The sequence below is a fragment of the Salvia hispanica genome, chromosome 6, assembly GCF_029641045.1.
Source record: "Salvia hispanica isolate PSC_SH4W2 chromosome 6, Shi_PSC_v1, whole genome shotgun sequence".
Lineage (NCBI taxonomy): Eukaryota > Viridiplantae > Streptophyta > Magnoliopsida > Lamiales > Lamiaceae > Salvia > Salvia hispanica.
The window spans coordinates 22455921-22598603 of NC_142697.1; the positions used below are offsets into that span (position 1 = coordinate 22455921).

Consider the following 142683-nt stretch of genomic DNA (forward strand, 5'->3'; position numbering starts at 1 on the left):
CACTGCCCATCACCTTCTTGGCGCGGCTACTAAGTAGATGTGGTCCCCGCCTCCCTGCACTCTCGTGCCTTTCGAATCCCGAGCTGGCGTTGACTGGCACGTCGAGACAAAGCGGATCACATGCAGGCAGGCACAACTCTGTCATCCTTTTCGTCTAGCGCCAGCTTTGACTGACGAGCCTGTCGAAGGCTGCCGCATGGGATCACGAGGGCTGGCTCGGTCTTTTTTTTTTTTTTTTTTTTTGGTGTTTCAATAGGTAAAATTAAAATGCGAGGAAATGGGGGTACAAGAAGTCACATGAGGGCAGGGGCCTCACGGTTGGGTCCGCACACACCTAATCCTATACATAGAATCTAGGTGCGGGAAAAGCCATGGACAAGCCCATGGTCGACTAGCCTAACATCTAGTCTAGCTATTACAAAACACTCCATATCGGAGTTGGATCATGCCCTAATTCTAAACTTGAGCAAAACCAAGCAAGTTGGCTGCGGGTGGTATTCTTGACGGGGAATCCCACGAGTGGGCCTTAAACATCGCTGCGGTGTGTGTAGGGAAGCATTTTGTCGACCTCGGGCAAGGGGTGTCGTCTAACACATGGCCCCGTCCATATGATCGTGTATACACTGAGGGAGTAGGTGGAATCCTCAAGGCGTCCAAGGACCCTTGATGTGTTGGGGCAATGGCTAAGCCATTTTCGCATCATAATCGGGCCATGCATGCCAGCTAGGAAAGGAAAAGCCACGCGGTCTGCCACTCGCGTGGCTAGGGTTTGGCGCGTGGTCCCCACTGGGGTGCACCGCCCTGCACTCTCGTGCCTTCCGAATCCCGAGCCGATCATGACTGGCGAATTTGGTGGCTAGCGACTAGGAGCCACCGGCCGACTCCGACCAGGTCTCGGCTGTGGCGGAAGATGGATACACATCTTTAATCGACGGCAAGGAATCACCCTCGCCTGGTGAAATTTGTGCGTGCGAGAGCCGACAGCCCGGAGCAAGGTCGGAGAAATCTGACCATCTCCCAAACAAGGTGTTCGTCTAAGTTGGAATCCAAAGGTGGCTGGGTGGCTTAGGGCCAAAGTTGGAAGTCCGGTACGCGTTGTAGTGTAAGGACTCTCGTCTAACGTTGGATTCCGGTTATGGCTATCCTACGCCGATAAGCTTTGAACCTCAGGAACCGAACCAAGCGAACGTCCATGGGATTGATTTGACTCTCCCTTTCTTGGTGGTGACTCAAAAGAGCCGGCCATACCCCTAGGAAGCTAGGGCGGCGTCGGGACCGTTGGAAGAAGCGGGGGATGCGAATGCTTTCGGGCTCGAGAGCTTTGGCCGAAAGCTCAAGAACCGTAGGCTTCGCACATGGTGCTCGTTCTTAGGGGGGCCTTCGCCTTGTCGCCTCCTTTGGGGATGGGGGCGGACTCCGTCCATCTCAGTGAGAAGCATGGTTGGCTTCGGGTCCGGTTGGAGAAACAGGGGTGTGGTCACCGGTGAGTTCAAGTAAAGCCGGCGTCGAGTTCAAGACCCGCCCCTCCCGGCGCAAGAACCTCGTGCGGCCGGCGTCGCGTTCAAGACCCGCCCCTCTGGCGCAAGAACCTCCGACTGTCCATTCTCGAACTGGACGGCTACACACATGTCGCTCCAAGGTCGGGGGGCCTCCGCCTGGTCACCACCACTGAAACGCGACGGTCTTAAGAGAGGAACGTTAAAGATCCGGGAGAGGAAAGAGCTCCTCCTCCAAAACACCGGTAGACTCTTCTTCTAGCGTCGGCAAGGACGTCGGAGGACACACCACCTTGGTCGGAGATCTGACAACGGTTGCTAGCATGGAGCCAATGAGCAGTCCCGGGGAAGAAGAAAGAAAGGGACGGAGATGCATCTCCAACTCGACGGCCAAAGATTGAGCTTTGCGAAGTAGATCTACTTGGCCGGTGGGAGTCCTCGGGCGGCCTTGCGTCGTCGGAGGAGTAAACCGTCAGTTTGAGCACTGGGAGGGAGTAGTGTGCACTCTCCGTGGTCGGAGATTGTCTGCCTCCGGTGACCGGCCGGCTAGGGGGCAGCCGTGTGATTTTCTGCCACCGCCCCCCCCCCTCCAAGGTTTTGAGTGAGTCCCGTCTTCTCCTCAAGAGAAAGAAGTTTATGAGAGAGAAGTTTTAGAGAGAGAAGTGTTAGAGAGAATGAGGAGAAATTCTTAGAGAAAGAGTACTACTACTGAGAGCTCTTTCTTTTGATGTGCAAAATGACTCTACTACTATGGAACGGAGGGAGTAGTATAATTCTAAAACAACCCTAACTAATGATCATCAAGAATGGGATATATATGATATGTTATAGGTTAGCATGAGGTTTGCATCACATTCTTCGAGAATATAGTTGTTCTCAAAACTATGAGATATTTGATACTCGTGATGGACATATGGTATACTTTGGAGAGTATTGGTATACCCTACTATTAAATTGTTTTGTTAAGTGTCTACGGTTTATTAGTGCATGAAGTATGTAGTAATCCTAGGATCTGAGGTCATTATACATTTTGTTTGTTGAGTGGTGTGCTTTGATCTTGTCCAACGCTTTGCCTCCCAAAGGAGGATTGAGACACGGACCTGTGTTGGGTATATCATAAGATAAATGAAAATGGTAGTTGAGCCAAGAATGAGATTCATTCCTCGATTAGGATTTCGAGAGAACACTCAAATTCTCTATATTACTTGACCATTAAGTCATTGGCCAATGCAAAAAGATATATTCAAGTAATTGAATATGATCAAATGAGTCATTTGATAAAGATGAGATAATGTGATTGAGCTATTTGGATGACACATGACAAATTTTGGCTCGATCAGGTAGTTCGTGAATGATAGAATATTACTATAAACTTTATGTAAAGGCTTGTTTACTGAATTCACGTAAACGCCCTTCATATATCGAGCTACGCTGCCAACGAAGTCTAGGAGTTTTGTGCAGGCTTCGGTTTGATCGTCGTCGATAATGGGGGCCTAAAGGGTCACACTTTCAGTGCATTATTGATTCGCTCAAGTGTATAAAGTTAGAGCTGTGTATTATATCTAATGCTAGTCCAAGTGGCAGATTGAAAGAAAATGTGCTAGATTAGATTAATAGGAAATAATTCTATTAGGCTTGGCCCAATGTTACAATTATTCTATTATATATATGCTCTATTGTAGAGAAAATAATATACTGAAAACCTAATTCTCTGAGAGAGAGTGGCGCAAGAATATGTACGTTCAGCAAGAGATTTCCTAGCTTTCTCTATAGAACGATTGTAGCGAGGAATTGTTCCTGCATCGGATCATAATACACGTGGACCTCGATAGTGGTGGATTCATCTTGCAGGATTCGTACAATCAATGGAAGAAAACGACACAACAAGTAAGATTTAATTCCGTTGTGTTTTACATGCTCAACTTGCAATATGATTATGAATCTATTCTTGTATACAATTTTTGTTGCGCTCATTAGATGAATATAAGAATTCCTAACAGAATTATGTGGTTTGAGATTCACAACTTGACTTCAGCAACATATACTATCAATTTTGGCGTTACTTCCAAAGTTGTTGTGGTAAAATTATTATGCTCTATGAATTTTTTGAATAAATAGAGACAAAATAAACAAATTTATCAACATTGGAAACTAAATTTAATTGTAAAATCAATTTTATTGATACACATGTTCTAATCAAATTCTAGTATTTTTCAAAGCTAAACATTAATACTAGTACCACATAATTAAATTTATCTAAAGACATACAATACTTATATCCAATTTAATTAGGAGTAACACAATTTTCAATTTATTGAATGGCACACAATTCCACAATTTTCAATTAATTGTATTTGTCTTCGGTAAGGTCCCATCAAACCCTCCTCCTATATCCCGCTATATCTCTTGAACCTCCTATATCCATGCAAATTCTTTTCAAATGAAGCAATCACCACAAAGATATTTAGTAAACATAACACAAAATCGGTAGTAAACATAACACATCATTTCCAGAGAGAAATCCTATTTCATACCAACAGTCATTTTCAGATGGGAGAAATGATAATTATACAGTACCATCAACAACAACAAAACAAGTGCACGCATAAGTTCTACATAAACTCTACAAAATAAAGCATGCACTAGAAATACTATTATATACCAACTAAATCGACGAAATCAAGCTTTGGTTCTTTCTTCTCCCAACGGCGAAACAACATTGTACCAAACACCCCAATGGCCAGCCCAGTTGCCAGTGTCGCCGCCAATCCCATCACTAACTTAATCCTCCCAGGATTTTATGGTTCTAGCAGATATTCGCCGGGAAGAAATGATACACCCATGGCAGCAACCGGTGAAATAGGCTGGTAAAGGTTTAGGGGTTTCAAGCTTAGCCTTCAGTCATTTGTTAGGGTTTATAAGGGGATTGGTATTGGGCTTTTAGGGTATTTACAAGTGGATAGGCTTTAAGTTTGTTTTTTCCTTTTAAAAATATTTTTGTGTACAATAATTTGTTATTGATCAACGATTATTGATTGAAAACCGAAATTGAAAATAAAAAATATAATGGTTCAAATAATTGGATGAAAAAAATTATTGGAAGCTATTTTAACTATCTAATTAAAATTTAAATATAAAGACGAAACTTTGATCGGAAATGTAAATACATGATGATTTAGTTTTTTTTTCCACATAATAATTTCATCTATTTTTGTTAATAGGAACTAAATTTGTTTTAACCTAATACATCCCTCTTAAAAACAAACACCTATCAAAGATTTACCCATACATCATCTACTCAAAAACAACCACCTAGACATCCTTCACTACTATCAAAGGTTCACCCTAAACAACTATTTCTCCTTCTTTGACCAGCCCTTCTTCATCTATTTCTCCTTATTTGACCCGCCCTTCTTCATCTTCTTATCTTTCTCTTCATCATTAATCTCGCGTAGTTCTTCCTTAACCATTTTCTTTGTCCAACCCATCACTCTTGGAAAGCCTTTCACGTGAGGGCTAAGGAAAATGTACCTTTTGTCGTCCTCCTCATCAATCAAGTTGCCGCACTGTCCGCAGAACACATGTTTCTTCTCTTTGGCTTTCTCGGTATGTCTCACTCCTACGTGCATTTTTAGTTCATGCTCGCTATTAAAAAAAAAATTGCACTCGTGGCAAGTGAACTTCTTTCTCTCCGTCTTCCTATCCATAGACTTTGACGTCTTCTTAACAGAAACAACTTAAAATATGGTAGGAATCTTGAAGTTGGTGGTAGAAATCTTGGGCACCCCAAACATTGCACTCGTATCTAGTAGTTTAGACATTTTGGATTAGAGCGTAAGGGAGTAAGTGAGTAGATTCCAAACTGCAGATTCAGAGAGTGGAGGGAGCGATCCCAAATTGCAGATTCAGAGAGTGATACATGATGATTTAGTTGAAACTAGTATTAATGCACGACATGACCAAAGCCGATGTATAGGGGTTTGAATGTCTAATAGTAGCTAGACTGTTGTTAGTACTGATGTGGGTTAATCTTAAGTCAATTAATTAATTACTTTCTTTATCTCATTTACAGATGAGTTGTGCATACAACATAGAACTCCATATCCCTAGCCATATTACTGACTAGGGGTAGGGAATTATACCGAAATACCGGAATACCAGACTTACCGTATCGGAAAAATACCGATAATATCGATTTTTCGGTATACCGTAGTTTTTTGTACGGTATCATATTGTAACGAAAGATTTGGTACGATAACGGTATTAGATTTCCTATACCGCGGTATACCGGTATATTATGGCATACCGACGCTTCGGTAAACCATGGTATACCGGTATACCGATTGATTATTATGTATATAAAGTATAAGCATACATATATATGTTATATTTATACTAAAATTTAAAAAGAATGATTGTATGAACAAGATTTGATTGTGATGAAGTTTAATTATTTTTTACTTTTTCAATTAGTTGAACACTAGAATTATTTTTTTGAATATTTTGGATATAATTGATTTTTTTTCCAGTATAACAGGTATAACGGTAAGCCGTACCGCAGTTCAGTATAACGCAAAAGTACGGCCGGAATGTGGTATGGTATACCGAAAATACGGTATGGTAACGGTATCAAAAACTACTTTACCAAATTTCCAGTATACCGAAAAATTCGTTACGGTATCGGTTTAAGTAAGCAAATTAAAATTATCGATCCACGAAGACTAAAAGTCGGTTTAAGTACTACGATGCAATGTCAAACACTATCTAGACTACTAAGAGGGGGTTTTTGGTTTTTCTTAACTAAGAACAAAGAACAAGTAAGCAAATTAAGACAATTAACTAAGAAAAAAAAGTAAAAGGATGGTTTTCACACAAATTGGGAAAGGTAGGGATATGGATCCGTTGGTATCGATCACGGGTGTCACTAGGGATCATGCTCATCTATTGGTGTCACTAGGGATCATACTCATCTATTGGGTCTCATGTGTAGCTAGGAAAGTCGGGATAATTGGTTAGACCCCATCTTGGGTGCATCTAACACGTAGATCAATTCTAATGTAGGAGTCTCCTCCATACTATTTGAGATTGACTCCTAAGACCTACGGACCCAAGTCCTCTCTCTAGCTTATGCATCTCTCTATCACATAAAACACACGTAGTTGTTGATTACCTAACCATTCTAATCATGCATCTCTCAATGTCAACAATTAGAACAAGATATATCTAAACAATTAGATAAATAAAGCCCAATAACCAACACAAATGAGATAGATAAAGCACAAATGAAGGTTTAACCCATGGATTCCATACAAACTTCACCACATCCCTAATAGAAACTTAGTTACTCATAGTGGAAGCTAAAACAAAAGAAAATACAAAAGCAAAAAAGGGAAACATGAGGAAAATGGAAAATAGAACTCCCTAAGGTGGAATTGATGTTGGGGGAGTCTTCTTCTTCAATCTCTTGAAGATGGAAGCCTCCTTGCCTTCAATCCTCTTGAATCTCTCGATTTCTCTCTTGATTTTGCAGTGGGGAAAGTTAGGGTTCGAAAGTGTGTGAGTGCCCTTTTATACTCGGAGTGAAAAATGGGCAAAAATGGGTATCTGCTGCAAACACCCACGCGATTTGCAATATGAAAAACGCCCGATCGGGCATTCTAGAAGTATCGCGATGTCAGTCAAAACGTCCGATCGGACTTTTGTCGGATGCTAAAAGCCCGGGCGGGTGAACTCTCTAGAATTCTCTTCAAAACGCCCGATCGGGCGAAGCCTCTAGAATCAGCCCGTTTTGCTCCGTTTTGCCCGTTTCAACCTGTTTTCACTTCAAAATTTTGACAAACTCGTTAACTCTAAAAATAGTAAATAAGTGGATGAAACCTAGACTTTATAGCTCAAAATATTCAACAACATGTGCTAATCACCCACCTAAACATCCTAAACTATGAGTTTGTCACTCATCTATTTTATTTAACACACTAAACACACCTTTCTTAAATACCATACGAAAAGGAAATGCCTCAAGTAACGTGGGACGGAGAGAGTACTTAATTACTCCATATTACAAAATTTCTAATTATATAAGGTGGCTCTGGTCTAGACATCAATGAGCACAAAATTAGCTCAATTGGAGTTCACTTCAACCTAGAAGTCCTCACTAAGCATGTTTTTATTCCATTGATGTGCAGGGCCTAGATTGGCCCGGATCTGTCCATTTGTAAAGAATAAATTTGGGTTGCACTGATATCTCTAAGTGAGACACTTAGAGAGATATTTTTTATATAAAATTAAAAAGTGATAAATGGTGTAGCATAATTTGGTTAGTATACATACAATATATCATTTTACTCGCTCCGTTTCTAAATAATATAAAATTAAAAAGTGATAAATGATGTAGCATAATTTGGTTAGTATACATACAACATATATCATTTTACTCGCTCCGTTTCTAAATTGCATACTAAATAATATGCAATTTGTATTCGACACGAGTTTTAATGCAAAATTGGTAAAGTGAGAAAAAGGTAGAGAAAAAAAATAATTAAGTGTTGCTAGTAGAGATGTCAATCAGGTCAGCCCAGCGGGTGTCGGACCAACCCTGTAGGGTTCCAGGTCAATCGGGTATGGGTTAATCGGGTTGTGATTTTTTCCGGGTTATAAAAGTTCAACCCTAACCCTAAAAGCTCGGTTTCGGGATAGCCCAATGGGTTAATCGGGTTGCTACCAATAAAATTAACATGCGATCAATCCAATAAATAATGATGAAAATTAGTTAAATCTATAAAATGTATGACATTTAATTATGATAAATTTGATAATTTGAGATATATGCTTACATTCAAACGTAAACATGATCAAATATTAATATTTGAGATTTGTGCAAAATGAAATATAAACTTATTTCGAGAAAATTTAAAGCATGCTTTAGAAATTTATATATTTTTTAGTGAATTTGAATATTTAATATAAGTAGAAGGTTATTTTTGTAGTTATCTATGTTATAAAAATAATCAATGAAATGACAAATTAGGAGTCAAATAAATAGAACAATAGAAATTTTATCGGATTTTCGGAGTCTGGCCCTAACGGATTGCGGGTTAATCTGGTGAGGGCTAATCGGATTGTAATTTTATCGGACTAAGAAGTAGTAGTACCTTTTTTTTTATAATTACCAAGGGTATCCACCGGCGGACCCAGTGACTATTTCCCGCACTAATTTGTAGGCATCAATACCCAACTCTAGAAGCTCAATTTAAGAGGCCTACTTTCTATAGAAAAATATATCTATAAAAAGGGAAAAACTGAAGACACCGGAAAAAAAAGAAGAAAAAGATGAAAAACTAAAAACACATAAAAATAGAAAAGTAGAAAGGAAAAAAAAAATATATATATATATATAGATATATATATATATATATATATCTAATTTGTGCCCATCATAGTCTACCATATGCCTCTGTGCAGTGTGCAGTAATCAAGTTTATTCGATCACATCACCTAATTACTCATAAAGGTTTTTCTTATCAGGAAATAATTTAATAAACATTAACTCTCTTTTTCACTTCAAATTAAAAGTTCTTAAAAAGAAAACAAAACAAAACCGAATTGGAAATCCTAGAGCTCTAGAGTTAAACATAGAGTATAATATTCGTCGTATTCATGCCAGTGGCATACCACACATCATTATAACAAATAAAATACCACTCATAATAAATTAACTTTAAACAAGATTTATGAGCACTAGAACAAAAACTCCTTTAATCTTTCACATAGAAATTAAACAGAAACTTTGTTTCTGAACATGTGGCTTCTTATCCCTGATCTGAAATGTATGATTCCTTTCTAGGAAAAAATTCAAACATTTTATTTTTCCATTCTAATTTTGTCTTGTTATATTGATATGATAAGGATCTTGGAGTATAAAATTTTCATATCTTTAAATTTAAAAGTTTGAAATAAAGAAATGATGTTCACCTTATTGTTTCCGAAGATGTCAAAAGATGTCTGCATTAATCATATTATCCCTTATCAATTGAATGATAAGACAATTAGGATTAATCCAACTTCGCATTCAGTTCAATTGGGTGATGTTGATATTCATATTTGTTTGGCGGCTTCCAATTATGAATATTGTTATTGTATTTCACTTCATATGCATGCATCCATCACTCTTTAATAATTTTTTGTTTTGTTTTTAATTTGATCAAAATCAACTTATTTAGTGGATAATAATATGCACAAATTACTTAACAAACTACTCAATTAAAAGTATCCACAAATAAGTGTGGAATAAAACTAATTTTGTACAGTTTCTCATATGCAACTGTGGGCTATCATCGTGTTAAACCATTTATGAAACACACATCCATAAATTACAACCATTTATGCTTTCAACAAATACAGAAAAGTATCAATTAAAACCATCATGAAACTCATTAATCTTCATCCTTCAATTTATCATTAATTAGTATAACAACAAAAAAGCATATCTTGAGAAGAACCTAATAAAACTGACAATAACAATTAACATAGATTCATGAGGGACAATTTTATATTTTTCTCCTTCCTATTGGATTCACATGGGTGGGACAGGATAACCATAAGTCATTTTAACACAATTTTTCCTTATCCTCAATTTGCACTTTCTTTTCACTGATTTCGTTTTCATTGTTCAATGGGGAGTAGAGTGGGAAGAAAAAAAAAATTAAAGCTTTTTAAAATTTATTTTACGACCAATAAGTATGGCATATGTTTAAAGACTCCAAAATGTGATCTTGATGCATTGATATTTAATGATCGTATATATCTCATCCAAGTCATGGTCAAATCTTAAAAAAAAAAAAAAACAATTACGGTTATTCACTACTTATCATTTATAGTGTCCACAGTTAGGGCTGGTGATGCACTATTTATTAGCACTAAAAATACCCGCAAGCATACAGGGTAGATCTAGTATAGCTAAAGGGTAGATCTAGTATAGCTAAAGGTCAGTACCGGGATATCGAACACAGGGAATAAGATTGCAACTTACTATCATATACTAAGCATCACATACTATCTAGACACACGGAGTTTTTGGTTTTGAATCTTCAATCTTCCGTCTTCTCTTGCCTGATCTGCAGAGCTCCGCTCCAATGGAAGATGAATGAATTATGCGTGGAAGATGGAATGGAAGAATGTGTAGAGGGGGAAGGAAGGATTGGAGGCTCTGAGATGGAGATTATGAATTAGATTAGAGGTATTTAGAGGTTGGAAAAAGGTTTATTTTTTTGATAATTTCGTGGCCTTCAAGAAATAGGAGAGATTGGGCTTCACAAAATAATAATTTCTTTTCTTCCGTGAATTTCCGCCTAAATTCCCGTCAGTTTTGACTGCACTGCGCAATGTTCGTAGAATAGCCATAACTTTCTCCACAGAACTCCGATTGAGACGTGCGAGATATCCACGCAAAGCTGTTTCAAAGACGAAGAGAATGGTATGCATTAAGCACTGATTGGACTTCAAAATCGCTGGCAGAATAAGCTCGAACAGAGGCTGCTGCACTTGGCCTTTTTGCACCTTTTTCTATCTTTTTCTATCATTTATCAACAAATATATCAAAAATACCAAATGTATAACATATGCAATTTAAGAACATAATTTGCATGATTGACATTTAACACGAGTCAAATCTAGCCCTTAAAAACATGCAAAATCCGTGTTTGTCAGCTAAATATATCGAAAAAACGGTATATCGATCGTATCGTATTGAAAAATATCAAAAAATATTGAATTTTCGGTATACCGAAATTTTCGGTACGATACAATACCGTAACGAAAGTTTTCGGTATGATAACGATATGAATTTTCTTATGCCGCGATATATCGTTTTGTTTCAAATATATGATATATATCGATATTATCTGTATACCGAAATATATCGAAAATCAATATGTATCGAATTATCGATACATATCATTTATACCGATGATGATGATAATAATAATAATAATAATCGTAATAATAATAATAATAATAATAATAATAATAATATAATAATTTATTTTTTTAAGATTAAAAGTTTAAATCATAAATATATCCATATAACTTAATTATATATTTTTTAATTATGAAGATGTGGACAATATTTATTTTGTTATGTTAAAATTATATTAATTTTGGTTTTATTTTTCAGTTTTGAAATTATATTTTTCAGTATACAAGTATTCGAAATGGTATAAAATTTCGGTATATCGTACGAAATATCGATATACCGTTCAGAGCGAAAATTTGAAACGGTAACAGTATAATTTTTTTTCATACCGAAACTTTCGAAATAATAACGATATGAAATTCTTTCATATCGATATTTTTGATATGATAACGGAACAAAATTTTTGATACGGTATATCGTATCGACCCAGCTCTATCCACAGTGGTGGCCCTTTTGAGCATGCCCAAGCCACCATTTCTTGGGCATGCCCAACAAACTTGGCCCTTGCCCTCAAAACTTGGCCACCACAATGGTGGCCCTCTGGGCCACCAATTTTTGTTATATTTCTACAATTAAAATTATTTTCATACATTTTTTGTTATATTTTAATATTACTAGAATTAAAATTATATGTCAAATCCCAAGTCTTCATAGCCGGGAGAATCATCTCCACCTTGCATTTTGAGTGAGTTTAAAAATGGTAGAGATTGAAATTAGGATTTAGAATTGAGAATGGTAAATAAATGGGAGGAATTATATTTATAAAACAATTTTCGAAAAAATAAATAAATCGGAAAGGGGAGGGCCGCGGCTCTCGGCCCCTGCAGTGGCGAGCCGCGGCATGCGCCCAAGAGCCTCGGCCTGGCCGAGAGCTCGGCTCTCTCTCGTCCACCCCCTGGGCCGACACTCCTCCTCGCCTCAGTAGTGAGGGGCCATGCCTAGGCCGACTCCGGGTCAAGGGCCACGACCACCCCACTGTGGACACTCTTATTCTTCTTCTTTCATCTTGTTATTAGTATTATTTTGTCATTTAGATTATTTATGTAGATTCTCTTATCTTACATGGAAAGGAAAATTATTATAGTCGTATATGTAGAATATTCCTTGTTAGTACTGTATAGTAAAGTACTGTAATTAATCGGTGCGAATCAGCCGTCATGGTTGATGACACACATATCATCAAGCACTGAATTTCCTTCTCAATTTCAATGACTTGAATTTATTGGTGCCTTAATGTGGCCACGTCCATTAGTTCCAATTTCATTTCAATTGCAGCATGGACTCTCTCAAATAATCCAATCAAACTGTGGTTTCATATCTCTCAAATTTCAGCTGCACCTACTAATTTCTTAATATTACAAACAACCAATCATAGCTAGCCATGATTCCCAATTTCAATATCATCAATTAAAAATTTTGTCGTTGCATTACATTTGATGACAATGATTGAGAGAGGCACCCGTATTCCAAGGGCTCAAATATCATGGAGTGAACTACCATATTAGTCCCTAACGCGTGGGGTTGCGGCATGATACGGAAGAAACCATAAGCCCCAGCTCACCTCAACAATTGGAGCCGCAGGCGACTCCAAGCACACAAGTACAGCCGGAGGAACCCGACCAACTGGACTTTTACATGACCAGCCAGAAAGGGAAGACACCGAACGCACCTGCGAAGAGTCCACGGCCGAAGAAGGTGTCGAAGAGGCCAGACAAATATGGAGACTACGTCTCGCGATAGCTGAAAGTTTGTCTGGATTGTTAGGTTTATTGTTTTTACTTTCTTTTATTTTGGGCCGAATGTTAACTTAAAACTTTTGGATAGAGCAACCTATAAACTCCTTTTTGGGAGAAATCAATCCCAGGATCCTTAGCTTTAAAAGGGAGAAATCATTATTTTATTAATCATCAATGAAATAACCTATTTTCTCTATTCATCTCTAAAAAAAATAGCATTCATAATTATTTATTGTTAGTAATCTATTGTGCCACAACCCCAAACATTAGGGACTAATAAGGCAGTCCCCTCAATACAATGTTATAAGAAAGAAAAAAAAAATCCGTTGAATTAGGAAATTCTTTTTTTATGGGTATGATAGAAAAGAAATCATCAAATAATATTATTGAAGTAGGGTAGGTTAATTGTTTATTTCGATACAAAACCGTATAGCTGCAAAAATACATTATTAGTGTGGAATATGAGAATCTAAAGTGTGTGTGAATAGGTAGATTTGTGATGTTGCGACATAGTATTTGGGTTTCTAACGAATGGGAATAAAATTTGCATGAATTGGCAAGAAGATTGGGGATGAGTAAAAATAGGATCCCCTTGAGCTTGACTGGGTCATATACTGTGTATGCATCATACATCATCATTTACAATTTTACCATAGCTTTGTAATTCCGGCTATTGCCAGTGGTTGCCGTTGTGAATGAGGCGAGCAACGCGGCAACCATTCCCCTGCCCAATCTCATACTGATATACGAATTGGTGAGGAATTTTTCCGCTAACTTTCTGTCCCACAATAATAGGATACGCCGGCGGCTTTGATGAGATCCGTTTGAACTGCCGACCGCCGGAGATCGGGCAGCCGCCGGTGTACATACCCGAGGTAGGCGGAGAGTGAGACACCTTTTTGGTGGATTTGGGGGCGGAGAGGAAGGCTCTGATCTTCAAGGACGACGACCGATCGTATTCCTCGATGAGATTGGTTAGATCCTCATCGGAGGTTATCGATATCAAAGCGTCCAGATCCTCCGCGGGCAATTGGCACCTCAAACTCACCGATGATCCACACATCTCTCCCATCTTCACCAACAGCTCTGTAATTTCATTCTTATTAGAATTTTCCCTAAATCTGAAACACTCATGCTAGATGTGCTATGTGTAACAAATTTCCGAAAATTCACCAATTATAAGCATTTAAATAAATTGCTCACCGGAAAAAGAAATAGAGCTATCAACGGAGAGGACGCGAGTTTCGCCGCCGTGATAACGGAGTTTTCCGTCCGAGTGACGGGGGAGAATCCGTCCGCCGTAGCTACATAGAAACTTGATGGATCTGGGAGTGAGATTGTGAGAAGGAAGTGAAGATCCAACCATAGTTGTGGGGGATTTGTATGGGTATTGTCTGCTTTTTGGTGGTGGAGGTGGTGAATGTGAACAAGAAGAATGAAGGATGAGTGGCAAGCCTATGGAAGCTACCAAATATCCAACACTTATTTATACACTTTTCTGGCTCCTATTTTCAATATTTTAATATTCTATTATCTATAATATATTTGAATGTTTTTATTTTTTTGAATGACAAATATTGATTATTATTTTGAGATTATTGGAAAATGGAGAACTTTTACGATAGATAATCCTACTACTATTAAGATTTGATGATTATTTTGATTTTTGAAGGACTTTTTTGCTCTTATTTTTTTTGGAATAATTCTGAATACATATTGTAACGCTCTATATCAAACATTACTTTATCCAAGAATTTCGGATATGAAAAATGATTCCGCATGGACCACAACACAATTAATATTATAATGACTTAAAAACATACTTCCCCACACCTTGTACGTGTGCTAATTTTGTTATATTACTATATTTATTTTTAATAATATGCATTTTCTACTTTTGAAAATTGTACCCCACCAGTTTTTTCAAACCAATTTATTTACATAAAATCAGGCATAGCATAGCTAATTACAACTATCTAAATTTGAAATTTAGCTACAACAAAATGTGGAGTATGAGAGTATCTAACATTGTAATTTGATACCAATATCAAAGAAAATTCACCTAAGAAAAGGAAGAAGAGTAAACATAATTTATACTAATAATATACTCCCTCCGTCCCATAAAAGTTGAGTCGTATTCCTTTTTAGTCCGTCCCAACAAAGTTGAGTCATTTCCTTTTTGAAGAAAAGACAAAACATCTAATCACTCTTTTTTTATTCCATCATTTATTTTACTCTTTCTTATCTTTCCTACTTTTTTTTCATTTCTCTTATTTATTTAATATAAATTCTTAACCTCCGTGCCCAAAAGTTTTGTCTCAACTTTTATGGGACGGAGGGAGTAGAGTTATGACACACACCATTTCTGGTAAATTTTAAAAGAAGGTCCTAGATGACGAAGACCGAATTGTTTGTAAGGAAAATTTGATGGCCCCCATAAACAACTGTCGTGATAAATTAGATGATTGCATTTCTTCGCACTTTTCTTTTTATTTTTCCTTTAGAAAAATATGAACAAAATTCGAATTCGAAATAACAAATTGTCAAATTGCATGCCATCTTTTTCATTAATTTATATTCGATTTTTTAATACTAATATTTGATAACCAATGAGAAATGCCCGACTGGCTTTTGGAAAATGACGTGCGGATTTAGCACTTTTGTTGGTTGGGATGGTGGGGTGAAATTACACAAAAACGACTATTTTTAATTAGAATGATTTTAGAAAGAAAATAAATATTTGAATATGGACGAGATTTTGTTTACAACGCTGGACATTTGTCACATTGCATGTGGATCCCAAAAATTATTTCAGTCTTTTAATTAAATTTACTTCTTCGAAATCAGAATATCAGTCAGTAGTTAAATTTTCTTTGATTAATATTGAAAAGTCTTATTTTTATGAATTAATTAACTACAGGTATACATATTATACTTTCAAATTGTGAATTTTAAGCAACTCTGGTTTTTTATAAAAATACATGATTTGTTTATTAAAAAAATACTTGATTTTTAATATGGGATATTGACCCCTAATAAATATGATGGAACTTTGAAAATGTTGAGTTTTTCCCACAAACTTTCAACTTGACAAATAATATCACGAATTTTATTCGAGTCTGTTATTTCACACCGGCGAAAAAATTCTAGCAAATAATATCGTGATACGGATTTTTTTTTCGTAATTTCTCGATAATAACTTCAAGAGCTTCAAGTTCTTCAATCTGTGAGGATAGTTTTTTTTTAAGCACCCCTTCCAAAATTGTTCTCCATTCCATTATTATAGTCAGAATTTTTTCGCTGGTAGGAAATAACAAATGCACTTAAAATTCGTTATATATTATTTACCAAGTTGAAAGTTCACGGGGAAAACCTAACTTTTTAAAAGTTCTATGATATTATGGGCTAATATGCTGTAATTTAGAATTAATACAAAATTTATAGGCTTATGACTTAGTAGTTATCAACATTCAGATGTGAAATTCAAAATTTTTAGAAAGTTCTCTACAATATATGGACCGTGTATACATCAAAATTCCAATTTTAAATAGGAAAATATTGAAAAGCTACTATTTTTTTTTAATTACTAAGGGTATCCATCGACGGACCTAGTGATTATTCCCTGCGCTGATTTGTAGGCACCTCAAATGATGAGACAGCTGACCCAAAAATTTAAAGCTGCTCATGTCCACTAGTACATTTTGATTTTACATTAAACTCAGGAGAATCGAATGGTAAGCCAATGAACTTTGGACTATGCCAAATTTAAAAAATCACACTGTATAATATTTTACTTAAATGAATTAAAATTTAAAATGTCTGAATTTTGTAAAAATGTAACAGAAGTTTTTAAATGTCGATTGAACTTATATAACCTTAGACTTTCAAATTATTATGCTTATTAATTTCTTACTTACCCACTCCACGAATACTCTGTATCGGCTTATAAGAAATGGATAATTTTGTTTCTATCATTCATAATTATTGCATAGTAAATTGAATTATAAATATACCACTAAAAGATAGTACTCCATTGCTTCATATTAAAGGTAAAATGGATAGTTTCGCAATTTTTAATATGGATTCATAAAATGAGACACTTGCCAGAATAAAGTTAAATACTGAAATGAGACAAGGATCACACTAAACTCTAAGGTAGTATATTTTTTTAATGAGACAAGGATCACAATAAGTTGGATTTAAAAAATCTATTTTTAATGTAAAAATTAAAAATATTAATGTAATTACAATGTTTTGATATTTGATTACATACTAGTACTTGTTAAGGCCAACTCTTAGTAAAACCGTCTCATTTTAGTTTTGCATTCATGGACTAAATCAAGGTGGATCTTGAGACATTGAATTAGCAATACTATGATGATATGTCATATGTATCAATGATCTTAGAAAATAATGTGAACTATAATAATGGCACACAAATTCTGATTACGGCCATGGGGACGCATATAAAATTTGATTATTCCGTTCCTACCTAAGAAAGTAATTTTTATCTAAATGTTCACATAAAATATTTCAAACAAAAAAAATTGTTAATTACCTAAAAAGTACTCCTATATATGCGAATTCCTTTGTAATATAATATTCACAGTGATTGTAGTTAACAATTATCCAATTGTAATTTGCTTGAGCCGCGCTCAATTATAATAATTAATGATTGATTTTGAAGATTTGAGTATTTAACAATCAATTGATTTTCTTTCTTTTTTATTAAATCAAATATTCGGGCATAAGAAAATGGGGACTAGGCGGCAGGTAAATTCAATTGATACAAGTAACTCCACAACAAATTAACAACAAAAATTGATGTTTTTTCTTAGGTCCATGTCCATCCATTACAAAAATTATTGACATACCATTAGAAATATCTATAATGCGACAAAATATACGCGTATCACACTTGAAAAATCCATATAACTTGATGAATTTGCATTTGTACTTAAATTTTGTCCCCATTTTGTTACATCTGTACACGTTAGTGAACATAGAAAGAAGATTTGCTCCCTTGAAAAGTTGTTAAAGCGGTTAGTCAAAGAAACCTATTTAAATCGTTTTCATGCTAACATTCGTGTTAATGGGACATTGGAGAGTATATCGCTATATGAAAACCATATGCATATATAGTAGTCCATTTATTCAACATAAAATTGTGATGGTTGTTTTGTCTGTGGTAGAGATAAGTAAATGGTTATTGGATGCTTTGAATAAGTTTACAAATAATGCAACTTCCACATAATAATACATATTATAAATATGTGTATTCGCTTAGTTCATTTCTAAAGTTGTTTAATTTTATGTTTTGGAGGTGTACATTTAAATTATTTTATATATTTGTGATTTTTAATTCTTAGATAAAATTGTACCTGATTTTAAGTGACTAATTCAAAATATAAATTTATTGTGATGAAATTAAATCAATCTATGCATCATCATCGGGTGTGACACTAGTCATATATAAAATCCCAACTCAACTATACTAAACTAGGCCTCAATGAATAAAGTTGCGACGAAATTTTCCTGCATGGGTATAGGTTAAGCAATACTTTGAAATAAGATTTGTAAATTGTAAACCAGTTCACGTTTTTTTAAGAATGATAGAAATTAGACACTATTATTATTAAAATCTACCCAACAAAATTAGAACTAAGAAGAGGTACGTACTATAAAACAAACCGATGCTAAATCCTTTTTCCTATAAATTATTATTCAAAGTAGTCAGTTCTAAATTTCTAATAGGTTTTTTGAATTAATAAAATCAATATAAATTGTGTCTAATTTGCAAACATTCATAATTAATTACAGTTGTTTTGGGTTGAAAAATATTTTTCTAATTAAAAAAATGGGTTATTTTGCTTGCTGACAATTAACTCCGTGCTAGTTTCCATTCATCGAAGAAATTTCGGTAATGTTAAAAACACTTAAACTGAAAGTTTGTGTTAGGCTTAAAATTTATGTCTATTAGCAAATGATCTCAATCCTAGATTTTTAAAAAAAAAAAAAAAACATACTCCCCCGTCCCGCTTTAGCAGTCCCATTGATTTTTCTACCATCTTTTTGTAAAAATGATAAAAAATAGTTAAAGAGGAGAAATGGTAAATTAAGAGAGAGAATAATATAGAGAAAAGTCTTATCTATATTATTGTCTCTCTTACTTTACCATTTCACCACTTTAACTATTTTTTATTATTTTTACAAAAAGAGGGCAGAAAAGTCAATCAGACTGCTAAAGCGGGACGGATGGAGTATTAGACATATAAAATAGGCTCACAAAGGTGTTTTTCAATCTGTCCATTATGTATTAGTTACAAAATGTTATAAGGCTGGTGCTTTTTAGGACAATTCTACTATACATTCTCTCTCATAATTTTTGTTTTTCAGCCTAACCATCCAAAAACAAATGTTTATACTTTATAAGTTATCTCGTGTCAATTGGGTCCCATATGAACATGCGAAAACTGGCATGCGGGTCCCATCTGTGGGCCCAACATATTCGATTTCGTTTTCCATCATTTGAGTGAACTACACAAATGGTCCCTGGACTATGGGTTTATCTCGCCCATAGTCCCTGGACTTTAAAAATATCGCCAGTAGTCCCTGGACTAAGGGTTTATCTCGAAATTGGTCCTTTTGGCTTTTTTTGGTACGAATATACCCTTTGATATTATTTTGGGGGGTTTGGGCAATTTGGTCTTTTTACACTTTTAACATTTTAAATCTGATATTATTTTAGTTATGTACTAACTTTGATATTATTTCAAAATTATCATTCTTCTTCCATTTTGTTATCCTTCACTGAATTTGTTTTTTTAATTTCAATATTAGATTTAATTTTACAAAATTTTAAATTTTATTTTTTAAATATCAATAAATTTTTTTAATTATAAAAATTATTAAATAGCAAAAATTAAAATGAATAGTTATAATCAATATTTGATAGTGTATAGTACTATGTAATCAATAAGGCATGACAACGCCTTAGTTTTAATCAATATTTAAATAGCTTTAATCATAAATAGATTATATAACACAATTTATTCTGAAATAAATATGCATCTAATGTAAGACTAATATAATTTTTGTTTATTAATTTGAAAACAATCAAAATTTACTAGAAAATTTCAACAAAAATACTCCTATATAAAATTTTAAGTAGGATCAAATTTTTAGGCAAGAAGATGCCTGTTCTTGGTTTCCTAATCATTTATCTTTTTATAAATATCGACAAAAAATGTTATCCGAAGTTTCATGAATAGTTTTGGCAAATTTTCTTTTCTTGCATTAAATCAAATATACCAAGAAAAAAAAATCTCTTGAGTAGTGGGGACATTGATTTCCCATTTTGAAATATCGTTTCTGCTGATTATGCATATTGATGAAGTTTATTTCCCTTCTAATGTTGGTTGTTTCTACCATTGTTTTTATAAATAAGTGTATGGGGGAGCAAAGCTATTTCTGTTGAATGAGCACACAGGTTTAAAATCAAATCGTGATCTATATAAATTTGAATTAAAGCTTATATCGAGTGATATCCCCATCCCTAAAAATTTATCATTTATTTTTATTTTTATTTTCATCCGTCCCTAAATATTTGTCATCTTTCACTCTTACCATTTTTGGTAGTGGATCTCACATTCCACTAACTCATTCACGCTCACCTTTTATTATAAAACTAATATATAAAAGTCCATAAGCCAGTAACTTTTTTGACACACTATATTTCTTAAAATTTGTGTCAAATCAAATGGTGACAAATTATGAGGGATGGTGGGAGTATATGATCATTATTCATTTTTGTGTGTTGTTTCAGTTTACTTGAGTGACTGTTTGCTTTAGTTAGTGTATATATATAGGAGTTTTCACTATGATTTTGCAGTTACTATTTTTATATGAAAAAATAGGGTTTTTTCTTTATCTTTTCTGGGTATTCATTAATATTGAATCAATGTATTCATCATTGGGTTAGACGTTTTCATGAGTTAGTTAGTATCTTTAATCAATAAAATTTGACTTTTATTTGTATTAGCCAATATTTTATGCATCATATATATACTCATCAACCGAGACATATATAAGTTTGCAGAATCTAAATCTGGTAAAAGTTGTGGAAGTGAAATGAACCAAAAAAACAGGTACCAAAATGGCTGAATCAGCACCATATGTGATGACTCATCTTTCATCAACAATCATATATTCGGTTGCATGTGACTTTGTACCAACTTATTAGCATGCATTTTTGTGCCACTAATTTTTCAAAGCAAATGCACGAATTCTTAAATTTCTTTTAATTTCACCTAAAACATTTATGCTCTTTTACTTTCACCCGAGACAAATAATGACATATAGATATGTACATGAACCACAGTCCACACTATATAGATATGCATATGAATCACACGAGTATGTAGATTTATGATTTTCTGTATTTTAGGCATAATATATATTTCCTACTCTAATTATGATTTGTTTCCTTAAAATATTAGTATTTCCTTAGGGTATGTTTCCTATGTTGACTAGGATTAGGGTTCTCACATTGTAATCAGTATCCAAAAGTTATACTATTGAAATCTCTAGCTTGACGAGTATGGCTCGAGGGAGAGAAATCAAGATGAGTATCAACGTGGAGACCGTTGTCAAGAAGTTTGATGGATCTGACTTTATCTTTTGGAAGATGCAAATTGAGGATTACCTGTATGACAAAGATTTGTATCAACCCTTAAAATCTAAACCCAAAAAGATGGAACAAGAAGAGTGGGAGTTGTTGGACAGAAAAGCTATGAGCGCAATTCGTTTGTTGTTGTCCAAGGATGTGGCATATCACACGATTACAGCAAGGTCGACGAAGGAGGTCATGAAGATCTTGGAAGAGATGTATCAGAGACCATCCACATCAAATAAGGTACATCTGATAAGGCGATTGTTTGATTTGAGAATGTTAGAGAGAACGCCCGTTCAACAATATTTGAACGAGTTCAACATGATTAATGTGCAACTGAACATGGTTGATGTCAAATTCGATGACGAGATTCTTGGCCTTATTTTACTATCGTCTCTGCCAGACAGTTGTGTCCGCGCAATAACAGACAGTTGGGTCCGCGCAATGACAGGAGTAAGTGTCGAAGAGTCAAAACTAACTTTTGATAAGGTAAGGGATCTGATGATTGGCGAAGAAATTTGCCGAAGAGAATCGAGATCTTCTGCTTCAAGGCAAACACTAAATACAGAACAAATTGGTAGATCGAAGAGAACAATTGGTAGATCGAAGAGACTGTAGGATATGGAAAAGGAAAGAAAATCAAATTACAAAGCAATTTGCAAGTCATCTAAACTACATCTGCACTTAACACTAACATAGCTCTTAGGATTTAGGTTTTCATTAGGTTACATACTGTTTTTAGAGAAATGTAAATTTAGTATTTCAATTGTTGTACACACATCCATTCCATGATTCAAGAAACTTTTTCGACATGCTCCAATGTTTACACATTGTAACGTTGAGAAGTTTTGACAATAAACTAAAAATGACTTGCTGAAATTCTGTTAAAAGGATTAGTTCATCATGTGACGCAATAAGTATTAGCCAGGGCTTTAAATAAGTGAACACAAGAAATATATTGCTGGACTAGACAAGTTTTTATGTCAATATTTGTAGATAAAACCGATGTAAGAATGTGCCGAAAAGGTATTGTGCAGTCGAGATTCTACATATTCTACATACAAAGTGAAGAACGCATAAGAAGTTTGATTACATTGAAGGAATAAGGCAGCAGCTAATACTACAGCTTAAAAAAAGGTTGAACCTGCATCAAAACCATGAGCATTGACTCGGAAGCTGTGTATCACAGCTGATTTGATGGACATCAACCAACAAAATCAAGACCAGCGGGTAATCCAATTATATAATAGAAACTGATACTAGACAACAGGTAATAGTACCATAACACCATTTGAAACATGCGTCTATGTCCAGAAAATGCTGAATGGTGGCTTTACAGCATCATGTCGCCGTCTCCACATAGCAACCCCTGCAGACGTATCTTGACTTCTTCCAAGATAGTAATCAATTCCCACCCAATCAAAGGTTGTGAGCTGATATCTTTGCTTCTCCACACTGTTCCTGTGTGTGACTTCATATCATCATTCATGGTGGCAGGATATGGCTTGGCATGGAGATAAGTCGGGCTTCACCCAGTTTCAAACCTACTATCGTCGGCGGTGCACAGGCGATCTGGATCTTGATCTTGATGGCGACAGTGATGGTGATCTTTTCCCCCTGAAATTGCAAATCATTATGTTCATACCAATGCAACAGTAAATGTCAATGCTGTAAACAACACTTTTCACCTGAGTTGCAGACTGCTGAGTTGATGGATGGACAAGTCTCATAAATAATTACAGAATACAACTAAAACGGATTAGAGTGGTACCTGGTACTCTCAAGAGAAGAGTAGGGAGAATTCCTGCGCTTAGAATGCTTGCTATGGGGTGACCGCGAAACTTGTCTAGAAGGAAACATTACATACTAAGCCAGTGAGAATAGAACATAAGATTTACTTGTCTAATTTCTAGCTCAAGACAGACTCCAGCCATAGATCTAAACAAAGCTCATGCCTTCACATTACCAAAATCTCTTTTTAGGCTAGAGATTGTAACAGCAGCAAGAGATGTTAACAATTTGTCAGAAATAAAATCAAGTCAATATGCTGAGAAGAGGTCATAATGAGGGACAGAGACAGACCAATAAAAATTCAAGGAAAATAAAAGTATGTACCCTGAAAGGATTAAAATATTTCCCAACACAAAAATCAGGAAATATAGATGGTATAATGTACATGAAGACTGGTTAGAGTAAACTTTTGGGGTAGAGGTACCTTTTTCTTGTCCTGGTGGGCAATGGAGATTTATGTCTTCTCGAGTGATGTAATTTCCTGGACACCAAATTACATTATATATGCATCACAACAAAGTATGTGGAGATTATTAACAAGATGATAATAATTTCTCTCAGAAAAAACACCTTCTAGAATCATCTGATGACTCATCACTCGACTCATTTGCACGACTATCCAAGGAGTTATCCTTGGTCCCTCTATCCCTGGCACCAACTGAAGATGACCGGCGCCGTTTATGCCTACTGGGTTCAGTACCACTTTTATGTCTAGATCGTTCTTTTCTGTCATCCCCTGTTCTCTCTTTCCTTTTCCCATCATTGTCTTTTTTACTACTACTTCTTTTATCTTTGTGTGCCTCAACTGTCCCTTCCTTGTCATCGGAAGAAGAGGGCCGCCTCCTTGGTTCATTGTTAATTGCTTTTTCATCAGTCTTACCTTTCTCCTTCACTTTATCTTTGAAATTATCATGATGGTCATTCCTACCAGCTCTTGCTCGCCTTTCTTCATGTCTTCTATGTTCTTCATCTCCCTTCTTATCCAATCTACCCTTAGAACTTTCTGATTTTTTTTGCTCTTTCTTCATTGAGCTTCTTTTGTTTTCAAGCTCATCATTTTTATCAGATCCGCTCCGGGTATTTTGGGTACGGGAATCATTGTTCATCCACCTTTGAGCTTCAAAATTCCCATCTGGTATTTCATCTCTCTCAACAGCCTTTTCAGTCAAATAGTTGCTCGATATAGAAGTATCATAACCATGCTGGTACTCATTCTCTACAGTGCCAGACAATCTCTTAGAGGAATGCAGACTATTATCTGATGCAAATTCTTTAGCAGCCATATTATCATTTGGCAGATTTTCAGCAGCACTAGCTGGAACATTTCTTTGTTCCGGGGAACCACTGTTCTCAATGACAGGATTAGAGTCCAAAAGCTTGCTCTGTTGCATGGAGCCATCCTTTAAATTTGGCTTGCCTGGATTCTGTATCTCATCTTCCTCATCCGAGGCATAATTACCCAGCCCCAGTATATCTCCAGCGGAACCAGAAGTAGATCTTTCACTAGCATCCTCATTGTCACTTCCCTTGGCCTTGGTTGGGATCAGAATCTTGGCAGAGGCCTTGGGTGTTGAAACTGGTGGAGCAGAAGGCAATAAGTGGTGTTTTGACAAGTCACCATCTCGATTAACTACACAAATGAAAAGGACATAAGGAACTTTATCATGCAAATAGAAAATATGAAAAAGCATCGAGTTATTCTTCTAAAACTATCCTATCAAAAATAATGTAAAAACATGGCATATGGAATCAATTTAATATGGAAAGACTGTCCACTTGTAGTCAGCCACCTTCAACTGAGGGACCATCTTCTTTCAGAACTTTGGTAGCTATTTCATCAAACAGATCATCAGTAACCTGCCATATACCATATTGTCAAAACATGCTTCGAAGGAAAAATGAACTTTAATAGAAATGGACCATCTGGAACCTTCAGAAGAACATCAGTCAGAACACGCTTTATCTCCTGGTTAATAGCTGCAGTTCTAGCAACTTCAACCTCATCCTACAAAGAGGAAGAAGTATTAGCATCAATCTGGAACTCATTTTTGCTTTTTGATATCCCTTTGCCCCACTCAAAGTGACACATTTCTAAAAATGGAATCACCACTCTCTCTGCTACTTTATTTTCGTTGGACCTAACACACTTAAACAACACTACATAAAATCCCTTGCTGAAAAAGAAATGCTTCGCTTTGAATGGCACGGAGTAATATATTGATACTCAAGCTATTAAAAACTTATAAATCACATAGTGGGATTGGTAGTGACTGGGACATAGCAAAGACTTCAAACAAATTTTCATTGATAAATAGACACGAGTGTATAGTGCAATTTAAAACTCAGAGAGGAGGTAGAACATAGATACAATGGAATATATGGCCATCCATCAACCAGAGAACTCTGAGTCAACATGTAGAGAGGGGATACCTCATCTTCATCTTCTGTTGATGAATCGTTGCTTTTGTGGTCTGATTGATCTCCCTTCCTAGAAGGCTTATCGTTATCATCATCATCATTCATGAATTGTGATTCCTCCTTGGGAAAATTCAGGGCAGAACTTGTACTCGTGATAACAGCCTTGTTCTTAATGATTTCTTCCCTAAGCCAGTTAGGTACGGATGCCTATGATACAAAACAAATATCTCTAAGTGACTGGACTAGTTGTTAAACTCAAGCTGACATGTTAATCAGGAAAGAGAAAAATTATATTGTTATTAACAATTTGTTATGATTATCTAATCTACTATCATAGAAGGTTATAGTTCCTAACAACATATGGTGATACTCACCTTTTTAGGACGGTCAGCTGAACCAAAAGCATCTCCTGAAAATGTTGTGGGATGAGGTGTTACTCCTGCACCAACCCCAAAAACACCACTACCTACCATTGGAACAGTAGGCTGGAAACCAGGACCAGGAGGAAATATTGGAGCAGTATGTCCAGATACTGGAGAAGGCATAGCTATTGGATGATCAACCTTAAAGAAGCCAAATGACATTAGTAAGTGTAGTGAGGATATAAATTACAACCATATGCAGGCTCAATGTAAAACCTGTGACCCTAATGGCATTGCCGGAGGTGGCGGAGGATAAGCAGCCCCAGGTGCAGCATGAGGAGGCCACGCATAGTTTGAAGACATAGCCACAGTAGGATCTCCACCTCTAACAGAAACGCTGGAAGAGTGCGCATAGTTGGGTTGGACATGCGTCTCAGGATCACGATTGTAATGTGGTGCAAAATTCAGTGGTTGATCGCTCATGTCAGTTACAGACTCAGTTGGCTGGCTATGAAGTACATGATGAGGTTCCTCCATCCATCTGCCAGTTGTGGGCGGCATATGATGAAAATGATGTGGCGGAAAAGAAGCAACTGGAGTAGATGAAGAGCTATTGAGCTTTTCGTATCTATCCACAGCCTCCACATTACCTGCAATAAAAAAACAAGTAAGGAACGTTTTTCATAATAATAGAAAATTTTGATAACAGTAAATGCCTGATTTCAATTTGAGATTTATAAAGCCAATACCCTGATAGTTCTGTTGCCGTCCTATTTTTTTATCCACTTGATAGTGGATAGTACTACTAACAATTTCATGTCTTTACCTAAACATTCAAGTATGCCTACAACGTCTTCCCAGACTATACTGAGGATCCTAATGAATGGCTATAATCACTGTCTAGGAGTAGCACACCCTTCCCAACTTAAGCTGTTTAGTTGTTGCTTTTCTCTACCTCATGCATGTCTAAGATTTGAAAGTGCAATGGTATACTTCACATGCTTGTTCGAAGCGTATAAAGCAAGGAGAATCAATAGCTTAGCACAGATTCACAGCATAACAGATATACTAATTAAGTTTTTACCTGCAACAGAAGAATAACTAGAAGGTACCTCCTGCTGATGGACTAGTGGACTTATAGGTGATTTTTCTTGTGGAGGGAAAGGTGGAATTGAATCTCCAGATGTGCCTCCATCTCTAGCCGGAAATGGAGCGTGTACATCTACACCTGTCCTGTTTGACGACCCCATTGAAACTGGGAATTGATGATAGTTTGATGCTGGAGCTACTGGCACATGCCCATCAAGAAATTGTTGAGGATATTTCTCGTGGAAATGATTTTGCTCTTCTGGTCTTCCACCTGGTCCAAAATGTGATGGAGTGTGTTGATTGTCCGAGGCAGATTTAGCAGCAGCCCATGCCTTAGCTCTAGCTGCCCAGTCTTCTTCATTGTTATTAGCTGCATCTTTAGATACGATTTAAATTAGCAGACTCACAAAGAAAGATGCTAATCAAACATTTCAGCTGATCAGAACTCCAAGCGGGATTAGAGGTGAATGGGAAAAAAATTGTGTAAAAAATCGATATTTTCCCCAACATAAGAATTGGATTGCGTCTAAGATATAAAAGCTTGAGAATGAGTTTCCAGAAGAGTAGATCCAAAAGTGAGTGGTAGACATTAGCTGATTCCGATCGTACAAAACTAACATCAGTTCCTAGAATTATGCTCCACTTTAGCCATATTTTGAAATCAGAAAATTAACTAGGTATTAATGTGTTTTATTGGTCGTGATCAAGTTTGAACTTTATAGTTTGGTCATATAATAATTCAGAAAGAACCCTGCAACTGCAATGATACAAATTTTCTTTGAAGAAAGTTCCGTGCAAGACCAAAAAGAAACACTTATAGTTCTTAGCCTAAAGCATAAAGGAACAAAAAATTCCAAGCAAAAGATAGCATATCCTGGACTAACTTGGGTATTGCCAATTTTGATGATGACTCCAACCGCCACTTCCCCAGTCCTACAATAATAACCAGGCAATGTTAAAAATCACATATGTGGTCCGAGAATGTTCATCGAGATCAATCATAATAAATAAGCTAGAAAATGAAATAGATGAGCAGAAAATTACCTGCTGTAAACAAAAGTGACAATGGGCACTTTATCACTCGATAAATATTTAAAGAAATTGAAAATGCCCGAATTAAAGGTTATAGCAGTTATTTTCAGTGCATTAATACAAATGTTAGACAACAGAGATAGTAGTCTTTTCTGTTCGCAGAAGGTTAACGCAAATTAATTGTACTAAATAACCACTCAACAAAATCCTGTCAGATAATCAAAATTTTACATTACAATGACCTCCAAATGGATTATTAGAATATTTGATATCACCATTATCTCATCATTTCATTACCATTAAAAAGCAACCAGTTCATGGATGTTCTCATTTATTTTCTTTACAACTCAGAAAATAGTTGGTTTATTAGCAGACGTAGCATCAGCTATAGGATTGAAATTACATGACCTCAATCAATAATCAATTTTCTAAGATGAGTCGGAGTCATCATACATCCTTATAATTTCAGAACTGAGGTTATGAGGCTCTTTTCATATTCTTCCAAAATAATTTGCATTCAGCCACTATACGATGAAAATGAAAGTAGAAACAATTTTAGTAGATAAAGGTAAACAAATAATACAATTACAATGACATATTACTCTCATCCCGTTCAATTGTAACAAAAAATCATATGGAAAGCGCATAAATGCTTGCACATATATTCAATATCCTCAAAGCCAATTCATGGACTTCAAACGCACTATAAAACCTAGTTCAATCATTAAACAAAGCCGGAGACAACACGCTAGACATGTCTATTAGAAAAAATAGTCAAATCATTTTTCTCAAAATCAAATCGAATACGAAAGATACCTGAGGGTAGGACTGAGAAGCGTGAGGCGGTCTAGGCGGAAGCTGGGGCGGAGGCGGATAGTGAGGGTGGGCAGGGTAATGCGGAGGCTGATGCGTCTGATAGGGATGCTGAGCGTATTGAGGATGGTCAGATGACTGAGGCGGCGGCGGCCACTGCGGAGGAGGAGGGGAAGGGGAGTGTTGTGTTTGGGGCTGGTATTGAAATTGGGTAGGGGGATAGGGCCACGGATGATTGGATTGGGGGGGAGGGAGTGGTGGTCTTTGGAACGGATCCGCCGCGGGCGGTGGCGGAGGCGGAGGCGGAGGCGGTGGCGGGGGATGCCTCATGTAGCCGTGGGGCTGCTGGTAGTCCATGTCCAATTTTTGACGCGAGTTTGATTTGGGTTTTAAGGGTTTTATCTTTGTAACTGGATTTCTATTATGGCACTTCCATTCATAGAATATAGAATAGTCGACCCCGATTTGGCAGACAAGGAGGGAAATAGTATTACTACAATTTTCTTACAAATTTCTAATTTCATTAAAAAATTTATTTACTTTTGAGGGAATGGTCAATTTTTTAAAGCAATATATTTTCATTTTATTAGTAGTATTTAAGTTGGTTCGAAAATTACTCCATCAAGTTTAAACGTGTTTACATCATCTCCAATTTCTAACTATATATTCACCTCAAATAAAAAAATTACCGATGAAACACGACAAATTCAATATTGCTTAAAATCTTGAAATGCTCAACCAGTCAACCTCCTCTGATGGAAACAGAGGTCAAATGAATAGATGAAAAACATCATAACTTCCTTTGATTTCAACGGAAGGAAGTCGAGCAAAAGAATACACTTTCTTTGTATCTCAAACCCCATTTATAAAGATTTGAGGTGCTCAAGGTTTCCTCTTCAGTGGCGCTACTAGATATGGTCAATATTTCCTCTTCAGCCAGCCAGCGACAGTAATATGGTCGTCTGTACACGAGTTTGGTCGTCCTACTCTGTTTTCGTATAAGATCTATAGGGAGTATAGATCTACAAGATCAGGCAACTGCATCCGCCTGTCTTCTTATCAATCGTGCGTACAAACCATCTTTCATTAGGAGATCCGTGTGGTCGCCCATCTGAATATTCGAAGAATTGCAATACTCAGACTAACTGCAAGCAATTGCCTGTCTCAAATAGCGTTAAAACATCGTACCTCAACGATTTTACCACTATCCATTACAATTATCCTGTCTGCGCTTTGGATTGTCGATAGTCTGCAAAAAAGGTTCATCAGAATAGGGGAAACTGTAGGAAATCCACTTGCAAAGGCGTGCAAACTCACCTGTGTGCGATCACAAAAACTGTCCTCTTATTTTGCATCTCGGTTTTTGCAGTGCGAAGAACACCCTGTTGACAATGCCAAAATCAGCAAAGCAAGATTGTGTATTATGGATATGTATATGTCTAACTTTGTCTACCTTAACATTGTGTTCGCTTTCTGCATCTAGAGCACTCGTAGCTTCATCCATGATCAGAATGCTCGGGTCTCTAAGGATGGCCCTAGCAATAGCAATACGCTGCTTCTGTCCTCCGCTGAGCAAATCATCATCAACTAGGGTTTGGTAGCCATTCGGCAGGGCTAGTATAAAATCATGAGCAAAAGCCTGCTTGGCAGCCAATTCCACATCCTGCTGAGTAACAGCTCGAGGGCATCCATACTTTATATTTGAACTTACATCCATGCGGAAGAGTCGGGGCTCCTACATATTTACAATATATATATATACAATTAAATAATTCTGCTTGCATTTAACTTTTAGTAGAAAACAAGGTGTAGTACCTGTCCCACATATCCGACCCTTTCTCTTAACCACTTAACATTCAGTGATTTCATTGGGTGGCCATCAACAAGTATCTGAAGTTGGAAATAAGAACGACACTAAAACGTGCATATCATAAAAAATAGAATATGGATGAGACAGACTAAAATGTTTTTACCTCCCCATTTGTTGGTTCATATAGACGGAGCAAAAGGTTCACTACGGTGCTCTTCCCACTACCACTCAGGCCAACCTGAAAACTTTGAAGCATTACACAGCATTCGAGCCCAAAATTCATTATTTTGATGTAAAAGACAAATACTGATTGGGAAAATAACAGTTTGGTAATGCCATTGTGATGTCACTTGATACAAACTGAAACAGAACTGTACTGAACATGCTAAAGATGAGAAGAAAAACATCCAAAAAATTCCTGTATATCGCACACCATAACACAAATGAAACAATAAGAAACGAACTTACAATGGCAATTACTTCCCCAGGATGAACTGTCAAGTTGAAGTTTTGCAGTATAGACAACTGTGGAAAGGATAACAAGATATTAGCAGCATGTAGAGAGTTCGAGGCAAATGAGGCGTGCTACTGCAAAGCATTCTATGTCATAGTTTGGATTTTAGAATTTTATAACAATATATAAGGTCAATGATGCGAAGCTTACCGAAGGCCTAGAAGGATAGTGGAAGGACACATCCACAAACTCAATCCGTCCTATCAACTTTTGTAGCCTTAAGCCTGTATATATTAGAGCAAAAATCCAAGTAAATGCTATTGACCTATATATCTGACATGAAAACAATGGAGAATGTGTAGTTTGTGAGACGTCTAAAGGAGTTCTTACGGATGATATCTTTCTCTATCTTAAAGGCTAAAGTTAGGAGCAGGTGACACTAATGTTCATGTTTTCGAGTAGGGGTGTAAACTGAGAATCTCACCAGTAACTTCAGAAAGTAACACAAATCCTCCAAGAACGTTGATTTTTCTGTTTTTGAGACATCCCAGGTATTATGCATTACATTAGCACAAAGCCAACCAAAGTCCAAATATTGACTTTATAAGGTTAATATAAGTTTGTGCAGCGTGATAAAAATATATCGATGGACTTAATCCTCAAGTCACCGTCTATTAAGAAACTATGCACTCTATGCATCTGCTCCACTATTCACTGATTAGGAAATGCCTAGATCCTCATTCAAACTACTAAATGTTGAGCTCTGCATTATAATTACACTTCTGCACAGTCAGTGTGTAGTGCCAATTCAAACGAAACAGTGCATAAAAGGTAAAACAAAATAAAATTCTAAAACTAAATGGAAAGTTGAATACTCATGCTTTAAGAGAAAGTACATGCCTTTTGCAGTAAACTGATCGCTGGGTGAAAGATCTATCAGGTGAAAAACTTTTTCACTTGCTCCAATAGACTGCATCAAATTTGATAAATTATCCCCGACCCACCATGTGGAATAGATTAGCCATTCACTGTATAAAATGAACTTTGTCAGTTGCTCCGCTGTAATTTGACCGCTCAGAATGGACATTCCTCCTATCACCACAGCAATGACCTGCAACATGACACAGGAAAACTTACGTCAAATGTACTAGCCCAAATGATATCTACTATGATGATCCAAATATAATATTCATATCAAATACAATTGACTAACTCAAATGCTACATCAGAACCTTATTACTTTATAATCATAAAGATATACCGTATATCTTATAGGAGAGAAACCAACAATCTACAACAATAAAATGGAAACCCACAAGCTACAACAATAAAATGGAAACTTCAAAGGAGTTAAGAAAAGATAAACCAATAAAACTTCATTCATCAAAGACATTTTCAAGAGTCGGCCCAAAGTCAGAAAGGGACTTAAGATATACGACACATGAACTAAGAAGTGGTGGAAAAAGATGTATGGAAGTTCAAGATGAATATAGAAAAGGAAACGTTTGGACTTTAATTGAGATTGAACACTGAGCCAAAATGCTGAAAATTACATTTATATTATCTGTGAAATTGTCTAAACCTGAGTTGCATGGTATAGAGTGTTGAAGCCGAAGTTCCAGAACCCGTAAGCTGCACTCTGTCGCAAGTTTATGCCAGCTAATTTCTCCAGCCAACTTTCGTACCTAGTCACCAAGATAATGAAAGATTGGGGAACTTATTAATTTCAAAGCAGATATTATTGCATTGCATTACATTACATATGTGTTGATAACCAAAAGAAAAAAATGAATCCAGAATAACTAATTTACCAACTGTTATTAGTCCTTCATTTTCACAATCACATAAACACCCTTTTTAATTTACCCCCCCCCCCCTCTAAATTTACCCCATTTACTACAATTGTGACTTTTGACATTGGACAGAAAATGATGACACTGATTAAGACTCCCAACAAAATTTGACTTAGTTAAGAATAGGATTACAAAGATGCATTCGAGAATGAAGAAAATCTATAATAAAGATATTTACCTTCCAAGTTCTTGTTGCTCTGTCCCATATACCCGAACAGTTCTCATCAAAGAGAATGTCTCTTGGGCAACCTATATCATTCCAAAGAAATTCATATACCATGAGAACTTTAGTGCATGGCTGTGGACCCAGAAAAAAAAATATTTGTGTTTTACATTATTGGCTGAAGCAGTAATCTCTTGAGTTAACTTGGCCGATTTCTTTTGGTACCTATACAAGAGAGAGAACAATTTAAATCATATGGAAGTAAAAGAGATCAAAACGTGGGCTCCTAAATAAAAGAGTAACTTTTGTCAAGAGTTAAAAATCCTATGATCTGAAGAAACCAGCTACAAATCCAATAACAAGGCCATATCTCAGACCCATCCCAATATCAAGAAAATTCCATAACCTACTACTGCATCTAGGAGAATATAGCTGAAGGCTAGAACTTGTTACCAGAGCAAATTTATTATAAATTGACGAGAAATATAACTATATCCCAAGAGAATTTAGATAAAGTATCTGATGTATATAATAAAAGGATGCAGAAGATACTTACTGGCCATATATCAGCATAATAGTTGAGAGGGAGATGCAGATGCCCAATACACATAGTCCAAGTGGCAACGACAAAACCAATAAGTAGATCAAAGCACCTGAACCCTACAGAGGGTAGTAATGAGATCCTCAGATTAAAGACTAACTGTACTAAGCGTTTCTATGTAAAACAGACAAACCTGAAGAACATTGCGCAGTATCAGATTCAGGTCATTTCCTATCACACGTGATACTTGTTGGCAATCCGAACCAAGCCTACTTGTCAAATCACCAACTGTTTCAGAGTCAAAAAAAGATATGTCCTACAAAGGATATATTCAAAAAATCAAATGATGATGTCAACATGCAAATTAGGTTTAATGCTGTGTAAATGAATTTATTTAAAGCTAAATATGGACCTGCAGAAGTAGAGTTGAGTATAGTCTTTCCCTCAATCGTTTGACCTGGACAACATAAATTATACTATGTAATCAATATAACTAGATTAGAACGAGGACATTGACAAAATGAGGAACTAAAAATCTTAGTGGAGTAATAGAAGGGGTGCATGTCCATTCTTTACATTTGGTTTCCATCAACAATTTGGAAAGTTTCCTCTTGCTTAGTAGGAGTAATACATTTATATAACATTCATAAAAAAAAAAGCAACAAAGTTTCCTGTAGAATAGAAGCTGTAGAAAGATAAAATACAGTTGAGGGAACTCACAAGCATCAAATTAGCAATGCCGAACAAGCAACCACGCACACCACTACAAGTATAAGCCAGAAAAGGAGGTATTAGTTTAGATATCAGTCCAGAAAAGGGTGCAGCACTTTTGCTACAGAAGATATATAATTATGTTGTGTTGTGGAGTTTATACAATTGCCCTATATGCTATGAAGAAAAAAGGACATTTAACAAGGTGAGAGCAAGTATCTAATGAAGAAGGGAGCTTATGACCGTAAACGATCTTAACCTGCATATTGCTGCAGTGATGCACAGCATAACTAAGAGACGCAGATTTCGATGGAACAGGGCAATGGTGCTACTTTGCGCAGAAAATATCGACGCAGTCAGATAATGTGGGATCGATATCTCTGAAAGCTGAGCCAAAACAACAAAATTCAGCAACGATAAAACTTCTGCAAATTAGACACAATGTCGAAGGTAATGGAACAACACAACAGTTGTAACTTGGCACGTATACAATACGTATAGAAAACAAGTAAATTTCAAAACCTTAATGATTATAGCATTCTTATATCAACTACACAAATAAGCAAAGGGGAAACTTGCCACTCTTAACTGTTTAATTCCATCTAAGCAACAGAGAACACTGCATAAGCAACTCATTCGAGTACCAAAACAACGAACAAGTTCAACTCGATTTCAAGGCCTAAGGCACTAACTCACCCACCTAACATCCACAGCTTAAGCACATATCTTTGTAATGACACTTAGCAAAACAGTCGTTCATTGAAAACATAATATACTAGATTGCACATACTGCTGTGATGACGAGTGTAACAAAAGCGGTAAATATAACCCATCGATCCTCCGCTATCAAGTCCCACATTTTCTTCAGTGCCCGAAAAACAGTCACGGGTTTCGCCACCATTACATCTCCAATATCCTCCGTCGGAAGCCTCCACCAATCCCCACCGGGAAAGATTTCCCGCGCAAACTTGACCCATTTCTTCAGCTTCTCAGTCAATTCAATTTTCTCACCGCCGGCGGAAGGAACCCCATCTTCTTTGGTGATTGGGTACCCGTTTACAGAAGCTGATTTCACAGAAGAAATGTGGCGGAATCTTCTACTAGAGGCGAAGCGCTTAAATTGGGGTTTTTCTTGATTAAGATTTTGATTTAAGGAATGAGTCTTGGTTAAAAACTTCCTCCGTTGGACGGGGAACGGATGGAGGAGTTGGGAGTTGCAGAGAGACAGAGCCATGACTGAATTTCGATCAGAAATTACAAGTGGGAAAATAGTCCTCCAATAAATGGAACGATTTCTGGTATTAAATTTAATCAAAGATGAATTTGTGTGGATACGTTGCCTTGCGGTGACAACGCACCACACAATGGCAACAGGTAGAGACAAAAGTCAAGGAAAAGAATGAAATGAAGCAATGCCTCGAGTGCACGCTGAGAATTAAGTAATGTACATATCAGTATTTGATGTAGGAATTTAAATTAAATCGTGTTGGAGAAATTTAGCGTGATCCTGAAATTGTATAGGGCGGCGAATGTGAGTAGACTTGAAATTACCAGAAAGTTTTTAACTTTTAACCATAGAGACGGTGAATCTCCGTGTCTGAGCAGCCACCACACGGCATCTCACAGCGCCACGCCTCTCTTTTTGTTCTGGACGTTATTGCCCCTGTGATCCCAAGCAAACTCGCGCTGCCAGCGAGCCCTTTTCCGTCCTTGGCCCTGAAATATCTCCTCCATATTTTTCCAGCAGAAATCTTCTCCCATCAGAAAGCAACACAGATAAATCTCAAAACTTCCTTCCTCTCGACGCCGCTGGCATGGCCGTAGTGCTCGGAAACGTCTCTCCATTCCTGGACCTCTCCACGACCGCGCTCCCCGATCGCCGGCCCAGGCCACTCCCCTCCGACGCAGTATTGAACCTCTTCAGGAAGGATCTCCACCAGAACCCCAATTTCCACGCGGCCTTTGAATCGGTGTTCGATCACAGAGAAAAGCACGTGAACAAGCGGAAATCGAACCAATCCAAGGTGAATGAGGTGGAATACGAGAATTCGAGCGACGACGAGAACGGCAACGGCAACGGCTTAGGGGACGAGCTCGAAGACGACGGCGGTTTCGACTGGGAGAAAGAGATGAGGAGGAGGGTTAAGGAGATCGAAGAAATGAGAGAGTTGGAGAAAAAGGCCGAGGAGCTGCAGTACCAAGTTGATCAAGAGTATGGCGAGGGCGATAGTAATGGCGAACCGGATGAGGAGACTGAAGAGCAGAAGCGGATGAGAGTGAAGAAGGAACTTGAAAAGGTTCGATTTTGCGTTATCCTTTGTTTCAATTTTTCTTAAAACCTTGCCAATTCTTTCTTTACAAATACTTCATGTAGTTTCTTCTTCAGATTTCAATGCTGGAACTTTCATCTTACTGGTTTCATTAGATTAGGGCATAGAAAGGATGATTATAGATGATATTAACTTGAAAGAAGAATTTAGAGGCCTTTTGTTTTACTTGAAAGTCACTTGTGAATAAACTATGTTATTAAAATGGAAGTCTTGTGTTATTCTATTTGCTGTACAATCTAATTTTTTATTGTCTAAAGGGAGCAATGGATAGATGGAAGAATCTTGGATGAATAGAGTATTATTCTATTTGTTATACAATCGAATTGTTTATTATCTAAAAGGAGCAATGGATGAGAATGAAGTAGAATAATCAGCTCATAGTTATCATCTTTCTGTATAATATTATTACTTCAGTCAATTTCTGTTTTCTCTTCTCTAAATACAGCAGCTAAATACTAGTGCACATTACCTTAGTAAAATGTACTTTAGTTGCCTTTATGTTACAATAGCTTTGAATTGGATGTATATTATTAAAGGTAGCAAGGGAGCAAGCAGAAAGAAGGAAAACAGCTCAGTTAATGTTTGATTTGGGTCAGAAGGCATACGGAAGGGGTATGTATGGGCGCGCCATCGAGTTTCTTGAAGGCGCCCTCACAATCATCCCTCGACCTACTCTGTTTGGCGGTGAGGTTGGTAATGCTCTCTATATAGCATCCAACTTCAGATTTTCCACCACATTTCATAAACTAACTTTCCTTGGTTCTCATCATCAGATACAAATATGGTTAGCTATGGCTTACGAGGCTAATAACCGCCACGCAGACTGCATTGACCTGTACCAGCAATTGGAAAAGAGACATCCCAGTGTCAGCATCCGACGCCAGGCTGCAGAGCTGCGCTACATACTGCAAGCGCCTAAGCTCAAGATATCGCAGGAGGAGATGGTAACAATCCCACTCATAGGTTCTACTTATGATAGGTAAGCCTTTTTATTCATGAAAATTTCACTTGAAATATTCTCGGATTATCTGATATACATGAGCCTGTGATTGCTTTTGACTGCATTACTATCAGTTATGCGGCAACTTGGAGTGATAAAAACAAAGACAGGGATGAAAGGATGAGTGGTTCAACGAGTAATCAGCTTCCATCAGACAAGGACTATTTGGCGGATTTCATGGTGTGGAAACCGCCCGTTGGCCTGGAGAAGAACAGTGCTTTCTGGGTTTCTTTAACTTTGTGGATAGGTCTTGTTGGCGCCGCTCTTCTTCTGCAAAGATGAAGCCTTATATATTTTGTACAGATACCATTCTTGTATTACTGTTTCACTGTATCTGTATGTATACGTGATTTGTTACTCTAAGTTTGTAATATAGTGGAATTTATGCTTTTATGTTACGTTTGTTCATATACTTGTACACCCTTCAGCTTTCAATTTTTTTTTTTACTTCATTACTAATAGTACTATTTGTAATGGACCAAAACATAATGTCAGGGCTAGAACCTTACATACTTAATTCTAAGGCGAAAATATTCAATGGTCTAGACACACCATGTGGCATGATAACGTGGTGTGTCCCACTAATTAGAATTTGACAAATGTAAGTAGTAGAAATATAGAAATTTCCCTAAGGTATCTAATTCTTATAAATAGAATAACATTTGAAATTTAAAAACTTTACAAATTACATTGTATACTATTAATACACATATATATAATACTTGTATTTCATCTTTTTTTCATTATCTATTGACATTATTTTAGGTAATTTATTTAAAATTTGATTATAGACTATTGTCTCTCTTTTTTTCATTTTATAGTATATACATGTGAACGCATTATATATAGTATGGGCATGTTTGATAAGTTAGTAATACCAAGATAGAGAATTATATATGAACATTTCTAATTGTTTGATATCATAGTTAAGCTTAATTCAAAGCCCAATATAAGACCAGGGCCCTATCTAATCTTACCAAAATTATAACATTAACCTTGTTTATGTATCCCACCAATTTGTCAAGTTAAGCCATGTTATTAATATACAATACAAATTTAGATAATTTCTTTTCTATCAAACAAAACGGAAAAAAAATATATCTTGACATGAAGCCCGTATTTCTTATCTTGTTTTACATATCTTCTCATATCCCATCCTTTGTATCAAACGAGTCCCATAGGATAATATGTATCTCAAAAATCACAATACGTTAACGTAAATTAACTATTTTCCATTTTGTATTTATACATGAAATTTTTTTTAAAATATAATGATAAACTAAATCATAATTAATCATGTTAGTACTATAAGCATGAAATTAAAAATATTTATATAATTTTATTTTACCATTACACGAAAAAAAAATTACTCAGTATTGTATGTATCTCAAATAATCACGATACATTAACCGAAATTTAGTAGGAGTACTATTTTTTATTTTATATGTATATTTGAAAAAATACAAATAAAAATATAACAATAAACTAAGTAAATCATAATTAATCGTACCAGAACAATAGGCATGAAATTGAAAATATTTATATAATTTTGTTTTACCATTACAAAAAATAAAAAATACGTAGTGTATAGGGGTGTAAATCCGGGTACCCGCGGGTATCCAAACCCGAAAATTCGGGTAACCCGAACCCGAAATCTAAAAAATATCATACCCAATACTCGATCCGTATGTGAATTCGGGTACCCTAATACCCGATGCGGGTACCCAAACCCAACTAATTGGGTACCCATAAACCCAGAATTATTATATTTAAAATTTATTCTTTTATAAATTAAATTATGATGAGAATAGAAATTATTAAAAATAACACAATACTTACTATTTATTGACAATAATTCTATATTATATAAAATAGACATAGACATTAGACAAATAGACACTACTTAATTTTAAAATAATTTTTTTTTTTGGTATAATTTGAAACATAAAAGAGATTAAAATAATTTTTTAAAGACATTAAATGAACATCTAAATAAAATGAAGAAAGAATAACTAATTAAATATATACTATTTTCAAAAAATAACAAGTAAGAACATAAATAATGCAACATGAACCGAACAGGAATGTAAAGAAGTATTAAATCTACATGTGATTAAATAAAATTACCACAGATTTACCCTATGGGCCATGGGTCCTATACTAAATAAAAATATTTATCACAAATACATAATTAATCGTGTATTGGTCGGGTACCCTAATACGAGTTTCGGGTACCCTAAACCCGAAAAATTCTAACATTAACTACCCAAACCCAAACCCAAACCCAAACCCAAACCCAAACCCATACCCGAACCCATAATTTCGGATTTCGGGTACCCAAAACCCGTCGGATATTGGAACTGGGTCGGGAATACCTGAAACCCGCGGATTAAATTTTCCGGCCTAGTAGTGTATATAAATTAGTTTTACAGTAATGTGAATATATAATGAAAAAATGAAATATATTACTATTATTATTGCTATTGTATGTATTAATAGTTTATATTGTTGTAATTTAGAAAGTTTTTATATTTGAGGATTTCATTCTTTTATAAGAACTAGATACTTTATATCGTGAAATTTCTATATTTCTACTACTTACATTTGTCAAGTTCTAATTAGTGGGACACACCACGTCATCATGCCACATGATGTGTCTAGATCACTGAATATTTTCGCGGAAATTACACCTCAACACATGCTAATTGTCAAAAATTTTAATATGGAAATTATGAATATCCCAATATAACTTCCATAACCATATCACCCATGCAAAATATATTTACGCAATCTTTTTATGATTTACATCTTCCGTCTTCTTCAAAACAATTAAAAAAATTCTTCATTTGCAATCAATAAATTTCAAAGGAATACCATTTTTTATGCACACATAGATGTATATATATGTTCGTTTACATGTATTCTTATTAATACCGGCTACATATTTATTTTAATTATTTATCTAAATGTTCTTTTATTTTATTACATAATTATGTATAATAGAATGAACTAAACTTTAGTCTTCTCAAGTAAAATTATATTTTGATCATCTTATTATTATTAACTGCCTTTATATTTTAACATGGCATATAAATCAAATACTTAGCTATAAAATAGTGACAAATATATACAAGTAAAATATTTAAAAAAAAACTAAGTTATATGACAATATTTATTCTGTTCAATGCTATCAATTAAAGAAAAAATATTCCCGTGAAACGTGATTAGACTCTATTATGTGTGTTCATATATATATACATTAAAATTATATATTACATATATAATGAAATAATTTCATAGTTTACAATTGCAGTAATTATTTTGTCAGTTGATGGAAAGATAATGGGAGATTTAATGCGTATATATATTATATATGGGTGTATATATGGTTCTGCATAGTATTATATATGGAATACTCATAATTTCCATATTAAAAATTTTGACAATTAGCATGGGGTATATCTTTTTTACTTCTAGTGTAAAACTTAGGTTCCATATTTGTATTGCACTTTTTTTAAAATTCGACTTTGGGAGAGACGCATTAAGGTCATGCGTCTCCGTTTAATGAAACGCACGAGCGTCATGCGTTTTAGGGTAAGACGCAAAGAGATCATGCGTCTTTGAATTTTTTTGAATTTTTTTTTTTAATTAGAAGACGCATAAGCGTCATGCGTCTTAGGGTAAGACGCATAAGCATCATGCGTCTCTTCGTCGAATTAAAACAGACGCGAGCAGAGGCAGAAGCTTCATTTTGCGCAAGAGAGGGAAAGGGCAGGCGATTTTCCGGCAATTTTGCGGCGATTCTCGCCGATTTTCGGCCATTTCCTCTTATCTTTCGGTAAGTTTTGTTCAATCTTTCGTTGTTTATTACATAACATTAGGGTTTCTAATGCCAAACTTGTCAAATTTACTAAATTAGGGTTTATAGAAAAAAATTGTCTCTAATTGTTATTATGTTGTATATTTTTTAATGCAGAAATGATGCCAGTATTTGTGAGTTTGTATTGGGGTGGTAGAATAGTTCAACTTCCTCAAGTGGGTATTGGTTATGATCCACCTTGTGCGAGAGGCTCTATCGTATTGAATTCATGTGTCTCATTCTCTGAATTAGTTGCAATGATATGTGCTAAGATAAGAATAGATATGAATCAACATTCCATTGAAATATCATGGAGGCATTGTCTCTATGGTACCGGTATGAGTTACATATGTACTGGGGTTGATAGTGATGACAGTGTGATGTTTATGTTCAATGAGGCTCAAAATTCTACTCGTCATATTGAATTATTTATTGAGTATTCGCCTTTAAGAAATGTAGAAATCCCACCAATTGTTGATTACGGTGTTGGATCATCTACGAGGGTTGAATATATGTGCTTTGATTGTGGTATGAATGAGCAAGCAGATGTTGTTGATGCTACTGATGTTGGAATGAATAATCAGGCTCAGATTGGCTTGGGAAAATGAGGGGACGACTCCACTGTGATTGATACTCCTGGCTTGGATAGAAAGACCACTGAGGTGGGTCATACTCGGGATTCATAGGCGCTGGTTGCACATACTCAGGATGCGGCTGCGACAACCTAATCTGTTGCGTGTTACCGTGTCCACCAACTCGAACACCCCTCACCCCAGGATGTGGATGTGGTACAGTCCTTCGTCTGTCAGGGATGACCACATCTTGGCATTGGGAAGCCGGGTACTCCATGACATCGGCGTGGTTCGTAGACTGAAGGGTGCGCCTAACAATTTCTTGAATCTATCGCACTCTTGGGTCTATCTCTTGATCAGTAGTCAAATGCCAAACTTGCTGAAAACCCTCAACCTATATAAAAAAAAAATCATACAAATATCAATACGAAACAAACTATAACACATGAAAGCATATAGTTTAATATAACAAACTTACAAATATTCTTAAGTCAGAAGCTGTCTCGTTCATCCCAACAGTGGACTGTACCCCAGCTTGAGTTAGGTACGTCACCGTAATCCTGTTATACCACGCCATGTATCCCGGACTCAGTGGAATGTTATTGTACATCGTTGCGCCCCCTAAGGTTGCCTCGAACCTTTCATATCTCATGTCCCATTCCCCAATATAGAACTGACGGACTTCTTTTCAATTAGTTCCTTTCTTACCACGCCGATTATTTTTTTCCAAATGATCAGCTTCTTTGAGAATCCTATCCACGGATTGAGGTATCTCCTGGTACTGATTGAATTGTCTGCGCACTTGTCCTGTGATATTCCCAACTCAAAGCATGCATCATTTTGCATGACCGCATATTTGTGCTACTATTTTGGGACAGGGTCATTTATTACCAAGCTTTGTAGTACAAATGATATAAATATGTTAGATGAAATATAGTAATATGTATATATATTACATGTTAGTTTTGAAAAAATGAATTATGCAGTATGCAATCATCTAATTTCATTATAAAGTGTATGAATATAGGTATATGCAGATAAATATAAAACTAGTCATATACCTTGATAAATGTGAAAGAAAATAAAAAGGGAATTTCCTAGTAATGACATGTGGTTAGAAACGTGTCTCATAGTTGCTTCGCTTAGTGATTAGTGTATCTTATAAGAAAGTTTAGGATATTAAATATTTTACTATTAAGGTTAGATGGTGAATTTATTTAAAATAGTAGAGTTTCTTTAGAAAAAAAAGAGAAGGAAGAAAAGAAAACGAGGTATAAAATTCTTCTCAAGGTTAGCAATCTAAATTTTTGAAGGTGATTAACACTCCTAGTCTTAAATAATTATTGTGGAAGTATATAAGTTAGTCTTAGGGAATTTGTAGGATCATATTTATAAATATATACACTATATATATGAACATGTGTAGTTGGTAGAATAAATTGTTTAAATGCAATTGGAATAAGATATATGTACACGTATAGTGATTCAAGTAGATATAAAATATAAATAGATTTAATAAGTATTAAATATAAAAATAGTCATGATATAATTTAGTGGTATTAGAAAGAAATTAAATAAAAGAATGAGAATAGTCGATATTTTCATAAGCTATTATTTATACAAATATGTATATTAAGTTACTTTCTTTCTCACAAAGACACATGTAGGCCACGTGTATAATTTTTGGAGTGCTACTTGCGTAAGTCGGTTTATCTAATGCTAGTGTGTGTAAGTGTTACAATTGTTAATGAAAAAAAAAAGAGAGGAAGGGGGAGGAATATAGAAAGAAAAGAAACGAGAGGAAAGAAAATGGAATTTCTGGTATAAAATAGTCTTAGTCTCCTCCTTATACATGCGCACATAAGCTGAATGGAAAAGAGAAACAAGTACTTGAATAAGTTACAGGATCAATCTTAAACAAGATCAAGTGTTATAAATCGAGAAACAGGAACAAGTGCTCCATCAGATTATCTATTTTAATCAGGTGTGTATAAATCACACTGTTAATTTTATATATTTTATGTGCTTTTTAGCTAGGAGTTATATAAAGTAAATAATTTGAGACTTTGATATAATTATGTGTTATTTGATATAGATGGTGGAATATGGTATGGATATGTGAAATGAATTATATGATAGAAATATGTGATTAGTGCAATTGATATGTTCGCATATGGTTTTGGAATTATTTGAATCATTGGATTAAAGAGGATCTGTGAATGGACCTACGGGTCATATATACAATGGCAATGGACCTTCGGGTCATATATATATATATATATATATATATATATATATATATATACAATGAGACCTACGGGCCATATAGACAATGGCAATGGACCTTCGGGTCATATATATATGTACAATGGCAATGAGACCTTCGGGTCATGATACAATGGAATCCCGGGCAGATGTCAGGCTTGACTTGTCACAGAATAATAAACTGAACAAAGTGGCATATGCATATGTACATGAAATTGATTCTAACATTTGTTGGTTATTGTTACATATATTGGTTAAAGAATATATTGATATCTGGGACGTGGAATTAAGGGTAAGGTTTATATACACTGAGTTGTAGCTCATATAAACCACTAAAATCTTTTAGGAATAAGATATCAGTGAAATTATTCGTTGACATGGGTCGTAAGAACTCCATGTTATCAAGGTCGGCGGCTGACGCATTTTGGCAACCTTCTCCTCCTCGTCATTTTTTGCATGTAGATAAATGTATAATATATAGAGTGGTGAAAGGGTCCCACCACGATTTAGAATGTTTTGAAATATGTACTTGATAAATGTTGGTTTTTGAGCTTATATAATATGTGTGTGTTATTTACTTGACATGTGGATTGTTTATTTTAAATTTTGAATTTATTTTTGGTAAGTGCATAAGTCACAATAGTTGGGGTGTTACAGTTTAGGTGGTATCAGAGCGGGGATAGCATCCCGCTGGGACATAGCATTCAAGCATATCGTATGATACATTTTGGTTATAAGTTTCGTTTGCATTTGCATTATCATGAACATGTGTCACTGAGGAGAGAATGGTCGGCCGCCCTGCATCATCAATTAATTATAGAAACATCTCATATACATGTTTCATGGGATTTCCAGTAAATACCTAGACTTTTAGAACAAAGAGTACATGGACCAATGATGAGGTAAAAAGGTAGAAAATTTAAAGAGCTCGGAAAAGTAGAAGTTGTTGATTTTATGGGACTAATCTAACTGAGGCTGGGATATAGTTAAAAGTGATAGAACCGGTGTTCAATTAGATGAGTTGTATGTTAGAAGAAGGTTTTGATTATAGGGTATCTCTTCTTTGAAGCTATACTTACTCTTGGTGGGAATCAGTCCCACAACCTATGATACAACCTCTGGTATTCTGGTATTCAGTTCAGACAATTTTTCTAGAGAACTCAATGCTAAATATATGCAAAAAAGTGTATTGTGATAAGAAGCAGAGAAGGTTTTATGTTTGTTGATTATGAGCTGACATTATTTCAATATACACGGTTTTGTAGAGAACGTATTGCGAGTTAATTCGATTGGGCTGCCAGTGGATATTGATTCTCTTGTTCATACACAAGTTTTGATATTATTATGGGTATAGATTGGTTTTCACTTTATCGAACCAAGGTAGTTTGTCAAGTAAAAGAAATGGTAATATAATCATCGAGACGGAATCGAGTGATATTCTACAGTAATCAATATATTGTTCCAGGTTTTCTTATATTATCTAGATTGGCTTTTTGATTTATTGGAAGTGCAGATTTATCTGGATTTGCACCTTATCAGGAGACATATTTTTCTATCGAACATTGCATTTATTTTTATTTCTACTTATCAACCGTATTCGTTAAAGTTTCAAGAATTTAAGAATCAGTTATAAGAGTTGTATGGTAGGAGATTTATATGACCAGGTGTTTCATCTTGGAGTGCACCAGTTATCATATTTGAAGAAGAAAGACTGCACATTGCGACTTTATATACACTTTTGGAAGTCGAATCAAGTGACAATGAAGAATAAATATCTATTACTGAGAATAGAAGACTTATTTTGATCAATTTCAAGGTATGCAAGTATTTTCGAATGCTGATTTTCGATCAAGATACCATCAGTTGAAGATAGCTAAAGAGGTTATTGCAAAGACATCATTTCGAACTCAATACAATCATTACATTGATGAACAGATTCTCTCAACCATTACTCGAGGTTAGTAGTTCGTTTTATTGGAGACTTGCTTGTATATTCATGAATTATAGATGAGCATCTTAATCACTTACAGTCAGTATTTCATGTACGACGAGATGAACTCTATTGCTAAGTTGAGTAAAAGTGAGTTTTTGCTAGTACATGTGGTATTGTTGGGACACGTGGTGTCAGGTTTTGGAATAAAAGTGGATCTACAGAAGATTGAACTGGTTGTCAATTGGAAATTTTTCTTGATTATTATTCAATTGATAATGAAGTTAGTACGACATAATTCTTCTATTATATGGAGTGAAGCATATCAAAAGAGTTTTAATGAGTGGAAGCATCGATTGAATATGTCACCTATTTTGCTTATATCCGCAGGTACAAGATATTATGTTATTTATAGTGATGCATTGAAACATGGATTTGGTTATCTTTTGACTTAATGGAAAGTTTATTGCTTATGCGGCGTAACAATCGCAAGTACATGAAGTTTCTTATTCTGTTCAAAATCTGTTATTAGCGACATTATTTTTCTTTGAAGATTTGTCATCATTATATGCAGTAATGCTTATATGGTATTCTAGTATCTTATATATGGTATTCTAGTACTTTATATAATGACAGAGATCCGCGATTTACTATCTCAGTCTTGATACAGTCTTTTTGTGAGTTTCACTCTAAAAGGAGTCGTGCAATTCGAGCAAAAAGGTAAGTTGAGAAAACCAAATTAATTTCATAATAAATTTATAAATTAAGAAAAAAAAAGACAGTCACCTGCCCAGGTTTAATCAAAGATATTTGATCACGGTAATGCTCAACCGAAAATCTAGGAGCATTTCCTATGTGCGTAGTTCCTTTCCACCTATAAATAAAATTGATGTAAAAAGCCGTTATCCCAAGATACATAAACAAATAAATGTGTAAATACATACCTGGCGCCACATGGCGTATATGGCTCGTGCACGAGTGCTCCTATGAACGACGGCCTCAATGTGGGCATTCTTTCCCACGCCCATAGCTGCAGAAGTATCATAGGCCCACCCAACTCTTTCCTCTGATCTATGGAAGCCCCACACAGATAATGATACAGGTACGACAAAGCCGCACTACCCCAACTAATATTCTGCACTTCGTCCGGATCCACCAATGCATTCAGCCACATATAAGGAACCTTACACCCCATGGTGTCTGGTAGAATGAGTCCTCCTAACAAGATTAGGGCATGGATACGTGCCCTTTGGATATATACATATGTAGGTAGGTCATCATCCAAAGGTATCCTCGTTTGATTGATCAGAGCGGTCATCAAATGGCTTGCACATCTTCTAAAGTCACTGTCGCCTCTCCAATCGGTAGATGGAAAGTGTGCGTTTCCGGCCTCCAACGCTCAATCAAAGTCGTGATAAGCTCATTGTCGACCTTCATCGACTTCCCACATTCCATCACGCCTTTGAAACCAAATATCTCAAGCCAATACATCACATTGTCATGAATATCCACATCCCAAGTCTTACTTTCCGTTCGTCGAACTTTGAAAACATGTGTTGTTCCATCATTCAGTATTTTATTTGAAATGTGTTTTCTCTGAAGAAATAACACTGACGGATCTTCAGGTCCATATAATAACGGTCCGCTAGAACTTGAAGTTGCCATCTAATCTAATGACATATTCACAAAACAAAAGTTACAAACTCACATTTAAAAAGAGGGAGACATGAATATTGAACAATAAGAATCTCAGTACACTTAAATCATCTCCCAAAAATCATGTGTAGATCAAGCTTTTTGCGCAAATATTCTATTTCATCATAATTAAACTACAAGCTACGGCGAACTCAAATTAATTAATTAATAATGTATCTCATGATTCTTATCTATAAATAAGGAATTGCCTATTATCCTACTTGATCCAAACAAGCAAAACAAAGTCACATAATCATATCTCAAAGAAGGGAAAAATGGTTTACACAATATCATAACCAAAATCACAACACCAAGCATCTCAAACATATAAAAAACTATACTATAGAATGAATTTCACTAGGGGTAAGCAAAAAAACCGAAAACCGAATGTCCGAACCGAACCAAACCAAAATTTTGAAATTCGGTTCGGTTTTTTCGGTTTTTCGGTTCGGTTCGGTTTTAAAAATGAAAAAAATTCGGTTTTTCGGTTCGGTTCGGTTTGGACGAAAAAAAAAACCGAAAAACCGAAAAACCGAATTATATTTAATATAATATATTAAAATATTTTATATATATATAATACTTAAACTCTAACCCTAATAGAAATCCGCCGCCTCCTTTCTCAATCTGCTTCTCCATTCTGGGTTCTCAATTCTCAATTCTCCGCCTCCAATCTCAATTCCGGTCTCCACTCTAAATCTCACAAACTCTAAGCATTCATCCCGCTGCCTATCTCTGTTCAAGCCAATCGCCGCCTCCGCCCTCAAGCAGTGCAGCCATCGACACCGTCAGACGTGTTCCAACCATCAACGCCGCCTTCAGTCGTGCTCCAACAATCCACGTCGTCTTAAGAAGAAGGTAAAACTTAAATGCATCTATTTTCTGCATAGCTCTCAAATTAGTGTTCAAAATTAAAATACTTCGAAAGTTCTTGCATTTTGGCATTAATGTGCATTTTTCTTAGATGATGAGTGTTTGGATTTTTTCTTTTAGGAACCAGAAACAATTGAAGAATCCACAAACACCTTCTAACGGAAGATAAGACACATAAACTTTGATCTTGCAAGTATTGAAGATGAATTCATATGCTTAAATTAAGTATCATGATATTTAAAAATTGGATTCCCCTAATCAATCCAGATCTGCCGCCTCAGATTCAAAATTTTTTGTTATTCTAATTTTCTCAACCTCTCTATTATACATTTGCATTTTCTTTTACATTCATAAATTCTCTGCTTTGCTTTATTATTAATATCTTACGGGATTATTTTGTATTTCAGATTATGCAAAGTTGATTCAAAGCTTTATGAGAAAATTATGGACAAAAGATGTGGCCAAAGCTCATCACTTGAAAGTATTGAAGACCTGGAATGGATTTACTTGGAAGTATTGAAGCCTTGGAATGGATTTGCATTGTTATAATTTTTTTGTAGATTAATTAGATATCATAAAAATTTTTAATGTTTTTGGCCTAAATATGTATTCTAGTTGGTTGATGATGTTAACTATGTTATGGTTTTTGATTGTTTTTGTTATTTTTCTGTTTTAAGTTTTTAGGTTTTTCAAAATTGTATATAATTTCGGTTTTTCGGTTTTTCGGTTTAGTTCGGGTTTTTTAGTTTGGTTTTTCGGTTTTTCGGATTTCGGTTTTTCAGTTTTCGGTTTCGGTTCGGTTTTGATTTTAGCCTAAATTCGGTTTTTCGGGTTCGGTTCGGTTTGGGCAAAAAACCGAACCGAAACCCGAATGCTCACCCCTAAATTTCACCAATAAAATCCATTATAACTAACAAAACAACAAAACATCAGTCAAAATTGAACAATTTGTAATAAACCCTAATTTAACAAAATTGGGAGAAATCTGCACAAAATATGCAGTAAACATCGAATTAAGGGATAAATATTGAAAGATTGAAGAAAACTTACCGTAATATGTTGGAAATCGGCGAGAAACGCCGGAAAATCGCCGGAAAATAGCCTGCCCTTTCCCTCTCTTGCGCAGAATGAAGCTTCTGCCTCTGCTCGCGTCTGTTTTAATTCGACGAAGAGACGCATGACGCTTATGCGTCTTACCCTAAGACGCATGACGCTTATGCATCTTCTAATAAAAAAAAATTCAAAAAAATTTAAAGACGCATGATCTCTATGCGTCTTACACTAAAACGCATGACGCTAGTGCGTTTCATTAAACGGAGACGCATGACCTTAATGCGTCTCTCTCAAAGTCGGATTTTAGTAAAAGTTCAGTACAAATATGGAACTTAAGTTTTCCTCTAGAATCAAAAAAGAAATATCCCCAATTAGCATGGGTTGAGGTGTAATTTCCAGCTAGAAGTGAAGTAATGTATATTTCCATTTGTCAATATATATTATAGATGGGACACACCACATCACCATTCCACCTTGGTATGTCTAGACTAGAGAATTTTTTCTCATAATTTCCAGCTAGAAGTGGAGTAATGTATATTTCCATTTATAAATATATTATAGATGGGACACACCACATCACCATTCCACCTTGGTATGTCTAGACTAGGGAATTTTTTCTCTTTGAAAGAGGAGTAATGAGAGAATTAATTAGTAACTTAAAAATCAAAATTAAAATTATAATTTGATCAAAATTGGGTTAAATAATTAAAAATTGCTTAAGTTGGTCAAAATTGTGATTAAAATGGTTGACCGTTAAATATTAATGGAAATGTTGACGGAGGACCAAAATGATCAAATTTCCATATGTTTAGGAACAAAAAATCCAAAAGATAAAGTTTAGAACCAAAATGATAAAATGGACATATGTTCAGAACCAATTTTGACCTTTACTCTTTTATAATTTATGATGTTTTAATTCCATGATTTCTCATATTCTAATTTTGTGCCTATAAAAAGCATAAAGTTGTAGATGAATTACACATTTCACCATTCTCTCTCAAGCTCTCAACATTTTATTGTATATTTTAGAGTATTGCTCAATTTTTGGAACTCCATCAAGTTCATCGGTGCCAACGGGTTTGAGAAGTTATACACGTTAGGGGAAGACGTTTCATCTTTGGGGATAATACGTCAATTCGAAAGTACTAACCGTGATGTACTTTGTCTTGCGGAAAGAGAGTTTTTCTCAAATAGACTTGTAGTTCAGTTTATTTTATAATTTTCGTTGTAATTTCCATTTCATTTTTTTATTGCAATAGTTAGAGTACTGTGTGTATATGGTTCGAGAATTCTATGCTAATATTTTTTACTATAATTCTTAGACATGGAAGAATTGAAACATCCTTAACTCAAACAAGCATAATGTTTATCTTTATCTTTACACAATTTATTATTTTATATATTTATATTCCAACTTGTGTTGTAATTATATTATATGGTGTCTCAAAAAATAATATTTTATAACTTATGATGAATTAATAAGTGGTGCATAATATGTATATTTGCAATGAGATAATTAAACCTTTTAAAATAGAGTTGGTCAAACAATTAGTTGTTCAAACAAAATAAAATAGTTTACAACCAAATTTTGGTTTACTAATAATACTATTGTTGAAATTAGGATTTGGCACTTAATTGTTTCGGAATACAACTGATTTTATATAGAGAATCTAATTATCTTATATATAGGTGATCAATTAAGTAAAATATATAATTATATTAAATATATTTTACAAAAAGAAAATTTACAGCATTGAAAATTGTGAAATAGCATAAAAAGTAATATAGATTTTTCATATTCCAACAAGCTATGTTTAAAAATACAATAAATAATGATAAACGTTCCAACATTTAAAAGGACTATTATTATTCATTAATTCAACCAATTAATGTAATATTTTTCGTATAGCAATTTAGGGCCCAAGGTTAAAAAGCCCATATATTTAGAAGCCCTAACTTGGGCAGTAGCCCAAAATTCCAACCCTAAACCACTTAAATCTCTATTTCTGCTGCCGCATCCTCATTCATAGAATACAAAGTCCCTCTTCTGCTTCTCCTCGCACAGAATCAGCAATCGATGACGACCGGCTTGAGGAAAAACAGGAAGAAGCGCGGCCACGTGAGCGCGGGGCACGGCCGCATCGGGAAGCATCGCAAGCACCCTGGCGGTCGCGGAAACGCCGGCGGGATGCACCACCACCGCATCCTATTCGACAAGTACCATCCGGGGTATTTCGGGAAAGTGGGGATGCGCTATTTCCACAAACTGCGCAACCAGTTCCACTGCCCCACCGTCAACGTCGACAAGCTCGTGTCTCTGATCCCTCAGGAAATCAGAGACAAGGCCTCCAAGGACAACGTGCCGTTGATCGACGTCACGCAATTCGGCTATTTCAAGGTTCTCGGCAAGGGGATGTTGCCGGATAATCTCCCTGTAGTCGTCAAGGCCAAGCTCATCTCCAAAACGGCGGAGAAGAAGATCAAGGAAGCCGGCGGCGCGGTGCTTCTCACTGCTTAAGGTTATTGATTCTATTTCTGTTTTATTGTTTCACTCTTTGAAATGTTGGAATTCAGTGGTTTATGATCGAGTTTTGGAATTTTAGGGTTTTTGCAATGGATGTTTGAATTGGTTTTCGTAATGTTCTTCTTTAGTTTATTGCTCTGGATCTGATCTGATTTACTTTCGTATCTAACAGTAGTACTATTTGATTGATAGATTTGAAATTGTAGAATCGCATAACAGATCTAGGAGTATTAATTAGAATGAATCAATCCAAACGAAACCATACTGAATGGTAAATGAACAATTCATGGGATCTTTATCTCTCAACGTCGATAGTTTTAGCTCCTCCCCACGTATTGATTCTTTCAGCTGCTGCAGAAGCCTAAATGCAGAAAAAATCCAAGCAATGAAATTTCCAAACATTTTGTGTGTATGATGTAATTATAGTACAGTTACAGATACATACCTCTTTCTCCCAATTAGTTCGGTAACAAATGAAAAAGAGAGCCAGCGTTTGCACAATTGTTCCGGTCACCATTCCCATCCATATTCCCTGAAAATGCACTCTTCTTTACTCGATTTACCAAATACCAACTTGAAAATTGGTTTCTTATTGAAATTCTGACTAACCTCAACGCCCTTGTTAAGTGCGAACCCTAGTATTAGACCCAATGGTATCCCGAATATGTAGTAGCATCCAATATTAACGTATGCAACCAACGATTGCCATCCAGCTCCAATAGCCACACCTGCACATTCAAAACCATCATGTTTACATTATTCTTCAAAATCTTGAATCATTAATTCATAATAAAAACCACCTGAAATAGCGGGTTGAACGTTGTTGGCCAAAATGCAGAATGAAAGCAATGGTGTTAACTGGTACACAATTTGTTTGACTTCTTCACTGTTTGAGAATAGTGAAGGATATTGATATTGGAACACAAGAAGGATCATGGCAAACAGGAGGCCAACGAAGAAGGCTGAAACCACCACCACTACAACAGAAAACTTGGCCATTCTTGGATGCGCAGCCCCCAGTTCATTAGACACTCTTACACTGCTCGTACACCATCATAATATACAATTATAATTATATTTACAATGTTACAATGTAAAAAGGAACTTGTGCTGTTTTGTATGTGTATTATTGTAGATGAACGAATACCTTATTGCTACATTGAATCCGAAAGCTACCATGACTGCCCACCCCAATATGTTCATGCTGCAAAAGATGAGCTTTGACAATAAAATTCATGTGTAAATAATTAAGTGGTATTTAATTATCACTCCTTCGCTCTCAAATTTGAATATTGACTCAAAAACTCAATTCATTTCTGTCCTAAATATTAAGATTTGGATCCCCTACTTCAAGTACAAAGACACTAAAACACACCTTCAATGTATTTTGGTGGGTTTGGAGAGTATTTCCTTTTTCCCAAGCTTATAGTGATAATCTAAATATATATTAGAACTATTTTCCATGTAAAACAACAGAGACGCCTCGATCAAAAATCAAGTTCAACTACCAGGAACAGCTAATTTGGCAGCACATTTCTTTTCTAGTGAAAACGTCAAAAAATCACTTCGTAAAAAGACAAAAAGGACTTTAATGCCGATGAAAAGAATTTCAAGGTCTATATCATGTGGTCCAAATGGTTGCTCTGTTTATTCAAATGCCTTCTAGTTTTTATAGATCACTACATATCTTGTTAGTTATCTATTCTGATATTGTCCTTACATATATTAAAAGAGAACGAATGGTTATTAATAAATTGATTAGCACAAAGAAAGTGACACTACGAAGATCTCATGAATCATTTTTACTCATTTAATAGTCATTATGCAGTCCATTTTATCTTACATTATGTCATTTCTGTATTTGAACACCATTATCGAATACTCTTTTCGTCCAAAGAATAGTTCTGGTGATACAATTAATAAAATATGGAGTAGTAGTAATAGTGAAAGAGAAAAAAAAATGGTTAAAATAGTGAGCCAAGTAAGTATGAGTTGTAGATAAATAGTAGATATGTAGTAGATATGTAAGGGTAATAAATTGCGAAAGTTTAAAATCGACATGGATTCATTTTGGTGGATATAGGAAAAAAAAAGGACCATTTTTTGTGGACAGAGAAAATATATACTACTACTCCCTATGTCTCACTGTCTATCTTTTCTTTTTAATTTATCTCACTTAAAATGTCCACTTTCTATATTTGGAAATAAATAACTCTCATATTTCTTCATTAAAATATTCAATCACTTATTCTACTTTATTTTATCACACACAACAACTACTCACCTAAGATCCTGTGTCATTCAAGAATGTGAACATCTTGAATGTTACGGAGTAGTAATAAAAAGTCTAAAATGTATTGTATTCAACATAACGTGGGAGTAGAGTAATAGTACTCCGTATTATTTTGCATGGACAAAAAAATCATGCCTTTTTTTTATAAAAATAAATTAGGGGCATTATTACCATATGGAGAGGGCATCCACGGAAATTTCTGCATTCTTCAAGTATCCGGCAAACAGCACCAACGCCATGAAATACCATGTTTCCAAGCTGCCAGTAAGTAAAATTAGAATATACTGTAACATTAAATCAAATTTTTAGTTAATGCACTAAAAATAAATTATAAAGCTTACGTTTAAACTTTTAATTGTAACTAGGTTAATTTCAAGAGTATGTAACAAAATATCACACTAAAGAGCTAAGTTAATCAAAAAGAGGAGGGCCTTATATTATCACATAATGTTATCTTTGGGGACATTATTAAACTAAACAACAAAATGAAGAACTAAATCACAAAGAAGAAATGAAAATTAATTAAGGGACATCTTTATGCCTTATAGTTCAACTTTCAACATCTAATATTTGACCGATGTTTTAACATGTTGTAGAATCACTGTCAACTATAAGTCTATAATGCGGTCGGAAAACTGCCACGTAATTAGAGTTTAGATAAACTTGAATTATGAATTAGTGAACTGTAATTTAAATTTTAAACCATTTTATACTCTTCTTGATATATGCATTAAATACACTGCCAATGAGTTGGATGAACGACAAAATGAAGAAGTGGGCCTATGTATATTAATGTACAGTTAGGGTAGTTGGATTGTACCAATAAAGATTAGATTTGTGATTATATACGTACGTTAATGAATAATTTATGAGACTGGGAAGCACTCAAGTGATTATGTGCAGATTTGCGAGTAATTACTCAGAAAACCGATTATAAGAAAATACGAAATGAACGATTGTGGAATAAGTCAGGGCAGTGGGCCTGCAATTGATGTATCACATCCTCTCCGTTCATCACGTGATCATGGGTATGATATATTTTAATAAAGAAAATATTAGAACGTTATAGATGAAAACGATAGATCATGTTCTAATTTTTTTTTTAAAAAGGTAAATAAATTGATATACCAACTATTGAGAAGAATATGATGGGAGATAAGTACTACTCCCTCCGTCCCACAAAAGATATCACATTTTTCTTTTTAGTTTATCCCACAAAAGATGTCATATTTCTCTTTTTGAAAAAAGTTCTCTCTCGCATGAATATAAAAATTATATTTTCTCTCTCCATTTAACATACAAAACAAAACTTTCTAAAATCACATGTCGTCACAAGTATGACATCTTTTATGAGACGGAGGGAGTACTTACTAAGTACTCCTAGTTACTAGGAAGTTTAATTTAAAGAACCTATATTCTCGTTATTATTTTATTTTTTCTTCTAATTTTATATTAGTAGTACAAGAAATTATAACCGACAAGAAAAAGCGCCAATCCTCAAAAGTTTTTTTGTATGACCAAAGTCAGAAAGGAAAAAAAAAAAAAAAAAAAGAGTTACAGTAGTTACCAGAGCATGATGGCTGAAGCGACAGACAATTTGACGAAGCTCCACAGGTTATGAAAAGCCCCTAATGAGAAACCCGTCCACGCCCTTCCGCACGTGCCGCTCATTATGTAGACCATCTGCCCCACCACAATGAACCACCAAGACGCGTTCAGCAGCAGCGCACCGCCCGCCATCCCCCACCCGAGCCTCAGCATCACCAGCCAGCTGAACGCCACGTGCAGCACAAGCGCCGCCGCCGCGATCCACGCCATCGCCATGATCTTGCTCTGCGCCTGCAAAAACTTGGCCATCGGGAACACCATCGCGTAGGCGTACAGCTGTGGGATCATCCACACCGCAAGTCTCCCCGCCGCCACCGATATCTCCTCCTTCTGCCCGATCGCCAGCAGGAACGGCGTCGCGAAGATGTAGAGAAACATGAGGAGGAACGCCGTCGACAGCAGAATCACCAGCGATCTCTGCATATAAACCCCCAGCATCTCGATCTTCCCCGCGCCATAGGCCTGCCCGCACAGCGTCTCCAGCGCGCTCCCCATCCCCATCTATCATCTCAAAACCCTTCAATTTCATCGAAATCCAAATTCAAATGAATCACGCACTTACCATGACGCCGAAGGATAATCCGGCGATGACGGAGTTCTCCACGGAGAAGGCGGCGAGGTCGAGCGTGCCGACGTGGCCGGCGAAGGTTTGGGTGATGGCGCCCAGCGAGTACTGGCAGACGGAGGTGAAGATGGCCGGGCCAGCTAAATACCACAGCCTTTTCGACTCCGCTATGAACTCCTTGCAGAATTGAGCGGGGCTTGTGATAGGAGAAATGTCCGCGCCTTCAACGACGGAAGAGTGATCGAGGACGGGAGGCCCGGGTTGTTGGTGTTCCAGAAGGGGCTGTTTGGCTGTGTGTTCCATTTTTTTGCCTCAGTTATATGAGTGAACTACGTTCTGTATTTAAGTGAAACACAGCGCCTTCTTTTATTATGAGTTGCATTATCAATTTTTTATGGGGCCTTTGCTTTTACCAACAAAAGAAAAAACTATTATGGGGCCTTGCTTTTACCAACAAAAGAAAAAACTATGGGACCTCTTTATTATTAGATTTTCTAATCTCATATCATGAGGTGTGTTTCAAAGTGCACAGAATAAATTACTGTATTATCAGTATTGATCAGCTCGTATTTTAGATGATCTAGTAATGGGCAAAATATCTTTAAGTGACAGATTAGTAACAGCAACATCAAACTGAAGGCATCATTACACCGTATAACATTAATGTCATTTTTCACTTGAATATTAATGTGTTTATAAAAAAAAAATTGACACCATTCTATAAATATTAGTACTACTAGACTACTAGTACTTAAAACAAAATACACATATCAAACTTGATTATATTCTATACTAGTGGAGTAGTATATTTTCTACTATAATAATTTCATCACATAATTCATCTTTCCGATTGAAAAGCTGCACATATAAATCAGCCACATGCAATACCATAATGGGTTGCAATAATTTGCACCACGAATGCATTAGCAATGTTATGTGCGTACTAATTAATTAGACTTTTACAAAAGCCTCAAAATCTAAAATAGCAAAATTATTCATCCATGTAAATGATGGGTATATATATCTGATTTATATATACAAGTTATTGCAATGATATAATTGCAACTTCACATAGTCACAGACCAAGAAAATTAGTAGAACAGCCAACCCAGGTAAATTAAAGTAAGTTATACGCGAGTGCAATTTACTTGTTAATTAGTTGTATTATGTTTTTTTTTATTTGAACACTTGCTAATATGTTTTCATTTTAGATTATTTGGTTACTTGTAGTATAAGTTAATACTACTATATGACAAGAGGTTTCACGTAATCTACTTTGTACTATTCTGTAACTTGGAATTTCTGCAGCTAAATAAAACAAGAGTCAGTAAGCAACCAATTACTGTCTTGGGAATTTCACTATACATTTAATGCGCGATTGGGTAGCAGCTGACATGATCAATAAATGAAAACAAATAAAACAGATGAGATATCTTATTCAATTAGATCTTGCAATAATAAAAAGAACAAATTGTCTATAGAGTCCTCGACTTTTAAAAAAGAGTAAAGGCCTATCATTATACTAAATTTTATTTTTTGGATTTTTTGATCCTATACATTTCAAATCAGATTACAATTGATCATCCGTTAATAATTCCATTAAGTCAATGGGTTTAATCCAATTTTAACCAAATTAAACTTTAATTCTGATTTTTAAGTCACTAGCTAATTCTCTAATTATTTTAGTAAATATTCATTTAAAATCAGAAATATTTAATAGAATTAGGGTTCTTATTTCATCTTCCCCACACCGCCCTTTTTGCCAACGTAGGCGAAGAACATCGACAGGATCGTCAATGCGAAGACGATTAGATTCGTGTACGCGAAGAACCTAAAATCAATTCTGAAAATTGAGAAAGTTATAGATGAAAGGATTTCTCTGCTGCTGCTGGCGGAGAGGTGGAGGGATTTTCTCTGCTGCTATCTCCATTATAGATGAAGTTCTTTCTCTCTCTCTCTGTGCAGCAAGTTATTGAATGCAAAGCAAGGAGTGATGATGGTGGTGGGTATTTTATAGAGAGAGGGAGGAGTTAAGATTGAATCGCAAACGTGGTAAGAAGACTGTAAGAGTACTTGAATACCTTTAAAAAAAGGTAGATTTGAAATTTAATATACTATTCATTAATTAGGGAATTAATTAATGACTTAAAAATCAGAACTAAAAGTCTAATTTGGTCAAAATTGGGTTAAACTCGTTGATTGTTATAAAATTAACGGAACTATTGAAGGATGACCAATTGTGATCCGATTTGAAATGTGCAGGACCAAAAAATCACAATTTGAAATGTGCAGGACCAAAAAATCCAAAAGATAAAGTTTAGGACCAAAATCATAAAATGATCATATGTTCAGGACCGGTTTTGGCCTTCACTCTTTAAAAAGGTTTGATTTTTCTCTTGAACTTTAAATGTTATATGAAAAGTCATAAACTTTATCGGACTGTGTAAATTTTCTATTCGACCCGACCCGATAGATTTCCGGCACAAACTTATCCTACGCGGCACGCCGGAAGTGTGACTTGGCAAATCGTCGGCAAAACATAAAACGAGCATCATTTTGAATTAAATTAAAATTAGGCTTTCATTCTCATGTGCTGAAGATAGGATGTTCGAAGTTCACGTTTTGATCTTAGGGCTGAAGTTCGCGTTTTGTCATGTTATCACACACTCAACATCCACATCATCTTCCATGTCAACTTAAATACACACCACACGTCATTACACTACTTAGACGGAAAATCAGACTTGGGAAATAAGAGCAGAGGGTAAAATTTATGGGAAAAACCAAACTTTTTATTAACAATAAATTAACAAGATTACAAGAGTTCCATGAACAAGAAAACTATAAAAAGATGTTTGCATGAATGACCACGCAGAGCCATCGAGCACAACTCAAGCCTCTGGCCTTGACGGAAGGTGATCAACTAGTAGATACTACACTTACTAAAAAACAGATATATAGTCAGTATGAGATCGAGCATTCATGGACGGAGCTTGCATATAACTAGACTGGCCAAATGCCCCTCCTCCAATAGTCCAATTTCCTCACACATATATAAAAATTATTTGCTATAAAACTAATTTATTTTAATTTTTCACTAATTCCCCCTCATGAAACTCTTAAATTGTGTCCACCTACAATTTCAGGCTTCTCACAGCTTCTCAGTATAAATTTCTGGCTCCGTCCATGAGAGCATTGAAGTCTGAGTATTGGAGTTGTGGCGCATGTTGCTCTAGAGTTTAGAGTTTACTTGCATGCATTCCCTCCTCGTTGAGTTAAAAGACCAAGAATGAAAAGTGCACTGTTATGTGGGTTGATAATCTTAGTGCAATAGATCTTGCACAGTTTATATGATTTCTTGGGTTTGTTCTTTCATTCACAAATAACTAATCGGAAATGGGCCTGAACGATCACGACGTTTAAAAACCTAAGGCCTAGCCTAGCCCAGCCCATATAACCTCAAAACATTTTAATAAATCCAGCATTTTCTGCCTGATTGATACCAAGAGTTTATCCTAAACTCCTTTTCTTTGCACCATCTAACCCTAGGCATAATCTTTGATTTAATGCATAGATAGTTAGATTAATAAAATTCAATCCAAATCTTGCTTATTACATCAGACAAGCAATATTTTATATGTCATTCACCTCGTGTGAACAGGAGTATATGTTAACCTTAGCATATTCTTTTAGTTTTGTACTACTATATATTGTAATCAACTTCGTTAAATTATAGAATAAAAATATAAAAAAAAATTATTTTATTTTTCATGTCATTTGTAAAATAATACTAATAATTATTATTAAGATATTAAAATTAAAATAATATATAAGCAAAAGGATGATGTTATCGTAAATAATAGTAATACTAGTACTTTTTTTCATAAAATGTCTTCCTGTGGAGGGTTAGGCGAACCTTCAATCACTTAACCCGGTCATTGAATATATAAAATGGTACATATTGTGCCCGAGAGTGGCAACAACAGTTATAGTAAATGATTACAGTCAATAATTATCGGAAGATACTAATAGAAAGTGGGTAGCATAAGCACTTCTCGGATAGTTAGAAGTATTGAAGCGTAACATATTAATTTGAGAACAAGATAATCAAGAGATGAAGTTATAGCAAGAATAATGGAGGAGATCAATTAACGATTATGGAAAAACAAATCAAGAAGATACTTGTAGAATTAGAATATATTTTTTATATATATAGCTCTATAAAAGGATGTGAAATCATTTGAGAGAATTCATTCCAAGTCTAAAAGGATTTTATTGTATTTTCTCCATTTTACTCCATTTATTTAGTTGGAGAAGTTTAAGTTCTTTATTTATTTTATTTTCTCCATTTTACTTTTGTATGTAATTATAAATTTCTGAAATTCTAATCAAACAAATATATATACTGTGTATGATATCCTAAGCTAAACCCTTTTAATACTCCTACTAAATAATACGGAGTATGATTAAAGATTTCTTAACCAATATAATACGCGTACGGATTCGACAGATATAATCCGACCAGGATTACGGATTTACGCAGATTCTCTATGAAGAAAATGAATTTCACCTACAGAAATGAGTATACAATAACAATAAAATAATATATTCCCAGATGTAAAAAAAGGAAACCAAATTCAGGAGGTACAACTGTCTATGGCACAAACATGCGATGCACAAAAAAGAAAAAAAAAACTTTTTAATTCCATTTCCCCAAACCTTCTCATTCCGAACTCTGAGACCAATCAAAAGAAAGAGAGAGAGTGTTGAGTTTGGACACAGTCAATGAGTTGGCGAAACCGCACAAAACTTCCCTAAAATCCCCTTCAACCTCGATTGACTGATAATGGCGGCGAAACCCACATCGGCGGCGACCACGCTGTCAGCCATCTCCCAGAAGCTCCAGCCCCAAAAGCAGACCGCAATCGAGCAGCAAGAGAAGCGAATCGAGGAGGTTTTATCCTACCCGATCCTCTTATCCGATCAAATCAGCGGCGCCGTCAAGGAAGCCGAAATCTTCAAATTCGAGTGCTCCGAGGTCGGCAAGCAGGTCGACCGCCTCTGCCAGATGCTCCGCACCGCCGTCCGCCTCGCCACCTCCACCGCCCCCGGCGCCACCTTCTACGTCCGCCCCGTCCGCCGCATCGCCACCGAGGTCACCAAAAATCTCGAGAAATCCCTCACCCTCGTCAAAAAATGCCGCCGCCGAAACCCTCTCCGCCGCGTCGTCACCATCGTCTCCTCCGCCGAATTCAGGAAGCTCCACAACCTCCTCGACTCCTCCGTTGCTGACATGAAATGGGTCCTCAGCGTCTACGAGGCCGGCGGCGGAGGTATCGTCCTCACTTTACCCCCAATTGCTAGCAACGATCCTATGATTTCTTGGGTTTGGTCTTTTGTTTCTTCCTTGTATATGGGTCAATTGCCGGATAAAATCGAAGCTGCCAATGAATTAGCTTCGTTAGCCAAAGATAATGACAGGAACAAGCAGATTATAGTTGAAGAAGGCGGTATTCCGCCTTTGTTGAAGCTGTTAAAGGATAGTACTTCGGCGGAGGGGCAAGCTGCTGCTGCTTCTGCTCTCTATAATTTAGCTACTGATGTATCAAGGGTTCGAGCAATCATCGATGAATCTGGTGTTCCAACTATTGTGCAAGTTTTAAGTGATTCGCCCATGAAGGTTCAGATTAAGGTTGCTAATGTGGTTGCTAGAATGGCGGAGCACTGCCCCTTGGCTCAAGAGGATTTCGCAAGGGAGAATGCGATTAGGCCTCTTGTCACATTGATGTCACATGATTTGCTGATGGAGGATTCGAAGCTCAAATCCGGGTTGCAAAGCATCCATTCCATTGTTCAGATCAACAAGGAGATGGAGAGCAAGAGTTTATACAAGCCGGGATTAGGCACTTCTAAGTCTATGCATTACTCAGAGGGAAGTGGCAAGGGAGGTAACAGGAAGGACAGAGAGAACGAGAAGCCAGAGGTGAAGCACAAGCTCAAAGTCAGTTGTGCTGAAGCATTGTGGATGTTGGCTAAAGGGAATGTGCCGAATAGCAAGAGAATCACAGAGACCAAGGGGTTGCTTTGTTTAGCTAAGCTCGTTGAAACCGAGGAAGGGGAGTTGCAGTTGAACTGCTTGATGACCATAATGGAGATAACAAACGCAGCTGAATCCAATGCCGACCTCAGAAGGGCAACTTTCAAGACAAATTCCCCGGCTTCTAAGGCCGTGGTGGATCAGCTCCTTAGAGTGATCAAAGATTCAGATGACTCCCAGCTGCGGATAGCAGCTATAACGGCCATAGGGTGCTTGGCAAGAGCATTCCCTGCACGAGAGACCAGGATCGTTGGCCCCTTAGTGGAGCAGCTTGGTCACAGAAATCAGGATGTGGCAATAGAAGCTGCTATTGCACTTGGGAAATTTACCTGTCCTGATAATTTTCTGTGTGTGGAGCATTCGAAGACTGTTATTGAGTTTAGGGGTGTTCCTCCTCTGATGAGATTGTTAAAGGGAAATGAGAGGGCTCAGCTTCACGGACTGATCCTGGTGTGCTACCTTGCTATCCACGCAGGGAAGAGCGATGATTTGGAACGAGCAGGAGTGGTGAACGCATTTGAGGGGGTGGACCGTGCTTTTGTTGCTCAGCACCCAGAACTGAAAGAACTCATAACTCAGGCACTCTACCATCTTAGTGTCTTCCATCAATCTCACTCTGGTATGCTTGCTCAGAGGCCATTCCTAGCGCCATAGGTTGCCATACGGATAGCTTGCTTGTTTGTTACAACGCCACTCGTCTTCACAGGAGGTGAAGTATAAAACTACAGAGGCATGTCCTGTTAGCTTCTACTATATCTTTGTTGGTTATTGTCAATTTTAGCTGCTGTTGACATTATAGAGTCAATTGTTTTGGGATGATGTGTGAAAATTTATCAGATTTTTTGTACAGGGAATCATTCCTTTTATGAAAATGAATTGGCTATGGTTTTTGTGCGATTAAAGCTTAACTAGAAAACTCAGATTCTTCAATTGATCATTGATTATAAAGTACAATGTTAAGTTACAACATCCTTTAACGCTTTCATACTATAATTACATCGAGCTATATATCAGTTTACTTTAAGAGACAAGATGAAGCTAAAATGCAAAACTAAGCTAAAGAGTGCCATTTGTCAGCAAGAAGCATGGCTCTTATTGAGCTTTGCTATGGCCGTCGTCAACCATTTTCTAGCCAACAAATCAGATATCTCCAATCCTTCACCAAGTGAGTAGAATAGGACTGTATTATACATAGCATGCACATATCCCCCTCTGCAGCTCTTGTATCAGCAAGCCTATCAAAAGTAGGAATTTACCATTAGTGAGCAATAGAAGAATTCATCAATCAACAAGAGCAACTATGAGCTCTATTATCTTAACCACTTCATTTTTTAGGCCAAGTTTAGTAACAAAAACAATATAGTTTATCTAAAATTATCAAGATACAGTAGATAAGTCTCTAACTCATTAACAGATAATTATGCCACAGGGTGCTCAGCTTCTCTACAAAAAGAGTGTATAAATTGGTTTTTTTACTTCAAACGGGGATGAGCAATATATAGAACACTGATAAACTGAAAAACTAAACAGGACCATAATACAAATCATGGTCTGTTATAGTATACTCCATCTCTGTACAGTTGCAGTTGTAGAACTGAGAAGGTATAAGTGGTCCAGGTCTGCTTCTCGTCAACAAATACAAAAGCATCCAGATTTGGCCTTCTATTGCAGGATTTTGTTTCCAATTATCTTTGATTTTAACTTTTAGTGATCAATAGCATGGCACTGCACGCTTTGGCCAGAGCCAACCCCTAATTTTAAAGTCAAAACAGTTCATGCAGACACAGAAGCTGAAGAAAAGGTGAAGGAAAACATCATACCGCCTCTTGTACACTTTGTTCTACCCCTTGACCTTGATGAAAACAAACCACTAGATGGTATTGAGCCAAGTGAAAGCCTTGTTTAGCCACTCAACTGCCTCTTTAGTCAGATTCTTTAAGGAAACGCTTATATTGTGGAACAAGGCCACTAGGTCAAAGGAAGAAGTTTTGGTAACAGTAGTTAAGAAGCGTCATAATCAATTTAAATGAGATATGAATACAACATTTTCTATGTTACCAAGCAGTCGCCTTGCAAACACAGACTGCTCCACTATCTCAGCAGCAGATATAGGAGTGTTTCTTATGAATCCCCATTCTACCAAAGAAATCAACAGGAACAATCATTACTTGGATCACAAAATATATATTCAGAATAGCATTCTTCTGTTAAAATTTGCAACAAGTGTTTTAGTCTGAGCACATCCTTTTGAAACTCAAAAGATTTCAGTCCCAAGTTCGTCTTCATATACTCAAGTAATTAAACATATACAGTAGTTGAAGAGAAATCTAAATATAGAATAAAAATCTTACTTCATGGTGTAGCAAAACTGACAATTCATAGCACACCTCACTTGACTAGAACACATATTAAGACAAGGAGTCACAATGGTTTTTATCACTAGTCCGTCCTCTAAAGTGAACAGTATCTGTATATCTCAAAAGTGCGCATGAAAGTAGTACATATGCAGCACATAGCAATACAATGATGATTGACTTAACAGTCGGGATATGTTTTTCACTTCGTGGTTCCGAGTGCCTTGAGTTCAGCATGTAGGCTCATTTTTTTTTAAATCGTTATCAATTTATGCTGCAAAAAAATGATTAGAAAGAACACCGAGCAAGCAAATCATAGGCCGCTAATAGAATGCAGGTTGTAAACTATAACATGGCAATCATTCTTCAGGTATCATATGAACTTAGGATTTATCAAAATTATGAGAAAAAAGTTAGCAGTTAAAAAGGGAGAAACACTTAAAAAATATAATTTTCAAAAAAAGCTGCCATAAGTCAACAAGCGTTTGTAGTCCAACGGTTAGGATAATTGCCTTCCAAGCAATAGACCCGGGTTCGACTCCCGGCAAACGCATTGTTGTTTTAGTTTTAGTTTAATTTTTATTTTGAGTTTTATAACCATTTTTAATAAGAAAACAGAAATTATTTCCCAGCTGTTTGACTTGACTTCAGTAAAGTAATGTTTGGCAATATTCTGTGTCGTTCACTTGTGACAAGTGAGACCGAGAGAATAATTCGTTAAGCATTTACAACTGCATTAAAATTAAGATTACTTGGAAGTTTAGAAGCGCATATCCTGAAATCTACGCATTGTTGTTTTAGTTTTAGTTTAATTTTTATTTTGAGTTTTATAACCATTTTTAATAAGAAAACAGAAATTATTTCCCAGCTGTTTGACTTGACTTCAGTAAAGTAATGTTTGGCAATATTCTGTGTCATTCACTTGTGACAAGTGAGACCGAGAGAATAATTCGTTAAGCATTTACAACTGCATTAAAATTAAGATTACTTGGAAGTTTAGAAGCGCATATCCTGAAATCTGGTAGATGTAAATAATTTTATTTGAGTTGAATATTCAATGCGAGAGCTATTGTTTAATTACTTCAAAATATAGCTTCGGTTGGTTTATCGCAAATAGAATTTGACCTCATGAAATAGTGGCGGTCGTATGCATGACGAAAACAAGATAATACATCTCACTGTTCTGGACAGCTTGGAAGAGGCACAAATAAAATTACATGAGTGTGTGACTCTTGTACAACACATTGCTTGTGGCTTCTTCTTAACCTCAGATGGAACTTGTCTTTGTAGCCCTCCCCCTCCCATCATCTGCTTCCGGGGATATCAAATGACCAAACCAATCTCTCACCTGCAATTTAATCCCTGAAAATAATAACCACCAAGTAAGAATTAGTCGGCCATTTGAAGAAAGCATGTTGGCTTACTATTCTAAGTTATTAGGAAAAAAAAGGTGGATTGATAAACGAGTTTACACGTCCCAGCAACTGTGCCAGGGGAAGATGTGTTTATCAAATGAATCACACTACTGTGTTCCCAATGAAGAGACCTAATCTAGTATACCAGCAATTCCAGAAATGGAATTTATAGTTGTTTACAGGTTAAAACTATAGCTGGCAAATCATCAACTCGATTTTTACACATAATAGAAGAAGAATGTAACTTGGAAGGTGTGCATCAAAGTAACCATTTACAAATATATTCATATCAGGCAAGGGAGAAAGCTGGACCTGTAACGGGGACGGTCTGTGATGATATTAGAAAACCACAAAGCACATTGCACGATTGCAGTGACAAGAAAATATATGACGGAAGAATAATCTATAAAGCTCCAACAGAGGTAGACAAGTAAGCCATCACATATGCAAATAGCTCATAGAAACAAGTAAAGGGTCATATCCAAGATGCCAAGGTTGGAGAAACTAAATTTAAGAGAATTTAAATCTAAAAACAGACTTCTGGTGTAATAGCATGTACCCCTGTTGCATTCAGTGCATAAGGCAGATTGAGTGAAGGCCTATACTCAGAGCCAATACAACCACTAATAATTGTAATCACAATCTGGCACTATTCGGCATAATCCGTTGCTAACCTCCTTGTTAATTTGTAGATCCACCACTGATAAAATGTGCTAAAAAAATAGGTATATGTGTTCGTAATCACTCTCAAGCTTCCAGATAACAAATGACTAGGTTTCTCAGCCAACAAACTCTCACATATCAACAATTGGGGGCCATCAATGACAATTTTGCTTAAGATCACAATGTAGTCTGGTTCATTGCATGAAATTAGCTTGCAGAGTCCGGATGTGTATTTCCAACGATGCCATGCATATCTTAACATTTGCTTCTTAAATGAAGCACTATCATCCTTCACCAATTATAACATACAGAGTATAACAAACTTTGAATAATGCACTCAGTAAACTAGAGGTATTTGGTAAGACTAAGCCGGTGTTAGGCTAAGCTTAAAAGCTCCTTAAAACAAATTATAAACAGTAAAATTAAGTTCAACAATTCCATCATATTTTTTCATAATCTTGTAAGCAACATTCAATTTACAAAATAACCCAACTATAATTTCTCACCAACATATACCCTTCCAATTTCCTATATCTTTGATTTTCTCTCTCTAATTATGAGTTCCTCTCTCCAGTTTATAAGCTCAACTATCCAAAGTATTCGGTACTTACAAGCTCTCAAGACCTTAAAACTTATACGCCAAACACCCTCTAAGGTAAGTGGATAGATCGAACCACAACAATAAGACAAGAAGATTTCTCCAATATAGATCCTCAATCAGATTGAGATCAAATTTCAAATCACGTTCAGAAACTAGAGAAATGATGTCAATTTAGTAGTAGAATAGTAAGTTTATTGTTCCCACATTGGTTATAGCGGTGGCTTAACAGTTAACATAACTAATAATTGATTGTGCATTAAAGAAGTATAGTATTGTCAGTTTAATATTAATCTTGGGAGCAAGATAATACGCAAATGGGTAGGCAGAATTGTTAAGAAATAATTGAACCTCAAGTCACTCTGCCACTCAAAGGGATCACTACTCTTATAGTACAAGGTAGCAAACAAATAAGATGATTCGACTCTCGGTACTAAACTGTAATTAAGTGATACGCAAGACATCGATGGTTGCAATAGTTGCTAGAAAGCTAATAGACTTTTGTACTAAGCTCTGATTTAAACCTTAAAACGTGCATATTTCTTTATTAAAGACACAAATAACATGTTGAACCAGAAATGAGTATTCATACCAGTATTTGATCAATCCATCCCAGCCACAGGTAGCAACTTTACTTTGTTCCAGCGGATGCCATGCAGCACCAATACAAACTCCATCGTGGCACTTGAGAGTTCTAAATACTTTGCAACTTTTCCAATCCCAAAACCAGCATCTACCCTCACCGTCTCCAGACATGACAAACCGTCCATCAGGTGAGAAGTTAACCTGACAAGCATACCCAGCCACAATATGCCCAGCAAATCTCTTCTTCTTATTGAGTTGGAATCTCTCCCTTGTACTGTATATAAGTATCTGATTATCCAAGCTCTGGCAGGCCAGCCAATTGGAATTCGGATGCAAAGAAATCGAGGGCATTGAATGCATATGGGGTTCGCTGATATACTTGATCACCACAGGGATCCCAAACTCCCATACACGCAGTGACTTATCATCACTTGAAGTAACGAACCTCCTATTGTTATCCACAAAAGTAATTGTATTCACTGCCCCTAGATGCTGATCATATTCCTGTGTGATCTGCCCGCTGTTTATATCCCACTGAACAATCTTCTTATCACTCATTCCAGCAAGCAAAACATTCTGCTTATCCTCATCCGGGTTAAGCCTCACTACATATGGAATTTTACCAGTTGAAAAGGTCGATATCACTTGCCCCGTCTCAGTATCCCAATACTTGATGTTCTTATCATAACCAGCACTCAAAAACTTGGACCCATCATTATTAAACCATATATCTCGCACAGCCTTGCCATGGCCCATGTAGGTTCTCATACATTTCCCGGAATTGAAAACGTCCCAAATTTTGACCTTTGTGTCCATCCCAGCAGACAATATCAAGTGACCATGATTGGGGAAGAACCTAATAGCTGAAACCCCCTTGGTATGCCCACTCCAAGTATGCACTAATCTCTTGGGTATATAACAATGATTGTTACTCGCTTTGGCATCCTTAGGAGGCGCAATCCACGACCGCCCTTGATAATCTTTGTCCTCTTTCCCATGGAAAGTAGACTTGTCGACATGTGCTTCTCCTTTCTCCCTCTCACCTCCCTCCTTCTCTCCCTTCTTCTTGGCGTGCTCTTCAGCATACTTCTTCTGCTCCTCCGTCAACTCACCCTGCACCCAATCCCTTTTCCCCGCCCACGGACTCTTCCTGTTCCTCATCAACCAGGTATCCGTAGAAGGATTCTCCAGCTCCGTCGAATCCACCTCACCGCTTTCCTCATTCTCTTTCAGCATCTCCTTCTTCTTCTCCAATTTCCTCTTCTTCTGCTCGTGCTGCGGAATATTATACACAGAAATCCCATCGTTGGTCTTAAACCCTTCCACATCACCAACGTAATTGTTCTCCGATGGATCTGCCGCGTACCCGAACTTGTAGAAAGTATTGTACTGCTCGTCAAACACAAAAGGCTCGATATTCGCATTCTCCACAAACCCTAGCTTGTGATTGCGGAGGCCCTGCGCTAGGCCATCCTTGGCGTACGGATGAGAGGGGCCGACGATTGGAGCCCACAGCTGGTCGTAGGTGGGGTTGAAGGAGACGAGGTGCTGGGTCGGGTCGATTGGCTTCTGCGCCTGAAACTGGGCCTTCCCGGCTTCGGTAAGTGAGAGCATTGCATCGTCAACTTTAGGGGCGGCGGATTTGGCCGGAATAGCACGCACCGGGGATGAATCGGGAGATGGGTCGGGTTCAGATGCCGGCGATAAAGTGTCGTCTTCCATGTCGGTATCTTTGTATGATTGCAGTAGATCCATTAAAATTAAATTGGAGAGAAAAGAAATAGTGAGGGAAGATATAGAAATAGGGCTTTGTGGAACAAACTGGGAAGAGAGAAGTTCTTCCGATGAAAATCGATGCGGCTAGATTAGTGAATAAAATTGGGGGAAGTCGAGAGATGCAATCAATAAGAAACTGGGCAAAATAGTTGATGCGGCTTGTTTTACAATTTCTAGGGTTTAAATAGGAATGTCAAGTGGGCCGGGCCGGCCAGATCGGCCCGGGCCCGGTGAAGTAAATACACCTTCGTCAAAAGAGAAGTAATAAAATGAATTTTTTTAAATGAAGCTTATGTAATCCGCGATTAGTTTTATTTTTGGGGTATGTTAATGTACACAAACAATTTACAATTGAAAAAATAAATTCAAGTTAACATAATTATACAAAATATTTTATTCTAAATACGATACTACCTCCATCCAATAAAAATATAAACTCGTGAAACGGCATAACTTTTAATATAAAATTATAAAATAAGAGGAAAATAGAAAGAAAATGTATTAGTAAAAACTGGGTCTCACCTAATTAGAGATAAAGAAATTTCTTTAAATTGAAAATTCATATTTTTAGAGAATAAATAAAAAATGAAATAATTATTATTTTTAAAGGAGTTAGATTAACATCATTTTTGGTGGCGTATGTATCACATATGAGTTACTGCCAGCGTGACATTTGGGTCACCGTCTAAATTACCGTGAAATGGAATAATACAACTCTAATATACATAATTTACGATAAATCGATTCATGTTGGTAAAAAAGTTTGAGTTTGCATAAACAGATTTCTTCAATCAAATATTTCATCCAATCTCAACATGATACATTTTTGTCATCAGCCATTTGACCATGTCAACTTTTGCCTATCTATTATCTCATTCATCGAACTTAAATGGCAAAATCAACGATATAACACCTTCCTCAATTTTTTATTTATTATACTATATCTGTCCATAAAAAATAGTCTCATTTGTGGACGGCATGGTTTTAACAAAAAAATTGGTAAAATAAGAAGGGAAAAAAAGAAAAAATAGATAAAGTAAGAGAGATATGTAGAAAAAGTGGGTAAAGTACTATGAGATTAAACTTTTTATTTTAAAAAATGAGACAATTTTTTATGGCATGTATTCTATTTGTGAATGAAAAAAAAATGAATTTTCAAATTTGAGTAAGAACAGGCATGAAAGTCAATATATTAAGACTATTATGCTTGTTGTGTTTTATTTTATTTTTAAAAGTCCATTATCGGTTTCGGTTCGATTATCGGGTAATCGAATAACCAAGCCTCAAAAGCTGGGAAACTTGTGAATGAAATCTAAGAAGAAAATAAAAAAGACAAGTATGAGAAAAATTAATCGCAGTGAGAATAACACCTAAAATCGTTTCAATTTGTGTACAAATTCATAGCCTTAATTTCTTGAATTGACAATTGAGAGAATGAGATTATGTAAACCGTTCTTTTGCCATACGTTGATGAAACAAATGTCATGTTAGCAAAATTTGTCAAACTACAAAACGGATTGTATCATAAATGGTGATTATCTTTGCACTACGATGAGATAATGATAGCAATTTTTGTATAAATGGTGATTATCTTGTTTTTAAGTAACATAGGCAAAACTGACGCAGTCAAAAATGTCCATTGATGCAATGTAAATAAATACCATGAAATCTAATGAAACATAAATAAATACCATGAAATCTAATGAAACATACTCCTGCGTTGAGGAGCTGGAAAACAAATCCCAAATAAAATAAAATAAAAAGGGCTGAAGGAGCCCAAGTCTGAAACATAGTACTCTAGCGGTCCACACCTTTTGCTCAACTGATGTTGCCGAGTTCTGATTTGGTGCAAGTTTTTTGTTTACGTACTAGTATTATTTATAGGGGGATTAAACAGAGATGTAAACATATGGAGGAGTTTATAATCTGATCAAACGTACTGTCTGTATTTGCACAACTAATAAATCAATCAAATGATGCCTGATATTATCTAAAATCAGGGATTCTTCATCCTAATCCTGAGCTTTCTGGCTATGATTGAAGCTCTAGGGTGCACTGGCCTTTTGTTTGGGTCACTCTGCTCCACTTCCACCCAGTTTATCACTTTCAATATAAGAGATTGAGGAACTTTCTGACCATCTGTTTCTTTGGCTTTTCGGCCGCCTTTCTCCAATGCTTTCTCCAAGAATTCCATGAACCAGTTACCCGCTTCATTCTCGATCTGCTTTCCAAGTCTGATGGAGCTGGACATGCTGCAAGAAGACGCTGGTTTCTTGTTTTCGTCGTTCTCTGCTTCGGATGCCTTTTTCGACCTTAAATGCTTCCCCAATACTGACTTGTTTGAAGAAGCTGGTTCAATGGATTTGGGAAGCGCGGCCCTTCGTTTGGATGCGACCGACTCTGAGCTTGGTTGATGCTCCATGGAGTTGGGTGCTATCTCATTCAAAACTGCTGTGTCTTCTTCTCTTAATTCGGTAGAAGACGTTGCTGCTTGAATGGATGTCATCTCTGCCACTACTTGCTGAATTTGGGTGTGGAAGTCCAGGAATTGATCGAAACAGGCTGCAGGGGACTCTGCCTTTGCCTTTTTAGTCAAGTTTGAAAATATCCTACAAGAAGCCATGGAATCATCAAACTTCATTTCATTCATTATTAAGCAATCATCTGCATAAGAGAATTAGTAGTGCTTACTTGAGAGAGCGAACGAGATTCTCAGTTGCTGAGGCATCTCGTAGCGCTTGAAGTGCGATCTTCTGCGCCGTCTCTCGCTGCTGCACGGCCTCCTGATGTCATTAGCCAACGAGTTAGCAAATTAGCACGCACTACATTGAAGATTGAAGAGACTCTTTTACCTTTCCAAGAATGCTGAGCTTTCCAGGAAGATTCATGTGAATACTTGTGTTGATGGAATTTGAATCATCATTGGAAGTAATGTGAGAGTGCGAGGATTCAATCATCTTGGGAGAAGGTGCAATGGGGATCCCATTACTCCTCAACGATGGAGGTGGAGTGGAACTCTTCTTCTCCTGCAAAATGAGAAATAGCATCAGCAACAATGACTTGGAATTCTTCTTGCTTAGGCCCCCATTTGAGCAAAGATGTACCTACAGCTATGGTGAAGGGAGTCTTGGAAATCCGCTGCTCTCTGTCGCAAACACTCTTGCTTCGAGAGAACTTGGAGGGCGTGATGACGCAGCTCTTCCGCATCATCGGCGACTCCATCATCTTCGAAAGGAGCCCGCCGCCGGCCGAGGATCTGACGGCGCTCCCATCCCTCATCGCCCGCCCTCTGACCTTGAGCGGTGTACACTGATCAAAATCAAGCGGCACCGGCTTCAAAGTGCGCGGCGATTCGTCGCTCCCGCTGGACCCTGTCTCCCACGAAGCCCTTTTGGGGACGGCGGCGGCGCTCCTCTGGCCCTTGGCGCTGAGCCCCATGAGCGGCTCCGGCGTGCCGATGAGAGGATGCCGGCCGGGGAGGGGCTTGGCGCCCCGGACGACGGGGACCGGGGAGCCCGGGTCGAGGCGATCGACGTAGATGAACTGGCCCAGCTGCATCTTGTTGCTCATGACGAGATCGCCTTGGTCGAAGGGGAGGCTGACGTAGATGGAGTGCGAGGAGTCGGAGACCTTGATGTAGAAGCCGTGCTTGGGGAGCAGATTCTTCTCGTCGAGATCGGCGGGGACGATGTCGGTGACCTGGACGAGGGAGCTGCGGTGCTCGCTCGTCGCCTTCAGGCCGGTCGCCATGCCGTCCAAGAGCTTCAACAGAATCCCCGGTGCCAAGGCCGCCATTATCTGACTGAATTTCTTGAAAAGAGGATTGGATTGAATTGAATTGATGAATCCAAGAAATGGGAATTGGGGTTTTCTATTTTGTTTTAGCTGCGGAGCGGAGGTGGATTTTGCGTGAGTCAAGTAAATTAGAGGGGAGGCTCAACGGTCGGCAACAAATTTAAAATCTGGGAATTTGGAACGTTGCGGAAGAGTGCAACGGTCATGTTTGAGGTGGCTCTGCTACACTACACCCCTCTTACCCAGCAATTTATATTTTTGTTTGAATACATAAATAAGAATAATTAAGTCGTAAACATTCATAAATATTTAGGTAATATAGATTTTTTTCCCAATATATCCTGTTGAATTCAACTGTTTTTGGACTTCTCACTTGGTAAAATTTTGAACATATAATTTCGCTCCTTTGTGATATTTCGCTTAGAATTGTTATTTCTCCAATTGCCTATAAGAACCGTTTGAAGATAAAGCATGTAAAATATATACATTATTCTCATTTGGATACAAGATTGTCAATATGCTTATAAAAAGACATTAAAAGCAAAATCTTGTTGGATAGTCTTCATGATCTTACTATTTTTGTATTTTTAGGTAAATTGTGAACAAATATATTCATTGATTTAGTAAAATATTACTTATATATTAACAGTATTAAATTATATTTCATTCGATCATAAAAAATAATTATATTTGTGGATGGAAAATGTTTTAAAATAAAATTGGTAAAAAAATATTATATTACAATAAGAAAGTGGGATATGTTTACTTTTAAGGGTCCGTTTGATATCATAGATATAGATACTTATATGACTATTTCTAAGTATTTGATATCACAGTTAACCTATTATGTCAGCCCGTGGTTTTCTTTATAGCCCATCCGAGCTCGCAAATTTTTCCTTAAAATACAAAGATATGTATCTCACAAATTTGGTCGGATAGCATTTCTAACTCATTTATTATGATTTATTAATACAAAATCTAGATAATTTATTGTCTACCAAACAACAACGAAAAACCTTTCATCCGAGCTTATCTTGACACGAAGCCCGCATTTCTTATCTTATTTAACAAATCTTGTTATATCTCATCTTTCTTAACAAACGAGTCCTAAGAATGTGTCGAGTGCTTAGATTTGGAATTCGGACGATCCATTTCGAAATTCACTATTTGGCATGACTAAATATTTGGACTGGAAATTAAGCCAATAATATGCGACACACATTAAAAAAATTACATCCCTATTGCCCTCTTTCCCAAAATTATTTTTAACCCTTTTTTTTGTTTGTTTTCCTTTTCCATTTTTATTGTTTTAAAATATATATATATAAGTGTATGAATTTTAAAATTTTAAAATTATTATTCTATTTAAGTTAGCATGATTGATTTACTATTCAATTTTTAATTTTCACTTTTCAATATAATGTTATAGTATCAATTACTCAATTTCACATTAAAATTCAATTACATAAACTTGCAGGTAAAACACAATTACAAGGCTATAATACCAAAACAGCCTCTATAAGAAAATAATAAAATAACAACTATTTTCATATTAGTTTGTATCTTAAAATAAAAAACTTTATATTTTATGATTTTTTAAAATAAGGTGAGACTCATTGTTATGTAAGTACTTAATACTTTAATTTTTTTTTAATCTTTCTCATATTTTATTAGTTGTGCATTAAAATCTATACCGCTTGATTTATTTTAAAGGACGGAGTAGTAGGTTACATGATGTATTGTCACCCATGGATAGAAATTGTCTACTTTGGGCTCGTAACTAAAGCCATAAGCAACTCTGGCTCTTATCTAGTGGCGAAGCCACGTTGGGGCCAGGGGCCCTGGTCCCCCATCAATTTCTCTTTTACCTTTATATGTACACCAAATGTTATATGCGAAGGTGATAGCGCAAGTGGTTTGAGACCGTGTCTCCTATTCACTAGGTCCCAATATCGATTAGCTTTTTAATTGTTTTCTTCCATTATTATACTCATAATAAAAATAAAAATAAAAAAATTTATTGTATTCTATTTGTTATACTCTCTTCGACCCACTTTAAGAGTCCTAGTTTACCATTTATGGGTGTCCCACTTTAGGAGTTCCGGTTAGAATATTTCATAAATGGTAATAAACCTCACATTCCACTAACCTTTTTCCACTGATATTTAATTAGTATATAAAAATATGACCCACATTTCCCTGTCTTTTTTCACAAACTTTCATTTACATTCTTAAAACCTGTGCCTGACTTAAATAAGATTTCTAAATGGACGGATGAAGTAATTTATATTTTCGTTGATATTTTCTATGGTGACATTTAAACATTATGAAAAAATCGTTTCCATCCATTATATTTACATAAAAATTGAAAATAACGATTATTTTGAGCTTCCCACATTACGAACATCGAAAAAATCATAGAACTATTAACAGTAATTTGGGCCATCATCGTAAAACTTATGACTTCACCGCTGCTCTTATCCATCTATTTTCTTCATTATTTATGGGTTCTCACACCTCTTTTCACTCCGTCTCCTAGTAAAGAGACATCATCTGCAATCCTCCGATCTCTTCTCTAACATTTGGTAAACCATAGTACTCCATAATACACATGAGAAACAAACAACGTTTGGTAGACCAAGACATAGGATTAATACATGATTTGTATCGCACTTGAAAACTAGTAGTAGCACACAAGACAAGTGCCGTAGCATAGTAAAAATGGCATAAAGATGTGAGTACAGGTCCAAACTACAATTATTTACCTTCTACTAAGTTATTAAAATTTGTAGATAACAAAATCAATTTGACATTATTTTAAACAATCCATTCCATTCCCTCGTAACAACATTCCGCCACTGATTAAGGGCACGTTTGAAGTTTTGGCCGACCCAAATTCGTCATTTGAAAAGTGATATGGAATCGGAGGGGTTTGCCTGGGGCAGAAAACCATAATAATAGAAGCCCAACTTTCCAATTATGCCCCTTCTTTGCCATTACGCTATCATCTACCCCTCCACATAATTCCAGAGCAGCTATCGGGTGCTAGGGTTTCCATCCCACCGTTGAAGCCGTCGATTGCCTCTTCCTCTCAGCTCCGGCGACGCTGGATTTCGGTGGATACGCATCTCACCAAGACCTTCACCGAGTGTATCGCAACCCCAAGGTAATTACTGTTGGCTTTCCTCACGAAATCAAATCGCTGGGAGAGGGGCTGCCGACTTTTTACTTCTGCGCGATTAACGTTTCCCATTTTGCTTTCTGCCTGCACTTGAAAGGCGCGTCACTTATGCGAGATTAATGCAGTTAGGGCTTGACCCCTTTAACATTTTTCTGTTAAGTTGGGTGCGTGAGTCCAAGTTCGAGATGTGGGTTTATGTTGTGCAAATGCAATAGCTTAGTTATCTTTAATAGATTTATGTGTTGCTGGGTGTGTGGGTGTAGTTGGGTGGTGGCATAATTGGGTTTGTGGGTGCATTTTATGTGCAAATGCAGAGGCCGTAAGAGGGTGTTTTGTTTCAGATTATTTCTTTTTTATTTGAGCGTTTTGGTCCATTAAAATTGATTGTTTGGAAAGCCGAATCCTTCATATCAGCTGAAAATTGTATTTGGCTGGGTTTCAAGGTGCAGCTTTAGTTTGCTTGGCCAGATATTGCCCTGTGTGGCTGTTGCGTCGCATTCGCAAAAGAGTTACATATAGCTACGCTACGCCTGTCGGATCGGCGGAGAAGGGACACGAACCAACCACCGGTGGCAGCCCAAATTTCACCTGCTGCGGAAACCCTATTTTCAAATTTGGTGTTTGAGGTGAACAAAAGTGTGAAAGTGCTGCTAAATGGGAATAATAGCTGGAAGGATTCTATTGAAATAAAATTATTTTGACGAGGTTAAAGTTTAAACTGGTCATATTGTTATGCTATGCGGTTTTCAATCTTCGGTACCAAATGCCAAAAGCATGCTATCAACATTTTTAACTTTTCCACCAAACAAACTCTTATATTACTATATCATACTGAATCATGTCACCGTGTCTTCATCACTATCTGAATGCCTCCTATCATATCACTGCTAGCAAACACGGCCTAAGAATTGTTTTATCTGATGTAAATTTTGGTATTTGATAAACCCTAGTTTTATATTTTTGTTCCTTTTACTTGAAACCTATTTTCTGCTTGTTTCCAATTCTTGTGGGTTAATAACTAATTAGATACATGAAGATACTGCATGTTGCCTAAACTGTGGAATCTAGGATGAATTTCAGTCACTTTTGCTATGCCTTTGCCAAATGAGAGTCTCCTGGACAAAGTAATCTTCGCATATGGAATCAGTCACATGAGATATAATTTTTTGCAAAGAGGAGTATATAAAAACTGTTCATGTGGGAACTGTTTTCAGTTGTACTGCCTATACAGAAGCTATTGGGTTAAATATAATCTACTTAACTTTTAATATTGCCTGTGCTATTAAGTTCAACTGTGTCAAGTCGTTGTTAGAAACTGTGCTTCACCAATTTGCAGTTAAATAAGATCTGTAGGAGGCTGCCTGTTTGAGAACTTAAAATTGCAACTTTGGAATCCAATTTCCAGGATTCGTTCGTGTGGAACTTTTGGAAGCCATTGATCTAAATTTTATATTCGCTTTGCTTATATGAATTGGCATCTAGAGCAGACTTCTCTCCTCAAAATCTTTTAACTTTTGGTTTAGTGAAGACGTTGTTGAACATCATATGGAAAATTTAATAAAAAAAGAAAATTTAATGTGAATGTGTGGTTGATTTTTCAAAGTGCCAGATTTTGGTGCCCTTATAATGCCTCTTGATGGTCTTTGTTATTTGGTTCCATGCTGTATCTATTTGTATTCTTTTTCTAACTTATACTGACAGGTGCATGTTAACTCTACTTTGATGCTGCTATCGTGTTAGTCTGCTGGGTGAAAGCTGATGAATGAGGGCTCCAATGCAGAGCTTATTATATTAGACTAAGAGGAGTCTATATTTCCTTAAGAATTTTGGTTGGAGAAAGGAACTACATATGGCTAGTCAGCTGGCTGGTGAGCCATCCTCCTTTGCATCTGATGGAAATTTTAAGGTTACTCAGGAGAAAGCAGAAGAATCTGGTGAGCAATGGTATTTTTCAAGGAAGGAACTAGAAGAGAACTCTCCATCTAGACAGAATGGCATTGATTTGAAGAAAGAGAATTACCTGCGCAAATCATATTGCACATTTTTACAAGATTTAGGCATGCGGCTCAAAGTGTAAGTTGTCTCCGGATGCTTTTGTAGTTTCATAATGTTACTCGTATTTATGAGGATTCAAAACTGAAAGTTCCTTGTGGCCTGTGGGTGCCTGACTGCCTGTAGATTTTTTTAATATGATAGCTAGTGTTGCTCCAGGTATGATTGGTTTCTCCTTTTGTTTTTAATTTTGAAGAGCATTAGAATGCATGTCCTTGTTTCAATGGTAGGCCAGTAAGCTGTGAGTAATTGTGGGGTTCAATTAATGCTCATTGATATTGTTGTGTGAAATGCTCCATCTCATTAATTGTAAATGAGTGAATTCTTGTGAATTTTGTGTTACTTAGTGATTAAATAATAGATGGCAGATGTTAAGGTTTTTAGGTTTTCAGGTTTTCTTCCAGTATTCGTCACTTTGGTCCTCTTAAGGAATTTAAGGTCAGAATTTTTTTGGTTTCTTGTGAGCTTCTTATAACTCATTTGCATGCATCCAGGGACGGATGCAGCTCATAGCTAGCATGGGCAAATGCCCCACCTCAAATTTCATCACATATCTATAAAATATACATTATAAAATTAATTTGTTGTAATTTCTAACTATTTGCCCCTCTTGAAACTCTTAAATTTTATCTATGTATAATTTTGCCCCTCTTTATATAAATTCCTGGCTCCGTCCCTGCATGCATCCTCATAAAAGAAACGTGAACAGATATGGTAATAAATCTGTGTACTGATAGTCCATCCTGCTTGTGTTATTCGATGGCGTTCTAGTTCTGCAATCAAATACCATGCTACCTTTGCAATTTTCTTAGCGCACTGCTTGATCTTTCATAATGCAGGCCTCAGGTGACAATTGCTACCGCAATTATATTTTGTCATCGCTTCTTCCTTCGTCAGTCCCATGCTAAAAATGATAGAAGGGTGAGTTTTTTTTTTTTTTTTATAAAAAATTTCAATTATATTCTTCATAAATTATAATGATGAAAGTTTCTTGCAAAAGACTCATGTTGAGTTGTTGAACACTAATATATGGTTTTGTGGAACTGAATGCTAATATGGCATTCTTTTTTTCAGTAAAGAATTACGTAGAGGTTCAGTGCTATAATATCTAGTGGGTGACATGTTATATACTCTTATTGTAAGTTTGGAACTGGGGCCCATCTATCTTGACAGAGAGCATAAATCATTTCCTTATTTGTTGCATCTTGTAAATATTTGACCCTGACATAACATCTGGGAATTACCAGAACTTATCAGCAATGCAACTGTTTTAGTGAATTTGTTTCTAAGTTGGTTGTACAAGTAAACATGTATTGCAAAATTGTCAAGCAAATGCCAAGGCCTATTCAAATGCTAAAACATATAAGGAAAAGTTAGTATCTATTACTCCCTCCGTCCGCGAATAAGAGTCCCGTTTTTCCATTTTAGTCCGTCCACTAATAGGAGTCCCGGTTCACTTTTACTATAAATGGTAATAGGGTCCCACTTTCCACTAACTCATTCAACTCACATTTTATTTAAAACTAATATATACAAGTGGGACCCATAATTACTAACTTTTTTCCACCCACTTTTCTTAACATTTCTTAAAACTCATGCCGTCAAGAAATGGGACGCCTAATAGCGGACGGAGGGTGTATTATTCTTCAACTTGGGTGTATTTCCTTACGATTAATGTTCGTAGGACAGCAATTGTGAGTTCTATATTTGGACACTGTACCATAATATAATTATAGGTTAATCCAGATGCAGTGTGTCTCTAATATGTTTTCTTGTGGGTGTTCATGAGTTGTTAGTTGTTTATAGCTAGTTTTCAATGAGCTTATACTGTTTCAACATCTGTTTATGATAACTATAGAATATTAATGATAATAAAAGGCACACAAAAATAAAGTTTAAACAAGTCTTGCATGCAGACTCAGGTGCTGATAATATTAAATCTTATATTGTCTGAACTAAAACTATTTTGTGCTGGCTTTATGTATGTATAGATTTTGAAAGCTGATGTATCTACATGTTTTTGCAGACCATTGCCACAGTATGCATGTTTTTAGCGGGTAAGGTTGAAGAAACTCCTCGTCCTCTAAAAGATGTAATTCTGGTGTCATATGAGATTACTCACAAAAAAGATCCTGCTGCTGTGCAAAGGATCAAGCAGAAGGTGCTGAAAATTACTCTCTTGTTGGCTTGATACTAGCCTTGATTCTTTCACATTTGATATGCCATTTCATACATGTTTATTTATGTCCGTTAGGTTATAATACCTAAAATCTGCATGGACACGCACACACATGTATATATGACAATACTACAAAGGAAATTTCTTTTATGTATCCGTTATTTGATAATGGATCATTTAGTACAGGAGGTGTATGAGCAACAAAAGGAACTTACTCTGTTGGGAGAAAGGGTTGTTCTTGGAACACTTGGTTATGATCTCAACGTACACCATCCTTATAAACCCCTTGTTGAGGCAATTAAAAAATTCAAGGTGGCACAAAATGCCCTAGCGCAAGTTGCATGGAACTTTGTAAATGATGGGTATGATGCACTCATATAGTTATAAATTAGCATTATCCTTGGCCATCCTACCTGTTTCTCCTTTTGATCCGAGAGTGGCATGCAGGCTTCGGACATCTCTGTGCCTGCAGTTTAAGCCGCACCACATTGCAGCAGGTGCCATTTTCCTTGCTGCCAAGTTTCTCAAAGTAAAGCTTCCATCTGATGGTGAGAAGGTTTGGTGGCAGGAGTTTGATGTCACCCCACGCCAATTAGAGGGTTGGAACCCTACCTGCCTTTGATTGCATGTACAGATTGAACTCATAATGCTAAATAGAACAAACGTCATGCTAATCAGTAGACTATTCCTCTCACTAGATCATTTTAAATGTTTGAAAAGATGGTTTTATCTAGTTTTGCTTGATATTCTTACCTATGTATTTCTGGCCTGAATGGAGAAGAAGGGGGAGGAGGGTCAAGGATGATTCAACTATTGCATTGAGTTTATATATCTGCTAGTTTGGTTTATCATAAATAATATTTCCCTTTTAATTGGAGTTTTTTCCTTGTAGAGGTTAGCAACCAGATGCTGGAGTTGTATGAACAAAACAGAGTGCCACCATCACATGCTAGTGAAGCAGAGGGAAGTGCTGGAGACAGTCAACGACCTCCATCTAAAGCTCTAGCCAATGAAGAACATGGTACTGGTTATAATTCCTTCCATGGTGGAGCTACTTCAAAGATGTCCGTGAAGGCAGCACCATCAAGGCCAGGCTTAGATGGTCATCATAATCGAAGTGGACCTCCTGGAGTTAATCAAACAAGGTATAATGAACATGGAAGTTCTGAAAATAATAGTATTTCAGACCATCAGGGAGAAGATGAAATTCATGAGCGAGAGGCCATGACACAGCAAGGGAACTCAGGGGATACTGAGAATAAAGGGCATGGAGATGAAGATCAGGAAACGGATGCGGTTGAACCGAAGGATAAATATCATGGAAAAAATGTGTCTAACATTGATGATTCAGCTGGCCAGTTCCCTCAAGGTTCAACTAAAAAGCATGACATGGAGAAGCTTAGAGCTACCTTCGTTGAAAAAAGAAGGAAAGCTCAAGGGGATGTAACTCATAAAATAGATCCCCTGGATGAGCTTGAGAGGGAACTGGAAGACGTGGAAGTACCAGGCGACAGCGACAAGACTAAGCGCGAAAGAAAGCAGAGCTGGCCCAAGCCTTCAAGGCCAGAGCATGAGAACGCTCAGAGCACCAAATACAACAATGAGGCTGGAGCCACAGATTTACCTCAAATGAAAGGTCAATCCTCACATGAAGATGATTTTGATACTGTTGAAGAAGGGGAAGTTGAACCATCTGATGAGGCTGACCGGGAATATCAGTCACCTAGGTCAATCCGCAAGAGGAAGCCTGGTAGCCCCCTGGATAGGAATGGTTTGGGGAGGCATGAGTATTCAGAAAGAGACCACAAACGGCATTTGCAGGAAAACCATGTATGAGAAGAACTGCATAATTGTTTATGCATGTTTGAGGTGCGGTGGCTGAATTCTTCTCCATATAGTCACTCAAGCCATAAAATAGAAGAAATTTATTGACGGCTTGAACAGGCAATCAGCCTACTTAGATGAAGATGATGGCGCCTGAATATTCTTAGGTGGTTGTTTGACCAGCTCTTGCATTTGGATTTCCTTTTTCCGCTCATATCCCAAATTATATGTTGAGGAACCACTAAACCAGGTAAGATGATCCAATAAGTACATTTATCATAACTCGTGCGGACAGAGAAATAGAGAAGTTTTGCTGCATTTCTTGTTAACTAGTGGACCTCTTAAAATTCAAAACTCAGTAGACTTATCTTGCTATATGAGCTGCAGTTAGTAATGTTTGAAATTGGATTCTGCTTTTCTGATTATGCACTTTATACTAGTTTGCTGGTAGATGGGATATGTGGGGGGTTATACATTTTATGGCTGGGGATCTTCAAGTGATCCCATCTCATCCTTACTTCGATTGCAATAACTATTGAGTTCTCGTACGACTATGTTTGTGTGTTGGGTTTTTTTTTTTTTTTTTTTTTTTTTTGTGTACTTTCAAAGTTATGGTAATTACTCCCTCCGTCCTAGATAATTCGTTCCAGTTTTCCATTTCGGTCCGCCCCACATAATTTGTCCCACTTCACTTTTACTATTTTTGGTAGTGGACCCCATATTCCACTAACTCATTCCTACTCACATTTTATTATAAAATTAATATATAAAGGTATGACCTACATTCCACTAACTTTTTCAACCCACTTTTCATTACAATTCTTAAAACCCGTGCCCGGTCAAAGTGACCCGAATTATCCGGGACAGAGGGAGTACTAAACACATTCACTGTTGGGCAATGTTTGATAGGGACACTGTATATTTTCTCAACGTAGAGCTAATTTGTTGATATAGATAATTTAGCATTTCTTCCTCTATATGTTCTTTATCTTTATTTTAGGTTCATTTTTACATCCAAAAATAACAATTTCTTGGAATCATGTTGGAATATTTTATTTTCATATGTTACATATGTGACAAAAACGAATAGAATACTCAAAGTTTGGTAACAGTCTACTAATTTTATGCCGGCATTGCCTGATCACTCCACTTAATTTTAAGCTTGGGACTAATCTATGCAATAGAGAAGCTTGACAAAAAAGTTATTGATTTTTCAATGTCTAACCACATGTAGCATATGGGAATTGCAAAAAATTGTTGGCATCGTCAAAAGGCTTATTCCAACTTTACAGTAGCAATACACATCATGTTATCACCAATTAATTCTCACGTGACTTTAATATCGAATTTATTTATACTAATGTTGCATTTCGGCATGCTGATCTTGTGACACAATTAATGTAGGATATTTTATATTTGTAAGTCCCTTCATTGCAACTAATTAAAAGAAGTTGTAGAGTTATACAACAGCAATTAATGACAACATAGGCCAGTATTTGTTAGTACTAGTACTAAATTTAATCAATGATAGATAACACAGCATCCATCAATTGGACATATAGCTCTTTAAAACCCAAGTTTTTATTTTTTTTATATTTTTAAGTTAGTGGTAGTCCAGATCGAGATATATATAAATTTTTTTCTACTATTACAAAGAAAACAAGAAAAAATGCTACTGGTGTCGATATTTTATTTGTATCCTTGAAATCATTTGATTTTTTTCTGAAGCACGAATTCCATCATATATGTCCACACCATGTAAACAACATTCTTTTAAATTTGAGGTAACGATTCCCAGCTTTTACAGTGTAGAAAATTATGCCAATCAATTCCCAAAGCCTGCATTCAACACACAAATAAGAGGACTTTCACTTTTTTTTGTCACATCAAATTTCCAATAGAATTAAACTAGTAATAATATTAGTGCATTTAAAAAATGGTTTCATTTGTCATAATTGTAGAAAATGAGACAAAGAGAAATTCGATTCTTTAGGACATAACCAAACACGAGCAAAATATCAAAAACAAGTACAACAATCCAACTGAATCCGTGTTAATCAGGTAATAATGTTGGATCATTTTATTTGGACAAAATTAAGTGGCTGCCAGTTGTTTATCCAATTAAGTTAATGCATAAAGGGTTATACAAGAATTATTAAAATGAAGGTTTTAGTCAGATAAATAAATAAAATTTGGAATAGAGTTGTGAATAAAATTGAAATAAAAAAGGAGATGAATTTGTAGGGGAATTGAGTCACAAGAAAATACAAGGACATGGACATATGGTGATGGCCCCGTGACTCAATCTCAAAACTTTTCCAATTAGAAGTGAGATAAATTATTACAAGACTACAAGTAAGTTTCACATGTGAATCAAAACATTATCGGATTTTTGTGATCCAACAATACAACACCACAAAATAATAAGCTATTGATGTTGCTCTATCACCCTATTTTTTCAGAATCTTATATATCCTCTTTTCTAACGCGGCTTTTCTTTGTATTGACGCAATAAAACATGATATATTATTCATCATACTAACAAAAAGGAAATTCAAGATAATAAAGAATTGAATGAAGATAAATACTAGTAATATTGTTTGTGCATTTCCAAGTAAAATAAAGTGACTTGTAAAGTGATATTGAGGATCGAAACTGATAAAAAAGTGTAGCTTTAGGTCTTTTGTGATTTGATGTAAATTTAAATTAATTAAGTAAATTATCCATGTCTTAATGAATTGAATTTGCACTATATAAATTTACTCATCCTAATTTAGTACTCATTATTACTACTATTCTTCATATATATGTGTGTGTATATATACATTAAGAAAACTTAAATTATTGACATTTTACATGAAAACATAAAAATAAAAAGCATCGTGGCTAATAAAGTTCGGGCCGACTTTATAATTTTCAATGAAGTTACAACCAATTTTACTACTTTCATTGAAGTTTATGTCATTTTTATAAATGATTCCAAAGTTTGGCCACAAATCACATTTAACAATAGATAAGTAGATGACAACGTCATTCGATTAGATGAAAGTTTCAAAAGAAGTAAAAAAGCCATATATCCAAATGTGATGGATAATGCATAATGCCCATCCCACCATAATCAGTCATCAGCATCGAACAGTATTATTTCCTTATTTATTTGTTCACTTTTTGCAAGAAGATAAAACAGTAGATGTGTTCTCGAAAATGGAAAATATATATTTATATACACAAGCTATAGTTTTTTCATGGAACAAAAAATATAGTCATAAGTTACAAAAATAAAGTGGCCCAAAAACAGCTGGAAAATGGCTTTATCTCCCACTCACACTCACATTCAACAATCAAAGAAGGTGTGACTATAATAAATAAATATACACAGTGGTTCATGTGGACCACAATATTTTTGCCACATAAATTCTACATACATAAATCCACAGTAGTACATAGTAAGAAATAAGAATATGATTATGAACAAACATCCCATTTCACTCCCAACTGCCTCAGCATTCAATTTTTTTGACATTGTTTCATCTTATTAATATTCTACTATCCCTCTATTTATTTCCCCATTCCCATTTCAAATTTGTCAGTTCTTCACCAAATCTCCATTTGAGTAGAAAAAAACACTGGTTTGATTTTGTTTAATTTCCCTTTTTGTGCTTACTCGAGCCCCTATATAAATTAATTTGATAGGCTTCTACTTCAAAAAATTATTTAAACAATGAGACACTTCCAAGTTTGACCAATTACCGACGACATCTTTGTCTAACAAAATCCAAAACCAATGAAGCATTTAAATTCCCAATCAATCTCTTAATCGCAATTTTTGGCTAAGAAAATAAATACAAAAGTTTGCTACATTATACTACTGTTAAATCACAGCACAAAAATTATACAAAGAAAAATACGAAAGGGAAGGAGGCGTAGCCCATTTATATAACTGATTGATCAACATGGAACATTGAATTGAGCAACTATCAGAGATTCTAGAGTTTGAAAATAAATAAATAACTTAGGCTTAATATAGAATGAGTTCAATTATAATAAGGTCGAACCAGTGGTTCACCCTTTCCGTAACACAACTGGTCCGACTCTAACCCGTATCTGGCTCCAAACCCGGATCAATCCGCAATTGCCCATGTCAAGTCGTTCTCGAATATCCAGTGGCACACCTCTATTTTACCAGGGGCCGACCCCAACGAGATGAACGCCCCATGGCCCGGGCTCCACGAGGACGTGTCGACATGGCAGATAGCGACGCCGTGGTTAATTTTCGACTCAGATTTCGGATCCAGGATATCCGCTTCGTAGACCCGGACTTTTGGGACGGAATGGCAATAGTAAAGCATGTAGGGAAATAAGCTCTGGTGACACGACACTGATTTTGTCACTTTTCCACCGTTGATCCCTTTGACATTTCCAATCTTGATATTCCCATTATACCCCCGGGTGCTCTCCGTCGTCCGCGCCGCCACGTTCCGCCCCAGCACTGACGTGGCGAAGTCGATCATGTCCTCGATCGAGGCCACACACTGCTTCGTCTCGCCGGGGCTGGGTGCCCGCTCGCACTCCGCCAGCGTATCAGTGAGCATTTTGGTCATGCTGCCCGAGTCGTCGACAGCGTGGAAGATCCTCCTAAGGTCTGCGAGCTTGGAGGTGGAGAAGGGCAATTTGGAGACAATGAGGCGGGGCAAAAATGACCTTTTGGGCATTTTATCCCGGATGTCTGGCATAGGCATGATTGTACCAGTCTTCAACATGGACTCTCTGAAGAACTTCCCTGGCTCAACCACCCATTTATTCACCTTTTTGCCACTGGAAACTAATGAGGCCACCACAGCAGAGCTCTCATTAATGTACCTTGAAAATTTGGTGCCCTGCTTCGAGTAGTCTTTGAAGGTGTTGTTGACGCCGTAAATCTTGAAATCGGCCTCGGCGCCGGTGGAGTCTTTGCCGTAGCCGGTGAATTTATCGGTGCCCTCATTGAATGACTGGCCGTAGTTGACGAAGCCGATTTTAGCGGCGTTGGAGGCCTTGCCGTAGGAATCGAAGGTGTCGTCGCCGACGTTGGATTGATCTCTGTAATTTTTGAAGGTTTCTGTGGCGGCATTGCCCTGAGTGCCGTAGTTCTTGAAGTGATTCTCGGGGACATTGGTGTTGGTGCCGTAGTTGGTGAAGGTGTCGTTGGCGCCGTTGCCCTTCTCGCCGTAGTTGGTGAAGGTGGAGCCCATCACATTGGATTCGTTGCCGTAGCTGCTGAATTCGTTCTCGGCGCCGTTGCCGTTCTTGCCGTAGCTGGTGAATTTCTGGTCGCCGGCATTGGCGTTTTGGGTGTAGGCTGTGAAGGATTGAAGGCGGCCGTTGCCGCTGTCGGAGTAGGAGGTGAAGACGAGGTTGGGCACATTGACTTGGTCGTTGTAGTTGGTGAATTCGCCCTTGCCGCCGGTGGCCGCCGTGCCGTAGGTGTTGAAGGTCTGGTCCACCACGTTGGCGTCCGTGGCGTAGGCGGTGAATTTATCGCGGTGGCCGGTGGAGTCGCGGCTGTAGCGGCGGAACGTGTCGGCGACGACATTCTCGTTCTCGGAGTAGCTCCGGAAGCCGTCGGTTGCGCCGACGCGATCGGTGCCGTAGTTGGTGAAGTTCTTGCCGACGTAGGCGGCGAAGTTGGCATTGTCGCTGTGCTTCTCCAGGCTCGGGGCCAAATCGGGGAAGCAGAGGAGATTGGCATTGGAGCAGAACTCCGGGAGCTGCGTCGACAGCGAGCTCTGATCGGAGGCGAGCTTCGAGAAGGCAGCGTATTGGGCGGCGCTCAGCGGCGAAGCTTTGTCGAACAGAAACTCCGGCCTGGGCAGGTCATTGGAGATCTGCTTCTTCCAGTACCGCATTGCGTAGCCCTTGGGCGTGAATGGGTTTTCTCCAGCGGCTGCTACCTGCATTTCACAAAACAACAAGAAATTAGAGGACCACAGGTGTTTGATAAAATGCTTGAACCAGCGGAGATACAGGAAAAGGAAAAGGATAAGGATAAGAGATATTTGTGTCTTACATTGAGAGAAGAGATGGAGAGGAAGGCGAGGAGGAAGAGGGGGAGGAGCGGCGGAGCGGCGGCGGAGCTCATTGTTCTAGTGAGAGAAAGAAGAGTGAGAATGTTGGTGATGGGTTGGTTGATGGTTGGAGGCAACATTTTTTATACTAGAGTGTGATGGAGGAGAAAATGGAAGGTGGGGTTGAGTTGGGTACCATTTTGATTTTTGAATACCGTCACTGCTAATATATTTATCCGTATTTTTTGGTAAATATGCACCATCCAATTAATTCCATTTGCCAATATATAATTAGTCATTTAATATTAAGTTGTGAGACTAGTTTAAATATATGGCAATGACTAATTATTACGTATTTATCTATTTAAGATTAAGTTGAAAGATTATTTAAGTTGAAGGAAGATGACTGACTAATTATCACAAAAATATCTATCTAAGATTAAGTTGCGAGATTATTTTAGTTGAAGGATGGTGAGTGTGACTAGTTATTATAAGATTATTCATTTAGGATTAAGTTGTGAGATTAATTTAATTGGAAATGTATGACTATAATTTTTTATTATATAATTATTCATTCTAAATTAAATTGTGAGATTTAATCTCATAAACCAAATTTAATTATAAAATATAATCTTCTAAACCATACATTATCATAATGTATATAACGGCACTTTATTTCTTATCGAGAATTATGTAATTGGCAGTGAGTTTTTTGTAGAGTACTCCATATGCAAGCAAACTTTAAGAATGAAATATTACTATAAAGAAAGTGTTAGCAACATTCGACATAGAAAGGTGATGATGAAGAAATTGGTACTGAAATATATTGTTTGCTTTATAAGTTGAAGCTCGTTAGGATTTAGGTCCGACATGTATTTCCAACTTTATTAAGGTTTACACACATCAGAGGTGTGATTCAAAAATATAGGTACATACTCGTATATTAATATTTTTGTTGAACGAGTTGACCTTTAGATCCCCGGTAATATGCTTTGTTGGATCTTTGTACAATAAAACCTCTATAAAGCAATACTTTTAGGATTATTCTGAAATGAACGTTTTTAATAAATAATGGTCTAAGACAAATTTTATTTAAAATATACACTACAGAATAGTACATGTAAGTGAGACCTCAAAATTTATAAGTTACTGTATTACAATTTTAAAATTAATTGTTATTTTTAATTAATCCCAAGTTGTGATCATTAATTTTTATTTCCTAATATAATTTATTTCTCAATATAGTAGTAGTATTACTTTAGATATCTAACAGCAATGGTAATACATAACATAAATACCTAGAATATTGTTCTCCTAAGAAAAATGGTTTCATTTCACTTTTGAAAACTAGCTTGAAAATGATACTCCCTTTTGTAGTAGTAATATTTGCTCATTAATCTTAGTTTGTAACATTACGAACTTACTGTTTAAATAATAGAGTAATGTTTATAATGATTGAATTATAACCTGCATGTCACTAATCAAATAATTGTAATTTTTTGTTATTTTATGAATATATAAATTCGTGTCATTAAACTCTTTCAATGCATTAAATGTGTAGTTTTTTTGTTAGCAATGTATTTTAATTTTCATATAAACATTTCATGCCTAGGATGTGAAGAAGGTCATCTCCAATAGGATGCTTACACCAAATTTGATGTGAAATTTGCACTATTTCAATGCCAACCAAACTCTATTCAACACTATTTTCAGCATGAAATGAACATATTTTTAATTTCCACACTGCTCTAAATTAACATCACTAACTAACTTTTGAAGTCATAATTAGCTCCACTCATGTTCCCATCATATTGTCTAAAATATCTGGTAATTTGGTGTTAATTGCTAACTTTATACAGTAGTAGTACATTTTAAATAATAGTAGTCGAGTATTTCATCATGCGAGAGAAAAAAATATTTAAAACAAAACATTAATTAGGTGAAAGTTGCAACAGCGACTTGTGAGTCGAGGCTCACAGTGAGAAGTAAAAACGCGTTATTGACACGTGGATAGTGGCGATTGGGTGGATGGGTAAGTCTTTGATTTGAATAGTGGATAGAAAAACGCGTTTCTAGCCTTTGCGAATTGGAATGTGTATTTTGTTTTATGCAGTGAATGTTTTTTCATGGATTTATGATTATAAAAAAATTTGTTTTTGAATAGGATCAACTCCCAACATTGGTTATTATAATTAATATTCTCAGCGTAAAGTGGTGATAGAGCGTTGTACATTTGTTGCTAGGGACAAAGGCCCGTGACCAGGGCCAAAACCCGTAATTTTCTGAGGAGTTTCAAGGGCACTCTCGTCATTGTTTATGTGGCTCGCAACCACCCACTCTAATAATTGCTGTCTTTTTCCTCTTTAATTTTAGCCATTTATTTCTATTTTCCTTTTTCTTATTTAAGTGATGCTACTGTAACTATTATTCTTGAGGTCTTATTTTGTATGTTTGAGTTGAAAGCGACGCGTGTATCATGAACCTTCATTCGATCTTTAAGGGGGGGCAACATAGTTAAATTATAATTAATGACATCGACCTGTATGATGGAATTAAATCAGGTTTAAATTTAATAAGAATAAGAAATAAATCTTGAATTATTTTTATGTTTAAAAGAAAACAAGTGAAAGTAAAATTTGTAGAAAGAGAGAGAGAAAATAAAAGAGTAGTATTTTGCATGAGGAGATGCTCCAAATCTCAAACAATGCAATGGTTACATAAAATTTTAAAGTTTGAAATAAATAGGAGTAATACTTAATTAACCTACATTTTATTTCAATAAATATATACCAATAATGCCATTTTATTTCATCTTGTACACAAAATCGTGGATTTGATAAAATTGAAACAATACAGAAAAGATTAATATGACCACAGTGCCAGGACAACTATAATTATATCCAATCAGTTGACATACTATATTTACGTGTGTATAAATAAAAATTATCTTTATGTTAAAAATGTGTCACAAAGTCAAAATAAATTAATAAGCTCGTCTAGTTAGTTGGATATTCCGTGGACTTTTTAAAAAATTAATAAACTCTTTTAATTAATTAGTTGGATATTCCGTGGACTTTAAAAAAACACAGATAAGGCATGCATTAATTTTCGGTAGAAAATCCTAAAATATTTTGGATTTATTGGAGTCCAACTGCCTCACCTCTTGTCAGTGCACTACATTCAAACGAGGTTAAGAAAATTACTGGAACTATTACGTATACAACACCTTATGAAAAAAAAATATATCAAAGTTTAGCGTCATGAAAAATAATAAATTTGTCTCATTATAAGTAAGTCAGATGAGTATTTATTTGCCCATCTTGCTATGGTTAAGTCAATACATTTTTAACAATAAAGCAACACTTTTAATACCTACTATTTTTTTTTTTCATATTTATTCTCTCTTCAGTCAATTCACTAAATATAATTTTTATAAATTTTGTATCTAAAAAAATACTACCTAAATTATAATGGAATGGTGAGTGGATAAAAATTTGCATGTGCTGTTTATTGTAATATTTTTAAACAGAGGAACATCTTTTTTTTCCACGAACTTTGTCAGACTATCATTTTAGGTCTGTGAACTTTAAAATTATTCTTTGAGGTCCGTGAACTACGAGGTAATATCAATCGAAGTACTTTTTTACTATTTCCAAGTTTTTCCGAACGAAAATACCCTCAATACCTTGAAGGATGTAATAAACTTATCACATACTCATATTTTTTATAAATATCTTTACTATATATTTTTGATAAATTTTTTAAATATAATTTGACCTTCAATATTATCACTTAATTTTGTGACATTAAAAAAAAGTTCCTTCTTCAATATATCAATATTCAAGTATCGTCTATTGATTGTGACATTAATTTTTCGAGTATCCATACCTCAAAAATATTTTTAAATTATTTAATTATAAAAAGTTGAAGAATGAACTTTTCTTTCATGTCACAAAATTAAGTGATAATATTGAATGTCAAATTATATCTCGTAAAAAATATATACTATAGATATTTATAAAAATATGAGTATGTGATAAGTTTAGTAAAAATATACACCCTTCAAGGTATTAAGAGTATTTTCATCCAGAAAAACTTGGAAATAGTAAAAAAGTTCTTCGATTGATATTAACTCATAGTTGACGGACATCAATGCTATTTTTTAAATTCATGGACCTAAAATAATAGTTTGACAAAGTTCAAGGACCATAAAAGATGTTCGCTTTTTTAAATATCACAATAAATAATGATATCTGTTAAGTCTACTTCTTTATAAATTAAAGTTTTAGATTTTATTTACTTAATATGCACAATCTAATTTATTAATTGCACTTAATAATACTAGTACAATAGACCTTATTATAGTATTCACTCTGTCCGACATTAGATGTCCCATTTTTTTACCGTTTGGATTTTAAGAATTTGTTTGATTTTATAAAAAAATGGTAGAAAAAATTAGTGCAATGTTGATCTTACTTTCGCATACTGGTTTTATAATAAAATGTGAGTGAAGTGAATTAGTAGAATGTAAAATTCACTTGGCAAATATAATAAAAGTTAAAAAAAAAAACCCTTGTCCATGGACAAGAAAAATACTCAAAATAAATTAAAAAAGAAGCACATGCATACAAAAATGAGCGAATAAAATTTGAACAATTAACAAGGAAACAATTATTGTTCATAACATCATTCAGACGGACTGTGTTCATATCAATTCTTAATTCAGTTTCATGTCTGCAGAAATATTGCATCAATTTTCACTCTGAAAGTAAATATTGTAGCGACAATTTTACTTAGATAAGTGGAAGGTGATGAACGAACAATCCGCACAATCTATCCCGGAATATGGTGACAATTTTACCAAACCATGATATTGAGGTGGCATGTCTGATTATGTGGTGTACAATTCGATCAATATAAGAAACTATGTTGTTTTGAATAAGTGAAAATAATGTTGTTTTATGCGTTATTTGAATTTAAAATTTTCTCATAAATTCCGCTGGAAATCCAAATTGTAGGAATTTCACTACTTTACATAAGTTTGTGAAGATGATTACATTTTAAGTTTATGGAGAATACTAAAATTTAACCAAAATTTATACTAATTTTCATGACTATTAGCATTACTACAAAAACTTATCTTTTCACGCCATAAAAATTGAGACACAATTACTTGCGTCAGGAAGTTTTAAAAAATAACAACACAATTTAGGACGCAAAGGTAAACGTTCCTATTAACTTAATCTTTTGCTTTTTTTGGACGCTAGCTTTCATTTGCGTCCTCTAATTTTAGTTGGAACACCAATAATAATGACACTTTTTAAAGCGTTGGTGGTATATTTGAAAACATAAATTAGTGTTCTTAATTGCATTAAAAAATGTCTTTTAACTTTTTTTTAGTGCATATAAGAAGTTAAAATGCTACTCCCTCCGTCCGCCATTAGGAGTCCCGGTCACTTTTGCGCACCCGTTTTATAAAAATAATAAAAAATAGTTCCAGTGGAGAAATAGTAAAGTAAGAGAGAGAATAATGTTGACAAGAGTCTTCTCAACATTATTCTCCCTTTTAATTGACCATTTCTCCACTTTAACTATTTTTTTTTATCATTTTTATAAAATAGGTGCGCAAAAGTGACCGGGACTTCTAATCGCGGACGGAGGGAGTAATTTATTTCACAAGGAAACACTACTTTGACCTATTTGTAGTTAAGCATGCAATTACCGACGGAGTATTCCGTCGCTACATTTTTTCCTTTACAATCAATGTACTTTCCGTCGGTAAAAAAAATTTACCGACGAGTTCTTTACCGAGGGACATTCGATAAAGAACTCGTTGGTAATTTTTTTTAACCGACAGAATTACCGACGGAAAGTACATTGACTAATTAAAAAAGGAAAAATTTTCCGACGGAATATTACGTCGGTAATTCGTAGAGAAATATTTCCGTCAGTAATTCATACCGAAAATTTTCCGTCGCTAATTTCGTCGGTAAACTGACTTTTTTCTAGTGATGATATTTGAAGTGTTTCACCGTTCGAGAACATCAAACCATGCGATTTCCTGATTCATAACAAGGGTTCAATCTTTATTGCTCTCCTTGTCTCTAGCAAAATTTAAACTCTGAAAACCTTGCGATCATTACCGGATAATTTCCATGGATTTTAAATACATGTAGACGGACACTTGAGTGTCAAATATGAAAATTTAGCATGCCATGTCAATGTGACCTAAAATATTAGTAGTATTAATTTTACAATAAATTAAAATTTGATGATATGATTTACAACGTTTTAAAGGTTTGTAAGATCGAATAAAATCGTGCATTTATTTGAGAAACAGGCCCTCCGGCCATGAACTATATTGACTTCTGTGGTGTCGGTCGGATAATAAAAGGTTTAGTATCCAAAATATATTTTAAAGATTGTGATATTCTATTTTATGCCCAAAAGATTTCAGATTCTGATAAAGGAATAAATCATGATGTTTAAATCCACTATAAAGAAGTATACTTTAATTATATTGTCCTAAATATTCAAACAATCGCTCCACTATAATAGGTTTAGTGGGCCATAATTGCACTCAATTATATTATACTTGTGTTAGCCTTAAAATGAACCAAACCGAAGATTCTAATGGATCAGTTTATGGTACTATAATTTAATTTGACCCTACTTAAGCTATTAGACTATATTAATTTGTTTGATTAATTATCAACTATTGAAGTCTCAAATAAGCACAATGTAACGGCAATCTTTTATCTATACAATAATAAAAATATACAAGACCTGTATAAGTAAATAATATAGAGTTTCTTTCGTATTTAAAAGTAGAACACTACGATTAGGTATTTGACACAGTTTGTGTAACCAGCAAAGACTTAAATTTACGTGGTAGGTAGCAGATGAAATTTTGCTTGATTGTGATACTATAAATGTGACCTGAATTTATTGGGGACAAAAGTCAATTTTGACAAGAAAAAGTAAAACTAAAGAAGAATCAAAGCACATCTAAAAAAGTTGACATTGCCTGGGAGCATCAATATTTGGAGAGAGGTGTCTCGAGCGCGCAGAAACACCTATTAAGACAATAAAAACTGTTAAAATAAATAAAATACATATTAGAAAGTAGTACTAATGCAAAAGACCAATTAGGATATTAAAAAGTGCATTACCCATTCGTGGTCATTATACTCGTGAATTGTTTGGTTTGTAAAATTATATCTTATAATTAAGAGTGAACTATAAAAATAGTTCTTGGACTATGCGTTTATCTCGCCAATAAATCCTGGACTTTAAAAATATCCCCAGACAACCCTAGACTAAGCGTTTATCTCGAAAATGGTCATTTTTCACTGTTTTGTGACGAAAATACCCTTTTAGAGGGTTTTGGAGGGTTAGGGCAATTTTGTCTTTTTACATTTTAAATCTGATATTATTTCAGTTATGTACCAAATCTGATATTGTTTCAAAATTATCATTTTTCTTCCCTTTTGCCATCCTTCACTTTGTTTCTTTATTTCAATAATAGATTTAATTTTATAAAATTAAATTTTAAATTTCGATTTTTAAATATCAATAATTTTTTTAATTATTAAAATTACTATTAAATAATAAATTAATAGTTTTAATCAATATTTGATAATGTCTAAGATTTAATCAATATTTAATAATTTTAATATTAGACACTATCAAATATTGATTAAAACTATTAATTTGTTATTTAATTGTAATTTTAATAATTAAAAAGTTTATTGATATTTAAAAATCTAACTTTAAAATTTAATTTTATAAAATTAAATCTAATATTGAAATAAAGAAACAAAGTGAAGGATGACAAAAGGGAAGAAGAATGATAATTTTGAAATAATATCAGATTTAGTACATAACTGAAATAATATCAGATTTAAAATGTAAAAAGACCAAATTGCCCAAACCCTCCAAAACCCTTTAAAAGGGTATTTTCGTCACGAAACAGTGAAAAATGACCATTTTCGAGATAAATGCTTAGTCCAGGGTTGTCTGTGGATATTTTTAAAGTCCAGGGTTCATTAGCGAGATAAACGCATAGTCCAGGGACTATTTTTGTAGTTCACTCTACAATTAAATACGAAGTACGTTTGATTCATGGGATTGAATCTCACAACTTAATCCTAAATTGATAATAATAAGATAATGATCTATAGTCATCCAACTAAAATAATCTCATTACTTAATCTTAATGATTTAGTCATGACCATCGAACAACACCTCCATATATTATGAGTATCATTCAAGAACGCGTATATAATTTGATATGTATACAACTCGGGGACGTATGTACATGGCCTCCAAAAGGGGGGCAGATGCCTGACCTAAATTTTTTTTATTTATGCTACTTTAACAGTTAATTCAATTTTTTTTTTGAAATATCCTTATTTATGCCTTTTCTTAATTCCTTAAAATATATTTATATATATTTTTGCTTTATCCACTGACTCCGCTGATATAGCTGTGATACATGCTAACTATAGTTAGGTAACCTTATGCATCATAGTGGCGTCACATTTGCATCATAATTCTTATAAATATATAAATAAAACTTTACAAGTAATAATATTGAACAATGTGCTGGAAATTAAAATCTGTTGATCAATTCGATATGGTGTTAGGGCCAGTGCTGTTTAGTGTTTACCAGGTCAATCACCACAAACTTGCATTTTATGAAAAAAGAATATTACTAGATATTGGACTTGTTACCCCACAAATCTGCTAATATTCCGTTGTTTAAACTTCTGTATTTTATGTTTGCTAATATAGGATTGAGTAATTTGTTTTGGCTAAATGTCTAGTCATTTAATTAAGTTTTATGATCAATGCCTGAATCGTAAGCTACACTGATTCTACTTGGATATAGTATGCAATAAGATAAAAATAAATTATTTCCTTTTTATTTTTGGAGAAAAACAACATTTTTGTAATTAATAAATAAACATTCACAGTGGGAAAGCAATGTGAATGATGAATTGAAAGGATTATTTGAATAAATTTTGAAAATCAACTGTTGCCATATGGATATAGTGGAACAAAAATTTATTCATGCATGATTGTATGTATAGTGTATACCATGTGGAGCTAAACAAGGAGCTTGATAATCTACAATAATTTTTTTCCATGAGATCTTGCTCTATCTAAGATATTTGTATCCTCTTGCATTACTTATATTAACTGGAAGTAGATAAATTTGTCTTATGCTTGTCTAAATTAATTTTATTATTAACACTTACTAGAAAACATTATTAAGTACATTTTGTTTTGAGACAAAATTATACTAATATTATTAGCCGTTAGGTTGGTATATATACAGCCTGTAATTTTGTGATATCCACGTGGTACATTTGATTGATGCTCCCTCCGAAATAAAATAATTCAAGAACTATTGGGGAACAATATTATAGTTTCAGTATTATAGGCAATTGATTAACCATGTGACAAATATAATAGGGACACGTTAAGGTGCCACCACCACCTAAAATAATATCAAATAATAATTCTTAGTCAATCATTTATATATGTGGACGAATAATAAGCTGGCACGTGGCAAAAAAGAAAAAAAAATCTGAAAAAGACGGCCAACAATTTGTTGGTCTTTATCCAACAATTTTTCTTGTCTAGCAATATCCGACACACTATACAACAATCTATAGATTGCTGTGTAGTGTTTGTAATATTGCTGTATAAGTGGTGTCACAGTGTCACTTTAAGAGGGGTTGTCATTTTAACACAAACCTACTACAATAAACATATAGATATACGTATTTGGAATTTGCAAGGATTTGAGTTGAGTACAGACAATTATTATAACACTGAAAAAAGTGATTAATTATGTGATAAATTTCAATATTATTAATTATTATTGTTGTTATTTTATATTGTGATAAATGATTGAGAGAAATTATTGAGGCCATTTTCAAGATTCCAGCTCTCATAAAAGAGGAATTTCTGTTCAAACTGGGATCCATTAATAAGTAAAGTTTCTCATATCAAGTGGAACTGCACATGCCGATGATCATAATTATTCCCTCTTCAATCATATTCTTTATAACGACATATCAATATCAATCCATGTTGGATTATAACGTTGAACGCAACCCAATTAATAAATATAGATATAATTAAATTAAACATATGTATGGAGATGTAGCCCACATGATGATAGAGGTCTGGGATGATATCTAACTGAGTTTGATTAACTTGATATAAACAAATGAAGTATGCAGGCATTATTCGAAGATTATAATAAAAGTATGATTCTTTGTACATTTGTTAAATTTCTATAATTTGATCTTAATTTTGTATTGATTTCAAAAGAAATGTTGAGTAGGCTATGAATTGTCTTTCTTGTTCCAATGTATAATATATATAGCCTCGGCGGTCATTGTAGTACTAGTACTCCCTCTGTTCCATGTTAATAGATGCATCTCTTTTCGGCACGTAGTTTAAGAATAATGTGTTAAGTGAATGATGAATAAAGTAAGTGAATGATGAATAAAGTAAGTGAGATGAAGAGAAAGCAAAGTAAAAGTAATGATTATTTTTTACCAAAAATAGAAATGACTCAATTAGAGCATCCGCAATGGTCGGCTAGCGACCGGCTAGCCGATTCGTCGCGCTAGCCGATCGGCTAGCCGAACTATTGCAGTCGGCGACCGCGAAATCGGCTAGCGCTTCGGCGTGGGCTGGCCGATCGGCTAGCCGCCATTGTGGCGGCCCGATCGGCCAGCGCCGATTTTTGATTTTTTTTTCTTTTTTTAAAAAACCTATATAAACGCGATTTTCGTTTCATTTTCATTTGCACCACTTGTTTTAACGAGTTTTCTCACTCTCTAACTTTCTGTACAAGAGCATCATCGAGCGATGGATCACAACAACGAGTCCAGTCCAGCGACGAGTGGATCTCAGACTCCCACGGTACCTGTGGGATCTGGATGGGGGCAGATGGGCCCGGGGTTTAACATCCCTTGGAATCAGATGATGAGGATGATGGTCGGTGCGCCGTGGGGGGCGCAGGGGGGTATGCCGTGGGGCATGCCGGGCGGCGGGCAGGGGAGCGGCGGGCAGTCAGCGCCCAGGTGGGGGGGTATGCCCCAGATGCAGCAGCAGATGATGCTGCAGCAGATGATGGGGATGATGTGGCAAGGCGGGATGCCGGGGGGGATGCAGCACGGTATGCATCCCGGGATGCAGGGGGGGTTTCAGGGGTCACCGGGAGGGGACACGATATATCGGCCGTCGCTTGATTTTTTGACGGCTTCGTCTCACACGTCGACCCCAGTGGAGACGCAGTTCACTGGCGATGACCTTCTGTCATTGCATGATATGGGGATCGATCTCGGGGAAGATGATACTCCCATTCCAGCGAGGCGGGCCGCGCCGAAGAAGAAGACGAGGGGGAAGGGGAAGGGCAAGGCGGTCGGCGAGTCATCGCAGCCCGCTGCCCCTGGCCGGAGGAAGTGGACGGAGGATGAGTACGCCGGGGTGGCCAAGGGGTGGTTGGAGGTGTGCGACGATCCGCTGGTTGCGAACAACCAGCGGGTCGTCAACATGTGGTCGAAGATCAGAGATGCCTATAGGAGGCACTGCCCGCACGGGAAGGACTTCAGCAACGAGGAGGTCCGGAAGGGGTGGGAGCGCACCAGGGCCGCGGTGGGCCGTTTTGCGAATTTGTACGCCAATGCCCTCCATCAGCTCAGAAGTGGGCAGAATGAGGACGACGCCCGGAGGATAGCCGCGAGTCAGTTCCCCTTGGAGGGGAAGTATAAGGAGTTCACCTTCTGGGAGTGCTTCTTGTTGTTGAAGGACTCCGAGAAGTTCCGGGCGGGGTGCGACGTTGGGTGGCCGAAAAAGCAGCGACTGAACTATAGCGGCGACTACAGCGGCAGCAGCGGCGGATCCCACGACCTCCCCCCGGATGCTGAGGAGTTTCCATCCCCTCCTTCATTTACTGGTCGCCCCAGCCCGGTTGGACAGAAGCGGGCGCAGCGGGCTGCGAGGGGCGGATCCCCCCTATCGCCCCGCGAGGTCCAGTCCTCCGCCCTCCCACCCGCTCCACTCGAGTACACTCTCCATTCGCGTAACCAAACGCGGGCTCAGATGTACAAGGTCTTCCAAGAGTGGAAGAACGCCACTGACCCCACGGAGAAGATGTTTCTTCACGAGATGTTCGAGAGCATGCGTGTTGATTTGGAGATCGCGAGGGCACGGCTAGCGGGTTCTGACATGGGCTCAGATACCACGGGTGGCGGCAGCGGCGACGGCGGCGGCGACGGCGATGAGGAGTAGAGAGTGGCGGGGCTCGTGTGTTGAAGCCCTTTTTTTAAAAAAAAAAATCATGTACTTTTTTTATAAAATCTTTGTACTTTTTTTTAATGGAATGGATTATTTTTCCCGTATATGTGTCGTAAATTTAATTTCGTATTTTAATCGTAATTTTAATTCCGTAAATGTAGTATATTTTGAATTATTTTTATTGCGGCTGGCCTATGACTGGCCTATGGCTGGCCTATGACTGGCCTAAGTACCATTGGGGATGTTCTTATATTAATAAGTTTTCAAAATAAAAAAAGGCTCTGTTAACATGGAATAGAGGGAGAGGGAGTACGTAGGGGAATCCAAAAAATTGCAGGACCGAGCCATCAAATTGAAGGTTTCATTTATTTAGGCAAATTGAAAACAACTGGTATGCATTGGCCAAAAAGAAGAGTCTTTCGAACTTAACTTCTACCTTTGATTTAATTTGAGATCATGTTTCTTAATTAATCCATAAATTAGTACTCCCTCCGTCCCGCTTTAGCAGTCCCATTGACTTTTCTGCACTCGTTTTGTAAAAATGATAATAAATAGTTAAAGTGGAGAAATAATAAAGTAAAAAAGAGAATAATGTAGATAAGACTTTTCTCTATATTATTCTATTTTTTACTTTATTATATCTCCACTTTAACTATTTATTATCATTTTTACAAAACGAGTGCAGAAAAGTCAGTGGGACTGTTAAAGCGGGACGGAGGGAGTAATTAGAAGAAAACCGACCTCTTTGCTGTGCCAATCACGTTCATAAAAATCAAACATTGTTAGTTATACGTCTCATATTCAGATTACCAAAAATATCGAAGATATGACTAATTTGACATTAACTTCTTTATGTTGGGAACATATATTCCATATAAATTGAAGAATCGGCACGTGTCATTCATATGATTGAGATTTGAGACACATTTATTAGGAGGCAGAGTGTAATACTGGTGTATAGCATGCATTAACTATTCCCTTAAAAAAACGTGCATTAACTATTAAGTACGAAATCACGTCAAAATCTAACAATTAAGTGGGAATTAAATTGTTAATTTGAATCTCTTACAACATTTAAGTTTCTGATGTGAGTCACGTGACTCCCAGTTATAAATGTACATAAATGGTATATACATAATTGAACTTTTTATATATTTTATATTAAAAATTTATTTAAAAATATTAATTAATTTGTTATAAATTATCTAATATTAGTCAGTAATCATTCTGTAACAATCTAGGAAAATGTTAAAATTTTAAATTATTACTAGTATTTAGGAAAAAATATACTAGTATTTTTTAATTGAATAATGCATAATTATTTCAATCTATTACTCACATTAAAAATTGTCATAAATTTTTCATGTTATTTCTTTTTTATTGTTATACAATAAAAAAACTAATAATAAAACATATGTGTATTTTAATTCAAGTGAATTAAATTTTCTGAGTAATTACATAAATGTACACTTTATTTATGTACATTTATCTTTGTTCTTTTTGAAGTTATACAATAAGTGAGCACGTTTTTCAAAGATAGTAATATATGCACAACAGTGGGTGATGTACAATGCAAAACACTCAAAGGCGAAATACAACAATAAGAAGAAAAAAAGAAAAAAGACGGCCCATCAACCACGAAGCTAGCCCGAAAAAAGAAAGTAACGTAAAAACAAAGCTAAAGAGAAAGCAACCAAAAGCTAGCCAGAATAAACTGCGCAATTAGCGACCAGGAATATCAACAAAGAACCAACGAGATTAAGGCAAACAACAAACGAGGAGCAATAGACTCGTACATCGATCAATATATATCAATTTTTGAGTAACTATTCATCTTTTGTTATGACACAGCTTAAATATTGAAAAGGAAATAACAGTCGAGAGATTATTCATTTATTCTTGCATCTTTGACTCTTTCTTGGAATATGTATATCTCAAATTTGTTCATATTCTCCTGCAATTCTAAAGTTTCATGAAACAATGTTATCATGGAGTATAACTCATTTGTACATATCTGGTCCCTGCTTTAGCCTTGTACTACTTTCTGAAAAATAAAAAATAAAGTTCAAAATAATTAAAGCTACAACTTACAAGAATATAATGGAAGCATGAAATAACAAATTTTCAAAAGTATAAAGCATATTTTAAAGTATAGGGCGTGATGAAACGATGGAAACATATGTATAAGTGGCCACCAAAGGTGTAGTTATCAAACTCGGCTTTTTTAAAATTTATTTAGGTGAATAATAATATTAATATCATAAAAGAGAAAAATTATGTGGCTATATAATCTCATTCATAATGACAACATATTCGAAATTCAAATTGAGTCAATTTGTGCATTAAAGTACGTATGGTGCAAATGGGCGGAAGATCATTAGTGGGAAGAATATTAGCTTATCTATAGTTGGGAAAAAAAAAAAGTTGTAGACGCAATAATTTAGGAAGTGAAAGACAAAAATAGCCATTATAATTTATATGTGCATAAATAAAAATTTAGCCGGACTTTTTTGCGTTATATACTACTCTCGTGTTACGTCATTATAGCATATTTTAGTTCTTGGTAAGGGAAAGCAACATTTGCACATTTAAGTTTTCAAGTCTAGTCACCATTCACTATCTTTTATCTTGGTTCGGTTCTTTTAGAGAAATAGAAATTAGAATACTAATTTATTTTGTTGTACTCACAAGGAACATATTCGCTAGAATTTATGTTAAATCTAGACCTCTTTTATTAGAGTGAGGTGATCGACTTTACAATCGACAGATCGATCGGTTATAAAAAAAAATAATACTCTCATTGTCCCTATGCATTTGAGACAATTCTTTTTTATACTTGCTTGGAAAAATGTTAATAAGCCCATTAAATATGAAACATTAATGAAAGGGAGCAAACCATATCATATGGAGAATGAACAAGAGTTACAAGCATATAAATGAGCTTCTCTAACTCCATTAGTATGAAGTCTTTTGGGGAGTACCCCAAGAGTAAAATCGTAAGGACTTTGCCTAAAGCGGACAATATCATACTAATATCGAGTCAGGGTGTGCACCACCGATATCCAACAATTAAGTTTTTTTTACAGGATTTTATATAGTGTTGTTTTGTGAGTTAATGAAAAGAAATAAAGTAAGAGAGAAGAAAAAAAAAAGAGATTATTGTTTCAATTTTTAAAAATGTTTCATTTTTAATGAGATAATAAAAAAATGTTTTATTTTTAATGGGATAGAGGAGTATTAGTTAAAGTGGAAAAAGAGTAATTAAGAGAGAGAATAATATAGAAAACAAACGAAAATACATGGGTCAAAGTCCGAGTCAGAGCATGGACTCGAGGCATCCGAACTGGACCTCTAACTCCACACATTTCAATATTTATTTTGAAACACAACGCTTGATGTATTGATTTTTCATGACCTTAATTTAAAGTTCCCTTTTCTATGAATAATATTTTAACTAATACCCGATATCATATTATTGGAATACGAAAGTAGAATATTACTCTATATATTTATTTTAGAGCTTACTCGAATTAATTGTGGCTAATATATTTTGCACATTATACACTTTATGTGATGGACTAAGATACACAATGTTTCATTAGATTTTAAATGGGCTTAGCTCAAATGTTATGAATAGGCACAGAACTATTAGTCGTAGGCCTGTTGGGGCAGCTAAGATTTTAAATGGGTTGAGCTCACTGTTATAAATTAGGGCCGTGATCTAATCCATTTCGTAGGCCAGCCTATATATAATCCAGAAACCAACTAATTAATTCGACAAATAAAATAATATGAATAAAAAATCTTGGAGAAAACAAAAAGAACATCATGTAAACGCTGGTTCATAAATCATACTGTAGGTATTTATGAGACAAAGAAAATTACCTTTTTTTGCCTTTCAGAAAATCCATATCACAATAATTTAAGTTAATGTTTCTACTTTCGGGTTAATTGCTAGTACTATTTAGGTTAGTTAATTCAGAATTATAATTTAGGCTTATTCATATTTCACGTATCCCTCAAGATTGAAATTGAATATCTGTCATTGCAGATGGTCCCAATAAATAAATATTTTCCGTGAACTGAAGATATTATATTTGGATTAATGTGATGAAACATTAATATATGCATTAAATCGATGGTTTTGACTTTCCTTTTCCATTTGGCCCAAACAACAAAAGAATATAATTACGACAAAATTTTTCTATTTAATATCCACGGCTGATTCTTCAAAATATAAAAGGCAGAAAAATAGAGAATGGACTTACTCAATGTAAAGAGATTATTTCTTTTAAATATAAACAAAATATATAGATGAATCAAACACTACAAAAAAAAGAGTGTTTACCGAGCACCACTAGCGAGCACCTTCAATTCTGCTCGGAAAATCGTGAGCACTTTAAACTGTGCTCGGCAACATTCCAAGCATAATTGAAGGTGCTCGGCCATATCATGAATGGGGAAGTTAACTTGCGAGCAATACCGAGCGCGGTCAACGTGCTCGGTTTAGCAATTTGAGTCAGGGAAGCGTTGTGCTCGAATATTGCCGACCACCCGAAATATGCTCGCATAATAAATGTATTAGCGAGTACATGATACGTGCTCGGTAAAATATTTTAATGCAACATTCCAGCAATAATAGACGAGGCTTTAATTTATAAATATAGCGAGCACCAAACTTAATATTTATGATGAATGATCCACAAATTTTCACACATGCAAATTTTTCTAGATATTTCTGTATACATGTAAAAAATATTGGCATGTTTGAAAATTTTATTATTGTTAAATAATTATTAATTATACTATATTTTATATAATTGTCGAGCACTTTTAAGGTACTCGGCAATTGCCAAGCACTCCAAAGTTGCTCGGCATTGTATAAAGAGTATTTATAATACTTTTATATAATTCCGAGGACATTTATGGTACTCGGCAATTGTTAAAAAAGTTGATATTTTATGTTCAAAATAGATTTTAATAAATATGGTGAATGATCCACTAATTTTTATACATGAAAAATTTTCGTGATATTTATGTGTACTAATAAAAATATTTGGCATGTTTAAAATTATTATTATTGTTAAATAATTGTTATTTATACTATATTTTATATAAATGCCGAGCACTTTTAAGGTACTCGGCAATTGCCAAGCACTTAAATGGTGCTCGGCTTGTTTAAAACATTCCAGTAATTATATATGCAGCGTGAATGTGTAATTTATATAGATGTAGCGAGCACTATGTCCGTGGTCGGAATATTCCGAGCACGAGACCTATGCTCGGCATTCCTAAAAAAATATTTTCATAAATACTTCAACAATTTTGTAGCATAAAATATACCCTAAAATATATATGCAGTGTTTTTCGAATTCCCAAAAAAATATATATATTCATGAAACATTCCAACAATTTTAAGATATTCTTAAATCTATTACATCAATATATTTCATTTTATTTTTACTGATACAGACGAGCACTATTTATGTGCTTAGCATATTCCGAGCACCACGTATTGGGCTGAATTTAAGATAAACTTGTGCATGATATATTTTTTTTCTATCTTTATCTCTCTTTCTCCCTCTTTTAGTAAGATTACTTACAATCTTAAATATCTTATTTTGTAGTTTAAATTTGATTGTCATTTTGTGTTAATTTGTAGAAATTTGCTAATTGTGAGGCATATGATCAAGACGAGTGTAAAAAGTCTTTTGTTAGCAAGTGTAAACTCAGATACGGGGATTTTATTAGCTATTATAAAAAGAAGACAAAGAAACCTTCTTTTTACACAGATGCCCAATGGGCGAATTACCAGAAAGGCTGGAATTTACCCGAGAGTATTGCAGCTTCTGAGAGGTGCTCTGAAAACCGTAGACAAGGGCTTGAGACTGCACTTGGCACACAGTGTAATGGATCTACATCATTTGCCGAGACAACAGCGAAAACAGTAAAACTTATAATATTTCATTAGTTTGATTTGTTTGTTACTTTTATACTTATGTTGAAAATTGTTTTCAGGCCAAAGAGAACAATGGAAAGCTTCCTCCATTTATGGATTTCTTTCTACAGACCCACAAGCTAAGGAACGGTGATTCACAAGGCAACTTGTGTTCGCAACGTGCTCAACAAATTGTAGTAAGTCTTTTCACAAGGATAATTTATATTTTTTTTTCAAAGGGAAGGTTAAGGATAATTTATATATTTTTTTTCAAAGGGAAGGTTTTTAATCTGTTTCATGCATGGTCAGTTAAATTATGATTTATGATTTATGCATTCACTTCACTGAATGATTTTATGGATGTTTTTATTTAATAACATTGGCTCTAGGTAGTAGCTATTGTGTCCAGCTTTAAACGGAATTCAGTTGAACTTTTTGAAAAACTATAACTAAAACTACTTATCTGAATTAGCATGTCTTTCACTTTGCTATGAGTATTTTTTTTTATCCCAATGACCTTCGAAACTTTGTAGTTATATAGGAACACTATTGAAAACTGTTTTTTCTGCCCAATATTTTCTCCAGAGTCAGACATTTGTTTCTCTAAACATTTTTTTCTAGTGGAATTGAATGGTAATTCAAGCATAATTTTACCCTGCTTATGCACAAATTGTAGCAAAGAAACTTACAGTTTGGATGACAAATTTTAATGCCTCTTTATATTTCGGAACTAAGAGGCGCGTTCTGCTATAGCCTACTGCATGATCCAGCTATAGACAACTGAATGTATGCAATGGTATCTTGATTTGCAATATTTATTAAAGAAATGTTGTTGGAATGCCCTTGTATATTGGAGACTTGGCTTAGTAGTGAACTACTAATTTTTCTCTGCATAGCTAACAATAACTTGATATGTCTCTGTGCAACTATGAGAGTCTGCATATTACTGGTAAAAGGTGAAGCGCATAGGAAATAGAAACACACTTTCAGCAATGCATCACTGCCAGTCATACATCACTGCTAGTCATAGAAACTAAGAGATTGGATTGGTGTTGAATCTTGGTCTTTATTCATTCTGAGTTTTGAGTTTAATCACAGATTTGATTTCTGATTTGATAATGATGGGTTTAATCACAGATTTGATTTCTGAATTTGTAGCTTTATAATGCTGTACAAAATTGTATGATATGATCAGCTTGTTGCTTGTGAGGTTCTCCCTTTGTTGTTACACATTTTTAATGTTTCTCATGTTTGTTTAATGGAAGGATGACGTTATGGCACGGGTTGAAGAACTACGGGCTGAAGGAATAGAGAACCCGGATCATGAAGCCATCTTCTTGGAGCTTTTTGGGAAGGTGAAGAAAAGAAAACAAATTTCTGGTCCGGGCAAACAACAATCATATTCTTCCCATTGGCTACTTACTCATTTGTGGGTTCTAACTGCGTCAATGCTAGCTAGATCGATGAAATGGTCGTGCAACGCGTTAAAAGAATATCGTGATCAAATGCAGCTACAAATTGAAAAGGTGCAAGCCGATTCAGATCGGAAAATTGCACTAGTGCGTGAGGAAGCGGCTAGGAGGGAGCAACAAATGGAAGAACGAATGACGAGCCTTTTAAATGAAAAATTGGGACAATTGAAAAATGTGTAGTTTAGTGGTATTTTGTAAGATAACCTTTATCTTTATATATTTTTGTCAAACAATTTATCTTTTTAATGTTATTTAAGCTTTCTATATTATTTATTTATTAATAGTTTATTAAATAATTAAAATTTTAGAATATATATATATATAAAAATCAGAATAATCAATTTCCCGAGCACATGGCCGTACTCGCTAACATGCTCGAAGTGGTCGGTGCAACTAGTTCTCACTCGAAAGTGCCGAGCACCACTAGGTGCTTGCTGCATTACGAGCACATGTATGTGCTCGCACACCTCTCGAAGTAGGCCGGTGCTTGCTGGTTTCGGGTGTAATCTCCCGAAAGTGCCGAGCACCACTAGGTGCTGGCTGCATTACGAGCACATGTATTTGCTCGCAAACCTGCTCGAAGTAGGCCAGTGCTCGCTGGTTTAGTGTTAACCTCTCGAAAGTGCCGAGCACCACTAGGTGCTTGCTGCATTACAAGCACTCATAGGTGCTCGCCAATGCTGGTAGTTGACCAGTTAGCCGAGCACCAAGAAGCGCTCGGGTAAAAATGCCGACGAAGAGAAAGCCGAGCACCTTAAGTACTCGCGAAGTGCTCGGTAAAGTTGGATATGCCGAGCATATTTCCCTCTTTGCCGACTACTTTGGTGCTCGGGAAAGACCTCCTTTTTTGTAGTGAAATAAAACTATTTTTAAAATCGAATAAGACTTTTATAGTCTTAGCTTGTTTTAAAGTGAAGTCTTATTCACTATAGATACAATTCTTATTTGATTGTATGATGAGTTTTATCGACTTGTAATTATAAATAGAGAGAAAAAGAGATATTTATTTGAGTTTCTCAAAAAGTATTATTTGTAGTAAATAAAAAGTTTTATTTAAATTGTGAAAATATGAAAATGTATTTGTGAAAGAGAGCAAACACTATAAGTAATAATGTTTTTCCAAAAATTTTGTTCCTCATTATCTACTTTACCTACAATTACTTCACTTAGTATAAATTTAAATTTACAAATCAACGTGCCATCTCTTTTTTCTTTTTCCTGATATTTTCTGCTATAAAAAACCTTTGGCAGTTGACTTCACCATTTAATTATTACTATGATAAAAAAATTTCCATCTTCTCCCAATAACAAAAGAGATTTTTTGTACTATCAAAAGTACCTTTTGTATTTTCCTAAAAACTGATTTAGCAATTAATTTTATTTTCCCTTTCAAACAAATAGAAAAGGTCGTAGTAGAATTCAATGAAACAACCAAGTATTCCGGTATATACACATTAGATTAATATTCAAAATTGATTCTCTATATTTGCCCAATTCATTTTTATCATATATAGTTATATACACATTAAGTGAATTAATTTATTATCCTAAAAAATATGTTTTGAGCCACAACGGCCAACTTCGTTTTGACCATATAAATATGTTAATTATCAATCTAATTAATTATTTTAACCTAATTAATTTAATATTTAAAATTCATGTTATTTTACTTACAATAAAAATTAATTTAAATAAAAAGAAATTTTCTTTTAAAATACGTCATGATATAATTTGTGGGATTTTTTTTACTAACTTAAGTATTTTAAATCTTTTAATTTATAATGATAATTAACTCATTAATTTAGTTAATTAGAATGATAATTAATTAACTAATAAGACAAAAGTGCAATTTAATGATTATTCCAAAATATATAATTTAGGTTTAAATTTAAATACTTAATGTGTAAACTGATTTTTTTGAACAAATATAGAGAATCAATATTAGACTTTAATCTTACACACTATATTAAAGTAATTTTCCTCTTTGGGTTGACAAATCGCATCCACATCTGTATTTAATTTTGGATCTTATCTCCATATCACCTGACTACTAATTAATAAAATATGCCATAAATTTTGAAGGAAAATTAGTATTATTGGGAAAGAAGGATAAAGAAGATTGCACTATATGCAATGATGCATCTGTCGTTTACTTTCGATTTCAGTTGTACTATATAATATAATGACAGAACAAATACACTAATTAATTATGAATTTATCCATGTTTAAAAAAAAAATATGAGTATTGCCCAAGGCGGATCCAGAATTTGATAATAAGATAACCTAATCACTAATTATCACCAAAACCCATCGAACAAATGCAGATAATAGTATCACATTGTCGGGTTCGATAACTTTACAATTTCGAAATAATTTAAATAGAAGCATTCTGATAAAAAGTGGTTAGCACACTACAATAATGCGTGTTCCGCCAACATGCACATTTTAAAAGAAAAAATATATGCATAAATGGGTCCTTAATTATAATTTATACATGCCCTCCCCCTTTTGGATTTAAGTCATACTTTTTGTAGAGCACATAAGAATTTTTTTTATAAAACACTAGAATTTGACTAAATTAATGGATACATATAGCTAGGAATGAATATATAATGAAGAAGATAATCAATGATTCGAAAGGTTGGCATTTGACTTGCCCATCTAAAACCCCCACTAGCCACACTATCCTCTCATGACTTAATTAAGCCATCGGAAAGTAGTGATTTTGTTAACTATACTTAACTTTGACGTAGTTTCATTAGTTTTGATTCATTCTCAACCTCAATAAGAGTGTTTAAAACAATTAAATATTAAGTTGTGCGCTCTATAGGGATTAGGAAGAGTTTGTCAAATATATCTACAAATAGAAGTGATTCCAGATATTGTACTATGATGTATTATATAAATTGGATATCACTTTATCGAGTTAATTAATTTAAGTTATGCTTTGATATAAGTAAGAAAATTGATATTGGAGCAAAGGCAATGATCCGTTTTGGGCGGAAGCAGTTCAACATTGGTCCCCACTGCAATAATATAGATAGGCAACGTCAATTAAGTTTGCAGTTTTCTCTTGCAATCTGGCAATTATTGAACAGCTTGGAATTTTCTGTCACTAAATTATATAGTACATAGTAATAAAAGGATAAATTCTCCATCCAATGAAACAGTCCCAAATTCTTTCTTGTTCTTTCAACAGCAACTGTACAAATTTTAAAACTATTGGCAAATTATCAGAAAAATGAGTTTTGGTCAAATTTTGGTTCATCCTGGAAGTCTAAAAATCAGTCGTAAAAATCATGAATTTTAATGTTTTTCTTAATTTTCGTACAATGTCTAATTTAGATGAAATTATATCTAATATAACCAAAAAATTCACAAATACGATACTGTCCGTGAATTGTATCATTTTTCTTACCACTCTTAACAATTAACTTAACCACATCATCAATTTGAAACACGCGGAAGCCAAATTGACAAGTAGAAAATCAAAATATTTCTTTATTAAAAAACTGAAAAAATAAATTAAAAATTAATTTTTTTACATATCACGATAATTATTAATCAGTTCATTAAGGCTTATTTTATTATTTGGTTTTCTCACATATATATTTACTAGTATAGTATTCAGTGACGTAACGATATCATTTATCAATATGGAGAAAACTAAACATATAAAAAAGGTTTATGTGACTTGGCTTGAAATTTGTCGAGAAATTAGAGTACTGTCTGAGATAAAAAAAAAAAAATTACACCATGTCGGTTTTTGTGATTGTTGAGAATTTGTTCAGATACATGTCTACTTTGCTGCGAAAAAAATTAAGTCTATTATTTTGATGATGTACAATTTGTTTCTGAAATTAAAATTGATGAATTTTAATCAATTGATGTAGATCTTCCATATAACATTTCTAAAATATTAGTACAAAATATTGTAAATTGTAAGGTTATTTCCATTTAACTGAATCATAAATGTAATCTGTGAATTGTAGTTACTAATTAATGATTAGTGAATCCTAATTGAGTAAATTATCATCCTCGTACGTAAGTGTTTGAGCAGTTTGTCAGATTTAATGAGAGTTTACAAAATACACATATTAGTGTTGTAGTGACTAGTGAGCATAAATTAGAGTGAAGAAATATAGAAAGCAATCGAGATTAGGAAAATGTAATTAGAAAGAGGAAAAAAATGAGAAAAAGGGTGAGGCCGAGTCGGTCCAGTCCCACACGTTTTGATGTGCTGCTGCCTGCTGCGTTGAATATTCAGTCATCTCTCACTAACCACGGTTAGGCATCATCTAACCATGGTTACTTCTTCACCCATACGCACTACTATAATAGAACAAGATCGGCCTGCCCTTTAGGACGCATTGGTTTATTCCGAGTCAGAGACAAAAGATTTCTCAGGCGAAAAAGGTACGTATCATCATCCCCTCCCCCACGATTCATTATTCCCCTTTTTTTTCCTTCTTATTTCTTCCAATTGCTACCTCCATTCCTTTCCATTTATTTTTAATTCTCACACCGTGAATCCAACATTTAACATGCGATCTCTTGTTTACTCAGTTACAATTATTGTTTTGGGGATTTTCAAAATGTTTAGCATGTTTTTTGGGCGGATCATTGTGATCAGAGGTTGAATACAAAATCTATATTCCAGCAGATTTGTTAATTTCGATTTGACCAACCTGTGATTCTTTTTGGAGATAAAATTGGCGACCTAGCATGCACATTTGATGAATTTAGGCAAGTTTATTTGGATGATGTATTTAGATAAATTGTGGACATTTTTTTTTTGTTTTGTGCAGAAAAGAGAGTGAAATGGCTTTGGAGGTATACGAGGAAGCCATCGCAGGACTTAAGAAGCTTCTGAGGTATTCAATTCTCTTCCGATTCTGGCCTCGGGATTCCCCCACCAGAAAACTAAATTGCGCCTTTCCCGAGGCAGATGAAGCTATCTTCCGCTACGGCCGGATTAGTCGGCCTATAAATCATCAGGAATTTCATTTCAACACCCATTCATCCCTGGGCCCCACCCTGACTGCTTTATTATTTTTGTCCTCCAGTGAGAACGGCGAATTGGAAGGTGCAGCAGCGGCCAAGGTTAAGAAGCTGATGACGGAGCTCTCGGGCGCGGCAGCCTCAAAGGCGGGCTTCGACCCGGTTGCCAGGATTCAGGCCGGGTTCGAGCATTTCAAGAAGGACAATTACGAGTATGTTGACTTTCATTTCAGATTTTTGAGGATAAGATGGAAATTAAATGCGTTTTAAACCATAAAATAATGATAATAAAAAATAACTGCGAGATTCTTGGAGATGTTAATTTACGGTGTTAACCCTATGCTGATCCGAATATTTAATTAATTACCAGGGGCCTTAATTGCGACTTTTTTAGTTAGTTTATTTATTAGGACGTGATGTTTATAAGCATTCATTAGATGGGATCTTTCCACTATTTTGATGGGATTGATTCAAGTGGGAAATGAGTGGTCCTCCTTCATTTGCGCCAATAATTGATAGGTGCAACAAGTAGCGATAACTGATAAGCATTACTCATTTTTTATATCGTAATTACAATCAACTTCCTCGTTAATTCCCTTTGTGTTACGTCATTTGGCATGCTACCATGTCTAGTTTTGATTTTACTAGCACTATTAAACTCAAATTTGTTCCATAGGAAAAATCCTGCTTTGTACGAGGAACTGTCCAAAACCCAAACTCCAAAGGTAATCACAAGATCAAAATTAATGTATACAACAAGACTGGATTATTTGACAGTTTACCATTTAAAATTTGATGTAATGAATAAACGCAGTTTTTGGTATTTGCTTGCTCTGATTCGCGAGTATGCCCTTCGCACATATTGAATTTCCAACCTGGTGAGGCTTTTATGGTGCGGAACATTGCTAGCATGGTTCCACCATATGATCAGGTAAACACCAAACCCAAATAATAATACTACTTTTAATTCTTTAATAAAGTATTCAAGTGTCTTTATCTATTTATTCGTGATGCTTTTCCCAAGTAAGCTAACCATGGTTAATATTTGCAGAAGAAATATTCAGGGATGGGGGCTGCAATTGAATACGCAGTGATTCATCTGAAGGTGGTTATTATTCTTTACTTTTTATATTTTAATTTTACTTCTAAACTTTTAATACTGGAGTCAATTATCTTAGAAAGATGTATCTTTCAATCAAGTATCAATATTTGTGTATAAATTAAAATTTTGGATTAAGTTGCAAAAATCATAAAGTTTGTCTACTTTTTTTTGGGTAGATAAACCTTAATTCTTCTTGGTGTCAACAATTATTTGTACGTGCTTATCTACAACTTAATAAGTTGATAACCAAAAGTAAAAGTTGTGGTTAGTATATGTGGAAAGATGAAAAATTCTGCAGACATATACCACAAACTTCTTAATGGTATTAATATATATATATGTGCCACTTTCTCAGCCACAGGACAACCTAATTCCACAAACACTTTTTTTGCTAGTGTTGTTTTCTCCTTTAGGATAAAGTGTTCCTTAATGTGGAAGTCAAATAGTCATAATTTCCAAAATTCAATCAAAAACTTAAATTTGGCTGTGGGAATCAGTACTAAACAGCTTCAAATTCTCTTTAAGAAAAAGGAAGATCCATCTTATAGTTGAAGGGTGATCAAGTAAATAGTTTTAGGTATATTCTGAATTAAATCGCATAAACTAAACTATTCATCAATCATATGCCAGTACTTTTCGTACCCTTCACCACAGAAGGTGCTCACGCATGTTGAACTAGCTGGGAATAGATTCCTCATCCTCATAATCATTACTTTGTTCAATGATTTAATTTGACTAATATAGACAACGCCAAATGAGTCATTTTATTAGTTGAAAAAATGTTTACTTTAGTATTTATTCTTTGATACATGTGATTTTTATTGATTAGAAGAAATTTGTATTGTTAGGTGGAGAATATATTAGTAATTGGACATAGCTGTTGTGGAGGGATAAAGGGCCTCATGTCCATCCCTGATGATGGGACCACGCAGAGGTTAGTGTTCTGTTATGTTCCCTTCACATCCCTTTGTTATTTTATTACAATGGCCGGATATGATCAATTGCTAACTAATTATCAATCCAAAATTGAGACCAATTTTTAACCATTAAATTAGAAGATCTCGTGGTTGATATTATGCCAAGTATAATATATTTTAAATTTAAATAATTATTAATTAAATTAAAAGGATATTAATGTCAAATCCTATCCTATACATAGTAATTATAACTAATTACTTTCTCTCTCCTCAAAATCATCTCAAATCTTTAAATTTACGTAACATCTCTCAATTTAAATTATTTTTTTGCAAAAAATATATCAAATTAAAGATAATTTAATAAGGATTCCAACGAGATCTCAATTGCATATGTTCCGACGATGTTCGGGTGATGAAATTTGATAAATTATATTTCAATTTTCATACATGTTGATGCTATTTTCAACAAATGCAACAAAAAATCTCAATATATTATAGGCAAAATCTCAATATTATGCATGTCCAATCTCAATAAAAATGTGTTGATATTTTCTTGTCTTTGTGTTGATATTCTAATGTCATATTGTTGATATTTGTAATACACAATGTTGATATAAAAAAAACACTCACGAAAATTATCATATGATAACATAATGACGATATTATCCTTTTGTTGATATTTTGTCTACTATTTAGTGAGATTTGTGAGCTTTAATCTCATCCACTCATTTTAAAATCCAAGGGTGGAGATTTAGTCTTGATTTTGGATTACGATGCTATAAGCATTAGAATAGGACCCTACAGTAGCTTATACAAAAGTATCACTACTTGTACTCGGAATGTGCTTATTTTATGCTTCTTATCCTTTTTTATTGCAATCTTGCCTCATGTCTTATTCTATTGTCTTTGTTGCATACTTTTGTACTTTAATTTCATCCTGCATTTTGTGTTAAAGACGCATAATTTCACCATTAGTAACAAGAAAGGAAATTTTATTACGACTTACTGTATTTTTTTCTGCGAATGGTTGTAGTGATTTCATAGAAGAGTGGGTGAACATCTGTAAGGTGGCTAAGGCGAAGGTGCGGTCCGAATGTAAAGACTTGGATTTTGGCGAACAATGCACTCATCTGGAGAAGGTAACGAATCCTCAACCAGTCATTCGATGCTTTGATATAATGCAAGAGAAAAAGAATCTGATATATATAAACTGGTTATGGTGATGATGATGATGAACAGGAGGCAGTGAATGTTTCTCTGGGGAACCTATTAACATATCCCTTTGTGAGGGAAGCTGTGGTGAAAAAAACTCTGTCGCTTATGGGAGGCCACTACGACTTTGTCAACTGCGCATTCGAGCTCTGGAATCTCGACTTCAACCTTTCCCCTTCTCTCTCACTATGAGCCATACCAACATTAATTCATGCTTTTTGTATATTACTGGCATTTCATCGCCACAGAATAAGGTCTCTTCACTGTAAAATGAGGTTACTTTCTACATTTTTTTTGGTATTTTCCGTTATAGATATAGCCAAGGTCTCGAAACCTTGCAAGTGTGTGCATTGAGTGAAGTGACATGTATTTGAACAATACCAACCTTTCCCTTATTGAAATGGCCAAAAAGGCATGTGAAAGTTAATGTTCTCTGTTCTTATAACTGTGGTGATTTTGATTATATATTAATCTAAGGAATAGGATATATGACCACCTTTCCAGTAGCACGACCGGTTTCCAGATACGAGAAAGCTTCATGAACCTTGTCGAAAGGGAATGGCCCCTTAGGATCCACAATGGCCTTGAGCTTCCCACTCTCCAGATAAGGATTTAGTTTCTTCAGGGTCTCTCCTGTCGAAGTTATCACAAACCTAAAACCGGGTGGCTCGGCCGGGCCAGTTAGGACGACAGCGCTCCCACCTTCCTTCAAAGCCTTAACAGCCCTATCGCCTTGCCCTGTTCCCATTTCCCACATCAGCAATCACCATTTTACTTTGAGACATCCATTTTCAGGTATGTTATCTTACCAACAGTGTCGAAAACTAGATCGAATTTGTCCGGCAAGTCTTCAAAGTTTTGTTTAGTGTAGTCGATAGGCAAATCAGCTCCTAAGCTTGTGAGAAGATCCAGCTTTGGTGTGCTAGCAGTAGCAGCCACTTTCGAAGCGCCAAACACTTGCTTCGCCAACTGATAGGAGAAGAAGAGAGAGTTAGGCAGATTTCAAGAACACTTTTTCTCAGCTCTCATCACTACCTGAATGACGAGGGATCCGACGCCACCGGCTCCGCCAAGAACAAGAATGGATTTGCCCTGGGAAAATGCAGCTCTTTCAAGGCCTTCATAGGCAGTCTCAAGTGCAAGAGGGAGGGAAGCTGCCTCTGCAAATCCAATGTTTTTGGGCTTAAGAGCAACCAGTTTCTCCTCGACGGCGGTGTACTCCCCCAAGGATCCAAACTGTTTAGGCCCCTCCAAGGTATTCTCACTCACATCTGCATAAACTTCGTCTCCTTCCTTCAAATCCTTCACTTCCTTCCCTACTTTCACCACCACTCCAGCAACATCATACCCGGGAACAGTCTAATACGCATTTGGATGAACAAATTATGAATCTATGTTTAACTACAATATCAACAAGCAGAAGCAGAATCATGCTAGTTTCGAAAAGGGGAAAGGAGAGTTACCGGAAGAGGCGAATCAGTGGCCTTGAATTTGCCGGCTCGCCTTTTGGAATCGACAGGGTTGAGAGCAGCGGCAACCACTTTGACCAGAACCTGGTCCTCCTTGATCTCAGGGACTGCGACATTGTTGTCAAGCTTCAACACGTCGACGCCGCCATACTCGGAGTAGGACCATGCCTTCATTTCAGATGGCACGATGGAAGAAGCCGTGGCGGCGGAAGTTGCAGCAGATTGTGAAGCTGCAGATATTCTGAGAGAGGATAAGGTTCTTTGTGATTTGCTTATGGTGATTTTGGAGGAGAATAATGGAGTTTGGTGGAGGGAGAGAAGGGGGTTTCTCAGTTGGAAAGTGGTGGAGGAGGAGAGGATTGAATCCATGGCACCAACTCAATTACCAACTCATCATTTTCAACCTCATGTTTTTATATCATCTTATTTTTGGATTTCTCAATATGTGGCATTCATTCAGAGGTCCACATTCTGGTACGTTCTACAACAACCCCACATTTCTAATTTTTGCCAATTCAACGTATTTAGACATACTATTTCTCAACGGAGTACTAAAAAATGTACAAATCCATCGACCAATTTTAACCTAAAAACATGGTAACATAGTGAACATTGAGTTCCAAAGAACTTTGAAATTATGGTAAAGGCTTGCAGTTTTTGTCCTGATTGCCTCTCTCTCTTTCATGTTATACACATACCATTTTCAGTGGTCTTTCTAGTGATTATTCAGGACTATCGATGCGATTCTTCCTCTGCCATTGCTGCCACAGAACTGAGTTGAAGGGGGCCATACCTCTTCATCCACAAATAAAGTGTTCGAACTTCATGACGGGAACAACAACAAGTATTACGAACTACACCGAAAACTACTCATGTTTTAGAAAGACAACTATAGAGCTAAAACATGTCCTATTGGAGAAATATAAACCTGTCCTTACGGATGGTTAGTTCTTCTCTGTTTTGGTCTAAAGCAGGAAAGCAAAGCTTTACGGAAAAATTCAAAATAGCAAGATTCAAGAAAGTACATAATTTAAAAATCAAATATCAGTAGCACATCCTTGAGTGCAAAACTCCAAATAGTTTATAATAGCATCTGTTCTCTATTAACACCAACATTATGATTAAACCATATTGTAATCTAACACGGGATTCAATCTCCGTGGAAAATGTCAAACTTATTTCACCTTTATATATGGAGGACGCTCCACGCACCTGGATTTTGTTTCCAGGCTTCCATTTGCCTCTCTAAACCCAAAATTGTTCTTTGTTGTTTCTTGCAAGTCTTGTTGAATGGTTTTAAATTTAAAACCAAGCTACTGCAACAAAGACAGTGTGCTTCTAATCAGTGGCGGATCCAGAAAAAAAAATGGAGGAGGCGGATATTACCATTGCGCCTTTATCCTTCGGTTTCACAAAAACATGCTCAAAATACACCAAAAATAATGTGTTATAATTTGATATACTACTATTTTTTTTTATTCAAGCATGAGGCTTACGTAATTATTATTGTTTTATTTTGAATTTCTTTTTAGTATGAGGCTAGAGTGATTGGCTTGCAAATGATTGAATAGATATTTATAACGAAATGACTTTAGTTACAAGTTTAATTTTGGATTAATATTGTCATACTATTAATTAAAATATTGAGTTATCTACCGTGAATAAAAATAAATCATAAAAGATACTACTACCACTAAATACTAGTACTCCATTAAGATGATTCATGGTTTAATTGTCTAATTTTAACCCATGTCTTGGCCATACATAAAACAGAACAAAAATAAAGGATTGTAATACTCCCTCCGCCCCTGAAAATTTGTCACTTATTTCCTTTTTTGTTCGACCCTAAAAATTTGTCACCTTCACTTTTACCATTTTGGTAGTAGACCCCACATTCCACTAACTCATTCACACTCACACTCACACTCATTCACACTCACACAAAAAATTACATAATTAAAAAAAACAAATAAATTACAATCACACAAAATATGGAATTAAATTTACGACACAGATACGAGATTAATTTACAGAAAAATATGTCCATTTATTAAGATTCACTTTAATATTCATCTTTAAAATTTAACTAAATAAATTTAATTTGATAGCCCAAAAGCCCAACTTTAAAAGTCCATTTATAAAGTCCAATAAGTCCATTTAAAACCTAAAAATAAAAAGTGTCGTTTTCTCCATCTGTCTTCTTCTTCTTCTTCTTCTTCTTCTTCTTCTCCATTTCTGCATCTCTCCTCTTTCTTCCATTTCTTCGAAAAGACAAAGTAAAAATGGGTTGGCCGATCGCTAGCGAATCGGCCAGCGCCCGTAAACCGGCGTGGGTTTGCCGATTTCTTCGCCGTTTTGCCGCTCGCCGCCTCCAATGGTTCGGCTAGCGGACCAGCCAGCGCCTGGAATCGGCTAGCCGGTCCGCTAGCCGTCGTTGGAGATGCTCTTAGAGCATCCACAATAAGAATAGGCCAGCCATAGGCCAACCACTCTCTCTCTGCCACGTCATCAGCACTAAAAATCCACCTGCCACATCAGCATTTTACTCAAATAGGCTAGCCTTAGGCCAGCCGCAATAAAAATAATTCAAAAATAACTACATTTACGGAATTAAATTTACGACAAATTACGAAACTAAATTTACGAGACATAAAAAATTCATTAATTTTATTTAAATTAAAAAAGTGCGTCCTAAAAAACTACATCATTAAAAAAAAAATTACAATCACACAAAATACAAAATTAAATTTACGACATAGATACGAAATTAATTTAAAGTTAAATACGTCCATTTATTAAGATTCACTTTAATATTCATCTTTAAAATTTAACTAAATAAATTTAATTTGATAGCCTAAAAGCCCAACTTTAAAGTCCATTTATAAAGTCGAATAAGTTCATTTAAAACCTAATAATAAAAAGTGCCTGTCTCTTCATCTCTTCTTCTTCTCCATTTCTGTATCTCTCCTCTTTCTTCCATTTCTTCAAAAAGACAGTAAAAATGGGCTGGCCGATCGCTAGCCGATCGGGCGCCTGCAATGGCGGCCAGCCGACCGGCTAGCGAATCGGCAGCGCCTGTAAACCGGCGTGAGCTCGCCGATTTCTTCGACGTTTTGCCGCTCGCCGCCTACAATGGTTCGGCTAGCGGACCGGCCAGCGCCGGGAATCGGCTAGCCGGCCCGCTAGCCCCGTTGGAGATGCTCTTAAGTTATTATTTTGACCAAGTCAACAATGAAAAAGGGAAAGACATCTCTTCCCTATTCCCTTTTAAAGGTTTTATCGTTCAAAACCAGAGAAAGAGAAGCAGAGAGAAAACTCTTCCTTGATATTCATACCACACAATTTTTCTCGACAACCTAAAATAATCAAAAGAATTGGTCTGCACATCAATAATTAGCAGCCTAGAAAAAAAATTGGTCTTGGCCTTCTTCTTCGGGACAGTGTTGGCGGCCAAGGGAGGGGGCGACCATGAAGGTTTTCCGGTGGTTTAAGGGGAAGTTCGCTATTAGTAAGAGATACTCCCTCCGTCCCACATAATTTTACCCAGTATTCCATTTTGGGCCGTCCCACATAATTTTACCCATTTCACTTTTACCATTTTTTGGTAGTGGATCTCATATTCTACTAACTCATTCCTACTCACATTTTATTATAAAACTAATACTTTAAAAGTAGGACCCACATCCCACCAACTATTTCAACTCACTTTCCATTACATTTCTTAAAATCCGTACCGGATCAATGTGTGTAAAATTACGTGGGACGGAGGGAGTAGTTAGTGATATAAAGTAAATAAACCCCACAACCGAAAAAAACCGCAATCTTAAAAAATAAATGACGGCCTATTCAGCTAAAATTCATCAACAGATACAGAATACACATATTCAGCATGCAATGTTTTACCCAAAACAGTTACAGTGGTAATAGAAATTAAGCTGAGGGAATGCCGATCAGGCGATCACCTTCAACAATCTACTCCAAGAAAACCAGAAAGCGAGCTGAAAATGGATGGGCCATACTGTATTTATTGAAAGTGGGATTTCTTTGCTTTTTTTAGTAGAGAACAATCTTCACGACATAACAAATTCAATTTTGAGAAATCAACATGTGAAAATGCTCGCCAATTTTCTCTCTACCTGTGTCTTTTTTCTTTATTAATGCGTGTTATTGGGCTTCCGCGTAATTGAAGGCCCAATATACATTGGCTAATCCCATTTAACTTAAATGTTCGTTTATTGTCAAGTTGAAGGCCTCTGCGTTTTAGCTTGTACATGTAGTGTTTTAAACCATCAAACTGCATTTATATTTACATGCAATTTCAATACTAGAATTCACCTAGTATTATTTAATAAGTTTCATCATATTCCACATGGGCGTTTCATTTCATGATACAATAAAAAAGTGAGATAACAACAAATGTGGAGTAGTAGCTAATTAAACCTAATATCATACGCCTTGTTCCCATGAATCCCAAAAATCCCAAAATGCTTCTCATACTCAGTCCCAGTCTTGGCATCCTCATCAAACAAATCAAACAAGAAAACCTCCACCCCAACACCCGGCCTCTTGGGCGTCCCAACATCCCCCAACGCCCTCCTCACCACATTCCCATTATAAGCAAACGCATTCTCCGCCGAGCCCCCGTCCCCTCCTCCCGTGGGCCACCCCGTCTCCGTCACCACCACCGGAATCCCCTCGAACCCCTCCCTCTCCATCGCGTGCACGAACGCATCCACCGCCGAATCAAACATGTTATCGTAGGCCAACCCCCCGTCCATCTCAACCTCCGCCGACCTAAAAGTGGCATACTCCAACGTCACCTGCTGGTGATCATTCTCAACGTAGGTGAAAAAGGGGTAAATGTTGACCATCAATGGCGAACCAGTATCGCGCAAGAAGTGAAGGAGAGGGATCAAAACCGGCTTCACATCATCGTGGAAAGCGCCGGTTGAAGGAGGGTAAGAAGTGGATAGAATCGTTGCTGCGTGGGACGATGAAACCCTAACGACGTCGTTTAGGCCCAGTATTTGAAGGGCTTGGTGGATGTTGAGGATTGCGGGGACGATGAAAGGGGTGTAGAATGGATCTTTTTGCAGGACCTCGTTTCCGACGGCTAAGTATCGGAGCTGAGAGGGTGCCACGTGTGAGAAGATGTTGGATTGGAGCCAGTCGAGAGAGGCGGCGACGGTGCCGTTGGCGAGGGTGGGGAGGATTTCGTTGGGGACGCCGATGGTGAGCTCGATTCCGGTGCCGGAGAAGGGGGCCAGGGCGGCGGGGTCAGGGTTGAAGAGGCGGATTCTTGATATGCCGTTGGAGGTGAGGAGGCCGATCACGGAGGCGGGCGCCGGGAGGTCGGCGGCAACCCTGCCGTAGCAGACTCCCACCGGTGCGGCCCCTGCAAATGAAAATTAATTAGGCCATGTGAAATTGACTTGTTGTGGAAAGTGGTGTTTGATGCAAACCTGAAAGCAGGGGAGAGAGGGAGAGGAGAGAGATTAGGAGGACGCTATGTGTGATTTTCATTTTCTTGACAGATCGATACAATTGTTGATGCCATCATTTTGATGGTTATATATGGAGTGTTTTTTGTGATGTTTTGGTTTGATTCTGGTCTAGTTTTGATGTTTCTCTGTGATCGTGTTTAAGATTGATGAACTTCATCATCTTGAGTTGGTACAACTTTGTTAATGTTTCTCAAAATACAGTTCAACAGACTTAGCCAAGTTTATTTTACGCCATTTGCAAATGATAAAAAATTGTCTCCTTTTACCATTTTTTTATGTCCATAAAAAATAGTCTCATTTCTTAAAAATGAAATGTTTCTCTCTTATACTTTGTCCATTTTTTTTTCTCTCTCATATTTTACCTAGTACTAGTACCTTTTTTTCATATCTTTATTACTTTACCTATTTTTTCTCCTCTCTTATTTTTTCCAAATTCTCATTAAAAATATCAAATTTTGAAATTTGGTTAAGTTATTTTTTGGATTTTGGTTCTGATTCGATTGGGTATATTAGTACTACTACTTGTATTGCCTGAAGAAGACAGTGTGACACTACTTTTGGTGTAGTATTTTTTTGCATCAAAATCTGTCTTATTATAGGATTTGGACAGAGAAAATTGGTAGGTGATCTCGAGGAGGTTGGGGTGCATCCGTGCATGGAAATGTGCAAGATGCAATAGGAACGCATTGTATTATGGCTGAGACCAAAACCAGTTGTTTCAGCCATAAAGCAGTAGCATTCCATCTTTTCAAACAGACGCTTACTTGTACCCTCTGCATATACTAATATTCTCTTCAGCTTTTTGCTTGTTTCATTACAAATAAACTTCACATCTTTATTTGGCCCTCTAAACCACTAATCCATGTCTCACGGACATAACTTCATTAATCATAGCAATTAAACTCACATCCAACTAAATTTAAGCTGTATAATAATTATGTCATTTAATATTATGCGAAGTCGAAGAATATACATAAAATTATAAGATTAAAATGTAGGCAACAAATGTTGGTGGAAGTGGAAGTCTAAGTAATGAGTAGTTTGATGGTGGAAACAATAATCGCCAAAAGCGTGGTATGTTTCCAGTGATAACTACATTTGTTTAGCACTTTTGAATCATTATTGGGCTCCGATCCGGCCAAAAATAATCATAATAATTTAAAGAAGTAAAAAAGTAAAAAATCAAGGCGTATAATAATTGAGCTTCATCATTATTAGAGTGGATAAAATGACTTACTCAGTTAATTAAACATGAAAAATCTCCCCATTATTGCGTTATTGAACAGAAGAATTAATCTTATAATTATAGCGATCACTATAATGATTGCGGATTTTTTATGGGTTGATGGATCTAAAGTGGGATCCGTAGTAAGAATTATTGATTGATATAAAAATATTTCTTTTCTCATCACCGAGGCATCTACAGTAGCATTAGAATATTTCTAGTAATAATTGCACGCCATCGAGCCCTACCCTAACAAAAGCAATAAAAACAAAGATAAAAAACAAATAAAGCATCGAATAGTTTATCGGGGCACTCGACATCATATTTGCACTGTCATGATTCTTAAAACTCTGTTTCATCATGTACTATTGTTTCAATAATTTTGCTTCCTTTTCTATATCAAGATATTAGATATACGCTAATAGGTTCTTTTCTAGATGAGGTGCAGTATTAGATTAGTATGACACTAGTAGTATCTTTGAGATCAAATGTTTAAGTTACATCTTACCAATACAGTATTATTTTTAGATTGAGTTTGTAATGTTTGTTATTACCTATACACAAATTTCCATCATTATTGAACAGAATTCTATCAAAACTTTGAATCATACTACAGGAAAGCCCAGCATGTTAATGAGATAATTGTCTTAGTACCACAAATATATTTCCACTTCAATAAATCTTATCTAATAATTACCTATAATAATAATGCTAGTAATAATTTTGTACCGATAAAAAAACACAAGCTAAAAACACAGATATATGAAAGATGCTTTAGCAATGGGAAAACTTGGTCTGTATACACATTGATGAAAGCAATAGCGATGTGTCAATTTCCAACAATTGTTCAAACCAACAAAAAAAGCAAAAGCTCTCACAAGATGTTCCTCCCATCTTTCATAGATTATTGTGATGTTTTAAAGGAGCCAAAATATTTCTTTCTCTCCTCACTAAGCTACAAAAACCAATCAAACTCACAAAAAAAAAGAAAAAAAGCGACAACGAGAATATATCTTTAGTTGTCACTCCCTTTATTAAAGAAAAGCCCTTCCTTTTGAATTCAAACTTCCCCTCTCATTACAATCTTGCATAAAACCACCTCCTCACTCAATCACATTCTTGTTTCGCTCCTCTCTCTCTCTCTTTCTCTCCAAAAACCATAATTCCTTGCTTCTATACATCAATATAGTCCAAATTAAAAAAAATGGCACAACCAATTGATGCATATCCAAATCCAGAGATGACTGATCAAGCAAGCCCTTCGCCGTCCAACGGCTCGTTCGGGCCAGTTTTCGCGGTGTTGGCTGTGATCGTGGTGATATCGGCGGTGGCGTGCGTGCTGGGGCGGCTGTGCAGCAAGCGGAGCCACCACACGAAGAAGAAGAAGGCGGAGCACGACCACCCGGCCAAGGCGAGCAAGGGGCTCCCTAAAGAATGGGAGTCTAAGCAGAAACCCTTGGATATCGAATTCGGGTTTGATAAGAAAATGCCGCCCAAGAATGGAGGAGGGAAGCCGAAGCAGCCGCATCAAAATGGAGGACATAATAAACCAGTAGATATCAGATTTTCAAACAATGTTTAAATTTTAATTGTGATTGCATGCGCATGGGCAGGGGAGGGAGGGGGTATACTTGGTGGTAGTACTACTATTATAGTAGTAGTAGACTAGTAGTAGAAGTGCTGGTATTATTTTGGATTTCAATTTGATGTCAAAATCTCATGGTTAAGTTCTGGCTTAATTAGTTTTCCAGTGTTTTTGTGCAAGTTGTGGAAGAATGGTCAAAGTGTAATGACTTTATATGAAGGGTTTCAAGGAATTACGGAGTAAGTACTTTGTAGTGTTTCTTTTCTTTTCTTTTTTTTGAAAAATCATCAAAATGTTACACAGGAATTACGATCACTTAATTATAAAATGGTTATTTTGGCCTCCTTTTTTTTTGTAAAACGGCGTAATTTTTTTGGTCTATGTTGGGGGATTTTCTTATTTTTTCTCTCTCTTTTTGTTTACATATATAATTGTTGGGATCCTATTTTGTTTCTTTTATCCAATCATAAAATCCACAAGCCAGTTGGCCACCAAGGTATAAAAATACAATTGGTCTAATCCAATGCGAGCAAGCAACGCTCCAAGTCTTCATATATAATGCAAAAGCAAAATCTTTTGACGATTAAGAACCTAACCTAAATATGCACAAACATTGATAAACTTCTTTAGTGTGATATTTGTTCAATATAATGAATTAAACTTTATGGGGCCATCATATATCTTTTCCAGTGTGTTCCACGCCAATTCTTATACAGTCAACCAAAAAAAAGGGAAGGAGTTTTGTGAGCGCCGCCGCCGCCGTGACTGCCGTTTAATTTCTTTCAACTCTTAATTAGGACTTTAACTAATAGTATAAATCTCTCTACTTGATACAGTATCTTTCTTCTAACCGAAAATGGATAAATAAAATCATTAGTTGATTTGCAAAATACATCAAAGCAATATTGAATTAATTATTAAACAATACGACCACCAATATATGCTTTCGGCAGTAATGGACACATAGACCCATTGTTGGTATTAGGCCTGTAAAATCGGGTACCCGATCCAAAATTTTTGGGTACCCGATACCCGATCCGAATTTGATTTCGGGTATCCGGATACCCGACTCGAGTATCCAGTTCCGAAAAATCGGATATCCAGCCCCGATTGTAATTTTGATTTTTTTAGAAAATTAAATACAAAATTTTAGAATTTATTTAAGACAGTATTATTTAGTTCTAATGATCAACACACCATTTTTCTTTAGGTCTGTCTGGATATTGGGTATTTAGTTCTAATGATCAACTCAGCCTTCTATATTATTCACTTTTTTTACTTTAATTATTTTCTCTTCACTCTAACTATTTATTATACGTTTCACTTGTAGTGGGACAGAGAGAGTAGTATTTAACATCTGAGATGAAGAAATGTACTATTGAGAAAGCGGTATAGTAGTATTAAATTTGAAATATGCATTGCTCCTTAATTTATCTTAAATTCATAATCTTTCTGTAATGAAGAATATAGTACTCTGTATAAGATAAAAATATTCATCGGGATTACAGTATTAGAAAGATCTCACTACAGAGTACAGCCTACTATCATATTGTTAAAAGTAGTAGCTCTGATTTACTGACGATCACAATTCACATATGATTCGAGTTACTTAACCCAGAAAAGTAAGAATAATAAAAAAAATGTCTTTATACAAATCAAACCAGATGTTCCCATATTTTATAAATTTAACACTAAATTTTCTACGAGTATAAAATGCACAAACAAAAAAATGTGAGCATTATAAGTTTAACAAATAGTAGTACTAAATAAGGCACATTAGGAAGCCCATCCATCATATTAAGGGAGTACAAAATATAAGGAACTTCAACACACAAGAGACTCATTATATCGCAAGAATAGAGATATCAAAGCGAAAACAAAAGTCAAGCTAACTAAAACACAAAAAAGGCAATTGTGTAGGAACTCCAGCCAAATAAAAGAGAACTACCGCAAGAACAAAGACATCAAACCAAAAACAAAAACAAAAATCAAGTTAACTGAAACACAAAAAGACAATCGTCGGCAACTCCAGCCAAACAAAAGAGAACCCAGAAACATATCAGTACTCTGATCTTAAAGCACATGTCCTCTTTGCATTCAATCCACTTCCTGCCATCATCTTATGTCACTGAATTTATCAATCATCTCAATTGGAGTAAGGGGAAAAAGAGTACACCATCCTACAATCCATGCTCCAAGATGGTACTTTTTTTTCATCTCCCAATTGGACTGTAGTACTTAAAACGTTCCTTTATTTTGAATGCTCCATATGTACCATGCTACCACATAAAACATTGAAATCCACACCATTTTATCAAATTTTACAAAAGGTGTTCCAAGCCTCGCCAAGAAACATACCTTTGGCTCCTTGTAAAGACAGAGGAAAATGTTCCACCGATCAACCATAGTTTGCTTGACAACCTGCAACAAAAATATATGTGATCGATAGTCTCTGCTCGTCTTTGCATAACAATTATTATCTTCGATTCCTGCAATTCCAAGCAAACCAAAGTAGAAATTGTGTTAGTTGTGGGACGAGGTTCTTTCATGCAAATTATATGCCCATGTCTATCAGATTAATTTTTCTTCTTCATATTATTTGCGACTAGCAAGACAAAGTTAAAATCTAAAGTAAATTTAATTTATCAGAATACCAAATGTTATGGATCAAAATACCATAAATTTAACACCATAATCAAATAACATCAATAAACCTCGTTTCTTGTTATGGATAGATGTAGAAAATTCCTGAAATAAAAGAAAAATCGGAAAAGAAAGGATGAGTGTGTGGATTTTGTATATATATATATATATCAGCTTGCTTCCTAAACCGCCTTATTAATAAACCTTCAAACTAACTTATAACGGCCCCTTTCCATTGAAATCTGATTTGTGTGAGATGGAGCGGGAACCGCAGATTTCTATGACGGTGGACGACTACGACGCCGCCACGGATTCCGACTGCCAATCGTCGTCCGCATCGGCCGTCTCAGTCCCCCAATTCGGAGATTTCGTGAGGAACGGGATGGTGAGGGTGGAAGTGGATGAGGCTAAGTAGGGCGAGGTTGAGAGGATGTTGAGGGATGGAATGGGTAGGGCTCTCGGCCAGGATGTTAATGTGGTTGCTCTACACAAGCCTTCTTACTCCACCCTCGCGGGGCACGCCAGGCTCGAAGCTTTCCGCCTCTACTATAATATTGTATATGCTTGGTACGGCGGGGCGCGGGATGAGATCTTGGGGATTGTTGAAAGAAAAGAGACGAAAACATATTGCTGGGTATATGGAATAGTAGCTTTTTTGAAAGAGATGTTATATTGATTTTCTCAATGCTTTACAAGCTTTACATCCATTCTATTTATACTAGTCTATGGAAAGATCTAGATCAACATAGTCTTAACCTAGCTAGCTATCATCCAAATACTACTACAAGACAAAGTGAAGTAACTGAAAGGTAAGGGAGCATCTGCTTTCATACGTGCTGTCGGCCAGCTGGGTTGTGGTCCTTTTCTTCACCCTTGACCAACTAAGACATCCTTCCAGCTCAATGTCGAGCTATGTATTGGAGCGGTCTTTATCGTGTTGCTACATAGTCCAGCACGACTTAGGTTGGCGACTTTATTCTCACGCAGCTCATGCTTTCGATTGCACTCTTCACTGAGCTCTTGAATTGCAACGCTAACACTTCCCCTCAATTCGAGCGAAGAGAGCGGACATACTCCAAGTCTGTTCCGGAGTCTTGCGAAGAATTGGTAGCTAAGTGGCTTGGTCATTACATCAGCAACTTGATCCAAGGTGGGCACATGTCTTAGGTCCACTTCCTTCTTTGCTACTTTGTCTCTAATGAAATGAACATCCAACTCAACATGTTTTGTCCTAGCATGTAGAATTGGATTGGATGCGAGAGCTATCGCACTCAAATTGTCAACCCAAATAGTTGGCGCATTCTTCCTTTCAATCTTCAGCTCATCCATAAGAGAGCTTACCCACGCAACCTCACAAGCAGCTTCAGATAGACTGCGATACTCTGCTTCTGTGCTAGATCGTGATACCACATATTGCTTCTTGGATTTCCAAGATATCAAATTTACCCCCAAGTAACAGCAATATCCACTCACAGATTTGCGATCGTCAAGATCTGCTGCCCAATCTGAATCCGCAAATGCAGTGATGGTAGTGCTCGATGCTCGAATGTGCAGACCATAGTCCAAGGTTCCAGCGAGGTATCTCAATATTCGCTTCACCGCTCTCCAATGAGTCTGCAGTGGACAAGACATAAACTGACTCACTTTGTTTACACTGAAACTGATCTCAGGTCTAGTGATGGTGGCATATTGAAGAGCTCCCACCGTGCTCCTGAACAGCTTCCCATTGAGCATGGGATCACCATCTGTCTTACTGAGTTGTGAGTTAGAGAGCATAGGTGTGGCAGCTCCTTTTGCTTCCTGCATCTTCAGTTTACCCAACAAATCTTTGATATAAGAAGCTTGATTCAGATGAAGACCTTCCTGTGTCTTGGAGACTTCAACACCCAAGAAATGTTTCACTTCCCCAAGGTCTTTGATTGAGAAATGCTTATTTATCTGATTAATAATTTGTTGGATGGCTACTGAGCATGAACCAGTAATAAGAATATCATCAACATATATTAGGAGATAAATTACCACAGAACCTGAGATCTTGTAGAAAAGAGAAGCATCGGCCTTTGATTGAGTGAATCCCAGTGAAAGGAGCACAGTGTGTACAGTAAAAAACCATGCTCGAGAGGCTTGTTTCAGGCCATAAATTGCCTTATTAAGCTTACAAACCAAATGAGGGTGGCCTTGTTCAAAGCCAGGAGGCTGCTTCATATAGATATCTTCTTTCAAATCACCATGCAAAAAGGCGTTATTCACATCAAGGTGAGTAACTTTCCAGCTGGAGGAGGCTGCAAGGGAAAGAATAATTCTAATGGTTGTGGGTTTGACAACCGGGCTGAAAGTATCTGTGAAATCAAACCCAAGTTGTTGAGAGAAGCCTTGAGCAACAAGCCTAGCCTTGTGTCTTGCTATAGAGCCATCAGCATGCTTTTTGATCTTAAAGATCCATGTACAACCAATTAGGTTTTTACCCGGTGGGAGAACAGTGAGTGTCCACGTTTTGTTTCTAAGGAGAGCAAGAAATTCAGCTAGCATAGCTTCTTTCCATACGGGGATGAGGAGAGCAGTAAGTATAGACTTTGGAAGAGAGGACAGTGAGATAGATGAATTGTACACTTTGGGTTTGAAAATGCCCCTTTTTGCACGAGTGACCATAGGATGTTGATTGACCACAGATGGAGCTTCATCAGCAGCAGGAGGAGAATCAGAAATAACTGGAGCTGTATCAACAACATGAGATGCATTAGAATTTGGAGCAGCATCAGAGGAAGCTACATCAGATGCTAAGGAGTCAGGAGTGGGAATATGTTGTGGGGAATTCACATGAGAAGAGATGGGAATATGAGATGGGGTATTAAGCGGCAATTGCGGAGTGGTTTCTATATGTGATGGTATGGGAGGAACAGTAGGTGAATGGGGGAGGACAACTTGTGAGATATCTGGCATGAAGTGGGGCACAGAGATTGTTTGTGAGCTCTTCACAGTAGTGGAGGAATAAGAAAAAATTGACTCGTCAAATATTATATCTCGAGTGACAACAACTTTTCCAGAAGGGAGGAGGGCTTTGAACCCTTTGTGTGAGGGACTGTAGCCGATGAAGGTAGCTGCTTCTGATCTATTTTGCAACTTGTGTTTGTTGTAGGGCCGCAAAAGAGGATAACACAAACACCCAAAGACTTTCAATGAAGTATAGTCGGGTTTAGATTTGAAAAGCATCTCAAAAGGAGAATGGAAGAAGATGGTTTTAGTAGGAGTTCTGTTGATGATATAAGATGATGTAGTGAAGGCATCATCCCAAAATCTAGAAGGCAGACCCGCTTGAGACATCAACGCTAAGCCCATCTCAACCACATGTCTATGTTTCCTCTCTGCAACCCCATTTTGTTGGGGGGGTATATGGACAAGAAACTCTGTGAGTAATACCACACTGCTGCAAAAAAGATGTTAAACCTTGATATTCTCCCCCCCCAATCGGATTGCAATATTTTGATTTTGCAAGATAAGAGGTTTTCAACCATAGCCTTGAAAGACTTGAAAACTGACAGAACTTCCCCTTTAAATTTCAACAAGTACAGCCATGTGAATCTGCTAAAATGGTCAATAAATGTCACATAATATGAATACCCATTTCTAGAAACAAGGGGAGAAGGTCCCCAAAGATCACTATGAATTAAAGAGAGAGGCATAGAGTGTTGAGTAATGGATGGAGTATAAGGGAGTCTATGTGCTTTTGCAATGCAACAAGGGTGACAAAGAAGACTTGATTTCATTGAGTTAAAAGGAATTTTACAACTTTGTAGAGCTTTCTCAACTACATCAAAGGCACAATGGCCAAGTCTCTTGTGCCATAGGTCTATGCTAGAAACAGAAACTGAACTAAAAGATGAAGGACCTAAACTAGAAACAGAAGCTAAAGGGCCTATAGAAAGTGAGCAGGCAGTGGGCTGCCCATTGCTCTTGATTGAATTTGTAAAGCTGGAAGGCTTGGTAGATGGTTTAGGCAGAAGGAAACGGTAGAGCCCCTGCTCAAGAGTACCTCTGAGAATGACCCCCTTGGTTTCCTGGTCCTTCACAAGACAAAAAGTAGGATAAAACTCAAAATAAGCATTATTATCCTTGGAAAATTTGGACACACTGAGTAGGTTTCTTGTGATTTCAGGAACATAAAGCAGATTATCAAGATGTAAAATCCTAGAGTTAGAATCAGAAAAGGAAGATGTGACATTTAAATGACCAATTCTAGCAATTTCAACACCAATACCATTTCCAAGTTGAAGTTTTGTACCTCCAAGATATTCAGTGCTGGAGTTCAGATTTGATAGATCGTTGGAGATATGATGAGTCGCTCCTGAATCTGGATACCAAGAGGCATTTGAGTTAACATCAAAACCACATTCTGATACAGAATGTGAATACAGTGAAGGGGAAGACTGAAAGCTTTGTGGCCCCTGAGCTGGCTCCTGAGCACGTGCCACATTTGCAGTAGGATTCAAAGGATGAAAGGGACTTTGTTGATGAAGATGTGACTGCTGATTTTGTCTGGATATAGGTCCTCCACCATTGGACGGCTCATACCTATACCAACACCTTTCAGCCGAGTGTCCAGGCTTTTGACAAAGCTGACAGATGAGGCGGTTGTTTGAGATCCTGCCTCCTCTACCTCTAAAGGCATATCCTCCTCTATTTCCTTGTGTTCTTCCAGAGTTGTGAAAGTTCCCCCTCTGTTGATATCCTCCTTCTTTCTTTGGCTCAAATGAGTTAGCAACATTAGCAGTAGGTTGCGAGCCTTCAAGATTTATAGAGGAATTCTTATCTGCTTCAATTCTTGACTCAAAACTCAGTAGCAAAGCACTTACATCCTGTACGGTGGAGCTTTCAGCTTTGGAAGTGACTGTTACCACCACAGAGTCATATTCTCTTCCAAGGCCACCGAGAATGTATAGTATTTGATCTTCCTCTTCGATTCTGCAGCCAGTGGCTCCAAGCAGGTTACAACAAGTTTTCATCTTGCTCAAGTAATCCTTCATCGGCAGCGACTCCTTCTTCATGGTTTGGAGTTGTAGTTTGTGCTGCATTATCTTCGCTTTGGACTGACTTGCAAAGGTGGTTTCAAGAGCATTCCATATATCCTTTGTAGATCTGAGTCCCACTACAAGGATCATGGCACTTTCGGTCAAGGAAGCTTGGATCCAAGCAGATAATCGTTGGTCCTGTCGATGCCAAGCGAGAAACTCCGGATTTGCTCGCATCTGGCCAGCTTGACCAGCCTCGATCATTTTTGGTGGATGGTCACCAATGAGGAAAGATTCCAGACCGTATCCTTCTATGGTTGCCAAGATTTGCTGTCTCCATATCAGATAGTTGTTGTCTCCAAGTTTGACAGAGATCGGATGGTTATTTGGTAGAGTGGGAATAAGAGATGAGAGAGTATTTGAGGCACTGGAACCATCACCCTCTGCCATTTATCAAAGATAGAAGAAAGAGAGGTTAGAGGAGGTATAGAGACAGGTCAAAGACCTGCTCTGATACCATGAAAGAAAAGAGACGAAAACATATTGCTGGGTATATGGAATAGTATCTTTCTTGAAAGAGATGTTATATTGATTTTCTCAATGCTTTACAAGCTTTACATCCATTCTATTTATACTAGTCTATGGAAAGATCTAGATCAACATAGTCTTAACCTAGCTAGCTATCATCCAAATACTACTACAAGACAAAGTGAAGTAACTGAAAGGTAAGGGAGCATCTGCTTTCATACGTGCTGTCGGCCAGCTGGGTTGTGGTCCTTTTCTTCACCCTTGACCAACTAAGACATCCTTCCAGCTCAATGTCGAGCTATGTATTGGAGCGGTCTTTATCGTGTTGCTACATAGTCCAGCGCGACTTAGGTTGGCGACTTTATTCTCACGCAGCTCATGCTTTCGATTGCACTCTTCACTGAGCTCTTGAATTGCAACGCTAACAATTGTCACTCATGGATTTGGGATGTGCGGCGATTTTGAAGACCGAGTTTCCAACGGCATTGGGGTTTATTTATCTCCGGCGAATTTTCCGATTGATTGGTGACTCACTCACATTATCTTATTTCCTCTTTTATTTCACATTAACAATTTCAATTTCAAAATTGGTGATGTTTGGCGGGCGAGGGAAGATGAATATGGAGTGAAGCACCTGCTGCTCTGCCGCGTGATATTGGGGAACACGGAGAAGATCGCGGCAATTCCAGCCAAGCTCCACACATTTCGACACAATCTCATCCCACCTTTGCAATACACGATTTGGGGTGCTTATATGAATTCACACGTTCTCCCAGACTTCATCTTCAGCTTCACTGCCCCTTCTTTAACAGGCAACTATTATCATTACGATTACTTTCTCTTACTTTCTCTGTAATTGGATTAGCATAACCACTTTCTGCAACACGTAAATTCCGCTATTCACCGCGCGTAGAGTTTGATGTTGCTTTCCCGGTTCCTCAATCCTTCTCGTTTAGGAAATGTTACACCAATTTTCAGGTATGCAATCTCTGTTCTTGAATCGTTGGTTGATAATACGAGTATTTATATTTCATATTTCAATTTTTCATTTCACAGGAGAGAAAGATTAGTAAGTCTCATTTGATGGCAAGATTTAGGACTTTGGCTGGGTACCAGGTGCTACTTTCATTGCGAAGAATGTGCATATTTCGTCCTAGTTAAATAAAGCTTTTTCTACACTTTATAAAGACAAGGGGGAGGTGTAGTTCAATTGCTCTCTTTAAAGTTATTAACAGCGAACCAACATGTGTACATGTGTACATTTCTCTTTATTTTTTATAAAATATCTGAAATTGTAGATATTTAGAAATTTTATATACGTATATCTATGTTCTAGATTAAATAATTGAGAGGCCTATCCAATCATTCAAACATGTTCTTGATATTTTTTTCATTACAACATTATTTAGTTTAAATATGTCATAAATTTACAACAAATGTATATATCTCCCCGTACCGGTGAACAGTCAGATTATAGTAATATATGCCGCTCAAAATTAAAAGTTCAAATTCTTCATTTCAATTCATCCACAATTAAGAGTTCAATTTATTTTTACTATAAATGATAAATAGGTTCTCATTTAGCTAATTCATTTCATATTTTTACTCAAATTTTATTAGTATAAAAATAGATTATACGTTCCACTATTTTTTTACTTTTTTAATATTTTTTAAAACCTGTGATGAGCTTAATCACTAAGAGAGTAATAGAATACTGATTTCATATAATATATTTATTCGATTATTGAACAAGAATCCCCAAAAAATGAATATGGCCTATATTTGTCGAATAGGTTCATTTCAAAATTGAGTTACTATTTTGGTCATTAGTGAGACATCATAATCCCAAAATAGAAATGGTTGGCCTATATTTGATTATTGAGTACATTTGATTTATAATTTGAGATATATTTTCAAGATTTGTGTATTTACAATACAAAATTTAAAATTGTAAAAATATGATTAAAAGCTCATGTGGTATTTAACAACAAATGAGCTTTTGGCAGTTGGAAAATTTATGCAATCTACTTTCAATAAATGTATGTATATAAAATAAAAATATTCATCGGGATTGCAGCAGCAGCGACATCAATAATTATCCACCGAAATCCAAGTTATGAATCCAAAATTAGGGACCAAGTTTTCAAATTATTTATTTAATAATAAAAAGAGCAGTTTAGTTTAGATGTTCACGCATGACGCATGTATCGAAATTCCTCTGAAATTAAAAAAATAAATCGGAAAAGAGAGGTGGATCATTACGTATGTATATGAGCTTCCTAAACCGCCTTATTTATGAATCTTCAAAGTTCAAACAATCTTATAATTCTGCCTTGTCCCCTAAGTTTCCCTCTCTTTTTATGCACAAAAACTTGCATAATTCAAATCTGATTGCTCATTGTGTGAGATGGAGCGGGAACCGCAGATTTCTATGACGGTGGAAGATTACGACGCCGCCATGGATTCCGACTGCGAATCGTCGGTTGTCCCCCAATTCGGAGATTTCGCGAGGGTGGAAGTGGATCAACCCAAGTACGGCGTGGTTGAGAAGATGTTTAGGGCTGGACTGGGGGTTCTCGGCGAGGGAGTTAATGTGGTTGCTCTACACATGAATTCTTCGTCCAGCATCGCCAGGCATGCCAGGCTTGAAGCTTTCCGCCTCTACGCTCGCGCGGTGGCGGTGAAGCGCGGCGGCGATGCCAATATTAGGTATGCTTGGTACGGCGGTGCAAGGGATGAGATCTTGGGGATTGTCACTCATGGATTTGGGAGGTGTAGCGATTTTGAAGACCGCGTTTCCAACGGCATTGGGATTTATTTGTCCCCTGCGAATTTTCCGATTGATTGGTGACTAAACATCATCTTATTTCCCCTTTTATTTCACATTAACGATTTCAATTTCAATTAGATAAAAAAAAATGGTGATGTTTGGCAGCGCAATGAGGGCGAAGGAAGATGAATTTGGAGTGAAGCACCTGTTGCTCTGTCGCGTGATATTGGGGAACACAGAGAAGATCGCGACTGGATCGCGGCAATTCCAGCCAAGCTCCGCCGATTTCGACTCCGGAGTCGACAATCCATTCTCACCTTTACAATACACAATTTGGAGTGCTTACATGAATTCTCACATTTTCCCACTCTTCATCATCAGCTTCACTGCCCCTTCTTTATCAGGTTATTATTACTACTATTTGTTTCTTGCTTGCATTATATTTATTATTAACTGCTTGGCTTTCTGCAGTTTCTGGAACAAGTAAATTCCCCAATTCACCACGCGTGGAGTTTTCAGTGCTCATGAACGTGCTTTCCCGGTTCCTCAGTCCTTCACAGATGACTTTGATTCTGAAATGTTACAACGATTTTCAGGTATGCATTCTCTGTTTTTGATATGAACTGTGTGGTTTTTTAATTTTTGAATTTATTAACAGGAGAAGAAGATTGGTAGGCCTCATCTGATCACACGATGGAGGAGTTTGGTTGGGGACAAGTTGTTACTCTTAGCGATAAGAATGTGCGGATTTCGTCCGACTTAAAAACAGGTTTCTCTACGCTTTCTTTATTTTAGATTTGTGTTTTAAACTCTTGAAATTTGGGCTAACCTTGGGATTTCTTTAAAATGATTTTTATTTGATTGTTGCAGATATTTGTTAGTTGTGTAATTACTGTTTCAAAGTTTGGATAGAGAAGGGGGCGGTGCAGTTTTGGGCATTTTGTAAATCACTTTTCGCAAGAAAATGTGTATATCCAAGATTCTACAAGTTTTTTTGGGCCTGATCAGTCTTGTTCTTGTTTCTGAATTTGTATATCTAGATTGTAGACAATGTTTAGGAGTTAGGACTCATTTTTTTCTTCTATTTCCTCTGTTATTCGGGAACCACAATAGCAAAATATATGGTTTTTTTTCCTTCATTTTCCTTTATTATCAGCGAACCAACATGTTTTTACTAATAACACAACTTTTAGTCTTTTACAAGATTTTAAGCTTTTTTTTTTAATGAGAAAAATGTAACGCTGAGGATTGAATCATTTGCTTTGCTGTTATAATATATTTTGATATATATAGTTTTAATTTACATATGATATTTGAGCTGTAAGTGATTGACTATTTTAGGCACAGTTTGAGGGAAATGATAATATATAGTTAAATATCTGAAATTGTTCATATATAATTACACTTTCTCAAAATTTTATAAGTAATTTATATACGTTTATCTTTATGTTGATTAATGAATGGCATACTGATTTCGAATAATATAATTATTCGATTACTGGACAAGAAGCCAGAAAAAAAAATGAAAAAGGCCTATATTTGTCGAATGGAATATTCAAAATTGTGTTAATATTTTGATCATCTGAATCCCAATTCAGAAAATTAATAAGTGGTTGGGTTGCCTATGCTTATTTTCTCTTCTAAAAAAGCCCATCAACAATCAACCTTATTTTATTCCAACAGACTCAATAAATAAGTATAGGAAGTCATTTATCCCTGTAAATTTATGCAAAAAGTGAAAGTGTAGAAGTTGATACTTTCCACAACTTTGTCGCAGCAGAATAATATTATTAGTGGTGACTTTTTGGTTTTTTCATTAAAGAAGTCGTGTATATTAACATGTAGCTATAATTCAACATCAGCTTCGACTAAGTATTAAGCAATTACGTGTGGATAATTAGTGGATTAGTGATAAGACTAAGTCTGTCATTTATCTTGCTAAGCAAGAAGATTATGACCTCGAAGGCATCAAAACGCGTATATAAAATAGTTAAACACCTAAAGAAAAACAAAATTATGAGTATAGTTTTAGATATATGAAATGTGTTTCAAGACATGGGTGGGATGTATACTAATTAATTAACTTAATTAAGGGAAAACCTAAACCACTAAAGTCTTCGCAATAAAAGATCCAAACATGCCAAAGTGTATAAAAGTAGGCAGAATAGCAATATAACTACAATAGGCAAAAGAGAAGGTTCATTGAATTAATTTCCCAAAATACAAAAGAGAGAAATAAATTCGTTGAACACATATGTTGTTTAATAGGGTCCATATAAGTATATACCACGTGACTATCATTTTGGAGCAATACCAAAAGTAATCGAAGCATTGATCACTTGAATTTGGGGCAAGAAACTCACTCGAGAAATTATTATTTGGGAAAATGGCCTGGAGTACATAATGTTAAGTTAGATATCCTAATTTTAAGGAAAGGCATATTGTCAAAAAGGGATATTGATTTGTAATATCATAATTTTTTTTGACAATTTATCTTTTCTACAAACTTTGAACGTGTCATATAATATCATGAATTTGAATAATTATTTAATTTTTATCACCAGCGACAAAATCTAACTATATTGAAATCAGATGGATAACTATATCTGGTTATCATAGACTATGTAATCAGTGGCGGATCCAGGATTCGGAAACGGATAGGGCGGAATATATAGTACGAGCTTGGTTTAAAGCGGAAATGACTATTTTTATCGATTTTCAGGGGGACATCGGGGCAAACAAAGGGAGCGGTCCCCCGCAATTTGTAATCACATCACTATCATTATTAATTGTGATGTAATAACAAGTTACATGCACTCGTATTTTGTCGCTGGTGAAAAAATTAAACAATTACTCAAATTCGTGATATTATATGTCAAGCTTAAAGTTCGTAAAAATAAATAAATTTTTGAGAAATTTCATGGTATAAAGCTCTAATATCCAAAAATTTATGATATTTGATCAAATTTTGTTCTACTAGCAATTTAAAAAATCAACAAAAAAAATCATAAATTTTGATTTTGAAACAATAATTTCATTATGAATTTATGATGAAAGTGTATATATATGACAAGTCGAAAAAACGTATGTGAAAAACATTGCCCATGTATTAAATGTTATTGCCTCTACAAAGAGAAAATGACATTTGTTTGGCTAGAAATTCTTAACTGAGAGCTAACACAAAATTCATACTCCACGACGAGAGTCACATTTTACTTTTACCATAAATGATAAAAATGTCACATATTCCATTAAATCATTTCACTCACATTTTATTATATAAAAAAATGAGTTCATATTCAACCAACTTTTCCAACACACTATTCTTTACATTTTCTAAAATTCGTGTCTACATTAAATGTGACTCCTATGGTAGGATGGAGAGAATAACTTTTTACCCGATTTTAAATTGCCAGACAAACCATAATTTGATAAAATTCATTGTTTTTATGGTAATTTTCCAGTCAAGAAAATAATATTAAACCAATTTGGGAGTATTATGTTCGAAATAAAATATATGCAGCTACGACTAGACATGCATTGTTAATAATTATGGTCAAATACTATTTAATTATTACTATATACAACTCCATTACTTATAATTTATTAATAGTATAAAATTTTAATTTGCAGAGTTGAAACTTAAAAAGAATTATAAAAAGGCGTGGGTATAATGGGAGGAAACAAGGCTGAAAATTGTAAAATAGAATTAAAAAAGAAAAAACGAGTAGTCAAAGTCAAGCAAGTTGACATGTAAAAAACACAGCATATAATTGGGTGCACATCAACTACTATTTCGAAAGTGGATTTCTAGCACATGTAATCATCAATTAATCTTACATTTCATCAATCAAATGATTCAATTGTACTACTAATCTACTCAGTTGACCTGAGTAATATATACTCCTGCAACTGTTCTCCCACTTAATTTTTCTGTGATTTGTTGG

General features: G+C 36.0%; 15 protein-coding genes, 1 long non-coding RNA gene, 1 other non-coding gene and 1 pseudogene across 25 annotated transcripts; 8 read left to right on the top strand and 10 right to left on the bottom strand.

The window, feature by feature from the left end:
- Nucleotides 1–13774: 13774 nt before the first annotated feature.
- Nucleotides 13775–14666, bottom strand: LOC125204829 (RAF-like serine/threonine-protein kinase PRAF). Its single transcript, XM_048103571.2, has 2 exons — nucleotides 14406–14666; nucleotides 13775–14288 (listed from the first exon to the last, which is right to left on the bottom strand). Exons 1-2 carry the CDS (start codon nucleotides 14566–14568, stop codon nucleotides 13873–13875), a joined length of 579 nt encoding a protein of 192 aa, XP_047959528.1. The 5' UTR covers nucleotides 14569–14666; the 3' UTR covers nucleotides 13775–13872.
- Nucleotides 14667–23098: 8432 nt separating this feature from the next.
- On the bottom strand, nucleotides 23099–29817 carry LOC125205447 (cyclin-like protein). 3 transcript variants are annotated; one of them, XM_048104382.2, is made up of 13 exons: nucleotides 29382–29817; nucleotides 28418–28466; nucleotides 27529–27909; nucleotides 26721–27094; nucleotides 26457–26645; nucleotides 26095–26289; nucleotides 25595–25669; nucleotides 25455–25521; nucleotides 24235–25294; nucleotides 24089–24145; nucleotides 23645–23719; nucleotides 23418–23490; nucleotides 23099–23334 (listed from the first exon to the last, which is right to left on the bottom strand). In XM_048104382.2, the coding sequence occupies exons 1-12, from the start codon at nucleotides 29733–29735 to the stop codon at nucleotides 23421–23423; spliced, it is 2946 nt and encodes a 981-aa protein (XP_047960339.1). In that variant the 5' UTR covers nucleotides 29736–29817; the 3' UTR covers nucleotides 23099–23334; nucleotides 23418–23420. The 3 variants fall into 3 exon arrangements, with proteins under 3 accessions (XP_047960339.1, XP_047960341.1, XP_047960338.1); XM_048104384.2 differs by having other exon boundaries at nucleotides 23099–23490; nucleotides 27529–27903; nucleotides 29382–29816; XM_048104381.2 differs by having other exon boundaries at nucleotides 23099–23490; nucleotides 29382–29816.
- Nucleotides 29818–30063: 246 nt separating this feature from the next.
- On the bottom strand, nucleotides 30064–36318 carry ABCB26 (transporter associated with antigen processing protein 1). Its single transcript, XM_048101856.2, has 18 exons — nucleotides 35701–36318; nucleotides 35170–35297; nucleotides 34920–34962; nucleotides 34612–34656; nucleotides 34393–34515; nucleotides 34215–34318; nucleotides 33829–33883; nucleotides 33674–33744; nucleotides 33225–33327; nucleotides 32543–32753; nucleotides 31853–31926; nucleotides 31657–31713; nucleotides 31352–31426; nucleotides 31194–31268; nucleotides 30832–31113; nucleotides 30696–30760; nucleotides 30567–30627; nucleotides 30064–30489 (listed from the first exon to the last, which is right to left on the bottom strand). Exons 1-18 carry the CDS (start codon nucleotides 36142–36144, stop codon nucleotides 30409–30411), a joined length of 2097 nt encoding a protein of 698 aa, XP_047957813.1. The 5' UTR covers nucleotides 36145–36318; the 3' UTR covers nucleotides 30064–30408.
- A 326-nt stretch (nucleotides 36319–36644) lies between these two features.
- LOC125203503 (Tetratricopeptide repeat (TPR)-like superfamily protein) lies at nucleotides 36645–38633 on the top strand. Its single transcript, XM_048101858.2, has 4 exons — nucleotides 36645–37207; nucleotides 37777–37929; nucleotides 38014–38219; nucleotides 38315–38633. The coding sequence occupies exons 1-4, from the start codon at nucleotides 36725–36727 to the stop codon at nucleotides 38520–38522; spliced, it is 1050 nt and encodes a 349-aa protein (XP_047957815.1). The 5' UTR covers nucleotides 36645–36724; the 3' UTR covers nucleotides 38523–38633.
- A 13869-nt stretch (nucleotides 38634–52502) lies between these two features.
- On the top strand, nucleotides 52503–53143 carry LOC125205693 (large ribosomal subunit protein uL15y pseudogene; annotated as a pseudogene).
- Nucleotides 53144–53177: 34 nt separating this feature from the next.
- Nucleotides 53178–57850, bottom strand: LOC125205692 (MATE efflux family protein). Its single transcript, XM_048104761.2, has 8 exons — nucleotides 57475–57850; nucleotides 56872–57413; nucleotides 55476–55562; nucleotides 54159–54215; nucleotides 53812–54050; nucleotides 53621–53739; nucleotides 53457–53543; nucleotides 53178–53372 (listed from the first exon to the last, which is right to left on the bottom strand). The coding sequence occupies exons 1-8, from the start codon at nucleotides 57778–57780 to the stop codon at nucleotides 53307–53309; spliced, it is 1503 nt and encodes a 500-aa protein (XP_047960718.1). The 5' UTR covers nucleotides 57781–57850; the 3' UTR covers nucleotides 53178–53306.
- A 4322-nt stretch (nucleotides 57851–62172) lies between these two features.
- On the top strand, nucleotides 62173–64476 carry ARO4 (armadillo repeat only 4). The gene has a single exon (XM_048107358.2). It carries the CDS (start codon nucleotides 62324–62326, stop codon nucleotides 64226–64228), a length of 1905 nt encoding a protein of 634 aa, XP_047963315.1. The 5' UTR covers nucleotides 62173–62323; the 3' UTR covers nucleotides 64229–64476.
- Nucleotides 64477–66409: 1933 nt separating this feature from the next.
- On the top strand, nucleotides 66410–66481 carry TRNAG-UCC (transfer RNA glycine (anticodon UCC)). The gene has a single exon. It is a non-coding gene; the product is annotated as a tRNA-Gly (tRNA).
- Nucleotides 66482–67031: 550 nt separating this feature from the next.
- LOC125205397 (Transducin/WD40 repeat-like superfamily protein) lies at nucleotides 67032–71120 on the bottom strand. Its single transcript, XM_048104293.2, has 2 exons — nucleotides 69197–71120; nucleotides 67032–67290 (listed from the first exon to the last, which is right to left on the bottom strand). Exons 1-2 carry the CDS (start codon nucleotides 70942–70944, stop codon nucleotides 67284–67286), a joined length of 1755 nt encoding a protein of 584 aa, XP_047960250.1. The 5' UTR covers nucleotides 70945–71120; the 3' UTR covers nucleotides 67032–67283.
- Nucleotides 71121–72867: 1747 nt separating this feature from the next.
- On the bottom strand, nucleotides 72868–74908 carry LOC125204388 (dicer-like protein (DUF936)). The gene is made up of 4 exons (XM_048103042.2): nucleotides 74074–74908; nucleotides 73818–73991; nucleotides 73657–73748; nucleotides 72868–73574 (listed from the first exon to the last, which is right to left on the bottom strand). The coding sequence occupies exons 1-4, from the start codon at nucleotides 74758–74760 to the stop codon at nucleotides 72962–72964; spliced, it is 1566 nt and encodes a 521-aa protein (XP_047958999.1). The 5' UTR covers nucleotides 74761–74908; the 3' UTR covers nucleotides 72868–72961.
- Nucleotides 74909–77673: 2765 nt separating this feature from the next.
- Nucleotides 77674–84399, top strand: LOC125205267 (cyclin-T1-3-like). 7 transcript variants are annotated; one of them, XM_048104095.2, is made up of 8 exons: nucleotides 77674–77926; nucleotides 78385–78646; nucleotides 79643–80014; nucleotides 80833–80914; nucleotides 82020–82154; nucleotides 82359–82534; nucleotides 82620–82771; nucleotides 83065–84399. In XM_048104095.2, the coding sequence occupies exons 3-8, from the start codon at nucleotides 79791–79793 to the stop codon at nucleotides 84006–84008; spliced, it is 1713 nt and encodes a 570-aa protein (XP_047960052.1). In that variant the 5' UTR covers nucleotides 77674–77926; nucleotides 78385–78646; nucleotides 79643–79790; the 3' UTR covers nucleotides 84009–84399. The 7 variants fall into 7 exon arrangements, with proteins under 7 accessions (XP_047960052.1, XP_047960055.1, XP_047960053.1 ...); XM_048104098.2 differs by having other exon boundaries at nucleotides 79682–80014; XM_048104096.2 differs by having other exon boundaries at nucleotides 78385–78567.
- A 3502-nt stretch (nucleotides 84400–87901) lies between these two features.
- Nucleotides 87902–90219, bottom strand: LOC125207080 (polygalacturonase non-catalytic subunit AroGP2-like). The gene is made up of 2 exons (XM_048106283.2): nucleotides 90043–90219; nucleotides 87902–89926 (listed from the first exon to the last, which is right to left on the bottom strand). Exons 1-2 carry the CDS (start codon nucleotides 90178–90180, stop codon nucleotides 88118–88120), a joined length of 1947 nt encoding a protein of 648 aa, XP_047962240.1. The 5' UTR covers nucleotides 90181–90219; the 3' UTR covers nucleotides 87902–88117.
- Nucleotides 90220–114098: 23879 nt separating this feature from the next.
- On the top strand, nucleotides 114099–118433 carry LOC125205243 (carbonic anhydrase 2-like). Its single transcript, XM_048104075.1, has 9 exons — nucleotides 114099–114190; nucleotides 114583–114648; nucleotides 114841–114987; nucleotides 115452–115500; nucleotides 115590–115706; nucleotides 115827–115880; nucleotides 116726–116811; nucleotides 117828–117933; nucleotides 118034–118433. The coding sequence occupies exons 2-9, from the start codon at nucleotides 114596–114598 to the stop codon at nucleotides 118196–118198; spliced, it is 777 nt and encodes a 258-aa protein (XP_047960032.1). The 5' UTR covers nucleotides 114099–114190; nucleotides 114583–114595; the 3' UTR covers nucleotides 118199–118433.
- Nucleotides 118376–119859, bottom strand: AOR (Oxidoreductase, zinc-binding dehydrogenase family protein). Its single transcript, XM_048104074.2, has 4 exons — nucleotides 119470–119859; nucleotides 119042–119365; nucleotides 118816–118975; nucleotides 118376–118744 (listed from the first exon to the last, which is right to left on the bottom strand). The coding sequence occupies exons 1-4, from the start codon at nucleotides 119842–119844 to the stop codon at nucleotides 118479–118481; spliced, it is 1125 nt and encodes a 374-aa protein (XP_047960031.1). The 5' UTR covers nucleotides 119845–119859; the 3' UTR covers nucleotides 118376–118478.
- A 3957-nt stretch (nucleotides 119860–123816) lies between these two features.
- On the bottom strand, nucleotides 123817–125173 carry LOC125204843 (glucan endo-1,3-beta-glucosidase-like). Its single transcript, XM_048103587.2, has 2 exons — nucleotides 124938–125173; nucleotides 123817–124870 (listed from the first exon to the last, which is right to left on the bottom strand). The coding sequence occupies exons 1-2, from the start codon at nucleotides 124996–124998 to the stop codon at nucleotides 123906–123908; spliced, it is 1026 nt and encodes a 341-aa protein (XP_047959544.1). The 5' UTR covers nucleotides 124999–125173; the 3' UTR covers nucleotides 123817–123905.
- A 2100-nt stretch (nucleotides 125174–127273) lies between these two features.
- LOC125207836 (uncharacterized) lies at nucleotides 127274–128032 on the top strand. Its single transcript, XM_048107334.2, has one exon. It carries the CDS (start codon nucleotides 127409–127411, stop codon nucleotides 127784–127786), a length of 378 nt encoding a protein of 125 aa, XP_047963291.1. The 5' UTR covers nucleotides 127274–127408; the 3' UTR covers nucleotides 127787–128032.
- A 1580-nt stretch (nucleotides 128033–129612) lies between these two features.
- On the bottom strand, nucleotides 129613–131093 carry LOC125208520 (uncharacterized). Its single transcript, XR_016132696.1, has 2 exons — nucleotides 130637–131093; nucleotides 129613–130537 (listed from the first exon to the last, which is right to left on the bottom strand). It is a non-coding gene; the product is annotated as an uncharacterized LOC125208520 (long non-coding RNA).
- A 7178-nt stretch (nucleotides 131094–138271) lies between these two features.
- LOC125207974 (putative inactive poly [ADP-ribose] polymerase SRO2) lies at nucleotides 138272–139875 on the top strand. The gene is made up of 5 exons (XM_048107504.2): nucleotides 138272–138813; nucleotides 138902–139140; nucleotides 139208–139332; nucleotides 139395–139505; nucleotides 139607–139875. The coding sequence occupies exons 1-4, from the start codon at nucleotides 138374–138376 to the stop codon at nucleotides 139497–139499; spliced, it is 909 nt and encodes a 302-aa protein (XP_047963461.1). The 5' UTR covers nucleotides 138272–138373; the 3' UTR covers nucleotides 139500–139505; nucleotides 139607–139875.
- Nucleotides 139876–142683: the final 2808 nt, after the last annotated feature.

Coding starts and splice junctions, on each gene's coding strand:
- LOC125205692 (XM_048104761.2), bottom strand. CDS start 57,780: ATGGAACACACAGCCAAACAGCCCCTTCTGGAACACCAACAACCCGGG. Junction 57,414..57,474: donor GATTATCCTTCGGCGTCATG/GTAAGTGCGTGA, acceptor TTGAGATGATAG/ATGGGGATGGGGAGCGCGCT. Junction 53,544..53,620: donor CACTTAACAAGGGCGTTGAG/GTTAGTCAGAAT, acceptor GTGCATTTTCAG/GGAATATGGATGGGAATGGT.
- LOC125207974 (XM_048107504.2), top strand. CDS start 138,374: ATGGAGCGGGAACCGCAGATTTCTATGACGGTGGAAGATTACGACGCC. Junction 139,141..139,207: donor CACTGCCCCTTCTTTATCAG/GTTATTATTACT, acceptor GGCTTTCTGCAG/TTTCTGGAACAAGTAAATTC. Junction 139,333..139,394: donor AATGTTACAACGATTTTCAG/GTATGCATTCTC, acceptor ATTTATTAACAG/GAGAAGAAGATTGGTAGGCC.
- AOR (XM_048104074.2), bottom strand. CDS start 119,844: ATGGATTCAATCCTCTCCTCCTCCACCACTTTCCAACTGAGAAACCCC. Junction 119,366..119,469: donor CCACTGATTCGCCTCTTCCG/GTAACTCTCCTT, acceptor AATGCGTATTAG/ACTGTTCCCGGGTATGATGT. Junction 118,745..118,815: donor TCTAGTTTTCGACACTGTTG/GTAAGATAACAT, acceptor AAATGGGAACAG/GGCAAGGCGATAGGGCTGTT.
- ARO4 (XM_048107358.2), top strand. CDS start 62,324: ATGGCGGCGAAACCCACATCGGCGGCGACCACGCTGTCAGCCATCTCC.
- LOC125205267 (XM_048104095.2), top strand. CDS start 79,791: ATGGCTAGTCAGCTGGCTGGTGAGCCATCCTCCTTTGCATCTGATGGA. Junction 82,155..82,358: donor TGCAAAGGATCAAGCAGAAG/GTGCTGAAAATT, acceptor CATTTAGTACAG/GAGGTGTATGAGCAACAAAA. Junction 82,772..83,064: donor CACCCCACGCCAATTAGAGG/GTTGGAACCCTA, acceptor TTTTCCTTGTAG/AGGTTAGCAACCAGATGCTG.
- LOC125204388 (XM_048103042.2), bottom strand. CDS start 74,760: ATGGCGGCCTTGGCACCGGGGATTCTGTTGAAGCTCTTGGACGGCATG. Junction 73,992..74,073: donor AGACTCCCTTCACCATAGCT/GTAGGTACATCT, acceptor CTCATTTTGCAG/GAGAAGAAGAGTTCCACTCC. Junction 73,749..73,817: donor AGCTCAGCATTCTTGGAAAG/GTAAAAGAGTCT, acceptor TAATGACATCAG/GAGGCCGTGCAGCAGCGAGA.
- LOC125204829 (XM_048103571.2), bottom strand. CDS start 14,568: ATGGTTGGATCTTCACTTCCTTCTCACAATCTCACTCCCAGATCCATC. Junction 14,289..14,405: donor TAGCTCTATTTCTTTTTCCG/GTGAGCAATTTA, acceptor ATGAAATTACAG/AGCTGTTGGTGAAGATGGGA.
- ABCB26 (XM_048101856.2), bottom strand. CDS start 36,144: ATGGCTCTGTCTCTCTGCAACTCCCAACTCCTCCATCCGTTCCCCGTC. Junction 33,884..34,214: donor ATTATGCTGATATATGGCCA/GTAAGTATCTTC, acceptor TCTCTTGTATAG/GTACCAAAAGAAATCGGCCA. Junction 32,754..33,224: donor CTCTATACCATGCAACTCAG/GTTTAGACAATT, acceptor GTCATGTTGCAG/GTCATTGCTGTGGTGATAGG.
- LOC125203503 (XM_048101858.2), top strand. CDS start 36,725: ATGGCCGTAGTGCTCGGAAACGTCTCTCCATTCCTGGACCTCTCCACG. Junction 37,208..37,776: donor TGAAGAAGGAACTTGAAAAG/GTTCGATTTTGC, acceptor ATATTATTAAAG/GTAGCAAGGGAGCAAGCAGA. Junction 38,220..38,314: donor ATAGGTTCTACTTATGATAG/GTAAGCCTTTTT, acceptor CATTACTATCAG/TTATGCGGCAACTTGGAGTG.
- LOC125207836 (XM_048107334.2), top strand. CDS start 127,409: ATGGCACAACCAATTGATGCATATCCAAATCCAGAGATGACTGATCAA.
- LOC125205397 (XM_048104293.2), bottom strand. CDS start 70,944: ATGGATCTACTGCAATCATACAAAGATACCGACATGGAAGACGACACT.
- LOC125205243 (XM_048104075.1), top strand. CDS start 114,596: ATGGCTTTGGAGGTATACGAGGAAGCCATCGCAGGACTTAAGAAGCTT. Junction 114,649..114,840: donor GGACTTAAGAAGCTTCTGAG/GTATTCAATTCT, acceptor TTTGTCCTCCAG/TGAGAACGGCGAATTGGAAG. Junction 116,812..117,827: donor GATGATGGGACCACGCAGAG/GTTAGTGTTCTG, acceptor GAATGGTTGTAG/TGATTTCATAGAAGAGTGGG.
- LOC125204843 (XM_048103587.2), bottom strand. CDS start 124,998: ATGAAAATCACACATAGCGTCCTCCTAATCTCTCTCCTCTCCCTCTCT. Junction 124,871..124,937: donor CCTCTCTCCCCTGCTTTCAG/GTTTGCATCAAA, acceptor TTTCATTTGCAG/GGGCCGCACCGGTGGGAGTC.
- LOC125205447 (XM_048104382.2), bottom strand. CDS start 29,735: ATGGACTACCAGCAGCCCCACGGCTACATGAGGCATCCCCCGCCACCG. Junction 26,646..26,720: donor CAATGCCATTAGGGTCACAG/GTTTTACATTGA, acceptor GGCTTCTTTAAG/GTTGATCATCCAATAGCTAT. Junction 23,720..24,088: donor CCCACCAGGACAAGAAAAAG/GTACCTCTACCC, acceptor GTTTCCTTCTAG/ACAAGTTTCGCGGTCACCCC.
- LOC125207080 (XM_048106283.2), bottom strand. CDS start 90,180: ATGTTGCCTCCAACCATCAACCAACCCATCACCAACATTCTCACTCTT. Junction 89,927..90,042: donor TCTCCATCTCTTCTCTCAAT/GTAAGACACAAA, acceptor TGTGAAATGCAG/GTAGCAGCCGCTGGAGAAAA.